At 42.8% G+C, this 144,179-nt stretch overlaps 3 protein-coding genes and 3 pseudogenes across 3 annotated transcripts; 5 read left to right on the forward strand and 1 right to left on the reverse strand.

Annotated features, from left to right (window-relative positions):
• The first annotated feature begins 7,660 nt into the window (after nt 1-7,660).
• Nucleotides 7,661-90,029, forward strand: LOC147436328 (protein PIN-LIKES 7-like). Its single transcript, XM_086489257.1, has 15 exons — nt 7,661-7,951; nt 17,968-18,032; nt 18,139-18,180; nt 67,324-67,392; nt 67,474-67,558; nt 67,637-67,701; nt 67,851-67,900; nt 67,974-68,142; nt 68,270-68,422; nt 68,514-68,759; nt 68,842-68,898; nt 68,977-69,024; nt 89,371-89,427; nt 89,517-89,586; nt 89,714-90,029. The coding sequence occupies exons 1-14, from the start codon at nt 7,669-7,671 to the stop codon at nt 89,583-89,585; spliced, it is 1,458 nt and encodes a 485-aa protein (XP_086345383.1). The 5' UTR covers nt 7,661-7,668; the 3' UTR covers nt 89,586; nt 89,714-90,029.
• Nucleotides 54,911-55,462, forward strand: LOC147436329 (uncharacterized; the record flags this gene model as incomplete). The annotated part of the gene is made up of 1 exon (XM_086488836.1): nt 54,911-55,462. A coding segment is annotated over one exon (552 nt), but the record flags the coding sequence as incomplete, so codon positions are not given.
• Nucleotides 69,031-84,972, reverse strand: LOC147436330 (uncharacterized). The gene has a single exon (XM_086489258.1). The coding sequence runs from the start codon at nt 75,107-75,109 to the stop codon at nt 74,531-74,533; it is 579 nt and encodes a 192-aa protein (XP_086345384.1). The 5' UTR covers nt 75,110-84,972; the 3' UTR covers nt 69,031-74,530.
• Nucleotides 90,030-106,273: 16,244 nt separating the features above from the next.
• On the forward strand, nt 106,274-108,856 carry LOC147436331 (uncharacterized; annotated as a pseudogene).
• Nucleotides 108,857-125,733: 16,877 nt separating this feature from the next.
• On the forward strand, nt 125,734-126,491 carry LOC147436332 (uncharacterized; annotated as a pseudogene).
• A 499-nt stretch (nt 126,492-126,990) lies between these two features.
• On the forward strand, nt 126,991-128,114 carry LOC147436333 (mitochondrial adenine nucleotide transporter ADNT1 pseudogene; annotated as a pseudogene).
• The last annotated feature ends 16,065 nt before the right edge of the window (nt 128,115-144,179 follow it).

The following is a 144,179-nucleotide window of genomic DNA, read 5'->3' on the forward strand; positions in this document are numbered from 1 at the left end:
CATTTGCCATACATATTGGCAATTATAGTCATGAAAATGCAAATTTGGATTATTTTTGCTAAATGCATGCACACTAAGTGTTATGGGCCCTAGTGTTTAGCAAAAGATGATTTGGTGCGGCATGCAAATTTATGAAATTGATAGCTTATGAATATTAGTAAACAACCCCACCATAACTGGTAATCGAGGTTGAGAACCTGATTTAAGCATGAAGGGACTATACTTAGTCGTAACACACTTTGCCTCATGTAAGCAAACTTCAACTAGAGATATAATATTTCTAATTGGATTGCTTGTTGCTAACGTACTCTTGTAGCATATCCTTCAACACAAGATTAACACTTATAAATTGCCTTTCCACCTCTAGATGTACTGACAATACCGAGTTGTGTTTCCCAACCGTTTACAAGCAGTCTCAAAAAATGACTAGTAAACATGGGTCACAATTCCATGCAACATTGTTGACTAATCAACAATGTTATGAATAACCAACTTGTTTAATTGTACAAAGTTTAGTCACTAATCTACCAACATCCAAACCAAGCCATGAGCTCTATTGGTGATTAGTAAACCTACAACTAAGCTCATAGAGATACTGGACCTAAAGCGCAAAAGAAGAATGATCAAAGGAATTAATCTTTGCCGATGAGTTATGTTAGCATATTAATTTCATGAAAAGTGAAAAGAGGTTTACTTTTATACACCTCTTAGTTGTGGAAACTTGTTTAGCATACTCTAGTGAGTTATAAGTGGAGTTTACACATTATGTTAAATATAGTCCAATTATACAGCATGGTTGCAAAGGGATGACAATGTTGAAAATCAAGATGTTATTCTTGTTTCATTGAACCTCCTATTGAACCATGTTTCACGGAAAACTGGATCCATGAAGGATAGCACCGTGGAAAACATTAGCGTTCTTATGAAGATATTATCTCTTTTGTTTTCGAGGAAGAAACGCTTCTCCAAGAGGGGAGTAATGTTAGGCCTAAGGTAGGATTGGGGTGGGCACGGACCAATCTATGCATGCATAGTTCAAGGGGCTCCTAAAAAAGGGACCAAGGGTCTATTTAGGGCAAGGTTGGGTGGAGACGAGCATGCGGTAGTTCCTTTAACCTCATAAGAATGTTTGGATGTCATCAATACAACTCAATTTGGTGGTTGGTTGTGTTGTGAATATGTCCTTGAATTCCATCAAGGACTCGATGAAAACACATAAACATTACAAAGTAGGATTTTGATGTTGGCAAGTTATGTGGGAATCTAAGTGACTAAAATGTATACAGACGCTGAGCTGTGTGAGGTTTTTGGTTTGGCGGCTAGCAACACTACTCTCATTTTATTGAGAATGGATGATTTCCAACTGATGATAGTTGGAGAAAACTGATTATTGTGGTTCTTTGTCATTCTACTAGCTAGTGAAGAGAGGGACATCCCGTTAGAAAATTGTCTTAGCTTCTTACTTCCCCCTCGTAATTGGTCCATAGTAGGATTGTAAGGTCTCTACTTTCAAATTGCACACAAGTTCTATTACGCATTTGTATTTTTTTGAACCATCACTCCTTATTTAAGATATTCGAGTTCAAATTATGAATCGTAGGTTGAGAAAACCTAGAAATTAAAATTTACGCTACAAAATTCTGACATGTTTAGCTATATGAATCACTAACTAACTTATTGTAAGACTTATTTACTGATTGTAGAATTTTCTTTTAGTACTGTAAAGTTAATATAAGACTGTAAAGTTTAATTTAAAAATGTAAAGTAAATTATCATTAAGGAAATAAATAAAATAATTATAAAGACAAAAGAATACACAGGGATGACAAATGAAGGCACATGGACTCACATAAGAGGGGACAAAGTGGAACACACTGTCACATGAAAAAGGAGAGGCTACTCTTGACTAATCTTAATGAGGGGGGGCATGTGTGGCTTTATCTTTTGATGATAATGACAAAGTGGTCAAACTCATGGGTACACAAGGGTACCAAAAACGCGGGTATGATTTTTGGGGGAAAAAAAAGTTGGACGTTTTCTTTTTTGCTATAAATAGAGCATCCATGCTCACACTTTAGACATAGAGATTGCCTCTATAGTGCTCACGAAGTGCTGCCACTTCTTTCTAAGAGAAGGCGTCCACAAACCACTAAGAGAGCAAAAAATCTAGTGGACTAATAAGGTGCGTATTAATTGAGCATTCAATTAGTTTTAAGAAGGATATACTCTAATCTCTCTAATAGATTAGTAAGATTCAATTAGTTATGTGTGTGTGTGCTATCTATAACTCTAATCTCTAATGGAGTAGTAAGATTCATTTAGCTATGTGCGTGTGTGCTATCTCTTACTCTAATCTCTCTAATAGATTAGTAAGATTCAATTAGTTATGTGTGTGTGTGTGTGTGCTATCTATTACTCTAATCTCTAATGGATTAATAAGATTCAATTAGCTATGTGTGTGTGTGTGCTATCTCTTACTCTAATCTCTCTAATAGATTAGTAAGATTCAATTAGCTCTGTGTGTGTGTGCGCTATCTTTTACTCTAATCTTTTAATAGATTAGTAAGATTCAATTAGCTTTAAGAAGGATATGTGTGTGTGTGTGCTATCTTTTACTCTAATCTTTCTAATGGATAGTAAGATTCAATTAACTTTAGAAAATATGTGTGTGTATGTTTTTTCTTACTCTAATCTCTCTAAGTATACCTACTCTCTCTAGTTAGTACATCTTCACTATTAACTTATACATTGTTAATTGAAAGTTAATACATAAGAGAACTCATCATATTCTTATTATACATGATGAAATTCTCATTCACCAATTTTATTGTCAATTAGATTAAGTAGAATTTTGAATAATACTAAAATTCAAGATAGAATCGATAACAAAGGTATGAGCTTGTTTTGCTTGAAAATTTTGTGGAAGGCACGTTGGATAATGTTTAAGTGGCTGTTACCATATGGAAATTGGGAAGCAGGGCATGCGAAAAGCTGTGGAAACTCTGGAAAACGGTGGCAGTATTGAAGATGTAAAGGCGACATGTTTCCCCGATTTCATAAAATTTATTGAATTGTGCAAGGTATTTTCTACATGAGTGTAGAAAAGGAGATTACTTAGAAGTGTCAAGTGTCAGTTATTCTTAATGGTTGTACTGTCACATTGATTTGCAAAAAGACTTGCATGTCTATCTTTCTCCATTTCTCTATGGCACGAGGTGATCATGATGAATCGTGATTTCGATACCTTCTTAGATTGTGACCAGACTTGGTAGGATAGTGCCCCCAGGTGTTTGAAGTATAGAAATGGAAGTTAGAATTAGATTAGAAATGTCATGCATAAAAGTAATGCAGTCCTAAACTTACACTCGTAGTTTACACACTTAAATTTTGATCAATTCCAATTAGCAAATATTTGATGTATAAAAATTAGATGTAGAAAAACAACACTAAGTGTGAATCCGAGTTGACGAGGGTTCAAATTACAGACTCTCTTTGGAAACAAGGAGATTACTAGGGAAATTGACCAATTTAAAGTTCTAAGTGTATAATATAAGTGTAGTACAAAAAAAAATGGGTCCAAAGCGTGCTCGAACCCAAGGCGCTAATGATCATGAAACTGGTACAAGTAACGATGGAATCCCTGCGAAAAATGCTATGTCTCCACCAATCGAACCAATCGGAGCTATGGTACAGGTTAGTATTGCAGTTTCAAGTTATGCATCATTGCATATGCGAGACCATAGGAATATATTATTTACCTTATGAAAAGAAAACACGGACCGAAACCACGGGGCTTAACCCCAAGAAACTCGTCATATGTTTGACAAGTAGGAAAGATTGTCTGGTTAAACTGATTGCTATAGGAAAGAATGTTTGTCCAAAACCTTCGGTATGGTTTCTCTCAAGTATCTCTACTTATTAGCGTTGGTATTATGTGGCAGTTGCCGAGGCGTGAGATGACGCCAAGGATGGCACCGCTGATGCTGTGGTGGGAGTACACCCAGATTAGCCCAGCTGGATACTGCGGTTTTGTTTTGCCGTGGCGTGAGGATGACGCCCAGATTGGCACTTTTGTTGCTGTGACGAGAGTACGTTCAGATTAGCACAACGAATACTTGTCGAGCAGTATGGGACGCTCATGAGGACAAGGGTTTTTATAAATAATGTATATACTGATCGGACATAATAGCGTCAGTAGAGATTCTTGAGTGAACTTAATCCAAAGGTTGTTGGTTTAAAATTGGACGACTTCTTGTTTGACTATTGTTTGTAATACTGTTTGAAGGGCTGTTTTAACGAACCAGTATCATAAATAAAGTAAAAGAACATGTATGTTTAAACAGTGTGGTAGTAATTAGATAACAAAAGAAGGGTGAGTGTGGTGTGGAAAGTGGGAGAATGATATCCCGACGGTATCATTCTATGGACGGGTGGACCCGATGAGTCGGGTAACTTTCCAACGCTAGAATTTTTTTTTAGTCATAAATCTTAAAAGAGACAAACCTTGGCGGTTGTGCTTCTGAAACATGGAGAAAAAAGCGCACAGGTTGGTCACTCTAAGATTTATACTTTTAGGTATAATTGATTATAGATAGTTTTTAGATAGGGTTATGGTGGTCACGCTCCGCCATAGCGAGATAGGACCAATCCTTCACTAACGGTTCATGCCCGTGGCTACGTAGTAGCTAAGGCAATGTCCGTTGGTTTTTCCTTATCAGGATTGGAGATCTATCAAAGGTACTCCGCTCCTCTCGACAAGGGGCAGGGACCTCACAAGGATTTACAAGAAGTGGGTGGTTTAGAAAGATAAACGCCAGTAAAATTGAAAATTGATGGAACTCATAGTACGTCCCATGTATATAAAAAAACCTTTTCTGATGCACTAATGTTGCACAAAATCACACAGATTATTGTTAAAAGCTATTAAAATGTGTATCCAAAGATGCCAGGTTGCTCAAGAAGACATTTCATTTATTATTTTTGGTGATAATAATAGGAATGAGTTGGAAATTATTGCAAAAGTAGCATCCATTAATTACTCATACTTGAAATGGAAGCACATTCTTTTGGGAAATTTTATGGAATTTCTCACCACATTGTGGGACGTAATAATAGCAGAATATATGTTTCATGTTTGCTAGTTAGAAATGAATGGTTCCACAATTATCTTTGTAGATGGCCAATTTGAAGCACATGTTTCACAATTCGTAGAGCCTCACTCACCTACATCACTTAGGGAAATGTGTGAAATAGGAGGAGACAAAAGGCTTCAATGATGTGGGCTAAAATGTAGAGGCCTTCCTCAAACTTTTTATGACTCGATTTTATGCAGACATGCCTCCACCTCACATGCAACAATACATTGATTGACAATTCAAAATCAAGAGTGATACAAGCCCTAGAAAAAAGTCAAAGTCGACAAGTATCTATTAATTGATGAAGGTGCAATAGCATGGTGCTTCTTCAACCGTCTTCTTCAACTGTAACATAACATAATAAGCTTAAGAGACAAGAACCCTAAATGTTGTGAATGACTTAATATTGGCGGTTAACTGTGAACACAAATCATCTAAAAGTATGTGAGAGGAAGGACATGAACTCACTAGCTTTTTGATTTTGCTTTGTATTAAGAGCCACTTAAGCATACTATCATTGAATTTTGACTTTAAGAGATTGTTTCTTTTTTTGAAAGTGATAAGCGTTGGATCTTTTAAAATTTGTCTCATTTAAAGAAAGTTTCCCATAGAATGAATGCGTTTATTTTGTACTGGGGCTACTAAGATCAATCCTGGAAACTTTTAAAAAGGCTAAAATTCCGAATGCGGTGAAAGCATGTTATTGGATGATACAAATATCATTTCAAGGTGGCATATATGCATACACACATATTGATACATGGAATATGCGCACCATGGGTTATCGTGCTCCACCACTAGCATCATTGGAAGTCTAAATGTCCATGAATGTGTCTGTAAGCACCAATGGATGTCTATTTTGAAATGCAGTTTTCTAATCACTTACAATTTTTGCGAGTTTCAATCCAACCTACTTGCACATTCATAGGTCTAGAGGCAATTCATGTGAGTCTTAGGTTTTCAGCTAGTTGCAAACCAATCGAGAACTAACTTGGTTTCCATGAGGAAGACGTGAAATTGATTGTTACGAAGCTCTCCACGGTGAGAGGGTGGATTGAGCAAAAAATCTAAGAAAAAAACTAAGCAAGCGCTAACTTTTTTAGTTTGGAAATGAAAAAGGCTTAGTTGAAATAATTTCATTGGTGGGGAAGGTCTTCACATGAACTTCAACGGTGTGGTATACCATTTGTGCACAATTACACCTAAGTGAAGCCAACCTTCCTAAAACTAAGAGCGCCTTCAATGTACATTTTCAAAAGTTTGCATAATATGATGTGTGAAGGAATTTCCATCCGCCCTTAATAGGAAATCTTTTTTTTCCCCATTTATATAATGCAGTGGTCACATGATGCATTGATATCAGTCACATTGATATCAATCACTTTCCGAAACAAATGTGCCTTGTGCATGGTCAGACGTTACCATTTATTTTGCCTTATATTCACCTATGCAAGGCTTTTTGTAACTATGCCTATTTTGACATAGTTGAATCTAGAAGATCTTATTTGATAATTGGTGCACACACGACCACATCCTAAGTTGTGTGAGAATGCAATATTGAACTTTTTTTTTTTTTTTTTGGTAGGAACTTGAAATATTGAACATTTTTGGCGAGTTTCCTAGTGAACTAAGGACGGATGGATGTCCTTGGAGGACAGAAAAAGCATCCAATAGGAGTTCACCATGCTTGAATGGGAGTCTGGAGCTGCTTCACACTCAATGATCAAGGGCGCACGCTGGCGTAGACATGCCAATCTAGTCACGAATGTGCAGGCGTTTCCAATGGGCAACCTCGCCCCCCTTGCCCAAGGGATGGGAGTCCCCATAAACAATAATTGGGCCAACAGACTCGAACTCACGCCACGTGTGGATGTCTTCTATGGGCTAACCAACCTAGCCAATCACCTTTGTTGTCCAAAAGGTGAAAAATAAACTATATGTCCATTGGCTTGTGAATGCATCTGTGCCCAACTACAAAATGTGCTCACTTGGGACCCAAGAACTTTGACACAAGGGTCTTGCTCTACCCTAACCTGGCTGGGATGACTCACCTTAAGAGTCGGGTTGCCTCCACCTACGAGGGTTGGGTGTGTGTGTTGTAATTTCAAGTTTTACTCTCTCTGAAAAAAATAATAAAAAAAATGTGCTCACTTTTTGAACCCCCATGTAGGGCCCATGTAAAGGATGGGCGACGCCCGATTGTGAAGCCGCCCAAGGGTTGGGTCCAAAATGTTGTCCGCACCCAATGATAGTGAGCACTTGTGAGGGCACGCTTGTCTTCAGTGGCCATGCTGACTTACTACCAAGAGGGCTGCTCGCAGCTCGATGTTCCGACTTGCCCACCCTGCACACAACTTGTGCTGCACTGCTCCAACCAATCAAATGCCACTGCACTTTCCAGCTGCTTCGTCTTCTGCTTGTGTGTGACCGACACACCGGTGACCGGACACTCTAAACGTTGAAAGGATTGAAGCAAGGCCTAAAAGTAGCCACGTCTCTTTGACTTCGGCCGAGAGGTCGTACCAGGCGTTGCATGGCCAGTATATTGATGCCACGTCAGTTGCAGGTTTTGGCAGATCACGCGATGGCTCTGAGGTGGCCGTTTTGGGCGCCACCAAGCATCAATGGCACAAGTGCATGCAGCAGAATTCGAAAGCAGCAGAAGGCTAGCCCTCTCATTTTCAGCTCCCCCTCCTTTCCAGTGCTCTCTCATTGCGTGCCCACTCAACGCCTGTCCACCACCGTCTCGGCCCTGCTCGATCTTCGTGTAGTCAATACTTCTCTGAGTGCCTCCTCTAACTTGATTGCTCTCTGCGGTACGTAAGTTCATAAGAGGGAGGGAGGGAGGGAGTGAGTTCTATTAACGGCCTGTGATGCCCAAGTCTACCTACAGCACTTAACAAGTTAACAGATACGTCTTCTATCACATTCCACTCCGGGTACAGTGCAGTAAGAGGCACTTAAAATAAAAAATATGCCAGTTGTGACATACAGAGTGGAGTGTGACTCCGAGGAGGAGGTTCCTAGCTTGTCGCCACGAGTTCTCTCTGTTGCTCCCAGTATATATGGTTCGTGATGCCTACGCGTGGCTCTTGCCTGATGGTACGCGGCCCTTGCGTGACCATGTTTCATGGCTGATACTTGAAAGGGATAAGTAGCCAATAATCTTCTTTGGGTCCATGCGAGCACCTTCTGTAGGTATAATATGCCCAGGGTAGTGGATTTGTTGCATAAATAATTCACTTTTCTTGTGGCTGATGGTTGAATGTGGCTGGTGCATTTGTCACTCCAAAGGAGTATGAACAATAATCTTTTGTAGTTGTGGAGGCTTAATGTGAACTTAATGGTATCCAATCTTTGTGTCAATGCAACTAAAGCAAGATCTTTAGTCGATTTTAACAGGAAGCCATCGTCTGCCTACTGAAAAGAACAGATTGGAACACACTTTTAGCACTTCAAAACAATTGGGGAGAGAGAGAGAGAGAGAGAGAGAGAGAGAGAGAGGAGTTCCTCTCTTAGAGAGCATTGGTCCCAAAACCTTGGCGTCCCTTTTGGTGTTTCTTTTATATTGCTTCAACGAGGTACAATAGTCAGGGCTTTGCTTCTTGAACATTGGAATGCCAAAAAGACCCCTAGTTCATACTATTTCATATTTAAAGACCCTTGGCCTTGAAAAGCAACCCTGATGAAAAGCTGCACAACCAAAAGCGCTTAATCCAAAAGTTGGCGCCCCACTCGGCCGTAGTTGTTAATGGCCTCACGCCACCAACTTGTGACATATCCCCCTCTTGAAAGAAGAGTAATCGTCCGCGATTGGATGTGTGAAACTCAATCCGATTCTTTGGCGGACACTGCCTTTATGCATACATGCTAATGCCCATCATATACTAGACAACACACTCTCTAGCATGCATTGCACTATACAATTCCACAACCAGATTGCCATCAAGTCATTGCATCCGCATCAGAGCTCTTCTTGATATTTTGGCATAGCAATGTTAGCCACCACACTGTTGTTTAAAGGGGTGTCTCGATGCACTAAGATCACATACCCATGCAATCTCATCCGAATTAAAAATATTGATTCACCATATTCATATGCTTCACAAAATGCTCTATAGATGACAGAGAGTTCACATGTACAAATATCTAACATAAAACATCCAAATTTAACTAAACACTCCCCAAACCAAAGTTTACGTCGTTCAGAGGGTTCCCAAGTATAACTAAGTGCTCCCTAGACGAAGTTAACATTGTTCAGAGGTCATATACAACCAAATGCTAGTCACACTGCAGCCTACGTGGCTCGCTCGAAGGTTTTCAGCTACATTTAAACGCTTTCTAGACTGTAGAATGCGTTGTTTAGCGGACCAAATATAACTAGACGCTCCCCAAACTGCAGTTTGCGTCATCTAGAGGTCTATCCTTGATTGGTGACAAGAAGAGCATCAATGAGTGGTACAACTTTACCTTGTATCTAGTTCGACCTCAATGGCTCTAGCAAACTGATTGTACTCAAAGTCCATCTGCTTGAGGAACTCTGGGTGGATTAAATTCTCGGTGGCTCCCATATCAAAGAAGATAAGGGCTTTGTGGTCACTCGCGAGTATCTTTAGAGTTTATACATTGTTGTTGAGGATTCTGATTGTTTGTTGGTTAATCATCTATAGTAATTTTAATCTTTCTTTTATAAGTTTGTAGCCGACTGTAGCATGGTCCATAGGCTCTTGGATTGTCGAAACTTGCTTGAACAAATAGCGGTCCTATGGCATAGCGCTCACACTGGTCCTCCAACGTTATGAGACACCGGAAGGTAGATATCTAGAAACCTCTGGTTATCGTCTTTCATAGTATCGGGGACAAGCATTTTGAAGTTGCCCCATTCTTCTAGAAGCTGCAATTGTGGGAAGAAATATTCTTGAAAGCGTGTCCCGTCCTTGCAACGTGAGTCTTGGTAGCTCTAAAACTCTTACCACTGCATCACATTGTCTATAAGATAAGGAGCAGCTTGAGAGATGTTTGATTCTTTGGTGTAGTTCCCTAGGCATAAATATTGTCAAATTGCTGCAAGAATTGTAAAGTTTTCTTCCCATCTTTCATTCTCGAAAAGGTGAAAATTTTACTATAGATATGCCATCCTTGAAGTCCTTGGGCTGATGTAGTGCAAGGCTTGGAGGTGGATAATAGGGGTAGGCATACTGGCGTCAACTGTTATACCCAGGTGGGGATGCGGGAGGTGGTGGCAAAGGAGGTTGCACCGGGTAAAAGTTGGATGGTTGCACCATGTTTTTGAAAACTCTCCCAATCGGAATAGAGTGTAGGTTGTCGAGAAGAGGCCTTTGTACTTTTTGGTGCCGGAGGCGGTAACATGTAGTTCAGAAACTGTTGGAAGCTTTGCAGAATCAGGAGGTTCTACTAAGGGTGCTTCGAGAGCATGTCCCTGTCACGTGACACATCCCAACCCTATGTGTCCGTGAACAATCTACACCATAGCAGGGTTCAGTCAGTTCAGTCAAGTCTAGATTAGCAGTGATCTAGCACTTTTGTGAGTCTATTCGTAGACCGTGCATGCCCAGTCACTTAGCATAGATGGATATCCTCTGGCTGCACACAGCATGACCATCGGAATTCTCATCAGAATCCATTAGCATCAGTTAGGGGAATTTTCCAGTGCATTTAGCCTATTTTCCTATTTATTGGGATTTTCACTTATTATTTTTAAGTGACTTTCCAACAAAAGTAGGTAGGGAAATTTTGCTAAGTTAATATATAAGCAAACCCAAGTTAGCACTCCACAGCAGAAGAGGCAGCAGGAGCACCTTGCTCAACAGGCAACTTCTCAGCAAGACAACCCCCGTGACTACTCTGGCGTTTTCTCCACAGAAGACCTAGCGTTTTTGCATCAGATCAACCTTAGCGATTTGTGCACAGCAGATCAGCCCCGGCGTCATCACGACACAGCAGATCAGCCTAGCGTTTTTGCATTTGCAGAACCCCGGCGACAGAAGGACCAATTTCAGTCCCTGGCATTTATGGATTTCAGCAGCAAATTAAGACCGGCATTATTCACCTAAAGTGTAGCAGATTCAGCCCGTAAAGACCATCAGTTTTCAGCCCTAAGAAACCTCATTTTTTAGCCAAGAAAACGCAGCCAAAACAGTCATTTTCAGCCACCGAAACAGTCCCGAAATTCAGCGATTAGAAGATCTCAGATTTCAGCCACCGTCGTCGTCATCGGCATAGACCAAGTTGCATAGTCCATTGCATACGCATTGTACACCTTCGTGCAATCAAAGAATAGACCACTCTCGCCAACGAGAGTGGGGCCTTCGGAGGAGGGTTTTACAACCTCTCGGTGTTGTATCTCTTCTCTCTCCTTCTCTCAGTCTCATTCACTTGCACGCACAATATCCACTCACTTTGTTCGTGACCTCAACACTCTACAAGACGGAAAGCTCTCTCTTTCCCTAAAGAACTAAAAGGAACCTTGAGCAATAAAGATCACTTATCTTGAGAAAATACAACATTCATTCCGCTGCACCTAACATTGGTATCAGAGCTTTGGAAGTGTTCTGCATTACTCAAGGAAAGAACCACAAGAACCACAAGAATTTTTTTTGCTTGTTGCGATCGCACGAACCCAAGTTTACTTGGGCGTGGCGATTCCTAATCGTGTTTTGTTGAAGAGTGACAGGAATCCCAAGAAAGAAGGGCTTGTCTAGCCTCCCCTTGTGTCTCTTTTCACTCATTGAGAGCGAGCCGTGCACTTAGCGACCGGCCAATCGACGTGAGGTGGGAAAAAGCAACCTTGGTGTGAGCGCAAGGCCGCCAAGGGGTGCGCCCGCAGAAAAGGGTAGAACTCGGGTGAAGAGAAGATGCTTCTCCAACGCGGTTTGCAAGCGAAAGAAAACCTCAAGAACCTCAAGAACCCAAGATTCTCACGAATCAAGGACCTCAAGAACCTCAAGACCCTCAAGAACCCAAGTTCCACCCAAGTTCCTCGTGAACTTAAGAACCCAAGACCCCCAAGATCCCACAAGAACCCACGATTGCAGAATGGTCATCACTCGAAGCGGAATGCATGAGAGAGGCGAAGAAGAATTTTTCTCACCGGGAGGTTTTTCCAACCCTTCCCCATCTACGACAAAGATTGCACGAACTCCTATGGAGGAGTTAGACCAAGAAAGAGAAGCAGAAAGAAAAGCCTACGAAGAAGACATTGCAGCCATAGAGCGCCAGTACCAAGAAAGAATGGCAGCCATAGCGCGTGAGAGCGAGCAAGCACGCTTGGAAGCCAAAGCAAGAGAAGCAGAATTTGATCGAGAGAACAATGAAATGCAAGCCAAGTTTGATCGCGAGAACAAAGCAATAAGGCAAGAGATGTTGCGACTCAGGCACAACTGCAACAAGATCGGGAAAAGGAGACTCTCTCAGTCTCTTCTTCTCCCAAGCATGACACACAAGATTTGCATGATTGTGTGAAGCATGATGATGATTTGATTGACAATGACTTGCATGATGATTTGAATGACAAGGATAAGCATGATGATTTGGATGCCAATGATTTGCATAATGATTTGGATGACAATGACCAGCATGATGATTTGCATGATAAAGATGTGATTTCTCACAAGCATTATGATTTGCATGATCAAGATGTGATTTCTCACAAGCATGATGAGTTGCGTAAAGATGATGTGATTGTTCACAGGGATGATGTGTTAGTGGATGCTTTTTCTAGCGAAGCTAACCTCGTTGTAGATTCGATCAATCACCAAGAATCGATCTTGGCTTTCGAGTCGAGGTCCAAAGAACCCCCACAAGACGATTCGATCATTCAAGAAGAAGGGATCTTGGCTCTTGAGCCTTGGTCCAAAGAACCCTCACAGGAAGTATTATGTGTTCGCATGATTGATACGCACGCATTGTTCGAGTGTTTCATTCGTGAAGGTTTCCTGTATTTTAGTCAGCATCGTTATGTGATCCCTTTTACTAGGTATGACATATTGTATGTTGAACACATTTCTCTCATGGGTGAGCACGAATGTATGCGGATTGTGCATGAAAAGCTGAAAAGTTTGTATGTCAGGAAGTCACATTCCATGTCTCTTCCTTGGCATGACAGAGTTTCCGAAAGAGCACATGATAGTATGAGCACCAAGCATGGGCATTTCCATTGTGATTTGCCACGGTTGATTGATTTCGATCAAACAGAAATGATTCGATCGCATTGTTTGCATGTGTTTGATGAATGGGTTGTCACTCCGTCTCTAGGTTCATCGACATTGCATACACAGTCTTTAGAGAAGACAAGATTGTTTTCCTTCACTTTACATGGAATAGGTATGTTCATGGTTTTGTGTTGGAGATTGTTTCAGGAATTTTCAGCCATGGAGATTCTTGACGACGAAAGAAGCAGGACTCTAGACGAAGTTGAAGCAAGAAAGGAGATTCAAAAGATTTTGTCGCTTTCGGCGCGGCCCAAAGAAGCAAGCGTTGCAGACCTTTATGAAGTTCAAGTACCGCTCGACCCACACAGCAGAGTGGCCCGACAAAGAGTCCCTTCCAGGATTCCGGATGCTGTTGGCGATCTCCCTCGACGCCATACAGTTCGGTACCAGTACCTCACTTTGAAAAGGAGGGGATGTCACGTGACACATCCCAACCCTATGTGTCCGTGGACAAGCTACACCACAGCAGGGTTCAGTCAGTTCAGTCAAGTCTAGATTAGCAGTGATCTGGCACTTTTGTGAGTCTATTCGTAGACCGTGCGTGCCCAGTCACTTAGCATAGATGGATATCCTCCGGTTGCACACAGCATGACCATCGGAATTCCCATCAGAATCCATTAGCATCAGTTAGGGGAATTTTCCAGTGCATTTAGCCTATTTTTATTATTTTTTAAGTGACTTTCCAACAAAAGTAGGTAGGGAAATTTTGCTAAGTTAATATATAAGCAAACCCAAGTTAGCACTCCACAGCAGAAGAGGCAGCAGGAGCACCTTGCTCAACAAGCAACTTCTCAGCAAGACCAACCCCCGCGACTACTCTGGCGTTTTCTCCACAGAAGACCTAGTGTTTTTGCATCAGATCAGGCTTGGCGATTTGTGCACAGCAGATCAGCCCCGGCGTCATCACGACACAGCAGATCAGCCTAGCGTTTTTGCATTTGAAGAACCCTGGCGACAGAAGGACCAATTTCAGCCCTTGGCGTTTTTGGATTTCAGCAGCAAATTAAGACCGGCATTATTCACCTAAAGTGTAGCAGATTCAGCCCGTAAAGACCATCAGTTTTCAGCCCTAAGAAACCTCATTTTTCAGCCAAGAAAACGCAGCCAAAACAGTCATTTTCAGCCACCGAAACAGTCCCGAAATTCAGCGATTAGAAGATCTCAGATTTCAGCCATCGTCGTCGTCGTCGTCAACGTCATCGTCACCGTCGTCGTCATCGGCATAGACCAAGTTGCATAGTCCATTGCATACGCATTGTACACCTTTGTGCAATCAAAGAATAGACCACTCTCGCCAACGAGAGTGGGGCCTTCGGAGGAGGGTTTTACAACCTCTCGGTGTCGTATCTCTTCTCTCTCCTTCTCTCAGTCTCATTCACTTGCACGCACAATATCCACTCACTTTGTTCGTGACCACAACACTCTATAAGACGGAAAGCTCTCTCTTTCCCTAAAGAACTAAAAGGAACCTTGAGCAATAAAGATCACTAATCTTGAGAAAATACAACATTCATTCCGCTGCACCTAATAGTCCCGGAGTTTGGCGAGGAGAAACTGTAGGTACTTTGTAGAATCAAGAAGCGCTATCTTGTTCTGTGTGTTCTGGATGGGATAAATGTGCTCTTAGAAGAGCAGACGCTTGAAGCTCTGATACCATTGTAATAGGAAGTCACCACGTGCCAACTGAAAAGAATAGATTGGAACAAACTCTTAGCACCTCAAAACAACTGAACAAAGGAGGAGGAGGAGGAGGAGGAGGAGGAGGAGAAGAAGAAGAAGAGAATTTTAATGTCATAGGAAACCATCCCAAGAGACCTTAAAGATCTATCTGACGAGGAGAGTTGAACTTAAGACCTGTTATTCAAGAGGGAAATGACATAATCAATCTACCACACTTGGGTGATAGAAAGGTTATACCATTTTCCTCTTTTTATTAGCACACACATACACCGGAGAAGAAGAGAATTTTAACGCCGTAGAAAACCATCCTAAGAGACCTTAAAGATCTATCCAATGAGGAGATTTGAATTCAAAACCTGTTATTCAAGAGGGAAATGGCATATCCAATCCACGTTAGAGACATGGACTGGCGGAGTTCCACTCCTAGAGAGCACTAGCCCCAAAACCTTGGTGCCCCTCTCGGTATTTCTTTTATATTGCTTCAAGGAGGTGCAACAGTCGGGGCTCTGGTTTGCTTCTTGAACATTGGAATGCTAGAGAGTACCCCCAGTTCATATTTAAAGGCCCTTGGCCTTGAAAAGAACTCTGATGAAAAGCTGCACATTGAAAAGCTGGCATCCTCTAGGCTGTTTTGCAAATGCACCCTTCTTTTGGTCACTGGCACCCCTTGTATTGGGATGTCATGTCTGGGCAGCTTGAAGGCCATATTCCGGGATGTCCATTCACTTCGTCCCTTGTTGCAGATTGGAAGTCTGTTACCTCGCATATGTCCTGGCATGGTCGCCTTTCCCCTCAAGGTAATTTCCTTTGGTTTGAGAGCTTTCATTGGAGTAAAGGGTGCTCTTTCACCTTGGTTCAACGCTCTCCTCGACAAGCATACTTTCTTTCGCAAAAAGGGGTATGCTAGGTTGATCAAGTGGTGGATGACTTTGGGCCGGTTCTTTCATGTTCTACTCTCGCTCTTCGTTATGAGTTGAAATCCCATTATCGACATTTGTGGCAGCAAATTCATCAATTGCTTGCTGATGTTTCCCCAATGCCTCCATTACCTGCATATTCCTGGCTTTCAGATTGGAATTTTGACCATACTAGTTTGGACTGCATATTTGCTGGGTCAGTTTACGCTTTATTGCAGTCTCAGGAGGTGATCTAGATTTGCTATTCCCGTGCTTTCTTGGTAACTTGGTTGGTTCCCAGATGTTGCTAGAGGTCTCATGTTCAAGAGTAGACGGCAGGAGCAATCTCTATTAAGTGTACCTCGGGTATAGCCATTCAGCATGTCACATCTATGCAGGACCACCCTTGGTCACTTAAGTGTATGAGCAGCTGCTATCAACATGGAGCACCTTTCCCAAATCTCTCTTTCTTTCTGTCTCATTCTTAGATGTCCTTTCTCTTGCTACCTGCGTGATCTCTCTTCTCCATAGGTGCCTTGTTCATGTATATGGCGTTGCAGGTTTTCTAGATTAGAGTCGAGGTGTCCACCGGATTGGGAGCGAGTTCTTGTCTTCATTGCATCATCCGCTGCCTACTTTGATATGGTATTAGAGCCCTAGGTGACACGACCACGTTGCTATGTGGTCTCTATTCAATCATTGATTGAGGATACACCATCTTGTAGTGTCCATGCAGTAGTTGGCCCAACTGTACCACCTAGCCTGGAACAAGTGTCCAGGTCATGGAGGCTAATGACTCAGATGCTCCTACACTGGAAGCCCTTGAGCTTGGTGAACCTCTAAAGGACCATAAAAGAAGAAAGGAATCTCCTCTACATGAGTTCTCCCAGCCCCCAACCTCCTTTGTGTCTACTAACACTCCGATCAAAGCTAAGGAAACCTGTGTGTCTGATGACTTACCCTTCGAAGAGTTTCCCCAAGGCTGGTTACAAGAAACTTACGCCGACCTCAATATTGCTCAAACAAGTGGCTTTCTCTTCACCTCTAGATACATCCTCAACAATACCCTCTCTTGACCTAGTGAAGAAAGTCAACCTGGGCGACTACGACAAGAGGTCTATCCGTCAAGGGCATGTCACATCTATGCTGGAGCACCCTTGTGCACTTGGAAAGCCTTTCCCAAATCTCTTTGGCTTTATCATTCTCAGATGTCCTCTCTCTCTTCCTACCTCAGTGATCTCTCTTCTCTAGATGTGCCTTGTTTATGTATGTGGCATTGTAGGCATTTGTGAGTGTCGAAGGATCCTAGGGCAGTAGGTGTTGATCTATGGGTCGGCCTGATTGATGGCTACAAAAATGCAGATGCCTATCTGGATTTTGATGGGTCTCTGGCCGGCCCTAAAGGCCTGTTAATTAGGCGGGCAAGAGTGCCTATGGCTAGAATTTTAGTGGCTGACCTAGCAACACCAAATCGAAGTATGTGAGACAACAATGCAGCAGCAATAGGGTACTTTATGGTGAGCTAAGGCGTGTGTTGGGCTGCTCCTCACCGACTGCCTGATATGTGTAGCATTTCCTCTTCTCTTCCTTTTGCCTCCCTTGAAATAGCCAACACTGGCTGCAAAATGTTGTATACGCCATTTGTAGAGTCTATGGCTGAGCAATGCCTCCTATACATACCTTTTCTATGGCCTAGAAAGGTGTAGCCCCTAAGTGAAGGGTGTAGCCCTACATGACCATTCAGTTTTGATATACTTTTTTCTAGTTGCATGCCATCTCTACGCTCTATGCGTTGAGTTATGGCCTACTCACTGTTCGTCACCTTCATTGGCAGACTTTCCTCTTCTTGAAGTTTCCCTCCAGTAACATAGAGTAATCCACAAAATGTGTATATGTTCCCTATGTTTGAGTAAAAAGGTCCTGCAACTTGAGCATTTAGGGGTGGACTTGTACTGCTTTACTCTAAATGTGTTATCAGGAGTGGGACATCATATAGTTGAGCAATTGTCCCCATCATGAATGCAGGTTTCATTATATTGATGCAGAAGTGTGGGCATCTTACATCAGAAACTGCACCCGTATTGAGTCAGGTTAGTTAATGTGCTATTCTAACATGAATGTCCTAACATGGGTTACATTGAAGCTTTATTTATCATTTTCACACTTCTGATCTTGGTAAGTTTTTGGGTTGACTAGGTTTCATTCAAGCTGGTGATTCCCTGCTTTTTGATGTCAAAGGTACTCATTTCGTGTTTTTTGTTTGGAACAATGGTTTTACAATCTGTTGAAACCTAATCCCGGAATTCTTTTATGTCTAAATTTGGTTAAATGTGTAGGTTAGAAACATGTTTATAAAATCTGCTAAAACCTCAGCTGGAGTCTTTTATTTCCTTTGTTCTCGGCAACCTTATTTGACAAGATAACTAGGTAGCTCTAAGCTTATCTTGCAAGCCGCTATTTGTTCCCTTGGATGGATGACCTCCTTGATGGACTCTTGGGTGCCCGATATTTATCCAAGATTGATGTTTGGTCCGGATACCATCAGATACAAATACACCCAAAAACCGCGTTTGTACACAGTATGGACATTATCATGTCGTGGTTCTACCTTTTGGATTGAGCAATGCTCCTGCAACATTCCAATAGATGCTATTCCTTTCGGAAAAGTGGGTTCCAGTGTTCCTTGACGACATACTTACTTATCGTCAGACACTCGATGAGCATTTGCAGCACCGTCCCCTCGTCTTATGTATTTTAAGGCCTGAAGTGGTACGAAAAGCAATCGAAGTGCGAAGTTTTTCGCCCGGAGCTGTTGTATCTTGGTCATGTCATCTTAGTAGATGGCATTTGAACTGACCCCAAAAAGGTACGAGTGGTCCTACTCTGGCCTATCTTATGATCCATATGGCAAGTAAAATCTTTTCTAGGTTTCACCCATTTTTCAGGAAGTTCATGAAGGCCTACACTAAGATTGCTGAACCGTTTATGCGCTTGCTAAAGGGCTTCCGATGCAAAAGGCATCGTGTGGACCCATGAGCTCAACCAATGTTTTCAAACATGGAAACGATTCGTTACATTTGCATCAATGTTGCAGATAATGGATCCAAATAATTTCTCTGTGGTCGAAACAGATGGCAGTGACAACGCTATTGATGCTGTTTTCTATCAAGATGGCTGACGAGTAGCATTTGAGAGTGGCAAGCTCACCGACATGCAAATATGGTACTCTAGACAGGTTAAGGAATTATTGGTGGTCATTCATGCTCAAAAAATTTGGTGCCACTATCTTTTTGGTGCTTGCTTTGTAGTTTGGATTGACCACCACTCTTTGAAATATCTCTATGATCACTCTGACCTTCGAGGTCGCAAGGCAAGGTGGGCAAAAATCATGCATGTAGCTGGGCTACAGTGTCACTTGCACGGGAAAGGCAGTTACAGTTGGTCGTGGGTTCACACTGGCTGGACTCGCATAGATAGTGACATGTGACAAGAGTGGTGGTCTAGAGGACACTGTGGCCAGTTCATCCTTGCCACAATTTGGAGATAGGTGCAGCTGGATTGTCAGGGGTATTTGAGTTATCCATTGGCTACCCTTTATGGTTGTACATATGCTCAACTTGCTTTAGTCATTGTATGCTTTTCTAGATGTTCTAAGTCTTGAGTCTAGAGTCGTGTGCTCACTCTAGCACCACACAATTGCACTCTCTGTACACAGTTGGAGCCTCGACACCCCCATTGTACCTGTGAGTGTGGGCTTTGAGCTGAGTGTGCTACCAGTGAGAGTCGAGTCTGTACTGGTTCCATGAGTTAGTCGAGTTCCATTGAGTTTGGAGTTTACTGTTGTGTCTTTGGTTTTGCTTGGTTCATTGCTCTATTGCATTGTGTTTCCATTCTGTTTGAGTGAGGCTTCTTGCACATTGCATTGAGGAGCACCCACACAGTAGAGAGCATGACACTCTTTTCTTGCTACAGGTGCTCTCAGTTTTGGCACTTCCGGTGGGACCTTAATTAAAGTCTCACTCCGATGATTGAACGTGGTTGATGATCTAACTGGTTAGTCTCCTTCCTGGTCTCGTGCACCTTCGCCTTCGTCGAGCTTGGTCTAGCTGGTCTTCGCCCTTCACCTAGCTTGTCGAATTAGTTTGGCCTAGCCCCTCGCCCTGGTCTGGTATGTTAGTCTAACTGGTTTGGGCTAGTACCTCACCCTGGTCTAGTCAGCAAGTCTAACTGGTTGGTCTAGCTCTTGAGTACAGTTGGCATTCGTCTCCCATGTCTCTCCTGGTCTGTTGCTACTGCATGACACATACAAGGTAGTCTAAATATTAACAAATCCCTCTACGGAGCCTCCTACCGTACTACCACAGAAAGCGTCAGCCTTTCTTACCAAGTAGAAGCCCTCAACCCCCACTTCCACTACCCTCTTTTTCCTCTACCTCGACCAGCCCCTCACCACCACCCTTATCACCTCCCCCAATACACTTTTCACCAAGTGTGCTACAACTAGCTTCTGAGCAGCCTACAATGGAGGAGCTGACAAGCATTCTGGCTAAGGTGAACAAAAAGTTTCCCACCTTCAAAGGACTCTCCACAGAGGATGCAGAGGACAATGCTAGAAGGTTTGTATCCCTTTGTAGAGGTCAGGCCTTATCTAGTGCTCTTTCCATCCACCTTGGATGTCTTAGCAGATAAATAGTACAATCAATTTGTTGAGAACCACTTTACAACTTGGGCAACTCTAAGGCAAAAGTTCTCTGAAGCTTTCAGACCAAGTGATTTTCAAGAAAAAGTCTTGCAGGAGTTGGAAAACTTGGTGCTCCAACCCGATGAGACATTTGCAGAACTCATGACAAGAACCACGTCTGTGGTGGCCAACCTTCCCCAACAACTAGGAGAATTCATGGAGAAGTCTTGTAGTTGGTTAGCAGCAGTGTCGAGATCAACTCGTTGACAAAGTGACTGCCTCAATCACTGGGGATCTCAAGGGGGTACTCAGGCCTACAAAATATATTCTCATACAAGAACTTTGCCACAACGTTGCCTGTGCAATACCTCTGCCCTCTTGGTGACATAATATGTAGCGACGAGGAGATACTTGTGATTGCGTGGTCGAGCTGGGGGAGAAATTGAACCAACAAAATATAAACCCCATCATTCAAAGGGCAACCTTGCCATTGAAATTTGTGAAGGATGATTGTACTGCCTACTAGGTTTAGGTGCACAACACTAACAGACATCACAAACGTTCACATGAGAAATTCAATCCCTAAACACATAAGGGCCGCCACAACACACTCTGTAGAACTTTCTGTGCGGTGATGTGACCAAGGTAATAGCCACCAATGTGGCATCCTCTAAAATATGCTTGACTTCATGTGGGGAGATACATCATCTTAGAACACCATTTGGTCAAGATTTATAGAGCTTATCTAGAGTGAATGGTCCAAACTTTAGCAATAGTCTTCTCTTTTGCAAAGGAGATGCATTCTTTGGGTACAATCCAATAGACAACAAATACAACACATCTCCATATCATTCCGCTTTAAAGAGACTGCTTGCTGGGAAGTCATCAGAAATCCCTATAGCTTCTTCACCTATTGATATGTGAGAGAGTGGTCGGCCATGACGTGATGCTTGCCTAGATGAAGGACCACCTCGAAATCAAATGCCTGGAATAGAAGTAGCCACCGCCAAACCAAACTTGCAACTTGTGGCTTATTCAACAAATAACGCAGAGCATGATGATCAGTAATAATGGTAAAGTGGATCCTTAATAAATAGTGTCAGAAGTTTTGCAAGGCCTAACCTTCTCTTACTGTTGTGTTGTAGTTGCGCTCAACTTTAATGAGCAGGCGACTTGCATAGTGAATGGGGCGATCAAGGTTTGAATTCCTTGCTAGGTTGAGTCAGATTAGCATCCATAGTAGTTTGACTAGCATCCATATGCACATGAAAAGTGAGACTAATTTGGTGCAACTAGAATAGGTTCCTTAGTTAGGCGCTTTTTGAGGTAAGCAAAAGGGTGGGCCTCAGCCTTGGACCATTGGAAGGGTATAGCCGCACTAGTTAGGGGGGTTAGGGGTTGGGCAACCGCAGCATATGTTCGAATGAACCTGCAATGATACCCTTTAGGTTGTGTGGCCTACAAATCTATGAACACCTTTGGGGTTGATTGGGGAAGGCAACCACAGAATGGCTACTATCTTATTAGTGTAAAGAGCTAAACCTTTAGCAAGACACCACATGACCCAAAAGCGTACCTTGATTGATGCTCCTCCAAATTCTTGAGTAAGGTGGAACATTGAGCGTCACAGAATGTTGAAAAATCATACATGAAGATGCAAAGATTATCAGTGAATAGGGGTCAAAAGATGAGATAGACTATATGATTGAAAGAACATGAAGTGTTTTTCAGCCCAAAAGACATTTTTGTGTAAATAAAAATACCTCATGGAGCCACAAAAGCAGTTTTGATTGGTGAAGAGGATGAATACCCAATTGATTGTAGCCTCTCAAACCACCCATGAAAGTGTAGAGAATGTGTTCACATCTGCCAACACTTGTTCGATGAAAGGGGTTGGGAAGCCATCTGGAATGTCACCTTATTTAGAGCGCGGTAGTCGACGCAGACACATATTTTATTGGATTGCTTTTTGGGAGCTATGACCATGGGTGACAACCACTTGGAGTGCTCCGCGAGCACGATGATACTTACTTCTTGTATTCTCTCGAGCTCCAGTTTGACAGCTTCTGCATACTTCGGGTTGAGCTTGTACTCTAATTGGCTTAGCCCACTCAACCAAAGGGATGGCGTGGATGCCTAGTTTCGGTGGGGTTTCTTCCAAATCTTTGTAAGACCTGGCAAAAACATCTTTGAAAGAGTGCATAAAAGAAACTACCTGGTCAAGCAGCGCTGGGTGATCCCATAGCCAAGTGGCTAAAAGAATGGGTTGAGGGTTGTCAGGGTCTCTAAGGATGACTTGCTTCACCGGTTGGCTAGTCACATCACCAACCACTGTCACTCCAACTACTATTAGTGTTACTATAGTGGCGCTGGCATTAAAAGATAATCCCTTGGTTTCACAGGGCACAAAGAGGCCGACACCTATAGAGTCTGTACATCTTGTGTCTGCTTCATCTGAGTTTGGGAGACCATTGGTCACCTCGTTCTCCCAGCCACCCTCGTCACATTATGCTTTGTTTTGTCACAAACTGATGACTTGTCAAAGCCCTGATGAAGGAAGCCAACTTGCAGATGTCGGCCGAGGGGCCTAAACCCTAAGAAGAACAAGTAACAGAAGAAGAAGTCCTACCAACTTATGGGGACCCCGTTCGATGGGGCCCCAAGTGACAAAGGAAATAAAGCAAGACACACACACACGCACACAAGAAATTGCGTAGCTGTTGATGACGTGGCAGATTTCCAAAAATTACGATGGTTGATGACATGGCAGGCTGTACAGATTTTCGCGTTTTGCGCTGGCTGATGACGTGACAGGTTGTACGGATTTCCATAAATTACACTGGAAGCTTTTTGGCATTGCTTTTGGGACCAAAAGCTTTTGAGTTTGAAGGCTTTTTACTCTAAACTGCTTTTGAGGCCTAGGGCCTTTAAATATGAGGTTAGGGCTGATTCTGTGGCATGCTTCCTGGAGAAGGTGCAAAGTCTGGAGTACCGGCTTGTACTGTGTTGATGCAATATAAAGAAACACCGAAAGGGGCGCCAAGGTTCCAAGGTTTGGGGCCAATACTCTGTGGGGTGGAATTCCTCTACTCCGTGTCGCGTGTCGTCTCTCTCTTTCAGTGCAATTGTTATTGAAGTGCTAAAAGTCTTTTCAGTCTGTTCTTCTCTATTGGCACATGGTGTCCGTTTTGTGACAGTGGTATCAGAGCATCAGGCGTGTGCTTTTCTGAAAGCATACCGGTCCTACCTGAGAGCAGACAGAGCTATTGGAATTTTACTTGAGGTATCTTCGTGTTAGGTGCAGCGGAATGATTGTTTGCGCTTTGCTCAAGATGAGTGCTCCGAATTGTGCTCAAGGTTCCTTTTAGTTCTTATGGAAGGGAGAGCCTTCCGTTCTTAATGGAAAGTGCTATGCTCACAAACAAAGTGAATGGATACTGTGCGTGGAAGTGTATGAGACTGAGAGATAGAGAGAGAAGAGAGATACGACACCAGAGACGACGTAAAACCCTCCTCCGAAGGCCCCACTCTCGTCGGCGAGAGTGGTCTACTTATTGATTGCACAAAGTGGTACAATGCGGATGCAATGGACTGATGCAACTTGGGACTATGCCGATGACGACGACGGTGATGATGACGACGACTTTAGGGCTGAAATCTGTGAGTTCTATCTGCTGAATTTGGGGACTGGTTCGGTGGCTGAAATGACTGTTTTGGCTGCGTTTTTATGGCTGAAAATGGAGATCTTCTGTAACCAACTAGGGCTGAATCTGCTGCTGTCCAACAGGGCTGAAAAACGCTGACCATCTGATGCGGCAATGGCTGAAAACGAAAAACGCTGATCTGCCTGCTGAGCGTTAGTGAAAACGCTAGGCTGTTCTGGGTCTGCTGCTGGCGATTATGGCTGAAAACGCCAGGGGATCTGGTACTGCTGATGGTATGCAAAAACGCTATGCAATCCGGTGACGATGGCGATGATGCAACTGAAAAATGCTGGGGCTGATGTGTGGCGAGGATGGGGGAACCAAAAACGCCAAGGGTACTGTTGAGAAGGTGCCTGTTGAGCATGTGCTCCTGCTGCCTCTTCTGCCATTGAGTGCTAACTTGGGTTTGCTTATATACAAACTTAGCAAAATTGCCCTACCTACTTTTGTTGGAAAGTCACTTAAAAATAATAAGTGAAAATACAAAAAATAGGGAAAATGGGCTAAATGCACTGGAAAATTTCCTTGACTGAATCTGATGGATTCTGAAGGGAATACTGATGATCATGCTGTGTGCAACCAGAGGATATTAAGTGATTGGGCATGCACGATCTACGAATAGACTCACAAAAGTGCCATATCACTGCTAATCTAAACTTGACTCGATTGGCTGAACCCTGATCGTGCTGTAGCTTGTCCACGGACACATAGGGTTGGGATGTGTCACGTGACACTTCGGCCCCTGACCCCGGACTTATTAGCCACTCCCACCCTTCATCGCCCATCAGGCGTGCTCCCGTCTTCATCGCTTTGTCTTGCAAGGCATAAGCCATAAAGAACCCAAGACTTGGAATTCATGGATTTAGCAGAATGTTTGCAGTTTTTGCTCAACGAACTTCACGACATTGTTTCGCGGCATCCTGAGCAGAATCTTCCTATGCTGCAAAGTTTTTAACAATTTTTGAACTACATGTTACCCCCTCTGATGTCCCAGGTGGTACCTCCTCCGGCATCAGAAAGTACGAGAGCTTCCAACCGGCAACCTTCTCAGCCGTCTGTTCCAATCGGGGGAGTTTTCAAGAATATGGTGCAGCCATTTGACCTGATCCAGTGCAACCGCCTTTGCCACCGCCATTGCCCTCACCTCCACCACCACCACCGCCACTAGGCTACAATGGTTGGAGCCCATATGGATACCCTTATTATCCATACTCGGGATTTCAAAGATGGCGGCACGACAATCAAATTTTTCACTTTTTCTGGGGTGAAAGATCGCAAGAAAGCATTACAGTTCCTACATCAATTTGACAACATCTATGCTTTAGGGAACTATATAGAAGAATCCAAGATTTCTCGAGCAGCAGGATTTCTTAAAGATAATGCTATGCAATGGTGGAGTTCAATCGCGACACAACCGCATGCTCCAAGGACCTGGCAAGCTTTCAAGACAGTTTTTGTACGTAATTACATGACTTCTATGTTTGAAGTCCGGATTTTGGCACAGTGGGGCAACTTGAAAATGCTTGCCACCGAAACCATGGACGAATATAACCAAAGGTTTCTCGACGTGTAACTTCCGGTGTCCTTCTTTAGATCTGTCCCCTTGGAGGCCCAATGCGAGCGATACACCGTTGGACTACCATCACCATTGCAGGAATATTGTCTATCCAAGCAAGTCTCCACCGTGCAAGAACTTATGGACCATGCCGCAATCGGCTACGAACTGATGAAGGGAAAGCTAGAGTTACCATAGAAGAATCTTCGGCCATTAACCACAACTCTCGCCAACAAAGAACAAATTCTCGAGAGTTTCGTTAAAGTCAACCACAAAGGCCTCGTTTGACACTTCAACAACGAGACACCTTACTATAAGAAGGCCGATGTTTTGGATGCTTTCAAACAGGACATAACTAGTTTGGTTGTCCCCAACGCACTGACAGACCTGCGGAGTCGACTCTTGCGTCGACGGTCGACAGAAACCTAGGACCATCTCCAGCCAAAAAAGCTAAACTGGCTATTGGATTAGTACTTGACATCTATGGCATACGCTTGAAAGTACAAATAAATTGTGTCGAGCATATGGCAAAGTCAATGGCTTCAAAGCCCTTATTTTCTTTGACCCCAGAGCTACGGAGAACTTTATCCATCACGAATCCTTAAAGCAGATGCACTTTGATTATGATGCAGAGGGTGGTGAAATTGAAGCTGAGCTAGCCACGGGGCAAACTCAGAAAGTGGTACCGCTCATTGGTGCTCTTCCAATGACTATTCAAGATTATCATGGAAAAGCTGATTTCTACATCATGAAGTTGGGCAATTGTGACGTTCTATAAGGCATGCCTTGGCATGGCAAGAATGATGCGACTCTCCAGGTTCGGAATTGAACCATCATCGTGATGCAGAAGGGCAAGCCAATCGTCCTCAAAGTTCGATTGTCCGAAAAAAACCCTGAATGAACTCTCTAGTTGTTTTACAGTTAGATACTTTTGAACTTTGTTTGAGAAAGTATTGTTTGAATCTTTGTTTGAAATGGATGGTATATGTTTTGAACCTATCTTGGTGCCGATTTGAATGTTTGACTCTGGTTTTAATACTGGTTTCAATGATTGGTGATTTTACTCCCGGGTGGAGGGTGAGAAATGATGTTTGAGAATGCTTGTTCATACTCATGGCCCGGCCCTTGTGGTTATTTACGGGGAAAGTATTAAGAAGTCTGAGTAGTGGTTACTCTCAGCACCTCCAAACAACGCAGGCTGCGGTCTGGGGGCGTTTGGTTGTAAAAGGCCTCTATATCTCATGGTCCGAACCTGTTTAGGTTACTTGCGAGAGGAGTGATAAGGGAGTCGTTGAACAGCTCATGGCCCGGACCTGGATGGTTATTTGCGGGGGGAGTGTTCATCAGCGGCTTTATGTTTCTATGTCTTGTAACATGCATATGTGAGCATTTGTGCTGCATTGTGATGTGCCAACCACTGAATATTCCTAATTGGATGAGATTGCTTGGGTATGTAATTTTAGTGCATCAAGACACCCGTGGAAGATCTGTACGGTCTGGGTGTGATGGCTAATTTTACTACGCCGGAATATCAAGAGTTCTGATATGGACGAAAGGAGAAGTTAACTCCTTGTTCAAAAGAGCCGAAAGGAGAAGCTAACTCCTCAACAAAAAGAGCAAACCGATCATCCCTCAGAATGACCCTCGAAAATTTTTGATCTAACTTGAGTTGATTTGCAGATATGCTGTAATCGCGGACGATTACTCTCTTTCAAGAAGGGGAGATGCCACAAACTGATGACGTGTCAAAGCCCCGATGAAGGGAGCCAACTTGTAGATGTTGGTTGAGGGGCCTAAACCCTAAGAAGAACAAGTAACAGAAGAAGAAGTCCTACCAACTTATGGGGACCCCGTCCGATGGGGCCCCAAGTGACATAAAGGAATTAAAGCAGGACACACACACACACACACACACACACAAGAATTGCGTAGCTGCTGATGATGTGGCATGTTTTAGAAAATTACGCTTGCTGATGGCGTGGCAGGTTGTACCGGTTTCCGCGTTTTTCACTGGTTGATGACGTGGTAGGCTGTACGGATTTTCGTAAATTACGTTGATAGCTTTTTGGCTTTTCTTTTGGGACCAGAAGCTTTTGAGTTTGAAGGCTTTTTACTGTAAACTGCTTTTGGGGCCCATGGCCTAGGGCCTTTAAATATGAGGTTAGGGCTCAATTCTCTGGCATGCTTCCTGGAGAAGGCGCAGAGTCTGGAGTACCGGTTTGTACTGTGTTGATGCAATATAAAGGAATACCGAAAGGGGCGCCAAGGTTCTAAGGTTTGGGGCCAATACTCTCTGGGGTGGAATTCTGCCACTCCGTGGCGCGTGTCGTCTCACTCTTTCAGTTCAGTTGTTATTGAAGTGCTAATAGTCTGTTCAGTCTGTTCTTCTCTATTGGCACGTGGTGCCCGTTTTGTGACAATTTTATGGTGGTTTTCCAGGCTATCTGCCATCCGTTACACCTACTCCTCACACTCCTCCACCTGCTGCTCCTCATGGGGCCACTATGCCATATCCGATGTACCATCATCCAGGATATGGCGAGTACTCTCTACAATACCCATGGCCATTGTGCCATATATGATGTACCCTCATCGAGGATATGGCTAGTATCCTCCACCATTCCATGGCTTTCATCCCCCTACTTGCTATTCTATCCTCCCGACCATCGTTAGAACACCAATAGATAGCAGCCTCTTAGCTTCTTCACCCTCTCCAGTGTACATACCCACAATTGTGATGGAAATGGCCTATGAACATTGAGAATAGCAGAATTAAGAGAAATATAGTGAGCATTTTTATGAGACTACTTTGAGAACATCGAGGGTGTCACATGACACATCCAACCCTATGTGTCCGTGGACAAGCTACAGCATGATCAGGGTTCAATTCAGATAGTCTAGTCAGTCTAGATTTAGAAGTAATCTGGCACTTTTGTGAGTGTGTTCGCAGACCGTGCATGTCCAGACACTTAGTGTAGATGCATATCCTCTGGTTGCACACAGCATGATCATAAGCATTCCCATCAGAATCCATTAGAATCCTTTAGGGAAATTTTCCAGTGCATTTAGCCTATTTTCCATATTTTTGACATTTTTCACTTATTATTTTTAAGTGACTTTTGTTGGAAAGTAGGTAGGGCAAATTGAGTAAGTTTGTATACAAGCAAACCTAGACTACCACTATTTGGCACCAGGAGCGCCAACGCTCAACAGGCAACTTCTCAACAAGAATCCCCTTGGTGGCGTTTTTCTCCTCCAAGCAAGAACCTCAGTCCCTAGCGTTTTTCATCATAGATTGCATCGCCAGGACAACCTCAGCCCTAGCGTTTTCATCAAGGCATCATCGCCATACCACCTCAGCCTCTAGCGTTTTCCAAGACCCCTAAGTCGCCCCCATTTGCATGGCGTTTTCAGCAGATAAAGCACCAACAGATTTCAGCCTTAGACCACCTAAAGACCAGCAGATTTCAGCCCGCAAGGACTTGCCCCCATCAGCGTTTTTGGTTCCAGACATTTTCAGCCATTAGCTTTTTTGGGTCAGCAGCAGTTTTGCATCAGATTTCAGCTAGTAGCGTTTTTGGATAGCAGTACAAGAACATCAGATTTCAACCCTTAGATCGGTCTTGCCATCCCCATCGTCGTCATCGATCTAGCCTAGACTTGCATCGGTCACATGCATCCACTTTGTACCAGTTTGTGCAATCAATCGTAGACCACTCTCGCCAATGAGAGTGGGGCCTTCGGAGGAGGGTTTTACAACGTCTCTGGTGTCGTATTCGTTTCTCTATCTCTCTCTCAGTCTCATACACTTGCACACACAGTGTCCATTCACTTTGTTCTTGATCATTGCACTCTCTGATTAAGGACGGAGGGCTCTCCCTTCCATAAGAACAAAAAGGAACCTTGAGCACACTACGGAGCACTTATCTTGAGCAAAGTTCAAACATTCATTTTGCTGCACCTAACATTGGTATTAGAGCTTTGGTAGTGTTGTGTATCACTCAAAGAAAGAAACACAAGATTTTTTTTTTGCTTGTTGCGGTTGTACGAACCCAGGTTCACTTGGGTGTGTCAATTCCTAATCGTGTTTTTGAAGAGTGTCAAGAATCCCAAGAAAGAAGGGCTTGTCCAACCTCCCCTTTGCCTCTTTTCACTCATTGAGAGCGGACCGTGCACTTAGCGGCTGGCCAATCGACGTGAGGTGGGAAAAGCAACCTTGGTGTGAGTGCAAGGCCGCCAAGGGGCGTGCCCGCGGAAAAGAGCAGAACTCGGGTGAAGAGAAGATCCTTCTCTAACATAGATTGCAAGCGAAAGAAGAACCTCAAGAACCTGAAGACCCGCAAGAACCCAAGTTCCTCGTGGACTTAAGAAGCCAAGACCACAAGAACCCACAAGAACCCACGAGTTCAGAATGGTCATCACTCGAAGCGGAATGGATACTTCGCTTGGAGATGATGAGCATGAGAGAGGTGAAGAAGAATTTTCCCCACCAAGAGGTTTTTTCGACCCTCCCCCTTCCCCATCTACGTCAAGGATTGCACTAACTCCTATGGAGGCTTTGGACCAAATGTTTATGGAAAGGAGGTTAGAACGCGAAGCAAGAAGAGCAGAAATGGAGTGCGAACACCAAGGAAGAAGGGCAGCCATAGCGCGTGAGAGCGAGCAAGCACGCTTGGAAGCCAAAGAAAGACAAGCCGAATTTGATCGCGAAAAGAAAGCAAGAAAGGCAATGAACGACCGACACATGGAAGAGATGTTGCGACTTTTTTCTCAAGTGCAGACGCACTTTGCACAGAATCAGGAGAAGGAGACTCTCTCAGTCTCTTCTTGTCCAAAGCAAGACACACATGATTTGCATGATGATAAGCATGATGATTAGCATGATCAAGATGTGATTTCTCACAAGTATGATGATTTGCATGAAGATGATGTGATTGTTCACAAGGATGATGTGTTAGTTGATACTTCCTCCAGTGAAGCTAATCTCATTGCAGATTCGATCAATCACGAAGAACCGATCTTGGCTCTCGAGCCTAGGTCTAAAGAACCCTCATAGGAAGTATTATGTGTTCGCATGATTAGTCAGCACGCATTGATCGAGTGTTTCATTGGTGATTGTTTCCTGTATTTTAGTCAGCGTCTTTATGTGATCCCTTTTCCTAGGCATGACATATTGTACGTTGAACACGTTTTACTCATGAATGAGCACGAATTTATGCGGATTATTCATGAAAAGCTGAAAAGTATGCATTCAAGGAAGTCACATTCCATGTCTCTTCCTTAGCACGACACAATTGTAGAAAGAGCACATGAAAGTATGAGCACCAAGCATGGGCATTTCCATTGTGTTTTGCCACAGTTGATTGATTTAGATCAGCACGACAAGATTCGATCTCATTGTTTGCGTGTGTGTAGTGAACGGGTTAGCACTCGGTCTCTTTGTTCATCTACATTGCATGCACAGTCTTTGAGGACGACATGATTTTTTCCACTTACTTTCCATGGAATAGGTATGTTCATGTTTTTGTGTTGGAAATGGTTTCCGGAATTTTCATCCATGGAGATTCTTGAAGAAGAAAGAAGCATGACTCTCGACGAAGTTGAAGCATCGAAGGAGCCACAATAAACTTTGTCTCGCTTTCGGCCCGGCCCAAAGAAGCAAGCGTTGCAGACCTTTATGAAGTTCAAGTACCGCACGACCCACACATAAGAGTGGGCCGGCGAAGAGTCCCTTCCAGAATTCTGGATGCTATTGGCGATCTCCCTCGATGCCATATAGTTCGGTACCAGTACCTCACTTTGAAAAGGAGGGGATGTCACGTGACACATCCAACCCTATGTGTCCGTGGACAAGCTACAACATGATCACGGTTCAGTTCAGTCAGTCCAGTTAGTCTAGATTTAGAAGTGATCTGGCACTTTTGTGAGTCTGTTCGCAGACTGGCATGTCCAGACTCTTAGTGTAGATGCATATCCTCTGGTTGCACACAGCATGATCATAAGCATTCCCATCAGAATCCTTCAGGGGAATTTTCTAGTGCATTTAGCCTATTTTCCCTATTTTTGATATTTTTCACTTATTATTTTTAAGTGACTTTTGTTGGAAAGTAGATAGGGAAAATTGAGTAAGTTTGTATATAAGCAAACCTAGACTAGCACTATTTGGCAGAAGAGGCAGCAGGAGCACCATCGCTCAACAGACAACTTCTCAACAAGAACCCCCTTGGTGGCGTTTTTCTCCTCCGAGCAAGAACCTCAGTCCCTAGCGTTTTTCATCATAGATTACATCGCCAGGACAACCTCAGCCCTAGCGTTTTCATCAAGGCATCATCGCCATACCACCTCAGCCTCTGGTGTTTTCCAAGACCCCCAAGTCGCCCCCATTTGCATGGCGTTTTTAACAGATAAAGCACCAACAGATTTCAGCCTTCGACCACCTAAAGACCAGCAAATTTCAGCCCGCAAGGACCAGCCCTCATCAGCGTTTTTGGTTCTAGACATTTTCAGCCATTAGCGTTTTTGGGACAGCAGTAGTTTTGCATCAGATTTCAGCCAATAGCGTTTTTGGACAGCAGTACAAGAACAACAGATTTCAGCCCTTAGATAGGTCTCGCCATCCCCGTCGTCGTCATCGATCTAGCCTAGACTTGCTTCGGTCACATGCATCCACTTTGTACCAGTTTGTGCAATCAATCGTAGACCACTCTCGCCAACGAGAGTGGGGCCTTCGAAGGAGGGTTTTACAACGTCTCTGGTGTCGTATTCTCTTCTCTATCTATCTCTCAGTTTCATACACTTGAACGCACAATGTCCATTCACTTTGTTCGTGATCATTGCACTCTCTTTAAGGACGGAAGGCTCTCCCTGCCATAAGAACAAAAAGGAACCTTGAGCACACTACGGAGCACTCATCTTGAGCAAAGTTCAAACATTCTTTCCGCTGCACCTTACAGAGGGTGAATCTAATTAGCGGTAGCAACATAACTATTATACTTAATTAACTTGGCATGAACAATACTTTTGCTAGAGAGAGAATAAGAGAACATGAGAACAGTTTTGGACCGGATTTACTTGGAGCGGGTCCCCCCTCCAATAGGCTTTTGTATTATAGATTCTCCCATAAAGAGAGACTTGGTACAATACAATCTTTGTGTTCCTTGTGACCTAGGTGATGTAATGAAGATGGAAAGCTTCATGCACACGAGCATAATATAAACTTGGTAAAAACATTAACCATCCCCAGCTTCAGTCCCAAGGCCTCAAACATCTTCGAAGGTGGAGAGCTAGCGGGGAATGAGGGTAGGGAAGAGGAAGAAGAAGTAACATATGAGAAAGAGATAGTTCCTCACTTATTATTACTCTTCTTGCATAGCATAGCATAATAGCATAATAATGATGATGAAGAAGATGGAAAGCTTAAGCATTGAAGCATGGCTCTTGGTTGGATTTGCATTTTATAGCGAAGAGTGTTGCTGTAGGATCTTAACTTCTCAACAAGTTTGAAGAAGGAGATGGAGCTCTTGCACTTTGCACTTCACACATTGAGAGTGTGTGTGTGTGTGGGAGAGTATACCTTGCAAGCAAGCCCCTAGCTTCCTTGGTCGATTCCTCATTGTAGCTCAAGCTTCAAATTGATTTGACCCGTAGAAGCTTAGCCAATGACATGCAGAGTGCATATCAAACAACCATGCTAGCCTTAGGGCAAGTGTCCCCCTTTCTCCTTTGAGAGAGAGGACTTTATAAATGCATAAAAAATTAATTTAATTACCTAAATTATCATTGGACCCCTTGAGAGGCCAACCAATAGGCTTTAGGCACGCCATGAGGGCAACATGGAGAGGAACTTGACATGTGTCCTTGTTGCTTCTATAGACTAGGCTTGCCTTGTGTGAGGGGGCGTGTATGCTCTCTCATGCACCTACAATGAGGGCTCGCCCCCCATGAGTAGGGATGTTGGTTGACTTTGGGAACACCTTAAGCCCCTCAAGCACCTTAGTCATGGAGTACCTTAGGCACCTTAGTCATAAAGCACTGGGTTCCCACCTCAGGCACAACCCTAGCTTGCCTAAGATCTAAGGACTTCTATACTAACCATTGGAGGTCTTTAATGAAGCTAACCCTAAGGTCTTTCAAGCTCCATTAGCTAGCATTGCTCTTTGACAAACCATCTCTTATTTGGACCCTTTTAACTTTGGTCCCGTGTTAAGAGAGATCCGTAAGCACATGTCTATACTCTAACCCTTGTTACCGTTTATTCTCCCACATTAAATGATTAGTTTAACATGAGAAAATCATTTGGGTTGGTTAGATATTAGATTTTATGACGTTACCTCTCTCTTGAAATCATAGTCGTCCTCGACTATGAGGTAGAAGAGATAAAGCCTTAGTCATTAGTCGATGTTTCCTAGTAGGTAGAGGATCCCTTTTTACCCTACGACATCATTCCAAGATGGATGATTAATCCATTTGGGGCTTGGGAGACTTTGCTGCCGCAAGCATGTCTGCTCTTTAGTCCATATCATAGTTCCAAAGTAGAGTGACAGTTTCTACTTAGTGTTTGAGAGACATCGTCAACACAAACATGATTCTAAGCATGCATACTTCTTAAATTTGTGCACAAGAAAAAGAGAATTGGTCCTTTAAGACAAAAACATTGATCAATTAAAAGAAACATGTACATTTGCTTACTCTAATGTAGCATTGTAAGCATTGACAAGGTTCATACTATCCTTAAGCTGCATTCCTTGCATCCATCTAGCATCTTCAAAAGGATAATTTTTGAACTTAATAAGATACCGTCGGATAATCTTACCATGTGGTAGTACCTTGTCTTCATGCCGAAGGATAGCTTCGGATTGTAGCACCTCTTCTTGGTCTTCAATTTCTAGGGGGTCTTCAATAATTAGTTCGCTTGGTGGCGCTCCTTTCTAGAGCTTAAGTAGGCTCACATGAAAAGCATTGTGTATGAGCCAATGGTTTGGCAACTTGAGTTGATAAGCCATGTCATTGATTGGCTTCAAGATTTGAAAAGGACCATAGTATCTTTTTGCTAGTTTAGCATAAAAATTTTGATGGCCTCTAGGATTTTTGCCCGTTGTTTGCCTTAATCGAGCCTTGGGAAACTTGAGTAAGATCCAATCATTTTCTTTGAAAGTTAAGGCCCTTTTGTGCTTATCAACAACAGTCTTTTGCCTTTGTTGAGAGATGGATATAGCCTGCTTAATCTTTTGGAAAGATTCTTGTAGGTCACGGCTATACTCATTAGCAGCGAAGATCTTCCCATGTACTTTAAGTAGCAAGGGACTTTTAGGTCTTCCCTCTATGATCTCAAAAGGTGCTTTTCCCGTTGTAGTATTATAGCAGGGCTACATTGTGTCCCCTGGCACAAGACAAGCAATAAGTTGGAGTTGGGCTAGAGTTCACACTGGACGGACTCTCGCCTGGGCAGTGACACGTGGCAAGTGATACAGATGGTGGTCCAGTGGACATCGTGGCTAGTATCGAGTCCCGAGTCTAGAGTTCTGCATGCACTGGCACTCTCCCTGCACATGGGAGCCCTGACACCCCCATTGTACCTTGAGTCCTGAGCTTGGAGCTGTGTGCTGTCAGCAAGAGTTGCATGGTTCTTTGAGCTTGTCGAGTTCCTTTGTGTTGAGTCTGCAGTTGTGTTTTGAGTCGTATCATGTCTTGAGTCATATTCCACACCTGTGTTTGAGTCATGTTCCTGTGTGATGTTTCTTCTGTTGGAGTGAGGTTTCATGCATACTACACTGAGGAGCACCCACTCTAGAGAGCACGACCTTTTCCTCGCTACAGGTGCTCTCATTTTTGGCACGCCCGGTGGGACCTCAATTGAAATCTCACTCCGTGTAGAGAGCAGAGTCAAGTCGAGGAGCTGCTGGGTTTCAGCTCTCTACCTATCTTGCTCTATGGGGTTCGACTGGGTCGGCTTAGTCCTAGTTCTAGACTTGCTGGTCTAGTCTCTCTGGTCCAGGTCCACCCAAGTGGTCCAGTCACTCGCCTTGGTCTAGTCTCTCTCGTCTAGGACCCGCCAAGTGGTTCGATCTCTCTTTCCCCTTCGTGGGTAGTGGCGATTGGACCAGTTTTCAGCAAGTTAAAGGTCTTTGTGCCCAGAGCTTGGGTGGGCTTTTGGTTACTGCATGATACATACAAGGCAGTCAAAAGAGAGACAAAGCCCACTATTAAGTCCTCTGAAGTATTACCACAGGAAGCGTCAACCCTTCGTGCCAAATAGAAGTCCACCAGCCCCATTACCCCTACCTTCCCTTGCAGCTACCTCCATTCCCCCAACCAGTTCTACACCTCCCTAGTCACCTCCATCAATAAACTTCTCATCCCCTGTGTTACAACAAGCTCCAGTGCAAGCTCCTGCACAGACAGCCATGGAGGAGCTCACAAGCGTTCTAGCAAGCTTTTACCTTTCGACAAATGGTGCACTGTGTGACATAACGAAACACATCCGCATTTTTGGCAAATAAAAGAATCTTTCTATTTTTTCCAAAGTGGTGTTCATTCTCTTGTGCCCACCCGTGAGAGAGTGATGAGTATCGTGCAATATGGCTGTCCTGAGAGAGGGCAACACACATAGACGGTGACAGAAATACAACAAATATTCACGAATGAGATAGTTGCTAGGCCCTTGGGAAGCAAGAGCGTGGAACCATTGCTTACCAAACTCGGAATCTGCATACTGGTCTTCATGCTGTTGAAAGACACACCCTAAAGAGAAACTGTGGATCTTGACTCAAGAGCAAGGATGTGTTCTTTACGACTTAACGCATCTGCAACAGGGTTAGCTTTAGCAGACACATACTCAATCAAACCTTGTAATTGCTCAAAAAATTGTGACCACCGTGCTTAGCGATCACTCCAATGTGCACTAGGCATAGACTGGAGCCACTTGAGGGCTTGGTGATCTGTGCGAACTGTGAACTCTCTACCATACAAGAAATGCTTCCGATGCTTGAGAGTGTGAATGATAGACATAATTTCTTTGTCATAAATTGAATAGTTCTTTTCTACACTATTTAACTTCCGACCAAGGAATGCAACTGGACGGCCATGCTGCTGAAGCACAGCGCCTATGGCGACACTGCTCGCATCCATCCATACCTCAAAGGGGTCATCCCAAGAGGCAAGGATGAGACGCGACGCTTTTGTCACCGCAACCGAGTTGCGAAAGCCTCAATGGCTGCTTCGGGCAAACCAACACGCTGTCGGTGAATCTTTACCCCTTTCAAAACATATGTCATGGGTACAACAATGCGTGCAAAATTCTCTATGTGCGAACTCTATTCTTGACATAAACCAAGAAAAGAACGCACATCATATGCAGTTTTGGGCAAATCCCAATTACGAACCTTTTCTACCTTCGCGGATTCTAGCTTGACGCCTTATGTAGAAATGATATAACCCAGATAAGTAACTGCAGTGAGGGAAAAACTTAGATTTCTTAGCTTCAATGTACAACTGACACTCATCCAAACGGGTTAAAACCCTTTCTACATCCTTTTCATGTTGTTCCCATGATGTAGAAAAAATGAGAATATTATCAAGAAAGATGAACACATACATGTCAACCATATCGCCAAAACGGCCTACCATGAGACGGTTAAATGTACTCACGGTATCTGTAAATCCAAAAGGCGTAACCACATACTCCCATTGCCCTCGCTCTGTGCGAAAAGCGGCCTTGTATATGTCTCCTTTGAATACCCTTACCTGATGGTATCCACTTTTGAGATCAACCTTATTGAAAACCTTTGCCCCATTGAGCCTATTGAGGGTATACTCAATGCGAGGCATCGAAAACTTGTTCTCGACGGTCATCTTGTTCGATGCCCTGCAATCAACACACAAACAAGACGAACCATCCTTCTTGCGGACAAATAAGATGGGAGCAACAAAAGGACTTACACTAGGACGTATTAATCCTCTGGCCACCAACTCCGTGAGTTGTCGCTCTAACTCTTCTTCCCGAGTCTTGTTGAAACGGTATATTGACTGGCTGTGCCCCCTCCGTGAGTTCAATGCGACGGTCCTTCCGCAGCTTGGGAGGGAGATGGGGTGGAAGATCATCCTGCAAAAAGAGGTGCTTATACTTGGTAAACAAAGTTGAATACCTGTGTGAAGCCTTAATGCTCTTGGTGACTGGAGAGGCATAGATGAATGCCGCCTGTGCTCCTCGTCATAATTCATGCTTCGCCTGCATATGAGAAATGAGAGGTAAAGAATGGAGACCCTCCTCATCACGAATGATCATGGGAGAGTCACTTTTGGCATTTAGAGTGAGAGTATTGTCCGCCCAATCAATGAGAGTGTTATGCTCACGAAGCCATCTAATGCCCAAAATCATATCACATCCTGAGAGAGGAGACGCGGCAAATTTTCTACGGAAGGAAGCTTGTTGAACAATGAATAAAGCATGAGGCACTCTTGCGTAATGAGAGAGTCCATACCGGGAGCGAAGCCCGATACCTCGAGAGAAGTTGTTTGGCTAACCTCTAGGCGGGCTCTCTCTACAAGAGAGTTACCAATCACATCATGCATGAATCAAACAATATGACAAAAGACTGACCCTTCACATGACCATAACATTTAAAGAGAGACTCATCAATGTGTGCGTCAGAAACATATGGAGACTCAGATTGGTTTACTAAAGTGCTTGTGGTAGCTGTTGGTGCTTTGGGTTCTTTAGTTGGGGCTGTCTTAGGACAAGCCTTCTTAATATGACCCTTGACGTGACATTGATAACATCGACCTTCCTTAGCATAAATGACTTGTTCTTTTGGCGTTATGTATCCTCCTAAAATTCCTTGTGTGGCTTTTTCATCCAGGGTTAGCTTAGGTTTAGTAGGTGTTTTAGCTTTACCCTTAGATTCATTTTGAGAGTTCTTTTCCGAAGGATTAGAGGAAGATTGGCTAGAAGAGTTACCGTTCTTATCATTCTTACCGTTCTTATTGTTCTGTGGGTTCTGAGGAGTGTGAGAGGTACTTTGAGAAGACTTGTTCTCCTTAGGCTTTCCTTTGTTGTGCTTCATCTCTTGTGCGAGAGCAATGGCTACTGCCTTGTTGAGATCTACGGGGTCTAGGACTTTGACATCGAAGTGATATACTTGTCCAACCCGAAAATAAAAGCCTCTTTGCGCTTCACATCCGATTTGCGTAATTGGGTGCCAAGCTGCAAAACACGGTCAGAAAAGGACATGACTGGGGTACCATTTTGCTTGAGATTGCGCCAATCTTCCTTTAACTGCGCTAGGTACTGAGGTGGTATAAACCGCGCCTTGAGATTGTCTTGGAAGTTGGCCCAATTGAAAGAAAGGGGCACGCCCTCCTCGGCTTCCTCTAGGTGCAGGGCCAACTGTGGCTCTTGCCACGCTTGATACCAATTAATGGCATCACCAGCAAGATACATGGCTGCTGTCAAAACTTTTCTATTTCCTATTTTCGTAGTTGTCGCAAAGTAAGCATTAAATTGATGCAACCGAGAATGAATAACATTAGCATCCATCTTATCGTCATACTTACTGAACGTCAACTTCTCACTGACGGGGTTGTTGGAATCCGCTCCTCGACTTGTGCTATCTAATGAATCGTCCACGTCTTTGAGTGGCTTGGGTTTCGAGGTGAGAACGTGTAGGACCAACTCTTGCGTGCGTTGGCCTCTCTGCGCCTCACGTTCTAATTTCCTAGCTGCTCGCTTTTCTTCGGCTGCGATGCGTAGAGCTTCGCATGCTTTCTCGGCCGCTGAGCGTGCTTGCTCATGCTCACGCTCCAAGGCTGCCTTTATTTCTTCGGTTGCCAAGCGTGCTTGCTCATGCTTACGGTCCAAGGCTGCCTTTATTTCTTCAGTTGCCAAGCATGCTTGCTCATGCTCACGCTCCAAGGCTGCCTTTCTTTCTTCACGGTCGTGATCCAAGGCGGCGCGTTGCCCCTCTTGTTGTAGCATCATGTCTATCATCAACTTGACCAAAGCCTCCATAGGATTTGGTACATACCCCCCTCTTGAAAGAATTGTTATTGTCCTCGATTACGTCTGCAAAAACAGACAGAGGCCATAAATTGTCTTAGTGGACACTGGCTGTTAGTACCGATGCACTAGACATAACACATCTAGCACATGTACCAATCGACAGTCACATCACCGGACATCACAGGACATCACTTGACATCACATACAAATTCATTCCAAATCTCAGACCATGATTAATCGACAACATATTTAGTAATCGCATCTAGATCCAGTCGGGACCTCACAGATGCCCTATTAACTAATTCTTATTGCAATCATGTCTATAGAGATTTATGAGAGCGAAATGCTGCAGTCATTTCGTCTTTCCGTTCCTGCACTCAAACAAGTCAAGTACAAATCAATCAGTATCATTTTCATTTACGGGAATTCTAGTTGATAAAATCATATAGCAGAATACTGTCAGCCCAGCAGTATCCCTAAAACCCAATGGGACATTAGTGACTCTATATCAAAAATCGGGATAATCCGAGGAGCGGAGCAACTCCCCTCTTGTGCAAGCCCGTTGCACTAGATTCACCCATGCTGAAATGGAGGTTCTATCGGAGTAGACTATGCTAAACCGAATGCTTCAAGGTAAAGTTCCAAAATCTGAGGAGTATCTGCTAGGTCCTCCTTCTCCATCACTTCGCATCCAATGTAGGATAGCTCTTGAATTTTACTAAGAACCGCCGCCTAATCACTTTACCTTTAATCTTTCTATCTTTATGTGCCAATATTTGTTCTAGAACGAGTATCTCCTCGCTTTCCTCCACTTTGGGTTGCTCATGTGGCTCCCCATCATCGGGCACATCGCCTTTAAAAGGCTTAAAGAGACTCACATGAAAAGCATTGTGAATCCTCCAAGTATCGGGAGCAGCTTAGTCTAAAGGAGACATCATTTATCTTTTCTTTTATCTAGAAAGGTCCATAGTATCTCATGCTAAGCTTTGAAAAAAGTTGCTCCTTTCCCTTTTTCTTTCTTAGGCGTGCCTTCTCAAAACGTAAGAGCACCCAATTGTCTTCCTTTAATTTCAAATCGCAACGGTGTCGATCTGCTGCCTTCTTGTGTCTTTCTCGAGATTTTGCTAAAGCCTTCCGGACCTTGGCAAAAGCAGTGTCGAAGTCCCTCGTGTACTGGTCGGCTTCAAAAATCTTATCTTTTGTGCTAAGAAAGGGTGGAACCTTCGTAGCACCCTCAATAATCTCAAATGGCGCCTTCCCCGTCAAAGAGTGGATCGTGTTATTGTAGGTAAATTCCACCAAGTTCAATTTTTTTTCCCATTGAGTCTTCTGATCAGAAATGTAAGACTTCAATAAATCCAGTACGATTGAATTTGCAATCTCAGATTGCCCATCTGTCTGCGGGTGGAAAGATGACGAGAACTGCAATCGTGTACCAATGTTCTCCCAAATAGCCTTCCAAAACAAACTCATGAATCGGGGATCTCTGTCAGAGACTATTGTCTCAGGCATGCCATGTAATCTGAAAATCTGTGAAATGGACAGTCTCGCTAAATGATCCGGCTTGACTGTTTTCTTCTCTGGAACGAAGTGAGCTTGCTTGCTAAATGTGTCGATGACAGTCCAAATGCCATCATGTCCACTCTGAGTCTTCAAGAGATAAAAAATGAAATCCATAGCAATACTTTCCCAGGGGCGAGTGGGAATGGGTAAAGGCTGTAACAATCCCTATGCTTTATGATTGTCAAACTTGACCTTTTGGCATACCAAGCAACTGCGTCCACGTCCTTGAGTCTCGACCAAAAAAAGTAATGCTCCACACCTTTCAAGGTGGTGTCAATGCCGCGGTGACCCGTAAAAGGTGGACAATGGCATTCAGTTAGAACTTTTTTCCTCACTGGCTGTGTAACACACAACATCGTTTGCTTCATTAAGTAGTCATCCCGTATGGAATGTCCCCCTACTACTTCCCCATTCTGTATTCGAGTGAATACATCAGAAAAATCTAGATCTGTGTTGTACTGATCGACCATGTCCCCGAAGCTTCTATGGTGAATCACGGAAATAGCCAAGACTAATGGCTTCCGGGACAAAGCATCTGCCACCAAGTTCTTCTCTCCGTGTACATGGACAATCTGGAAGTGTGTAACAGACTTGGACACTCCAGGTCGAGAATCTACCATGACACCACAAATAAACACTTTAAAACAGTTCACAGTTCACAATTGATTCAACACTGGCCCGGCGGAGTTCCGTGCCTAGAGATATTGGCCCCAAAAATTGGCGCCCCTTTCGGTATTTCTTTTTGTATTAATCTACAACTCAAAGTACAAGCGAGTCTTTGGACTCACTCTCAGACTCTGCGTCCAGTTGGTCTGAGAAGTGAGAGCCCAGAGACTCTTAAATAAGTTTACAAGGGATGCCAAAAGCAGAGCCCCAAAAGCTGTCCATAAAAAGCTTCCAGTTAAAAGCAAAATAGGTTTCTCTCTCTCAAGCCATAGCTTGGCAAAAAATAAAGCAAGCCTTTAAAAATAAAAGCCCTCTCTCCTCTTGCGTAGAGTCTAGCCTTTCAAAAATAAAAGCCCTCTCTCATCTTGTGTAGAGTCCAGCCTTTACGTAAAAGCCTTACGTAGAAGAAAGAGCTGGCCCATAAATCTGCCCGCTGCTTTTGCGTAGGCTTTTCCGTATACTCAGCCACGTCATCAAATTCAGCGCCGTACAGGCCATTTCCCTTCAGCAGCTACATCGTGGAATGCGGGGGTTCCTGCACCTGCAAAACAGGGTGTGTGTGTGTGTGTACACTGGGCAGCCATGTCACATTCATGCACCTGCAAAACAGGGGGTGTGTGTGTACACTGGGCAGCCACGTCACCAGTTTGTGACATACCTCCCTCTTGAAAGCATTGTAATTGCCCTCGATTACCCTTGCAAAACAGACAGAAGCCATAAACTGTCTTAGCAGACATTGACTGTTAGTATCGACGCACTAGAAACACACATCTAGCACATGTACCAATCGACAATCACATCACACGACATCATAGGACATCACATGACAAATCATATTCAACATTCCTTCGGATCTCAGCCCATGATTTATTGGCAATACAATTATCAATCGCATCTAGATCCACTCCGGACCTCATAGATGCCCGATTGACTAATCCCTATTGCAACCATGTCTATCGAGATCATTCAGACCAAAATGCTGTAGTCATTTCGTCTATCAGTTCCTACAGTTAAACAAGTCAAGAACAAATCAGTTTCATATAATCCGGAATTCGATTTCATAAAGTCATACAATAGAATACTGTCAGCTCTCAGTATCCCTGAAGCTCAAAGAGACATCAGCGACTCTAGTTTTCAAAAATCAAGGCATCTGTTGACAAAGGAGCGGAGTAACTCCCCTCTTGTGCAAACCCACTGCACCAGATCTCCGGCCAAGCTGAATTCGGGGTTCCATTTGGAGTAGACTATGCTAAACCAATAGCTTCAAAGTAAAGTTTCACAATCTGAGGAGTATCTGCTAGGTCCTCCTCCTCCATCCACTTCGCATCTAATGCAAGATAGTTCTTGAATTTAACCGAGAATCGCCTTCTCACTTTACCCTTATTCTTTGTGTCCTTATGTGCCAATATCTGTTCAGGAACAAGGATCTCCTCGTTTTCTTCCACTTCGGGTTGCTCATCAGGCTCCCCGTCTTCAGGCACATCATCTTTAAAAGGTTTCAAGCGACACATGAAATGCATTGTGAATCCTCCAAGTGTCAGGCAGTTTCAGTCGGAAGGAGACATCATTGATCTTTCTGGAGAACTGGAAAGGTCCATAGTACCGCATGCTAAGCTTTGGAAAAAGCCTCTCCTTTCCCTTTTTCTTTCTTAGGAGTGCCTTCTCAAAACGTAAGAGCACCCAATCATCCTCCTTCAATTTCAAATCGCGATGATGGCGATCCGCTGCCTTTTTTAGTCTATCCCGAGATTTCTGCAAATCCTCGTGGACCTTGGCAAAAGCCATGTCTAAGTCGCGCGTGTACTCATTAGCTTCAAAAATCTTATCTTTTGTGCTTAGGAAGGGTGGAACCTTCGCAGCACCTTCAATAATCTCAAATGGCGCCTTCCCTGTCGAAGAGTGTATTGTGTTGTTGTAGGCAAATTCCACCAAAGGTAGATACTTTTCCCATTGAGTCTTCTGATTTGAGATATAAGACTTCTATAAATCTAAAACCACTGAATTGGCAATCTCAGATTGCCCGTCAGTCTACGGGTGGAAAGATGATGAGAACTGCAACCGCGTGCCAATGTTCTCCCAAATTGCCTTCCAAAACAAACTTGTAAATCTGGGTCCCTGTCGGAGACAATCGTCTCGGGCATGCCATGAAATCTGAAAATCTGGGCCACAAACAGTCTCACTAAATGATCTGGCTTGAATGTTTTCTTCACTGGAATGAAATGAGCTTGCTTGCTAAACCTGTCAATAACAGTCCAGATACCATCGTGACCCCTCTGTGGTCTCGGGAGATCAAAAATGAAATCCATTGCAATACTTTCCCTGGGGCGGGTGGGTATGGGTAAAGGTTGTAACAATCCCTGTGCCTTACGCCTGTCAAACTTGACCTTCTGGCATACCAAGCGATTGCGCACAAACTCGTCCACATCCTTCTTGAGTCTCGGCCAAAAGAAGTATCTCTCTACCCCTTTCAAGGTGGTAGCAATTTCGCGGTGACCCGTAAAAGGCGGACAGCGGCATTCAGTCATAACCTTTTCCCTCCCGGCTGTGTAGCGCAAAACATGGTCTTCTTCATCAAGTAGCCATCCTGAATGGAATATCCTGCTACTGTCTCCCCATCCCGGATCCGTGTAAAGATATCTGCAAAATCTGTATCTGTGGCATACTGATTGACCATATCCTCGAAGCTCCTATGATGTATCGTGGAAATAGCCTGAACCAACGGCTTCCGAGACAAAGCATATGCCACCACATTCTTCTGTCCCTGCACATGGACAATCTGGAAGTGAAACTGTGACAAGATGTTTGCCCACCGCATCTGTTTTTCCGATAGTTGCTTTTGTGACAAGAAGTAGCGTAAACTTTGATGGTTTGTAAAGACAGTAAAATCCGCTCCGAGTAGATAATGCTGCCATTGAGTAAGAGCATGGATAACCGCCAAAAGCTCTTTCTCATAAATCTGCGCTCTCATCTCCGGCCTTGAGAACAATCGGCTCTCGTAAGCAAAGACACGGCCTTCTTGCATTAAGCTCGCACCTAGACTACGACCACAAGCATCACAATATACTTCAAAAGACTTCTGCAAGTCCGGCAAAGTCAAAACTGGTCCTGTAGTCAATTCTCTTTCAAAGTTTGAAAGACAGTCACCTTTGTGGGTCACCACAAGTGTCAAGATATGCAAAGGGGAAGCAACCTCTGCAAACTTTCTAATGAACCGCCTGTAGTACGAACACAATCCCAAAAAGATTCTAACTTCATGGACGTTCTTCAAATCGGGCCAATCACGGATAGTCGCTATCTTGGCCGGATCCATTTGCACTCCTGCTGCTGACACAATGTGTCCCAAAAAGTGTATCTCTGGGAGGAAAAATTCACTTTTCTTTGCATTAATCACCAACTTGTGATCTCGTAATGCCTGAAAAACTTGAAGCAGATGTTCTCTATGTTCTGCCTTATCCTTGGAGAAAACAATGATGCCGTCAAAGAAAGTGCCAACAAATAGTCTGTACTCTCGAAAAATCCTGTCCATCATCCGGTTAAATGTCGTAGGAGCATTGGTTAGGCCAAACGACATCACAAAAAACTCAAATAACCCAAAAGTCGTTCGAAAGGCTGTCTTGTAGACATCTCCCGGCGCGATTCGATCTGATTATAACCACTTTTCAAGTCGATCCTGCTAAAGCATGAGGATCCCTGAAGTCGGTCAAGTATATCATCAATTCTAGGAATCAGAAATCTGTTCTTGATGGTGATTTTGTTGAGAGCTCTATAATCGGTGCACATTCTCCAAGATCCGTCTTTCTTCAAAACTAACAACACTGGAGAGCAGTACAGTGAAGTGCTAGGCTGGACAAGACCCTTTTCCAGGAGGTCTTTCACTTGGTTCATAATCTCTTCGTTCTAGGCTCGGCTCACACGATAAGGTGGCCGGTTCGGTGGTGTGCTTCCAGGTATTAGATCAATGGTATGATCTTCAGGACGAGTGGGTGGTAACTCGCCTGGCATGCCCTGTGAGAAGCAATTGGCATGAAACTGGAGAAAATCTTGGCGTTCTTTATCAAGTTCAGACATATTTGTCCTATCCTCATCACTCAACTCTTTCAAAAAGATCGAGTAAACAAAAAGACTGGGTTTCAATAATTTGGAAATGGCCGAAGCTGATACAATAGGGACAGGCTCGCCCTTAAGTTTTACATCGAGTACAACGGTTCTGCTTTTCTCTGTGGTCAATGTCGCTTTCCTCGCCCGATAGTCGACCACGGCGTTGTTCTTGTGGTACCAGGGAATTCCCAAGAGGACATCACAACCTTCCAAAGGCATTATGTAAAAGTCCTCATGCCCAAAATACCCCTGACAATGCAACCGAAGTTTGCCAATGACAGGTGTAATGGCTACGTCCCTACTGGGTGCCGCTAGAACTACCTCTGTAAGTGGTCCCATCCGATCGGGAGTGATCGCGAGTCGCGCCGCCAATTCTGGTAAAATGAAGTTGGCCTTGACTCCTCCGTCAAAGAAGATCAAGGCTTCTTGGTCTTTCACTTTGCCCCAAGCTCGGCAAAGTTCTGTACTCTTGTCCATCGTGCTGGGATCAGTACCCACGCAATCTGGAACCAGCCCTGTTTTCATCTTGCCTTTTTCTTCCAAGATCCTCATCTGCTTTCGAACTCTCAGGCCTCTCGTCGTCCTTGTCATTCCGCTCTTTCGGTTTTTAGGGTACTTCGTGCAGGTATGCCCAGTTTCCCCACATCCAAAGCACTTCCCCTCCTTTATGTAGCGAGCCCTCTCTTGAGCAGTAAGTTTGGGTCGTGCATCTTTTTCTTTCTGTTCTGGGTTTCTCTTTTTCTTTTTACTTTCATTTTTCGAAGTTTGTTCGGCTCTTTGCATCATGATCTCATTTGTGGGGTAGGTCAGATTGCCAGAGTGAATGGAAAAACCCCGTTTTGCATGACTCATCAACTCTTGAACGGAAGCTGACGTTTGTTCTAAGCAGTGATCTCGCATCTCTGTAGGAAGACCCAAGGGAAACTGCTCAATCTGTTCCTTGAACGAGATCTTCTTAAATGAAGAGGCAGGTAGAAACGAGCTCCAGAATCTCTCGCAATAAGCGTCCAGTGTATCCGTCTTGGTCATCCGAAGATGGTTCCAAGCAGTTCGTATATCGCGTTCATACTCTCGAGTCAGCCAAGAAGAATTAAAAAGCCTTTTGAATTTCAGCCATTGAATTAGCGCTGTCTTGTTTAATAGAAGTGTGGACCACCAAGTTCAAGCTTTCCCCTTAAAGTAAGAGGAAGCTCTCCGAATCTTAGAGTGCTCTGAGTAACATTCTCCTGAGAAAGCTATGTCAAACTGCTGTATAAAAGACAAAGCCTTCGAAGCATCTCTATAACCGGAAAACGTGTCAAATTTAATTGACTGTCCACCTTCCTTAAACTCTCGAACTTTCTTGCTTTTGTCTTCCAGAGAGTCATATTGGTTGGCTTTATAAAAACTCTTCTTCTTTGTGTAAAAGATGCTGTCATCAAAGTTCGAACTATCGGAAGACGATCAACCACGGGGCGAGATTTAGGCTTCTTTGCCTTTTTCTTGCCCTTTCCAAAGCGTTGCTTTTTGCTTCACTTTTTGCCTTTTCTGTCTTCCTTGCTCGAGTCAGAGGAGCAAGAAGAACTCTCAGAAGAAGAAGAAGAAGAAGAACTGGGTACTCCTTCAAATTGAACACGCTTCTTCTGCTTTCTTGCCTTATCAAATGTAGACTGACGACCCAAATAACCCGGGAAGTGAGCGCCTTTCTTCTGCTTTTTGTCGTGCTTTTTAGCTTTGTTCTGTGTGTTAAAAAGCTGAGCAATTTGTGCATCAACCTTCTCTTCTAATTCTTGCTTTGTGTACATCCTCGGGGTAGGAGGTTCCTTCAAGGCCGATTTGAGGGGTGGCTCTGTGGTCTGCCGCCACTGTGTGTGCACCTCATCAAAAGAAGTATCACTCATATATTTTGCAAATTTTGGGTTCTTCGCAAAATTGAGCATCATCTTTGCCGATCAATCTTTGACGCTCCATCTCTTTGAGCTCCACCTGAGTAGGGCGAGGTGGGCCATACTCCTCGCGTGAATCTTCGTTGTGATCTCTTCCCGCATCGCCGGATGCAGAGGAAGTCGACTGATCTTTTTCTGAAACCATAGGTGCCGCTAAAAAGGGATCGGATTTCCCATAGAAGAGAAATCGGTCGTGCTCTGATACCACTGTAACAGACTTGGACACTCCAAGTCGAGAATCTACTGCGACACCACAAATGAACACTTAAAAACAGTTCACAGTTCACAATTGATTCGACACTGGCCCGGCGGAGTTCCGTGCCTAGAGATATTGGCCCCAAAGACTAGCGCCCCTTTCGGTATTTCTTTTTGTAGTAACTTGCAAAACATGGTTTGTGTGTGTACACTGGGCAGCCACGTCATATTACTAAACCTGCAAAAAATGGTAATGACGGCAATGACGGCAGGGAGCGGACCCTTCGGGCAAGGGGTATTTGCTTTGGTAATGATCATATTCCCTGCATGTGTAGCACAACATGGGTCGATTCAATGGGCTCCTGGTGCATGGAGTTGGAGGTGGATGCATAGAAGCTCTGAGGTGATGAGGGAGCATGGGTATGATAAAAGCTTTGAGAGGGAAAAGTGCTCTGCATACCTTGCATAGGAGGGGCTATCAGCAAAGGTGGCATGTGATTTGGATGGCCATAGGGGAAACCATGTTGGATGCAGGTGGTGGCCTTTGTTGAAGAGTAGGACCGAGACTTTGTTGTATCTGTCGTAATCCCTTGATATAGTAGCAATCCTTGTCTTCATGCGCACACTTTTTGCAGAAGTGACAATAAGCACGAAGGGGACAGTCTTGTGGAGGGTGTCTTGGAGAGCGGCATGAGCTGCACCATACCATAGCCTTAGTCTCGTGCTAAGACCTAAGCTGTTCTAGCTCCCTCTTGATTTGATCCAAAGCCTTGTGATGTGGGAGCTTCTCCTGTCTAAGAAATTGGTTTCTCCTCTAGAAGAGCGCGTTGTAGTTTTAGGGCTTCAAGTTCCCTACGTAAAGAAGTCAGTCGCCAGAACTCTTTGTTTTGTCGGTCGCTCTGTTCTTGTATTGCTTTTCTTTCTGCTTTGTTTTCTGTGTGTCTGCATTTCATTTCTGCCATTCTTTCTGCAGCTCTTGCTGCGCGTTCTAAATTCTGTTTCAGAAACAATTGCTCCAAAGCCTCCATAGGAGTTAGTGCAATCCTTGACGTAGACGGGGAAGGGTCAGAAAAACCTCCTGGTGGGGAAAATTCTTCTTCGTCTCTCTCATGCTCATCACCTTCAAGCAAAGTATCCATCCCACTTCGAGTGATGACCATTCTGAAGTCGTGGGTTCTTGTGGGTTCTTCGGTTCTTGGGTTCTTGAGGGTCTTGAGGTTTTCTTTCGCTTGCAAACCGTGTTCGAGAAGGATCTTCTCTTCACCCGAGTTCTGCTCTTTTCCGCGGGCGCACCCCTTGGCGGCCTTGCGCTCACACCAAGGTTGCTTTTTCCCACCTCACGTCGATTGGCCGGCCGCTAAGTGCACGGTTTGCTCTCAATGAGTGAAAAGAGACACAAGGGGAGGTTGGACAAGCCCTTCTTTCCTGGGATTCCTGTCACTCTTCAAAAACACGATTAGGAATCGACACGCGCAAGCGAACTTGGGTTCGTGCGACCTCAACAAGAAAAAAATAATAATTCTTGTGATTCTTGTGGTTCTTTCCTTGAGTGATACAGAACATTGCCAAAGCTCTGATACCAATGTTAGGTGCAACGGAATGATTGTTTGCGCTTTGCTCAAGATGACTGTTTTGGCTGCATTTTCGAGGGTTGAAAATGGGGGTCTTCTGCAATGCTTCTAGGGCTGAATCTGCTACTGTGTCTAATGCTGAAAACGCTGCTGTTCTGATGCTGATTGGCTGAAAATACAAAACGCTGGGCTGCCTCTGCTGCGGATTGGCTGAAAACCAAAAACGCTACCTGGCTTTTCTAGCGTTAGTGAAATCTGCTGGCTATCTGGGGAAGCTGGCGATCATGGCTGAAAACGCCAGGGTGCTGAAGTTGTTGGTGATGACTGCAAGGGAAAACGCCAAGAAATTGTGGGGTCTTGATGGTGATGGGAACTGGAAACGCTAGGCTTGGGGAGGGAGGTCGCCAAGGCCTTGCGGGTGCTGAGGGTACTGCGGGTTCTGCTGAGAAGTTACCTGTTGAGCGGGAAGTTCCTGCTGCCTCTTCTGTCAAATAGTGCTAGCTCTAGTTTGCTTATATACAAACTTAGCAAAATTGCCCTACCTACTTTTGTTGGAAAGTCACTTAAAAATAATAAGTGAAAATACAAAAAATTAGGGAAAATAGGCTAAATGCAGATGGACTCTCCAAAAGTACAGAGGCAGTCTCTACCTTAGAAGAGTCGGTAAACAGCTTCCTTGCTCCCTCTATCCTAGTAGCAGCCACGATAAACTCCTCTAGAGTGGCGTCAGGTCGAAGACTCTCTTAGAGTTTTTGCTGGGAAGTTTTGGGAAGAGCCTTCTCCACCCACTTCTTAACCATAAATTTACCCGGTTGTTGAGGAAGTGTGGCCACCAGAGACTTTGTTTTGGTCATGAGCTTTGCAAAAGTCTGATTTGGCTGGAGCATCAGGTTTGCCAACTCATCCAAGAGCTTCTCCTGAAAGTCCCTTGGTCTGAAAGCTTCACAGAACTGTTGTCGTAAAGTGGCCCAAGTCACAAAGTGGTTCTCTGCAAACTGCTAGTACCACTTGTCTGCTAAGCCATCCAAGGTAGATGGGAAGAGTACTAAGTAGGCATCTTCTCGGTTGAGGCCACGACCTCTGCAGAGAGAAACAAACCTCACGGCATGGTCATCAGCATCCTCTGTGGAGAGACCCTTGAAAGTCGAAAACTTAATATTCACCTTAGCGAAAACGCTTGTGAGCTCCTCCATGGCTGTCTGTGCAAGAGCTTGCTGTAACATAGGGGATGAGAAGTTTATGGATGGGGGTGACTAGGGAGGTGTAGAAGTGGTTGAGGGACTGGATGTAGTTGCAGGGGAAGATCAGGAAGGTAGGGGTAATGGGGCTGGTGGACTTCTACTTGGCACGAAGGGTTGATGCTTCCTGTGGTAATACTTCAGAGGACTTAATAGTGGGCTTTGTCGCTCTTTTGACTGCCTTGTATTTGTCATGCAGTAACCAAAAGCCCACCCAAGCTTTGGGCACGAAGACCTTTAACTTGCTGAAAACTGGTCCAATCGCCACTAGACCAAGGCCAGAGAGAGACTATACCACTTGGCTGGACCTGGACAAGAGAGACTAGACCAAGGCGAGTCATTGGACCACTTGGGTGTACCTGGACCAGAGAGACTAGACCCGGACTAGATCCGGACGAGAGAGGACTAGACCCAGCTGCTAGACCAAGACGAGAGACTAGATAAGCACGTTGAAAACTAAGCAGGTTGAGGGAAAACCAGACGGGACCAAGCTCAGACCTGTGCGAACAAACTGAGTGATATAGACAATTGAAACCAGGTAGCTCCTCGACTCGACTTTTGGAGTGAGACTTCTGCTAAGGTCCCATCGGGCGTGCCAAAAATGAGAGCACCTGTAGCGGAGATAATGTGTCGTTCCCTCTATAGTGGGTGCTCCTCAGTGCAATGTGCGTGACATCTCACTCCACAGAATGAAAACACAGAAGACAAAGAACAACTGAGCAACAACAGTACGACTCAGTAGAGGAACAACACGAACATCGACAGACTTTGGCATGGCAGCACACTCAGCTCCAGCCCAGATCTCATAGGTACAGTGGGGGTGTCGAGGCTCAATTGTGTAGGGATGGTGCAGACGTGCTGTGTACAACTCTGATAAGAGACTCGATGACTGACCACACAAAAGTAGATGATGCGTCCCGACAATTGGAACCAACCACTCATATGTATCTCCTAAGTGTCACCAACAGTTGGCAGATATCCCAATCCAGCTAAGCCTATCTCCTAACTGAGGTAGTGGTGATATGGCCACGGTGTCCACTAGACCACCATCGTAACAGTTGCCACGTGTCACTGCCCAGGCGAGAGTCCGCTCAGTGTGAACTCAAGCCCAACTACAACTATTGAACTAACTGTTTGTCCTGCACCCATGACACTGTAGCCCTGCTATAAAGAGAGTTGTGGAGGATATGTGTGGTTCCTATCTTCATGGGAGGGAGTCTGATCCTCACCACGTAAAATACCAAGCTCCTCCTAACCTCTAAAATATAAGTCCAAAGCTCTAGAAAAAGAATTTGTAATATGACAATCACAGTGCGACCCTTGCCTAGGCTAGACCTGCCGATGCCCTGTCTCTATCTATAGAAGTAGCAGAAGGCTTTACTCCAATCCAAAGTGCTGTATACGAGAACTTCATTTGCTTGGTCTGGTGTCAAGTCAATCTCTGAAGCAACCTCTCCCCCATCTTTATCCACAATCCTAATGTGGGCCTAGAGATAGTCTCTAAGCTCTAAGTTGGAGAGCCAAAACCAAAGAGGTTGCATGTGGGCAACCATGTATTCAAATAAAACCATGTGTTCAAACAAAACCATGTCCAAAAGGTGAGATCCATATAATCAAGTGTGGAGTGACCATAAGCAGTACAAACTCTTGTGAGCTCACACATTGTAGTCCGTGATCATCGTCATGTCGAAATTAGGCAACAAAGAGGCCTTTCGCAAGCTTGTGACAATGAATACCAAGAATATAAATACCTCCATGCATTTGTGGTGAATACACTTAAGTTCTCCTTAGCATATGCCAACCCTTGCAATTAGATTTGGTTTGCCACAAACATTCTATGGCTTTGGACGTAAAGTGGTCAATGCGCTTTGCAGTCCAACCCAATGATGGCAGATGAAACTATATGTAAGCCATGATGAGAAACGACATTCAAGGCAAATACAAGCATAATGAGAAAATACAAGCATAATGAGAAATGACAAAATTGATATATAAACAAAGGAGCAAGACTGTATAGTGACAATGATTGTTTATAGATCGTGGATCAAAGTTTGTTGGAAAAGAACGAATCATTAGCATAAGCCACAACCACAAAATATGAGCCAATATACATGGAAAGGTTTCGTGAGTTTTTCCAGATATAACAACATAGGATGTGTTGAAGTGGCACAACTAATGCATTACGTGAACAATCTTGACGCACTAAGCATCCCAACTCCAAGACTTTGAAAGCTCTGATGTGCTATCCCACTTTCATAAATCCAATAGGTAACATAAAGGTTGAAAGACAAGCCTTGTCATTAGCCGCAATAAATTCCCAATGGATCGTATCAATGGCCTTAACAACCTCAAGTTGCACGATCGAAACATCTTCCTTGGTGGATTTTGCATATTCAATCCTCATATTTGTAGAGGTCTCCAATCACTCAACACCACAAAGAATTGTTTCTTATGTAGCAATTTCAACAAACCATGTCAACCATGATCAATGATGTGAAGAAAAGGAACTTTAAGATCATCCAAGAATACATGAAACTTCATAGTGAGACCATCCCAACATAGTGATCTTCATTTACCCAAAGTATGAAGTGTTGCGTTCAATTTTGTTATAGTAAATGAATTTTCTAAAGCTTGAGCTTCAGTTGGGGAAATGATAGGGCGGATTTCCATAAGGGATACATCACATACATGTGGACATATGAGGTAGGCGGTGAAGGAGTAGCACATGAATCTTGATAATAAGAGATTTAGCATCCATAAAGTTTCATATTCTTCTGTGTCAATGATCTAAGATGATTAAGTTTAGTATGGGCTTGCAGCAAATGTTTCGTAGCCGCCACAATTTTTCTAAGATGCCCTAAATACCCTATACCATACTCACACATGATCACATGAACGAAAAAGGAGCACCTGGCAAAATCAAATACCTCATATATTAGTAAGAGCAAGGGGTGCATAACCAAACGAATTTTTGCTACAAAAGAATGATGGTGCAAATAACTATTGTTTAGAAGTAGCTATCACTTATGGGGCAATGGCAAATACTAGTGGTTATGCCAAAATGTAACAAGAGCCATAGAGAAGTGTGATCCAAGAAATATAATGAATGGTCAATCTATACCGGACAAGACTAAGCATCATATTGGTGTGCATTTAGAAAATACCATGGATCTAAGCAAGCAAACTTCAAAGTAATCATGTTGTGCATTGCGACGAAAGAAAAAACTAGGAAGACTAGGCAGAAATGTCTTGCATGCAAAACCAAAAGCAAACAATTCCAATTTATGCGTTCCTATGCAAGCATGTCTGAGCAATGCGAACAATTGAACTTGATGATGCGAAGACTGAGAAGCGTACATACTGGCAAATGTGTTAATCTCTCCCTCAATAAGACTGGACTACCTTTTATACCACTAAGGATCATTATAAGAAACACATGGCTGCAATCCACAGCGTATCATGAAAAAAGACATAGAAAAGGCTCCTCGTTTAGCATAATAAATCTGATACCTTGCAAATTAGCCAGTTTGAATAGCAAACCATTTTCATACCGAATGAAGCTAGATAGTCTTTTGCATATCATGGTTGCAATTCCCTACACATATAGCTCCACACTTAGTAGAGTTAGAGAACCATTAAACAACATTCCTCATTTTATTGTCAAATCCCAAGTGGGCCATAGTCATAGCAGTGAAATCCCAATGTATTGTACAAATGATTTCTAAATATACACGCGCAGTGAAATCCAAATGTATTGTACAAATGATTTTTAAATATACACGCGCAATGTAAGACGCTTTGTAGATGATCTTTTTGTTCCTGACGTTCCTTCTTTTCAAGGGTTTATGTACTTCAATTCGAGTTCTGTAGGTGGAGGAATTTATTTCAAGGAGTTTTGTGAACTTAATTGTACCACAAATAGTGATTGTTGTGCCTTTTTAGACCTTAAGATTTTTCAGACTCCCTTAGGATTAGAAGTAGATATCTATGATAAGCGCTTTGAACCAGAATATGCCAATCTAAAAATCATCCGTATGCCTCACATTTCTTCGAACATTTCTCTTTTAGCTAAGTACGGTGTCATTTGCTCTCAACTATTTAGATTTTCTCGTCTTTGTTCTAGTAAATCTACTTTTGTTGTTCAATCTTGCCATCTTATTTCTTTACTAGTTGAAAAAGGATATTCATTCAAAAGAATCATGAAAAATGTTTGTTCATTTTTGCATCGTAGTAAGTTTATTTTTAATGTTTCTTCCTTTGGAATGTTCAAGATAATCAGTAGTAAATTCAATAGAAGTGGGGAGCTAAAAAGCCCACTTATTGTTTGACTTAATAACACCTTATGTTGTTGTTTTGATCTTTAGCGCTTCTAGTATTTTTACTATAGCTTGATAAATGCTAGCCTTTATCATGGTTGAGTATGCTCATCACCTCCGGAGGGTGATAGAAACTCAGCTCGTTGGTTTTGTAGAGTACGTTCAAAGCATGAATGACCTCTATATAAACCTGCACCTACTCTTGGGCACTGGCGACGTGAGTAGGGATGTCATAGCTGTTGTCCAAATTATGCATGATAAAGGTGATAATCTTATTCTTCCTGTTTGGACCAGCAGCGAAGTTGAGATCACATATTGTCAAGTTTGGTTCTTTGCTCTTCGTAGGTTTGTCGTAGTATTCATTTTTCGATTTCGTATTTAGCTTACCTGAGGACTCAAGAATGTGTTCCGTTAGAAGTTGTTGTGTGAAGTTTGATTTCTAGGATTAAGTTTTTAAGATGTCTTATCCTTTTTTTGCTTAAAGTTGAGTACTTGTTTTAAGCCAAGTAAGTTGCGTCACCTTATTTTACACATGCCTTTTCTAAAAACATTCTTTAAGTTAATAATGTTTTGTTTTATCTAGTTTTGTTTCGTAGCAAACAAAGTGATTTAGTTTGTTTGTGTGTTTGTTTTTGTTTTTCTTTTCTTTTCTTGTGTCCCTTGCTTTTATAGTTTTATGAGTGCTTTATTCCCTCTTATAATTTGTGAGTTTAGACTACTCTGAACTTATGAAGGTATATATATAAGACATCTTGCTTTTTGAATTTTGCATATTCAATACTCAGATATGCATTAACAACATTATTTGTCCTTTGGGTACAAAAACATATTATGCGATTTGCAAGCTAGAATATAGACTTATCTTCAAGCAATTGATTAACATTTTTGCCATCAATTTATAGATGACTAGAAAATAAGCTATGCCTCTATTGACCAAAAGATTCACGTAAAGATTGTTTTGGTAAGAGTTTGACTAATCCTTCCTACCATGATGTAGGCATACATTGAGTTTGCATACATGGTTCATCGTGATAAGCAATGAATCTCTTAACAAGTCCCAAAATTGTACAAAAAAGTCCAGTGTTAAACCATTCTATCTAGGAGATTTCCAACGGCCCCCCAAATCTTTAAGACTTTGATCGTATCCTTCTAATGAAAAGGGAATAGGTTGAACATGAGCCATCAACATTTACCTTGCATGTAAGACATCTTGGTTTGGGATTGAAGGAGCCTTGAATAAAGCTCTCTTGTGGGCTAAGAATGCTTCTGAAAGCTAACTCTTATTACACGTCACTCTCGAGATTCTAGCTTGGCTCGCTTAATTGATTGATTTTGTTTGGAATGACATAATTTTTTTTGGAGGAACATCCTTTATCCATGAACGCAACTTGTCTTGCTCGAATCTGCCATTTCCTTAGCTTGTGATGATCATTAATCATAAATAGGATTTTGCATGACACAAGGGTTGTAATTCTCCCTCAGTGAGTGGCGTTAAATTTGCTACATGAATGCTTTGCTGCTATAAGTTGCCCTTGTTGCTTGTGCATGAACCACTTTCCAAAATCTTCAATAACAGATTGCATCCACATTACAAAGCGAAACAAGGCAGTATTTGCCTCAAGACTTATTTGATTTACTAAAGGAGGTTGTTTGAAAGCTTCATGTGATAAATAAGCTTGATTTACATGTAATAGCCTTTTCCTTTGGAGAGGTGAATTATGCACGGGCATACCAAAATAGAGACCCAGTCATAGAGATATGATATGATAACTACAATGAGTCACCCGCCCACGTCTTGCAACATAATTATCATATTGGGATGCATTTAACATATACCAACAATTTAATCTTGCTCTGTAAGAAGTAATTCCCGTATGCAAAGACGTGAATCCTGAGACGTGGCTTTGTATTCATCCATAAATGAAAGATGGTATCACAGATGTGAAATTGTTCGATGCTACTCTTTTCTTCTAGCAAGCATATGCGAGTGTTATCATCAGGTAATGGAGCATTAATAAAATCTTTTATGAAAAGAGCATTGTACGACCAAGGGTAGTGCATAAGATCTTTCCAAAGCTGAGCTCTTTGCATATAAGCTATATAAGCATAAATCCCAGCAAATTTGTAGACTTCGCCTTGAATGAGACATGGTATTATCATTCATCGATTCGTTGGTTTCGTTGAAAGCGATGATGGAATTTAAATCCTGTCTCACTAATATTGCAACTCTGGAGTACCTTGAACAACCGCAGACATAATTTTAACCGCAAAGTGAGAAGATTTGCTAGAAAATTCCTGTTGGTTATGCTTTTGTAAGATAACTATGTCTGCTTTGTGTGTGTGTGCGTAATACTATGTGCGCTTCCATTTATCGTGGTTGCATAATCTCGCACATTGTATGTCATGCACTCTAGGAGATGATGCAAATGGATATAAACATAGACAGGGCAATAAGAAGAATCCAATTTTCCAGCTGTGCCCATGGGCACATCACCATCAGCTACAACGTTTCGAGAAGAAAAGGGTTCCATACAAACATCTACATCAAATTGTGCAAAAGCATCATATCCTTCTATGAGTTTGCAATCACTTATGTACAACTGCATTTGAGATTGCTGTTGACTTTCCTTCAGAAGCAAGTGGTAGGAAGTTTCTGAAATTGTAGGTCCTTGAATTTTAAAGGGCTATTTGGGCTGTTTCCATGTTTGAAAGACTCAATTTGTAATCATTTACCTTTAGAATGGAAGTTGGAGTGAGGATCTTGGGATTGCTTGCTTCTACCTTTGTCAACCAGTGGCTTAGATTTGATGGAAGATCCTTGCTTTATCTGAGGCTAATCCATCAGTGGGAACACAAGAAGCACCATTATTTGTCATAACACCAGATCAAGTTTTGAACACATAGATTGCATATGTCCAAATTTTCCACATCTGAAACATGATTCTACAAAATTTCTTCAGTTGAGCTTGAATCGTCTTTTACCAATAATAGGATCACCTGAGTTCAACATTATGCCTTCAAGAGTGGATTTATCAGTATCCCACAATATACATACTCTGTTGGTGTTTGCATCCAATTTGGGAGGACATATAACCTTTCCCGATGTTGCAACAATAACAAGCAATAAGTCCAAGTTCTAGCAAAGTCTTGAATTCCTACAGACATAGGGAATTGGTGCCTTATCAAACTCTTATAATCTTTTGTTAGTGACCAAGGCAAGACATGAACCATTTGCGTGCTATAGAAACAGGCAACATTTCTAGAAAGGAGGATCTCATAGTATCCTCTGGCACCAAAGAAAACATCTTGCATTGTTTGTCGTTTAAGATGATAATTGATCCAATGTGTGAAAGGCATTTTTTCAAGGAAGAATAAAATTAAGCGCGTTGAGCATATTGACCGAAGGGATCCATGAGATCTTTCGCAGGAATCAAGATTTTAGTGGAAGGAAAAGGACCTTCCCAAGATTCATGGCATGTGTGAAATACTCTATCAAAGCATTGATGCAGAACATGAGATTCTTTAGGACGCTTGACAGCCATGTTTGTCCTGCGTTTATAGACCTTGTCAAAATTTAAAAGTGAAAAGTCTCAATTCTATGCTGACTTTAAAGCTCCGTATAACGGAATTGCAATGAAAGCACTGTAAAACTGTGCACTTGCTCACGTGCACACACCTACACTAGTTCTTGCCTGTACAACTATTACTCATGCGACACACTTTTTTTTTTGTAAATCAATTTGATTTAACTAGTTGTGGGAAACCTCATAGAGAGGAAAACCCACCAAAAATATGTACAAGGAAAGGAACACAACAGGGTTCAGCTTTATAAAATATCTAAAAGCATTCATAAGAAAGCTGATGTATCTCCGCCGTGATATCACCAACTTCCAAGGCAAACCGCAGAGACTGCTGAAGGGAAATCCTGAAGAAAGGTAGAGGATCCGCATGAATGCTATGGAACATATAGCCATTACGCTGTCGCCACAGGCCCAAAATGCCCAAAACCTGACCCACATGAAGAAGACTGCAAAGCACTGCAACGCCGGCGAGAAGATACCAAAAACCCAAAACCGCTTATGGAAGACCGTCGAGGGAAAACGTAGCCGCATACACGCAGATACCTGACGAAGGAAATCTCGAGTGACACAGCAATCCCACAAGAGGTGACAAACATCCTCCTCGGCAGATAAGCAACGGACACATGATGAGGGGCGGACACGGCGCTTCCGAAGAAAGGTACCCACTGGGAGCACACCAAGTAAACACCGCCAAAGAAACAACCGCTCTTTCAACGGCAAACGGCTTTCCCATATTGCAGATATATCTTGCGCCACCAAATGTCTAATTTATGCATGTGCCAAATAGCGTTGCAATGATCAGCAATCCATGGACGAGGCAGAAGAAGAGCATATGCCCGGCCAACAGAAATATCTTGAAATGGCATTTCCCCAAGCTTCCAGTCAGACATTCGATCACCATCAGCCATAGGTGAAACGGGCAAAAAACCTTTCAACATTTGTTGTAATTCTCTCCAAACTGGCGATAATGCATGCCCAATCCAATGCGGCGAGCGGAAAATGGAAACTCGAAAGTAAAACCAGCTGCATCCACTACATCCTCAACCACTCGAATGCCACAGCAAGAGATAAAATACGCCTGGCGAGGCGAGCGGTCGACCAAAGTAAGAGAAAAAACCCGACTCCAATGAAGGCTCTCCGCACGAAGTGAGTTTCCTTCCCTCCGAGCATTCCATGAGAGATGAGTCGTAACGTGTTTCCATGCAGAAAGCATGGTGGAAGAAAGCGGGCATCCAGGAATATGACCATCCATCTTACCAAATACTGCCTCCTTCATGGATGATTGCCAGTGACCAAATGAGGATGTAACCACATGCTGACTCAAGTGTGCAAACATAAGAGTCCAAGGCTGAGATTGATGCACAAGTGTAGGCAAAAGCATAGCCTTCCTAGCAATGACATGCCTACGCAGGTCCAAAATATTCAAACCACCAAAGCACTTTGGTGTACAAAGTTTTGCCATCGATATCAAGCGCAAACCTTTCTTGTCAGCACGCGCTTGCCAGAAATGAGACAAAATGGCTTACATGAGAGAGTCAAGACAATGCCGGGGCTAATGCAACAATGGCAAAAAGAACTGAACATATGCCATGAGGATACTCTGAACAATTCGTAGGTGAACATGTAGCGGCCAGGTAGAAAGCTTCTTGTAATGCAATTTAACATTCAAGCGATTCATAACCCAATCCACTTTCTGCATGTGAGTAACATTCCATCCAATTGGATAACCCAAATGCCTAGTGATTACAGTTGGAAGAACAATCTCTCCTGGCCACAACAGAGCATGCCAATCACAAGAACGAAGCGGCAGAAGCTTTGATTTACGGAAATTGACTTTACCAGCTGCAAGCGCAAACAATTCCAAAGCGTTCATAATCTCTTGAACATCCTTTTGCTGATTGCGGGGCATAAATAGGGAGTCATCTGCATAAGCGTGCCCAATAAAAGTATGACCCCGAAGGTAGCTGCAAACCATGAAGACGCTGCGCAGAGGTCAAGTGATCAAGATACATCAACAAAGGATGAGAAGCAATTGCATATAGCAAAGCACTAATAGGGCAACCTTGCCGAACCGAACAACCAAGCGGCCACGATTCTATCACTTCCCCTTCCAGAATTCCCGAAGACGTACTACAATCATCCAAGAAATAAACCACATTGGCCAACCTAGGACCAAACCCGAGACTTCTCATTGTGGCAGCAATGAAGTCCCAATGCATAGTGTCAAAGGTCTTTTCAATATCAACTTGCATGACCAGCACATCTTGTTGCGTTTACTTAGCATATTCCATGCCTATCATAAGATTGGCCAAATTATCCACGATTTGACGCCGAGGAATGAAACCATACTGAGCCTGATGAAGTCCTGTCAACAAATAGTCCTTGATGTGATGGACCAACATTTTAGCCAAAATCTTGTACATCACCGGCATCAGAGTTATGGGCCGCCAATGAGAAAACTGCTCGCAAAGCGCTTGCTTGGGCAACAACTTAAGTAAGCCCTCTTTCCATGAAATTGGTAGATCCTGTTTTTCCCATGCCACATTTATCATGAAGATCAGGGGTTGCTTAAGAGCATCCCAAAATGAGAGGAAAAATTCCACAGTAAGTCCGTCCCATAGGAGATCTCCACCGACCCAATGCAAGCAAGGCAACATGTAATTTGGCGACAGAGAAAGGATCCTCAAGGCAGTGTGCCTCCTGCAAAGATAGGATCGGACGAACATAAGAAAGCAACAATTCACGCGCTCGACAAGCTGCCGAAGACGGTTGAGATGGAGCAACAAACACCTTACAGTAATGTGAAACCATAACCTCAGCAAGTTCCCTCTTCGAAGAAGTCCAAGCACCCGAGGGAAGCATAACCCGTTTAATCGACTGTGAGACTCTTGAATGATGCAAATGCTTAAAAAATTTCTTCGAAGCACAACCTTTATCCATAAAGGCGTGTTGATGTGCACGCGTCTGCCACTTAGCAAGCTTTCGCTTATCATTTTGCTGAATACACACTTTAGCTTCACATAACTCTGTCATTTCAGAGTCAGACAATGGGCGGAAATCAGCCAATTGTTGTAATCGTTGACTAACCTATTTCGCATCACCGACATTCTCCCGAATGCGTTGCATATGCTGCCTACCATAGTCAGAAATCACACTTTGTACTCTCATGACAAAACGATACCAAGCAGCATCCAAATCAATATGCATTTTAGCTAACAGCGGAGGAATAATATCGGCAACCATGTGACGAAAAGCTTCATGAGTAAGATAGGCATTATTAACATGCAACAAACGTTTCCTGTGAAGAGGCCGATCACAAATAGATTGTCCAAAATACAACGACAGCAAAAGAGGATAATGATCCGATAGCTGCAGAGCATAATCTATCCTCATGTCACATACAAATTCTTCATACTGTTGCCCATTAAGCAAATACCAACGATCCAATCGTGCTCTATAAGAGGAGTGAGCAGCATGTTGAAAGGTGAAACCGGAGGCATCAGGATGCAAAGAACGCCATATATCAATCATTTGAGCAGAGGCAACAAAATGATCCCAGCTGTGTTTCTCCGCAAGCAGCATATGCGAAGTTCCTATGGTACTGTCAAGCAAACCAGGAGTATTATTGAAATCTCCACACAGAAAGGCATTCGATGTCCATGGGCGAGAGGAGATTTCCCGCCACAAAGCAGCTCTTTGCCCAGAGGCGGTAAATGCATATGTACCTCCAAATTCATGAACTCGACCATTCAACAAACACTCTACAACCATTCACTGACCATGCGGATCATTGTATAACAAAATAGGCTGAAGCTCATGTTGAATCAACATCAATACATCAGAGAAATCTTGCGAGCAAGCATACGCAATCCTATATCCGGCAAAATAGGAGCATTGACCAGCAAACTCGTGCTGATTATGCTCTTGCAATACAACTATGTCTGCCCTACATGTATGTACATAGTGCCAGGTCAGCCACCATTTGTCAAGGTTGCATAACCCACACATTGTATGAGATGCATTTAATATGACTTTGCATTGAAAACATATGTACAAAAGCAACGAGTATCAAAATCAAGTGGAGGTGCCCATAGACACGTCTCCATCCACTGCATCCGTACGAGGACCCATCCTCTGAGTCAGGGCTGGAAACGTGTCCACAGTGTGCACATGCGAATGGAAGCCTCACTAAGGAGTACATCTTTGTAAGAGTGCATCGCTTTGTCCCATGCATCAATTAGCGTGCGATTGTCATTACATGGAAGTTGCTTAAACGATGCATTCTTGTTAGCATTAACCGAAGGAACGTAATTATGAGAAGAAAGTGGCGTGCGAATCTTCAGTACTTTTTTCGGCACCACCCATGTGTTGACATCAGCAGGTCCAACATTTTTGCCTTTAGCAGCAGTCCCAGTCCCAAGATAAGTAACTTGCTGTACCTTGCCTTTCCCTGTGTCCACATTCGAAGTCACTTTAGCAGTAGAAACTCCACTTTTCTTAGCTTCACTTGTGGGTTTTCCAGTAGGGATAGAGGTGGACAAAGGAACAGCAGATGGAGGGGGTTGCAAGACTGGCTCTGGACATTCGGATTGCATATGACCAAACTTGCCGCATCGAAAACATGAATTCGCAAATTTTTCCCATTTAAGTTTAAAGGGGCGCTTGCCTACCCATGGATCACCTGAGTCAACCATAATATCATCAGGGGTAATCTTGTCCGTGTCCCATAGAATACAAAACCTGTTGGTATTCGCATCCAATTTTGGAGGGTAGATAACCTTTCCAAGCTACGCAGCCAACAATGGCAGGAAATGTCTCCACGTGCGGGGGAAATCAACAATTTCCACCCACACCGGGCATTTGTGACGAATAAGACTCTGGTAGTCTTTAGTGAGCGCCCATGGGAGAACATGTGTCATCTGCGTATTAAAAAAGAGAGGGGACATCTCAAGCAAAAGATTTCGAGCTTCCATATCTGCGAGCTAAACTTCATAAAAGCCACGCGCCCTGAAGTAGACACCACGGACAGCTTGTCGCATAAGGAGAAAATCGACCCATTGGCCGACATCTTGCGCAGTAGGCATTTTCCCCGGGAAAAACAGAATAACTGCGTTCATAGCGTACTGTGCAACTGGGTCCATGAGGTCCTATACGGAATGCGCACCTCAAGAGCAAGCGCCTGACCATTCCATGCCTGTCGAGCCTCCTCAAAGTCCTCATACAAGCATGCCTTGATCTCAGAAGCTGCCTCCAACGTTGGTTCCATCACTTTCCGACGCTTAAAGACGCACAGTGAGTCAAACATAATTTAAAAGAAACCCCTACTTCAAACAAAATTGATTGGCGAGACAATTCCACAATCTACTGTGAAGAAAACCTTTGCAAATAACTGACTAACCACAGCTCTGTACATACTTCACATAAGGCAACAACCAAAACCCACAGGAATATACATCTGTTGAATTCTGCCCAAAGAATTGGAGCTTGATTGAGACTCTTAACCTGTATACAAACTGTCCTGCTAGTCCTGCACAGCTAGTCCCAACAGAACAGCACCGGCCACTAGTAGGCGTGCAAAACCCGCGGCACTGTCACTGATAAACTGGCTGGGCAATACTGCACTTTGCAGCAGCGACGAGTAAGAGGGCACGATAGGTAAAGGACGTGCAGGAGCACTCACGTAGGCAATAATCACGGGCTGCTGCTGCGTGCAGCTTGCAGGAAATTCCACGACAGGGGCAGATTCGCGTGCAGAGGAGCTGTCCCACACACACTCACACACACCCAGAGGTGCTGGCACAGCACGCTGTGGCAGCGCGCAGGAGAAAACTGCGACAGAACAGCAGTAGGGTTCGCGCGCGCGCAGGCTCCCAGAGCTCCCGTCCGTCACACAGTTACACACTCTCTCTCTCTCTCTCTCTCTCACACACACACACACACACACTCATGCGACACACACACACACACACACACACACACACACACACCCCTGTACCTGGTCATGTGCACACACTTGGCTCACGCGCTCACACAATTTTTTTTTAAACCTTTTTTGATTAATTTACAAATGGGAAACCTCAAAGTGAAGAAAACCCATCAAAAAGATCAGATACAACAAAGGGAAAGAACACGGAAGTGTTCCTACTTCCGTAAAGTGAAGGCTCTAAAAGAAAACATATGAGAGCTGTAGGATATCGAGGGTCCCCAACATCAAGGGCAAAATGTAAGGATCGCCTAAGTGAAGTCTTGAACAAAGGAAAGAGATCCACATGATACCACATCATGCTGATGGAACATGTGAAAATTGAGTTGGCGCTTCAAACACCATAGAGACCAGAATCTGACCCATGTGAAGAAGAACGGCAGTTATCGGCAAATGGTTTTGGGTTTTTGGCTTTCTCCCAACTTCCCTTCAACAATTTGGGAGGGAAATCAGTCAAGAAAGGCCTTGGTGAAACAACAATCCCAAAGTAGGTGTCTGACAGTCTCATCCCAAGCTGAACATCTGACACAACGAGAAGAGCTGATGTGACGCACACTAAGGAGAGCTCCAACAAGAGAACTCCCAGCAAGCAACACCATAGAAACAGACGTTTCTTTAGAACTGATGTGATGCGCACTAAGGAGAGTTCCAACTCAACTGAGAGAACTCTCAGCAAGCAACATCATAGAAACAGATGTTTCTTCAGAGGCAAATGGCTCTTCCAAATTGCAGTAAAAGCCTTTCTCCACTATTGATCAGATTTAAGCAAAGACCATAGCGCATTACAATGGTCAGCCAGCCAAGACTCATGCACGAGAGAAGCATAAATGTTGCGGGCAGAAATGGAAGCAAAAGTGTTTCCTAGAAAGTCCAATCTGACGTACGACATTCATTGGCCAGTGGCGGAATGGCCAGGAAAACAGTCAGCATGTGCTCAAGCGCTCCAAATCTGACGATAATGCATGCCTAAACCAAACTGTGCAGCTGCTTGAGAAAACTGAAGCATATTCCCAAAGGTGACAACCACATCATCCACCGTGCGTATGCCTCAACAAGAAAGGAAGTATGCCTGGCTTGGCGACTGTTCAACAAGAGTAAGAGAGAATGCCCTACTCTAGTGAATGCTTTCCACGTGTTGCTCACACACACAAGCACATACATGCGCTGTCGCGTGCACGCGCACGCACACTGTCCTGGGCTTCCAACATATTATACATGACCGTGTGAGAATTCTGATCCTAAGATAAAAAATGTATGACCCTCTCTTGGATACTGGTGGCAATTGTCAATCTTGCTTTACACCATTCAGGTGGTTCTTGGTTCTTGGCTCTTGGCCCTTGGCCCCTGCGACTTGATGTCAGCAAAACATTCCTAGGCTGCATTTGCATGCAGGTCAGATTGGGAAGCATTCCTGTTCACCAAAAGTTTTCGAAATCTTTGAAAAGAGACTTAGGCTGGGTTAAGCCAGACAGGCACATTTTTGCTCCCTGGACAGTGGTTCACACACACTGTTTTCTTTCTGCAATTTTGGCATGCGTGGTGTGCTGACTCGTGGAACACTTGCAAGAAAAGCATTCATGCAGGCCACAGGGAGGAGATCTGACATGCTACAAGTGAGAAAGGAGAGTGTGTCTGCAAGTGTAGGTTTCTGTGGATTGAATCTCTACCCAAGCTTCTCTTCCACAGAGCTTTGGGTGGAAAAAGGTAGCATTTCCTTCAAGGAGATGTGTCCCTTAATGGTCAATACATTTTCACATTTAATTGCCAATTAAACAAGAAAAACCATGATCTTGGGGTTTGCAAGGATATTGGCAGCGTCCTGTGTGATATATCGATATGCTTCTTTAACTCCCATTTGTTTCAGTATAGTGCAATGTGCTGAATCAATAGATTATGTTTTCTAACCAAAGGCATGTTCAAAATTTTTTCAATTGACTTTTGTGGTTATGAATCTTATTGGAATGAACAAGTTTCACTCCAATGAAATTGTGGCAACTCCCTTCCTGTTTGACTTCCCACAAATATCACACACCATCGCTGATAGTGGTTATGGATCAAGTCTTTAAAAGATGATGGGACTCCCATCGTACAAAAGAGGATTGAACCTCCATTTTACCTTTTTTCATTATGGTTTAAGCTAATTCAAAGCATCTTGAAGGTGAAGGTTTAAGGAGCCCGGGGTGTCAGTTTGATTTTTTATTCGTTACTCTCTGCTTTTTGAGCTGTTTTCATCTTAAGTATGTAGCTTACTCATGTAGAGTGTGCTAAATAACAAAAGAAGCCTTTCAGATTTTGAAGCTTTGTGTCAGGTGTCTAGTACTGTTTCAACACATCAAGACTGGAGATTTTTAGCCTTTCCACTTATGGCTTTGATTCAGGTAACCCTTTAGGTTAATTTGGCAGCATGACAAGCCTGCTGCTTCAACAACATAACTTTTTCAATTATGTAAAGTCTCCAGATAACCCTTGGAAGCATTTTAGGGAAATTGGCAGGCTTTTTGTTGTATCAAAATTCAACCTTGAATACTGAAGTAAAAAATGATGGTATTTTCAGAACTATACTTCCCCCAGACACCTCTGATCTCTGATTGAAGCACTTATTAGAAAATTTGTGATCAGCAGATTTAACCAAAAAGGCACTGCTTACAGCGGCATCTGCATTTGGAAATACAATTACATTGCCTCTGGTAATTTTACCATCTGCATAGACTTCAAGTTCCTATCTTGCTATTTGGAGAAGAGGCCATCTCTGTTTCTGTGCAATGTTCAAATCTGAGCAGTTTTAAGGCACTGTTAAGAGGCTAATTTCAGTATTTATTGGTTGATCGTTTGCTAGGTGTTTCTAAGTGGCATGTTGTCACAAAGTGACTACAGCACAGCAGCAGGGTAATATTATGCTATTTTCAATTCTGATAAAAAAGTGTCACTTTGGAGAAATCAATTAATTCTTATTTGGCAGGTATCTTGCTCTCTACACGGTGGGCTGGTCTCCTTGCTTGTGGACCTTGGGATATCTAATTTTAAGCTCAACATCTGGGCCCTCTGAACCTGTTGGAAGTGATCAATGCCTCTCTTTGCATAATCTCATTGTTTGGGGCAAACGCTTTATGAATCCCCCCTTGTATGGAGTGAGTTCTAATTAAAGTTTTGTGTTTTTTGCCGATTGATTTAGAGCACAGTCTACTTTTTCTCTGATGAGTTTCTTGCTTGAGACAATACCATCATTTCTCAGTGAAAAAAATTATCTGATGACAGGTTCTTATAGGGCTGTTAATTGGTGCAACTCCTTTATCTTACCTTTGTATCCCCGCAAAGCATAAATTGCTGTTGTTGAATGCCAGTCAGTCCAGCAACCCTCTCGTTTCATTCTACAGCATGATTGCAACCATCTTACAGCCCATTTTAGAGGTCAGTTGGTAGCAGGATTTGGCATCTAGGCATCATTTCTTGTATTTTTTGTCATTTAAGAAGTGGTTCAACATGTCTGCTTTTGTACCAGGGGGCAAGACTGCTGGGATCAGCTACAGTCCCACTACAAACAATTGTTTTAGCTTCCACTTTGGCATCTACAATTGGCAGTGATCACGATAGAACAGAGCGACTTGTCCCAACAGAGAGTGAAACAACAGCAGCCATGCTCGAAAGATCTACAACGAAAAGGACAATGCTGGATGAAAAGGCTTTCTGGGCCTTATCTATTATAAGGCTTTTGATTATGCCTTGTATTAGCCTCACTCTTCTGAAAGTAAACTTTTGCCAAGAAACCTATTGAATTCTTTTGTTGAATTCACTTTATCAAGAAAACAAGATGTTTTGTATGTGTACAGGCTATTCAGCACCACAGATGGCTTCCTACTGATGCTTTGAGCAGTCTTGTTCTCTTGGTATGTTGACATGGTCATGCAACTGGATGTTACTACTTTGAAGAGAACATACTGCGACAAATTACTTCTTACATGTAGGTTTTGTCTGCAATGCCAACAGCTCAGAACCTTGTTGTCATGGCACAGGTAAGGGTTATCAAAATCTTTTCTGTTTCGATAGTGCATGTGCAGCATGCAATCACTTGAACATTTATGCTCATTGTTTGTGTATGACAATATGCATACTTATACGTTTTGCTTTTCTTGTGTCAATGCACATGCTGGAGAGGACCAAAGATGTTAAAAGCTCCTCCACTGTACTCCCCCCCTTCTCTTTCCTCCATTCTTTCATCTCCGTTGCGAATACAGAGCGGCGTTTGTTGCCACAAATGTGGTCGCTTTGCTTGCCATGGGGGAAGCCACTTTGCTCGTCAAGGAGGCCATGGGAGGAGAGGAAGACTTTCAAAACAACCCGAGAGCCACAAAGAGCCTCAATGAGACTCAGAGGAGGGAGCCTCCGTGGTGGCTATGTGTGAGCAATGTGTGTGTGTGGGGGTGTGTATGTGTATGTGAGTGTGTGCATGTGTTTGGAGAGGGGGGTGGAATTGCAAGCTTGGATAGATCTTATTGCATGTATACAGATGTTGGATTTGTGGAGCCTTTTGCATCCGAATGTTTCTGGATACACTCCTTGTATTGTGCACGATCAGATCGGTGGTATATCCTCTATGATGAGTTTGTATGCGAGATGAGCATAGACCGCACCTTGTTGTTGTATGATCATGCCCTTGCATTGCAATAATGCTTATTTTTTGCATGAGGCGTTTCGTGAGATTATTCATGATGCTATTCCCCCACTGGTTGCTCAAATGCATCTTGATATTGATATTGCTTGGTATCGTTTCATCATGCACACGCAATGTGTGATTCAAGATTATGGAAAACACTTCTTGATTCAGTAAGGAGGGGATGTTGAGGATGCCAAGCATGTTTAGCAAGAGCTCCAACTTTTGGCTGAGACAGACTTATTATCTGAATGTGAATCGACAACGCTTTGTGAGGCTTGAGTGTGTCTACAACATAATGATAAATGCAAACTAGATAAATGGAAAACCCATGCTCGACATCGAGTGTTTGTGGATAAAGGAAGTTCCTCGAAATAGTTTTTTAAGCACCTACACCATTCAAGGGGCTCTCAAACCATCAAGAGGGTTTTGCTTCAATCAGACTATTGGACAGCCTCAAAACGTGAGCTTGTTGATGCCTTGGCTTCACACTTTGAGAATGTTTTTGCTACTCCTCTTCCAACTTCTGCTGAAAGTCAACATGCATGCCAACTTTTGTTATCTACGGTGCATCCAATCCTCTCGCCTCAAGATTCACAAGCAATGGAGGTGGATTTTACTGAGAATGAATTGCACTCAGCGTTACTTGCTCTCAGCCAATGGCGTTCCCCTGGTTGGGATGGGCTCAATGTGTAATTGTGATTTCCTCTTGGGAGCCCTTAAAAGAGCCTTTACTACACATGATGAATGTTGCATGGACTAAGGAGAATTTGGTATTATCTTGGCAAGAGGCGTGCTGAAATTATTAACCAAACAAGCGCTTTGTGAGTAGTTTTCTCATTGGTGGCCTATCACTCTTCTGCTGGTCATATACAAAATATTGGCTAAGATGATTGTACATTGCATCAAGAAGCCTCTTCTTGTGGATATTCATCCGGCTCAATATGGATTTATCCCTCATTGTCAAAACGATGGATAATTTGGCTAATGATTTAATTGGAATGGATTATGCCAAGTATACCCAACAATATGTATCCGTGATGCAGGTAGACATTGAGAAAGCCTTTGATATGGTACATTGAGATTTCATTGCTAACACAATGCGGGCCCTTGGATTCGGGCCTAAATTAGTCAATGTTGTGTATTTCGTGTATGCCCAAAGTACCTCTTTCGGCTTTCTTGAAGGTGAGTTGACCGACCCTTTGGCCACTTGGGTGCTCTGTCAGGCTAGTTTGCCCCCTCAACGCATTATCGTATGCCATTTCCACTCACCCCTTGTTGTATTTGGATCACTTGACTTCGCTTGGTCGTCTACATGGGCTGTAATTATCCTCTTGAAATGACTGTATTGAGCAGGCTTATACCGATGACTCATTGTTTATGCCTCACATTAACTAGGATGACATGCAAGAGATTATCTAGGCATTGGATACATTTGAGCGTGCGGCCGACCTTAATGCCACTTCTATCTCTTAATGCATGTGACAGGCATCATCTTTTGTGGCCCGGAGATATTTTTGATCCGCATGTGATTTTGGGATACTTGGGCTATCCTATTGGTTGAAAGGTAACCAATTCTTAGTAAGTGGATTGGGTTATGCAATGCTTGAATGTCAAATTGCAATGCTTGAAATTGTCTACATAGCCATTACATGTCGGCTCTATAATTGTCCAGAGCATCGTGATGGCATATGTTCAATTCTACTTGCCAATGTTGCATTGGCCTCGTTCTTGCCTCACATTTCTTATGTCTTATATATTATCTCGCTTGTGGCGCACTAATTCTCGAAAGAAAGGGCTCCGTTTGTTAATTGATAGAGAAGCTTTGCACTCCGAAGCGCTTTGGGTGGCTGAATATTTTGGACCTTCGCCGCCACGCTCTTGTGAGGAAGGCCATGTTATCACCTACCCCTGCACAACAATCTCCGTCATAAACAGTCATGATTACCTCATTATGTCAGTAGTCACTGACAAACCTTCCTCTGGGAGATTGTGTTGGGCAAGATGGTTGGTCACATTCTAGGTTGCTTGATTGTCTCTAGTTTACTCATTGCGTCAAAATATTCCTTTTCGCCGGAATATTAAGTGACCAGGAAACGGCCGATCAGTGATCGATTGGCCAGTAGCCGGAAGTCTATGGCCGGTGGTTGTAAGAGCCCCGTTCAAGTAAGAGTGCTTATTTGTGATTCAATACTTCAAGAACTTGACAAAATATTAATCACATGGTTGATGATGGACAACCCCCCTCCGAAGGAAATATATTTTTGCTCAATCCAGTACTTGAGGATTGGGCTCAATTACAATCAACCCGAGAGTGAGTTTAAGTAGATTCACACTCGTAGATCATGCAAGATATCATGTGCACGTGCATAAAAGCAAACTTGAACATAAGTAAACTTCTCAAACATATGTACAAAGAGAAAATTAAGCTGCTTCTTGGGGTAGAACAGTAGTCCATCTTCTTGGTTGCATTCATGGTAAGAGAAAGAGGTGGAACATTCAAGATTATAAATGAATTTTTTGATTTACAGGTTTGTTGCCCTGAAAATCAGCAAGCTAGCAAGAGAGAGAGAGAGAGAGAGAGAGAGAGAGAGAGAGAGAGAGAGAGAGAGAGAGAGAGAGGAGTGAAATGAAATGAAATGAAATGTTATATTAACGTCTTCAAAAGGCCAAAGTGACCTATGAGACCAGAAAGTTACAATGCGGTGTATCTGATACAAAGTCAGATTAACAAAATAAATTAAAGTAGGATAACAAAATATAAATACTGCGGGATCCTAAACTAAGCAGGACAATGTGAAGACAATATTGGAGGGGAGCAGAGATCCATCTTCATCTGCACTCTGGACGATGAAAGAGTATGGCTTGAATCCTTTGCTGTAGCCTCCTTCGAAACTGTGTAGCTCCTCCTCTCCATCGGGGTCGTCTAGATCTCCCTAGCTCCAATGCTCGGTCTATGAGAATGCCAGTAGTGCGGGTAGACCTCTCCACCGTTGGATGCTCCTCTGTCTGTTCTTCTGGGTGTACAATATATAGTGTAAAGAAATCTGTGATCTGTCTCTGGGGATGTCTCTCTTCAGCTCTGCTCAATAAAGTTTCTCTATGCTTGTGTAACTCAAGTAGATAAAGCCCAAGATATCTTTGATCCTCATAACTCATGACCCTAGATAGAGGCCCAAAACCTTCTCTGAATAGACAATGAAAACGGCCTCATATCTCATAGTAGACTGTGCAATGACATATGTAATGTACTTCTGTCTCTGGCTCTAGATGGCATAAGCGGCATATCCTGCTATCTGCTGGTGTCCCTCTGAATCTGCTAGTCTCAATCTCGAGCTGATGTGAGGACGTGCGTATCTAGCCAATGGCACAACGCAAACCATGCGAAAGATGCGTGTTTATATAGCTGGGTCGAATCACAAACCCATCCCCCGTGAGGTGGAGAAGATGCTCTCTATAGAAAGCCATCTTCATGCCCAACTCCTGTAACAGCTCTATCCATGTCCTCCTCGTGTCCAACTGAATCAGATCCTGACGAATTAGTCTATTAATCTCTACCCCTGTCAGAGACCTCAAGGGTGCCTGTAGAGAGTATTGAAAAGGAGGCAACCTGTCCATGGTGAAACCATGTGTCTGAAACCATGATGCCATCTGTGCATACCAGCATGATGTATCCCCATTAAGAGCTAATTGTCTGGAGGACTCTAGAGCCACCCTGGCATATCTGTCTCTGGTAGTATCCCACAGACTGTGTACAAAGGAGACTGATCTGGTAAGCGCCTCAATCTCCATAGGAGGAGCAGCTAATTCCGCTCGAATAATATCATGCGGTACGGAAACCTTGGCTCTAATCAGCCGAGAGATCATAGATACCAGGGGCTTCTCCATACGCCTCCAACCATCTTGGCCTATAGAAGGTCCCCAAACCTGCACCCCATTGCGAGAACCTCCATTAGCATATCCCTTGCATGAATAAAGTGCTCCGCTACTAGACCGTCGTGATCATATGCCTTCCCGGTCCTCATCCTGCCGATGGCCCTTTGTACCATCTCAGGTGTAAAGAAAGTGCTCGTAGCTGGGCAAGGCTTGGTAGGGTCTGGAAGGGGTTCCTGTCCAGGAACGGTATATAATGATGTCGCATATTGGCCCCACACATTAGGTGAAGTAATCACTGGGGGAGGGGAGTGCTCATGGAAGAGCCGCCATGTCTCTCCTGAACCCTACTCAAGAACATCTGATATAAGTCTTGCTCCATCTCAGCCACGTAAGCTCGCTTCTTCCGTCGCACAAGGCGTCGGAAAGCAATCCGAGACTGTCTGTAAGTGATGACTCCTAAAAGAAGATCCCTCTGAAGCTGGGCTCTCATCTCTCTGTACTCCTCATCATACCAACTATTCTGGGGCATGCTCCCAGAATGTCGTCTCTTACCCGGCTGAGTGTGTGGGTATGCCACTGATGCAACCCCATGCAGTGTCTCAGTCAGTAGAGTGGTGCACTCCTGCACTGAGAGGCTTGTACCATTTGTGCCAGTTGTACCTTCCAATAGACGGTCCCAGATCTCCTCCGTATAAACGAAATCAGTCTATGGTGTAAATTTATAGCGGGTGTGACTTGCCCCCTGGTGTCTGGGTTGTACTATACTGAAATTTAACGCACAGTGTCAAGAGAGCATGATCTACTGCTATGCCCACTGGCCTGGCTCCCACTGTGAAATCCTGAATGCAGGGGACAAAGCTCGGTTGTGTCATAACATAATCCACTGTACTGGCCCCATGTCTGTGTGGAAAGCATGTAAAACCGGCTGCTTCGGGAAATCGCTGTAAGCCATTAAGTATGGCTAATCCATGTGTAGTCGTCATTGCCATGAGTTATCTCCCATACTCCGTCTGCTCTATGTCATCTGAGCATCTGTCAAGTCCCAACTCACCCACATCTAGCTCTCTAAGCATCTCATTTGAAGTGTCGTAGAAGACTGTCTGCGAGTTGCCCGTTCGGGCATTGAAGTCCCCCAGGAGAATGATATCACCATCCCTAGTAAACTCCCATATGTCATCATCTAGAATAGAGAAAGGCGACTGTCCTCTGGATGCAGCATACACGGATGTACTGGGAGGAAAGTAACATATGGCAATATATAGAAATTGACCTGTGTCAGCTCTCCGTCTCACCCACATATATCTAACATGATCATCTCTTCTTACAATATGCAGTAATGGTTGTAGTTCCTCTCTGAATAGCACTGCTACTCCTCCTGAACCTCTACTCCCATGCTCAGATCTCGCATTTGTCCTGTGAGCTGTCTCCCATCTGTATCCCATCACATGTGGCATTACCTGTCCAGGGGCTTGACGAGTCTCTAAGAAGAATACAATATCCTTGTCTTTGAAACTGTCCTCAAATGCACCCACGTCCAACCTCATAGACCCATTACAATTCCAGGTAGCCATCTTCAGTGTGGTCCCATAGGTCTCTCACCGTCATGCAGTGCGCCGCTCTAAAATCACCACCCGTCCATCTCTGTAAAAGGCTATCTTTCCCTTCTCCCTTGCCACTGTAATCTCTGGCATTACCTCTCTCATATGTGCGAGCTATGAGAGAGTCAGGTCATCCTCGAGGAAAATACCTGTCTTTTTGAGAGTAGGCCTCTTCCTCAAGAATTCCTTCTCTTCCAACGAGGGGAAGCGTAGTATGAGGGCTCTCCCCTTTGAAGACTCTCCCGTGCGTCACTTTTCTTACCTACCCTCCATGCCTTTGTGTGCAAAGGCTTCTCCATCCCCATCATGGAGGTAAGGCTTGTGACCTCTTTCTCCACATTGTTTATGTCCTTGAGACCGGTCACTCTCACATGTAGTGCTCGCATCTGCCTCCTATGTGCCTCTACGAGGGTCATGTTGATAAGCATCGGTGTACAAGGGGTTTCTTGACCTTTCCCTTTCTTGGTGACCTCAATCCATTTTTCAGCCTCGTCCGCCTTTTTCTGTGTCCTTGTTATCCTCTCCGCCCATGAAGATGTCTTTGCCACACTTAGTTTCTATTCCTCTGTGATCATCCTAACCTGTTCCTTGATTTCCTTGATTTCATCTATTACCGAGGGCTGAAATTCGCCTTCCTCTAGCCCACTGCTTACTCTATCCGCAAGCTCCTGTTTAAGGGCAGAGACTTCTTTTTTGAGTGTTCGTATCTTGGCGTTTGGGTTCTCCTGTTTGAGGGCTGAGACTTCTTCTTTGAGTGTCTGTATTTCAGATTTCTGCGTTAAGGCTCTCTTTCTCCTTCTTCCATTGTGCACCTTCATTGAAGACTGTATGAAGGAGGTTGGCCTTCTCCTTCCACCATCCTTCCATCTTTGTTTTCCACTCCTTCATTTCCCTCTCCATCTACGCCATCCGCTTATTTGTGTGTGTGTGTGTGAGAGAGAGAGAGAGAGAGAGAGAGAGAGAGAGAGAGAGAGAGAGAGAGAGAGAGAATTGTCTAGAATTGTCTACTTAGAGAGAATTTGAGGATAGATATGGAGGGAGATGATGGTTGTAGCGTAGAGGCTTCTTGGGCTAATGATAGAGTGAAAATTTAGCAAGTAGATGATCCTCACATGAGGGTGGAAGAGGCTGAATTTATAGGTGGAGTTGCTGTATGTACAAAAAGGATAAGCTAGGTAGCATGGGGACAAGTGTCCAGCTACATGTCAAAAAGGTTGATGCATGTGTGACAAGTGTCCCAGCTATCGAAAAGCTTTACAACAAGTGTCCTTTCAACGGTCAAAAAGAGTGGACAAGTGCCCGAACTTTTGGAAGCTTTGCAATGAAGGTCCTTCTACTTGTCCTTCTAAAATCCTCCTCCTAGAATCTTCTATTTTCTTTGGAAAACTGATAACAAAAAGAAATATCAATATGGGTATTAAATGAAAGCTCTTTTCGTGTAGATCGTGATTCTAGCTTTAAAACATAAATTCAAGATGCTTGTGAAAACGTAGAAGCATTCAAAACATTCAACCCACATATACACAATGAGCAATCTTTCATGATCATGCAATCTTATTGATTGTGACTGTCTTTTCTGGCGGATCTAGCCCACACTCCAAAACATTAATGCTTTCTATGTGCAAGTATGACCTTGATATGCAAGAGTTACAAGTCACAGGCGCCCCATTTCGGCTAGCTAGGTGGGAGTGTACATTATCTATGCTCTAATCCACTGCGTGGCTCCACCATAACCTGTGCCCACCCACTCATCAATGGCCTACTCAAATGCACTATTCAAAAAGCATTCAAAAGATTCAATCCACATATGCACAATGAGCAATCTTTCATGATCGTGCAATTTTATTGATTGTAATTGTCTTTTTTGGCGGATCTAGCCCACACTCCCAAGACATTAATGCTTTCTGTGTGCAAGTACGACTCTGATATGCAAGAGTTACAAGTCACAAGCGCCCCATTTCGGCCAACTAGGTGAGAGTGTGCATTATCTATGCTCTAACCCACTGCGTGGGTCCACCATAACGTGTCCACTCGTCATTGGCCTACTCAAATGCACCATGCAGCTATCTTTCAAAGAGGAAAACAATTTGCAAATGAAAAATTAAGTATTATCACAAGAAGGAAACAAGATCTTTGTGTATTGAGTTGTGACAATGTCCAATTTCAATGGCCGGTGACCGATTATTAGGTGGACTTGTCTACCCCAGGGCGGCTACACATGGGTGCATAGGGGAGTTCTACTTGAACTTGTCTACACAAGGGCGGCTACACACGGCCGACTTTTATGAGAGAGGACAACCCATTTTGGCCTATGAAAAGAGACCTCTTTTATACACAAAAGAGTTGAATGGCAGATAGTGTGTAAGGTGGTGTAAGAGAGTATCCCTTTGTAACTTTTTTTTTTCCCGGGAAAAAGATCCTTTATTAGTTACTGAAACTGCCTATGGGGCTACAATCACCTCGTCTAGAGAGGGCTACAACAAACATACGGAGGAGACTCTCCCAATGAAAAACAACATATGTACAAAGAGGCTGAATCAAGAGATGGGAGGAGGGAAAAGCCACACAGGTGGGCGGTAGTGCCATCTTAGCACACCCTGGACCATGGTGAAGAAAGGCCCTGGGCGCCAGAGTCGAAGGAAAGCCTCTCTACGCTCTCGCATGCGGTCGGAGCTTCCTTGGAGTCTCTCAAACTGTTCTCTGAGAGTGTGGATCAGCTCTAGCCAAAGATCTTGAACAGTCTCTGCTGGTGGTACAGGGTGAGCCTCAAAGATGCGGAAGCAGTGGGCCCACCAGATGAACTAGAGTGTCATGCCGTAGATGAGCTCCCAACACTCTTTTCTCTCACTGCACCACTCCTGTGGAGTAAGCTCTGTAGCAGGCTGGAGTGTAGGTCGACCCCCCTGCATCACTATCATCCTGCTGGTTGAGGATAGTTCAAATTGAAGTGCCGGGCCCGTGAGAGTGGACCAAGCAGCTGCCCCCCAAGTGTATTGCCGTGCCGTGGAAAGAGTTGGCATCAGCCGAAGGGCACGAAGCCAAACCTGCTGTGCCAAAGGACAGTCCCAAAGACAATGGCGCTGACTCTCCTCAGAATGGTCACAAGTTGCGCATGCTGTCGAGAGACGACTACGTACTAGCTAGCTCCCAACTGCTGTAGCTCGATGTGCAACCAGCCACTGGAACAAAGTGACTCGCCGCGGCTGTCTGGAGTCCCACAACCTCTCTCAAAAAGCTGACAAGAACTCAGCTGTGAAACCCTCCTCCTGCCAATGAGGTGCTGCAACAGGATGAGACTCTCTTCGCGCTGCCAGTATGTGACGTCCCAGTCGAACAATGTACTGAAAGAAAGGGACACCTAGATGGTCGACTGAGGAGAAAGGGTCCCTCCAAAACCACTCTCCGGGATCCTACTGAAAGAAAGGGACACCTAGATGGTCGACTGAGGAGAAAGGGTCCCTCCAAAACCACTCTCCAGGATCCCACTGCACTCATGCCAATGGGAAGCACTCCCAAGCCCACAGCCTGCAGTGGCTAGTCTCAAGAGCTGCAGGGTTAGGATCTATGGCACAAGTTCTCCCACAGATGCTACAACTTGGATCCTCTGAAAACAACACTCTGCCAATTGTGGGGCCTCTACTGAAACTCGGTGTAAGCGACCCTTACCCTATAGCTCGAAAAACAGGTAGGGTACAGTCTCTGAGCAAGCCGAAACTGCGATGAGAACCTTCGGTCGCGTGAAGGTCCCCATCCATCTGGGTGCTGCTGACTCGAGAGGTGTGAGCCACTCAGCAGGTACTGCCTCTGTGATGTCCTGACACATGCTCTGCACCCCTCTCATGCCCTGTAGCTGGATGCTTTGAAGCTCCTCTGACAAACCTGAAAACTGTAACCAATCACCTAAAGTGCATGCTGGACCCTCTGCCATGGGACCCCAAGAAACATGAGGCCTACTACCAACTAAGTGGCCTCTCTGATGCTAACTATGGGGTTCCAAACCAGGGGCTGTCTCAGGCGCTCCTCCGTGCAAGTAGGCTGATGCTGCTCCAGGCCTCTCCGTAGCTCCTCCCAGGAACAGAGAAGACTCACAGCGAAACGGTCTTCCAGTCTCCTGCTCAGGCCAACTCTGCGCATCTTTGTGAAAATTCATTTGGTCGAAGGTCGCAAGGGGCCTCCAGCCTAAGGTACTGTAGCACTAAGCCGCTGCAGCAAAAACTCCTCCTAGGGCTCCTCCCTTGGAAGTAATCCTTTGACAACAAACTTCCGAAGAAGGGCTCTACTCTGTTGTGCTGGGTCTATGATCCCCAACCCTCCCTGAGAACAAGGTAGAGTGATGACCTGCCAGGCCACTTTGGCTCGGGCTATCTGACTGTCACTTTGGCCCGGGCTATCTGATCAGTCTCTCTACCTGGCTGATGCAGAAACTCGAAAAGATCCAACAAGAATTGATGTTCCACATAGTAGCCAACAACACCTGGTTGGCCACTACAACTCTGTCTGCTAGAGAAAGATGTGCGGAACTCCAATGTAACAACTTCCTCTTGATGGATAGGAGGAGGGGAGCAATCTGCTGCGCAGGAGACAAGTCCAAGCCAACCTGACAGCCCAAGTATTGAACTGCAATCCCTAGGGGAATCCATCTGAAGCCCTCACCTGGTAGCTAATCAGGCGTAGGAGCACTACCAACCGAGAAAACCACAGTCTTTCTCCACTTGATCCGTGCATGTGATGCACAACAAAAGGTCTCAAGAGCCTGCTCACACCTGTGAAGGCTGGCCTCCTGGCTCTCCAAGTACAACGCTGAGTCGTCTGCAAACTCAGCATCCAGTAGCTTGTCTCCCCTAATAGGGAGCGCTAAGCCACGAAGATCAACCTGCTGTGAAGCCAAAAACCTGCTCATTGCCTCAACATAGAACAGAAAGAGGAGGGGGCAAGAGGGCAGCCCTGTCTGACTGAACGTATGAGCATGAAACAATCTCCTCTACCACCTGCCAAAAGTACCTGATTGTGTGCCCGTTTGTAAAGAGCTGACACACCTCTGATCCATGCATCTGAGAAGCGCATCCTGCGTAAAGTGCCCTCCAAAAAGTCCCAGTCAACTCTATCGTAGGCCTTCTCAAAATCAAGAAGAAGTATCACCAGATCCTCACCACGGAGGCGCGCGAGGGCAAAAGCCTCCCAGAAAGTGAAGATGTTGTCAAGGATACTAAGCTCCTTGACAAAACCTGTCTGTGTCCCATGTATGATGCTCTCTAGAAGTGGTCGAATCCTCAAACTCAAAGCCTTGGCGAGAATTTTCTAGGCTGAGTTGAGGATGGTGATGGACCGCCACTGTCAAATCTCATCCAAGGAGCCACCCTCCTTGGGAATGCGGTAAATCAGGCCCTCACTCAAGCTGTCAGGCATCTCTCCTGTGTGTAGAATGTACTGAAAAGCGCTGCAAAGATCTGAGCCAAGCAAGTCCGAGTACTCTAAGAAGAAGCTGGGAGTCAAACCATCCTCACCTGGACAGCTACCACGGGGAAGTGCTTTGAGGGCCGCGTGGAGCTCCTCTGACCGAAGAGGCAACTCAAGCCTCTGGCGCATCTCCTCTGTCACAAGACAAGGCATCTGCGCCCACACCTGCACTCTACATGCATCCTGACGCTCTGACTGAGGCTCTACTGAGGCCCTTCTGCCAGCAGGTCACAGTAAAAGTCGGTGGCAACTGCATGCATGTCCTCTTGCTCTGAAGCCACTGACCAGTCAGGCCTCCTCAACTGGGTGACCCTGGCATGCGCATGTCGGGGCCCCACTGTTTCAAAGAAAGCCCCTGTCACTCTGTCACCCACCTGGGTCCACTGAGATGCCCGTCGATGAAAAGCAAACTCCTGGCGCCTCTCCTCTATGCTGGCAAGCTCCTAGCAAGCCTGCTGCAACTGCTCCTCCAACCAAGGACTGTATAGATGCTGCTCCTACATGCTTTGCAAGGAAGCAATGCCCCATCGGAGACACTTCTCCTCCTCTCTCGTTGCAGCCAGGCGGGCCGTAGATTCCTAGACAAATAGCCGACTAAGCTGAGCAAGCCCAGAGGCCACTCTGGTAGCAGTAGCGTCCTGTAAGTCTAAGCCCTCTGTCCAAAGAGCCACCACTCGCTCTATGAGCGCAGAGTCCAGCAAGACCCTCTCAGGAATGCGAAGCATCTTGCTCCCCCTCCTCTGTCTATCAGTCATTGTGAGGATCACTGGTGCATGGTCCAAAAAGGAGGTCCCAGCCAGAATGCAAAGTGACCCACCCAAGTCATAGAAAAGGTCACTAGTGTAGAAGCGATCTCTCCGAGATAGATTCACTCCTCCCACTCTGCGGTCCTAACGAGAAATGGCCAAGCTGTCTGGAGTCCTCACAAAGCTAGAGTGCCGCCACACATCAGAAACCCGCAGAGTCATACATAACCTCTCCCAACCTGCCAACTCAACTCCATGCACAATAGTATGGCTACCTCCAATTCTGTTAGAGGGGTCCTCCAACATGTTGAAGTCACCCCCAATGCACCATTGCTTTTCTTGCGGCAGAGACTCTACAATATGGGACCAAAACTCTGCACGTGCACTCACCACATTATGCGCATAGATGTTCAGGAAGCCCATGAGGCAACCCTGAACCTGCATAGTAATCCACTGAGCCCTGCTTGGCACAATAATCCCTCTGTCGACATGGCCTGCTGCAAAGAATCCGCAATAGTCATACATATCCCACCCTGGATGCCTCCAGGTCCAAATGCAGCGGACCAAAACGTCTCATAGCGACCACACAAAATCTGACCACACCGTCTAATGCGACTCTCACAAAGATGATGCTCCTGTAGCATTAGAATGTCAATCTCACCACCCACAAGGCATCTCTGAAGCTCCTGACACATTCAACCCCGCTGACACTGAAACTCGGGCCCTCCTAATCCCTGCACATTCCATGAGATGATCTTCATGGAGTCGGTGGGAGAAAACAGTTGCTGCCACATCATCTAACCTCGCTATCTTTGAGGCCAGTTTGGATGAGGAGTAATCCGCATCCGAACGACCTCTAGACAAGCGCGAAAGAAGTGATTTGTCCCGCCCAGGCCCAAGCCGAGCGTACAGCCTGGAGGGCTACATCCCCTGCCTAAGAATCCTTATATACAAATACATAACAAGGAGGGCTTTGAGTGTTAGCAAACAAGTGCACCACAATGTGCCTGCAACCCACTGCATCCGGAGACGTCACGCTGAACTTGGCCTGAGGCCAAAGTGTCTGCACTAAATTTGTCACCCCTAAGTCCCCTATGTGGTGTGAGAACTCAGTAGGGTGAGTCTGGAGCTAGTCAAGAACTGTGTGCTGGGTCCACTCTGTGTGATCCCTACCGCACAACGGGAAGGAGAAACCCACTGTTGTGTCCAAAGCCTCACTGCCTCTAGCTGTAAGAAAGAGGACATGGACTCGAAAGCAAGCCTCCTCCAGGTCAGTCACCCAAAAACCGAGAAACTCTAGTCGAAAAAGTCCCAGCGTCTGCGAATGTCAAAGCTAGTCAAACCTCTAGGGACTGCTGTAAAAGGAGAAGTCTGCACCAAAAAAGGCGGCCTCAGGTGGGACTGTCCCTTTCGAGCCACACGGCTCGTAGCGAAAGTACTACCAAGAGATTGCCTCGCGGCAGACGCGTGTCCAGTCCCCTGCGTCTGAGGAGTGGTGGAGGGGTTGGGAGATGAGGGTGAGGGCCCCACCGAGGAGAAAGGGGGGACGTGAGGCGGGGGTGGAGGTGGAGGTGGGGGAGGAGGAGTGGTAGCGTCTGAGGGAGGAGGAGGTGGAGGTGGAGGAACTGAAGTGGACGGGGCCTCCTCAGGCGGGTCCTGTTGAAGGGGGTCAAAACGGTTCCCTGTCTGAACCTCGTGCTGCTGAGCTGTAGAAGGTCGACCATCAGGGGGAGTAGTGGGGCGAGCCCCTCCCCTGTTGTTGGCGGCGGCTAGGAACCTGCTGCCAACCGTCAGCTGTCTCATCGCTGGTCTTAGTCGAGGTACCAGCCTGTGCGTCCTATGTGCCTAGCTGCTGGGCATGCTCAGCCTTGGTAGGCTGCACCTACGCTGTAGGTCAAGGTCTCCCGCGAGGACAGGCCTTAGCCAAATGGCTCATCTGTGTGCAAATGAAACACTGATTCGGGAGGCCGGAATACTCAACGCTCTGACAGAACCAAGCCCCACTTACCCTAGGGAGTAGGATGACCTTCGGGAGAGAGTGGGTGTTTCGAACGAGAATACATATGGTGGGGATGCCGGCCGCCTTGGCAGCTACAGAGGCTGCCGTGCGAGGTGTCTCCAGGACAATCCCAATCTCTGAGCCTATCTTGGACAAAAGTGACAAGTACTCCCTCCTCAAACCAGGAAAGCAGACGGAGATGGGTAGGTCTGCCTCCTCTACCAGAACATCTTTAGCTGGATCGAAACCATGCCTCCACTGTCGAAAGTGGGCTCGAACTGCTCTGATGGCCAAGGGACTCATCGCGATGACCTTGGACGCCATCTCGGAGGTCTCGAACTCTATTTGATAGTAGCCGCGTCCGAGGAACTGAACATCCAAGATCTTGCCTACCTCTGCGAGGAGGTAGGCCTGGAGAAGATCGAGCACCTCTCCTCTGCTGGGTCTGGTGCCGAGAATCTTGCAAATGACGGAAGTCGCCTGCAGGCGTTCCACCTCTGCTGCTATGCTCACTTGCTCTGTCGGCGAGAGAGCAAGTCGGATGGTGGGCTCTGCGGGGTCGGGCAAGGGGGCTTCTTGAGAGTCCCTTTAAGGTGGAGCATGATCCTCCATCTGTGTCTGCTGCTGTGATGGAATGGGATCGAGTGAAGACCACCCTCTCAGAAGCTACAACGGTAATGGCACCGAAACGTTACTGCCGTTTGCAAAACACCTAATTGACTTCAATTGAACATAAGTCAGCTTCGATCGGTGAAGGTCAACTTCGATGATGAAGTGCGAGCTCTCCTATTACTATTGTCTTTGTCGGATAGTAAGAGCCTTGTGATGATTGTAAGTAATTCAATTTTTGTTTCAAACACTCTCGAGTTCGATGATGTTATGGGTGTTCTCTTAAGCGAGGAAATGCGAAGGAGAAGCACAAGTAAATCATCAAGTGCTACATTGTCAGTGGAAACGAGAGAGAGACCGAAGCAGAGGTTCAAGAACCAAAGAAGTCGTGATTGCTCAAGGCGGAGCAAGTCACATACAAAGTCAGTTCTTGAGTATTGGAACTGCGAGAAGAAGGGCCATGTCAAGAAGCATTGCTAGTTCAAGGAGGAGTCGGAGTCTAAAGACAACAAGCCAACATCGAAGGCCAATGTGGTAGGTAAAGTGGAGCAAGACGCTCTGATTCTTTCATTAGACAATGTGTCCAATTCTTGGATAGTAGATTCCCGAGCTTCATTCCATGAGACACCCCTCAAGATGTATTTTCGGAGATTACACGAAAGGTAATTTTAGGTAGCTATACTTTGGGAGATGATGAAGTTTGTGAAATTGTTGGCAAAGGCAGAGTTTCTGTCAAAACTGCAAAAGGAAATGAATGGAAGTTAAAAATTTTAGGTATGTTCCCTCTCTTTGCAGAAACCTAATTTCTACAAGTCAATTGGATGATGAAGGTCACAATGCTGCATTTGGAAACAAACGTTGGATGTCTTAAAAGGATCTTTGGTGGTTGCAAAAAGAGGAAACTTCGGTACACTCTACTTGTGTACGGTGAGGGTGCAATCTTCAATTTGTGCAACATTTACGAAAGTTGATGGTGCGCTGGTGTGGCATTATCATCTTGGACTTATGAGTGTCAAAAGAATGCAGACGAGGGAGAGAGAAGGGGGGGGGCGAGGGGTAAGTAGGGGGACAAGAAATAGAGAGGGGGCGAGGGGTGGGTAGGGAAGGGTGAGGGAGAGAGAGGGGGGTGAGGGGTGGGTAGGGAAGGGTGAGGGAGAGAGAGGGGGCGAGGGGTGGGTAGGGGGGGTGAGGGAGAGAGGAGGGGACGAGGGGTAGGTAGGGGGCGAGGGTGAGTGGGCAGGGGGTAGTGAGGGGAGATGGCACTCCAGCAAATACATATCATGATCAGGGACATCATCAAGCTTGGAATCAATATTGTTTTTGTTGTATCCCGTCTTGAGGAAGCTTTGTGAAGGGAGTTCACTAGACACAGAGGAGAGCTTTGTTCTGGTCGGAGAAGCAGACACCGATGTGGTTGATGTTGATGGGGTTGATGGGGTTGATGTTGAAGGTTGGTGAACTCCTGTAGAGGGGATTTCTTTCCGCTGCTATGATTCTTCATAGGCTCATCAAATCCAAAGGCTACCACCAAGGGCGCACGGGGAGTAGCTTCTGTGACCTTCAACCTTTGTGCTGGCTCAGGTGGGGGTGTACCTCGAGGCAAAGAGTGAATAGAGACTCCATAACAAGGCATAGGTTTGGTAGCGTCCAACCACTCCAACAGATCTTCGTCTGACCTTTCAGGTGTAGTAGGTTGTTCTTGTTCAGGGTTGGTTTCCATTGACAAAGAAACTTGCTGCACAACGGGATCCATGCCTCCTTCTAAGCGAATGGGTTACATCTGGGAGCCAGGAGTATGTATCCACATGGCTGTCGCAGCCATGGTCTACCAATGAGCAAGGAAAATTCGCCCTCAACTTGGGCAAGACGAACCACAACAAAAGCCAAGTTAAAAGTAAAGTCTTGTACGTGCAGAGGCACATTGTCCACTACGCCCACTGGGTAGACTGTCTGCTGGTCGGCCAATGTAACTGTGAAGGGAGCAGGGCGAGTAGGCTGTAGACCTAGAGCTAACATAGTGAACTCGGGCATCAGGTTGATGCCAGACCACCATCCAGTATCACTCCTCCTGAGAATTGCCGACCCAAGACAGACACTGCCAGGCGAGGGCTTCTATAATCAGTGATGGCAGCAGCGGGATTGGATATCATATAGGACTCTAATGGTGGCACTGGGAGGTGCCCACCACTAGGACTTGCTCCCGGGTAAAGGGATTGAATAGCTGCAAGGGTGTCACTTCTGAAACTCGCATCTAGCCGCAACATGTCATAGGAGGAACACTTGTTGGAAAGTGTTCTTCAAGACTGTCTTTGCTGTAAGCTTTTCTTGTTCTACCAATGGTTTCTCTGGTACCTTGATCTTCTGTAGATCGGAAGCTGCTTCCAAGAAAGCTTCATCAATATCGGAGAGCAAAGATTTGGATTCTTTCTTGGCACTGGGGATGGCTTGTCAACAACTGAAGGCATGGTATCCACTGTCGTGAGAATGTGTGGGGAAGTTGAACTTGCTGGAATGCTAAGACCGAGAGCAGCTTTCTGGGCCTGAGTGACGACACCCGATGGCTCTTCTACCAACTGCAACTTATTTTGAGTGGTAACCACGTGGGTAGAAGGGGGCGGTTGAGGAACGATGCTAACTGCTATGAGATTGAGCTTGGGAAAGGTAAACTCATTCTGGCCTTGACTTGGGTTTGAAGCCGTGGATGCACGTAGTTTAGGGAAATCCTTATTGTAGTGATCCTTTGTTTTAGGGCAATGACGGCAGCGAGGGTACGAAACTCCCTTGTAATAACAACACTTCCTTGGTTGAGGCTTGGGATAAGGTTATTTGTTTCTACAAGGAATTAGTTACAGGGGAACCCTCTGCATTGCAAGGTGCCCGTGTCTTGAGTACTCCTAGTCAAGGTTGTGCTACGTCTCCTCATGTGCCCACTGTAGATGAGGATGTGCAAATGGGCACTAGAGCTTGAGTCTCTTTTTCTTGTTTCCTCGCCACTATATATAGTGTACAGGATGCATAGTTCTTTAAATTACATCTCATATAATGTGCGTGGGTTATAGAATCACGACAAGTGGTGGCTCACTTGGCACTATGTACATACATGTAATGCGGACACAGTTGTTCTTTAAGAGCATAACCAACATCATTTTGCGGGACAAATTTCTTATTTAGCGGGTTATTGGATAGCTTATGCAAGATCAGCTGGCTTTTCTAGAGTGCTTATGCTTGTTCGGCATGAGCTCTTCCCGAATTTGGTCTTCAATGACCCGAGGAGATGGATGTCTATCCAATGTATTGTTAATGGGGAAGTATTTGAATTTGGTGATTATATGCATACACTGTAGGGCACGATTGTGGAGTGTTGTTTCCTTGTATCCTTGGCGATCCAATGCATTTCTCTGTGGGAATTTTAATAATGCTCCAAATCTCGCAGACAATACTATTGGGCAGTCTCACATGTTTCTTGTGGAACGCCAATCATGGGACCATTTTATGCTGACTTGTCATGGTTTGGATTTATGCCCCTTCTGAGTCCGGATGATCCAGGATTCACCTTCCAACATAATGCTCAATCTATGTATCGCACTTGACTAGATCGTTGATATCTTTTCAATATGCAGCAGTATAATGACTTTGTATGTGATATGAGGATTGATTATACCTTGTGCCTCTTGGATCATGCTTCCATTTGCTTGAAACTGCACTTTGGCTCCTTTTCAGCTGATGACTCCCTTCCTAGGAAGCCTCTTTTGCATGTCAATACTGCTCATCTTAAGCGTGACCTTTTTCACTCTATGATTGGGGATATTATCCCGCCTTTGGCTTCTCAAATGCATCTTGATATGGATACAGCTTGTTTCACTTTGTTATGCTTGTTCAATCTATTGTCCAAGGTTACGGAAGGTTTTATTTTGTCACAATTGCGAGACTAGGTTAAGCAGGCAAAAGATACTTGCCAAAGGTTGATGCACTTGGCCAACACTTCCTCTCTTACTGAGACTTAGTTCATTGAGTTACTATCTGCTCGCATTATGTTGCAACAGAATGATGAGAGAAAATTGGCCAAATGGCACACTCGTGCTCGCCAACAGGTTTTTACAAATAAAGGTTAGGCTTTGAAGCAATTCTTCCAGCACTTGCCTCATTCTCGGCAAGATTAAGCTATCAAGAGAACTAAACTGCCATCCGGGGAGTGGACCTCTTTATTAGAGTTGGCACAAGCTCTGCATTCTCATTATGGCAAGATCTTCGAACCTCTACCTCCCACATAAGAAGCTCAACAAGCGCGTCAATTGTTTCTATCGCATGTTACTCCCATTCTCTCACTGTAGCAGGCTGAAGACTTGGAAGCTGTTTGCATTGAGTCAGAATTGTATGCCAGCTTGCTTGACTTGGTTCGTTGGAAAGCTCCTAGTTGGGATGGGCTTACTGTCGAATTCTTTCTGTCATTTTGGGATGATCTAAAGGTGCCCTTGTTGATAATGATGAATATGGCATGGGAGTAGCATGCACTGTCCTCCTCTTGGAAAGAACGCTTTCTCAAGTTGATACGTAAGAATGTGCTGTGTGAAGAGTTCTCTCATTGGAGGCCAATTACGCTCATGCCTGTGGTCTATAAATTGATGGCTAAAATGCTTGTTAATCGACTCAAGGGCTTTCTGTATGATGGCTTGCATCAATCTCAATATGGCTTCATTCCTCGTCGTCAAATTACTGATAACCTGGCGAACGTCATCAGTGGCATGGAATATGCAAAATACACTCGGTAGGATGTATTGTTCATGCAAGTTGACATTGAAAAGGCCTTTGATATTGTTCTTTGGGATTACATTTCAGACACCATGCGCAAGTTGGGATTTCGGCCTAAGCGTTCCCGTGTAGTGTTTTTCTTAAATGCACAAAGTACTTCGGGAGGTTTGTTGGATGGATTTCTCGCAAACTCTTGGCCTCTGGGGCGGTCTGTTAGGCAAGGATGTCCTCTTAGTGCTTTGCTTTATGCAATGGTCACTCACCCCTTGCTTATGTATTTGGATTTTCTAACTTCCACTGGTAGACTACATGGCCTGGCATTACCATCCAGGCAACACTTTGTTGGTCAGGCTTATGCGGATGACTCTTTATTCTGGCACTTTTCACAGACGGTTTTGGCTTTTTGGGATGCTTCAATCGCCGCAGTCTTAGTTTGCAGTCTTTCTTGCTTGGGTCAGATTTTGGGTTTTGTAAACCATCTGGCGCCATCGCAACTTCTTGATGTTTCAAGGCACTGAGGTTGACCTGTTTCCCTACTTTAAACTGTTGCTTGGCCAAGCGGATGTTGGGGACATTGCTCTTGATGCATATAGGATTTACTTTGACTGTCTGTGTGTGTGTGTGTGTGTGTGAGAGAGAGAGAGAGAGAGAGAGAGAGAGAGACTCTGTTCCAGTTAAGGTCCACCACAAGGCCATTTGCTGGAGTTCTGGCAAACATTCTTGCGAGGCAGGTAAGACAATTAGAGTCTGTTTTGCAGGCATTTTATTGTTTTAAAGTGGCTACTCTTTAAATGGTTTGTTGTTGGAATTTGTGCTGCAGTACCTACTCGCAGTAGTATCATTGACAATCTGGATACCAGTATTTTTTGCATTTATGGGAATGCACTGAGGTAAAGCTCTCTCTCTCTCTCTTGGGATTGTTTCTTGGACATTAAAAAATTTTCTTCTTCTTCTTCTTCTCTCTCTCTCTCTCTCTCTCTCTCTCTCTCTCTCTCTCAATGATGGCATTGGGTGCAGGCACCACTTGAGGCAATACCTCAAACTACTTTGGTAGTGCCCATTTTATGATTTTATTCCCCTTCCAAAGCTTTCTCACAGAGCTTACGCATGGTTACAAATTCTTTTGGAAAGGACTTTGTTCAACAACAGTTGAACTCCCCTGTCATGTAATTGAACGGCAGAAATGGGGTGATCTGGGATTGTGTAATTGGCAACCTGCAGCGGCATATTGATGTATAATTTGGGAAATTTTGCATTTGTAGTCAGGTTTAGGATCATAACTCTTCACACTCTATCATACTCAGTCAGCTAACGCTCTTTGTCTTGAAGCTTATTTGCACCTCTATTGTTGTGAAGATGGTCTTTTAGAGTTATACTATTCACCCCCTTTTTTTGTTTGGGGGGGGGGGGGGGGTTTGCTGCCTTTTCTTTTCAATATCACATTTGTGTGTGTTCTCCATGTTGGGTGTGTGAATTGGTGAGTGCATGTGTTGCGGGGGTTCGGTGAACGCTGCTTACAAGCATTTTTGTTTTGTGGATGTTTCTTCTGTTTGTCTCTGTTGCCCCTCGTTGTAGAAGCAAACCATGCACTTAGATGCCTCTGCATAAAGTGGTTGTAAGTAGCAATGGAGTGAAACTCAACACACTTTTTTTAAGTAAATCTGTTTTGATTAATTTACCTATGGGAAACCTCAAAGCGAGGAAAACCCACCAAAAAGATCGGATACAAAGGGAAGAACACAGAAGCGTTCTGTGATGCGAAAGCGCTAAAAGCAAACATAGAAGAGTTGCAAGATTTCTAGGGATATGTCTCCAATGTCAAAGGCGAAATGTAACGATTGCCTCAACGAAATCTTGAACGATTGAAAAGGATCTGCATCATGCTGGTGAAACATGCGGAGATTGCGATAGTGCCACAAAGACCATAGCGTATAAATCTGACCCTTGCGAAGAAGATGGCAAATCGTTGGAGGGAAGTCGGAAAAATGCCAAAAAGTTAGAATCATTTGTGGAAAACTGGCGAGGGAAATTGAAGGCGCATACAAGCAGAAACGCGGTTGAAGGAAAACCCTAGTGCAGCGACACTCCCAAAGCAGATGTTTGACAGTCTCATCATTAGCGGAGCAACTGACGCAACGAGAGGAGCTAATGTGACGCGCTGCAAGGAGAGTTCCAACTGGAAAAACTCCCAGCAAACAACACCAAAGAAGCAGATGCTCCTTAAGAGCCTGTCTCCACCATTGATCAGATTTGTGTAAATCCCAGAGAGCATTGCAATGATCAGCTAGCCAAGAGTCGTGCATGAAAGAAGCTTACATATGGCAGGCAGAAACCGCATCCAAAGGAGTGTCCCATAAATTCCAATCCTGCATTCGACATCCACTGGCCATCGGTGGAATGGGGAGGAAAACATCCAGCATATGCTGAAGCAGACTTCAAATCTGATGATAATGCAGGCCCAACCCAAAGCGTGCTGCCACTTGAGAAAAGGTAAGTAGATTTCCATATGAATCTACCACATCATCCATCATGTGTATGCCATGACTAGAGAGCAAGTAGGCTTGATGAGGGGACCGATCAACCAGGGTAAAAGATAACACCGTGCTCTAGTGAATGCTTTCCAAACGCAAGGAATTCCCATCTAGTTGTTGCCTGCCATGCCAAGAGAGATGATGTGTAACAACTTTCGAAGCGGAGAGCAAGCCAGAGGTGATCAAGCAACTAGGAATATTACCGACCATCTTGCCAAACACAAAGGGAAGTCTGCCAATGATCGAAAGTAGGAGTAGTAGCATGCCGACATAGATCAGCAACCATAATTGTCCATGACTGAGGTTGCAGTGCAAGAGTAGGCAATAACATAGCCTTCATTGCCACTGCATGGCGAAAAAGATCCAAAATATTCAGTCCCCCCAAGACGCTTTGGAGTGCAAAGTTTCTCCATTGCTAACAAACGGAGGCCTTTCTTTTTTTTTTCCAAGAAAAAGATCCTTCTATTAGTTAATGAAACTGCCCAGAGGGTTACAACCACCTCTTCAAGAGAGGGCTACAACAACCATGATGGGAAGACTCTCCCAATGAAAAAACAGCATATGTACAATGGGGCTAAACCAAGAAATGGGAGGAGGGAAAAGCCACACAGGTGGACGGTAGTGCCATATGAGTACACCCTAGACCATGGTGAAAAAAGGCCGAGACGCCCGAGTTGAAGGAAGGCCTCTGAGCGCTCCCGCATGGGGTCGGAGCTGCCCTGGAGTCTCTCGAGCTGTCCTCTAAGAGTGTGGATCAGCTCTAGCCAAAGATCGCGAACAGTCTTTGCTGGTGGTACAGGGCGAGCCTCAAAGATGCGGAAGTAGCGGGCCCGCCAAATGGACCAGAGTGTCGGGCCAGTGATGAGCTCCCATCACTCCTCTCTCTCACTGCACCACTCCTGTAAAGTAAGCTCTGTGTGGCAGGCTGGAGTGTAGGTTGCCTCCCCTTCATCACTATCATCCTGTTGGTGGAAGATAGTGCAAACTAAAGTGCCGGGCCCATGAGAGTGGACCAAGCAGCTGCCCTCCAAGTGTAAAGCCGAGCCATGGAAAGAGCAGGCATCAGTCGAAGAACACGAAGCCACACCTGCTGTGCCAAAGGACAGTCCCAAAGACAGTGACATTGACTCTCCACAAGATGGTCACAAGCTGCACATGCGGCCGAGAGACCACTATGTACAAGCTAGCTCCCAACTGCTGTAGCTCTGTGTGCGACCAGCCATTGGAACAAAGTGACTCGCCTTGGCTGTCTGGAGTCCCACAACCTCTCCCAAAAAGCTGCCAAGAACTCAGATGTGAGACCCTCCTGCCAATGAGGTGCTGTCGTACGGCGAGCCTCTCTCTGTGCTGCCAATATGTGACGTCCCAGTCGAACAGTGTACTGAAAGAAAGGGACACCCGGGTGGTCTGCAGAGGAGAAAGGATCTCCAAAGCCACTCTCCAGGATCCCACTGTACTTGTGCCAGTGGACACCTCTCCCAAGTCCATAGTCTCCAGTGTCCAGTCTCAAGACCTGCTGGATCAGGATCGATGACACAAGTCCTCCCACAGACGCCCACCACTCGGATCCTTTGGAAAAAGCACTCTGCCACCTGCGGGGCCTCTACTGCAACCCGGTGTAAGCGTTCCTCACCTTGTATCTTGAAAAACAGGGAGGGTACAGTCTTTGAGCAAGCCCGAACTAAGATGAGAACCTCCAGTCGCGTGAAGGCTCCCATCCATCTGGGCGCTGCTATCTCGAGAGGCATGAGCCACTCAGCTGGTACTGCTCCAGGCCTTGCCGCAGATACTCCCAAGATCGGAGCAAACTCACAACGAAGCGGTCCTCCAGTCTCTTGCTCAAGCCAACTCTGCGCATATCTGTGAAAATCCATCTGGTCGAAGGTCGCCAGGGGCCTCCAGCCTGAGGCATCCTAGCACGAAGCCGCTGTAGCAAGAACTCCTGCCTGTGGCACCCTAGCACGAAGCCACTATAGCAAGAACTCCTTCCAGGGCTCCTCACCTGGAAGAAGTCCTCTGACGATGAACTTCCCAAGAAGGGCTCTGTTGTGCTGTGCTGTGTGAAGGAGTACGAGCGGAAGTGGGACGCGAGAGAGTGCGAGAAGAAGAGCATGACGATATGGTGAACTCGCTCTACTGTAATGTGTAGAGCATAGTGAGTTCTTATTAGGTTTTTACAAAAGAATATGTGTACATACCTGGCGGCCCGCCCACTTACCTGGGCGACCACATTGGGCTTTATACCCCAACAACCTCCCACTTAAAGTCCAATGTGGTACTTTAAGTGTGAGAGAAGCTACTATACAAGCTAATATACAAGAGATGTAGAGAAGTGATGTACTACCCTACACCTAACTGCTTGCGAAAATGCGCAAAGCTCTGTGAGGGAAGTCCTTTTGTAAGTAGATCAGCAGGATTTTCTGTGGTGTGAACTTTGACAAGCTGAAGTTGCTTATCCTCGAGCATTTCCTTGATGAAATGATACTTCACATCCACATGCTTTGTCTTTGAGTGATAAATTGGATTGCGAGCCAATTGTATAGCACTTTGACTATCACAATATAACACAGGCATCTCTTCTTTGATTCCCAAATCTGTTACTAGTCGATTAAGCCAAATTGATTCTTTGCATGCCTCTGATGCTGCAACATATTCAGCCTCTGTAGTAGACTGAGTAACACAATCTTGTAATCTAGAACGCCATGATACTGCTCCACCAGCCAATGTAAAGACATACCCTGAGGTAGACCTTCGGTTGTCTAAGTCACCTGCATAATCTGAGTATGTAAAACCCTTTACACTTAGCTCCCGACTCCCATAGCATATACGCATACTCTTTGTAGCTTTCAGGTATCTCAATATTCCTTTCACTGCCTCCCAATGTTTCTTGCCTGGGTTTGACATGTATCGACTTACTACTCCCACTGCAAATGCAATGTCTAGGCGAGTAGCAATCATTGCATACATCAAACTACCCACTGCAGACGCATATGGAATCTTATCCATTTCAGCCTGTTCTTCCTCAGACACAGGACAATCTTGTTTGCTAAGTTTCACATATGGTGGCAATGGAACACTCAGTGCCTTTCCCTTCTCCATATTGAAACGTTGCAAAACCTTGTCAATATACTCTGTTTGAGATAACCAAATCAACTTCTTTGATCTGTCTCTCTCAATGAGCATACCAAGTATATGACTTGCCTCACCCATGTCTTTCATGTCAAACGATTTTGCCATCTTTGACTTCAAAGCTGAAATTTCTTCCAAGTGCTTGCCAACAATCAACATGTCATCCACATACAAAATAAGGATCAGCCAACTAACATCCTTAGCCTTCTTTGTATATAGACAGTGATCGAACTCACTACATTTGTAGCCTTGAGAAAGCATAAACTTGTGGAATTTATGGTACCATGCCCTCGGTGATTGTTTTAATTCATAAAGACTCTTTAACAACTGGCATACCCAATCTTCCTTGCCTTTCTCAACAAACCCTTCTGGTTGTTGCATGTAAATTTCCACATCTAAATCACCATGCAAGAACGCTGTCTTGACATCCATTTGGTGCAACACCAAATCTAATATGGCAACCAATGCAAGAAAGCATCTCAATGTAGTCATCTTGACCACCGGAGAGAAGACTTCATCAAAGTCAATGCCTTGTTCTTGCTTAAAGCCCTTGGCAACAAGCCTTGCTTTCTACTTTGGCTGACTATCATGAGCGGTGATCTTATACCTGTAAACCCATTTACAAGGTAGAGCCTTTTTGCCCCGTGGTAATTTAACTAGCTTCCATGTCTGGTTTTTATGCAGAGCTGTCATCTCTGACTGTATGGCCAATTGCCAATTCCCGGAGTCCTTCATTTGCACGGCTTCCTTGTAACATGAAGGCTCATTGCAATCAGTCAACATGACATAGTTCATAGATGGAACAAACCTATCAGGAGGTCGCGTGACACGTCAAGATCTACGCACAATAGGTGGCTCAGGCTCAGCCACAACCTGTGGTTCCACTCTATCCTGTCCTTGCTCCTCTTGAGCCCTGACATTTTGTCTTGCACGTGCAGGTCCATCTTCTTGGAAGACAACTCTTCTAATCTCATCAACCCTCTCTGGTTTAGAATGATATTTGGATTCATTAAAGTGAACATCATTGCTGCGGACAACCTTTCTGGATTCGGGATCCCAAAGTCTGTACCCCATCTCACCAGAATTACCATAGCCTAGAAAGATGCACTTTCTACTCTTTGGCTCAAGTTTGTTCCTTAATTCCTTTGGAACGTGAGTATATGCCTCACAGCCAAAGACTCTGAGATGCTTGTATGAGGGCATTTTGCCTGACCATACCATCTCTGCACTGAATCCTTCTGCAAAACCTTGCTAGGAGATCTATTTACAAGATGAACAGCTGTTGATACAGCTTCAGCCCAAAACCCATTTGGCAGCTGTGCATTAGACAACATACTTCTGACCTTCTCTTGTATGGTCCTATTCATCCTCTCAGCAACACCATTTTGAGGAGGATTGTAAGGAGCAGTAAGTTCACGTTTTATACCTTTTGACTCACAAAAGTCCTGAAAGGCCTTTGAAACATACTCTCCACCATTGTCAGTGCGTAAGCATTTAAGCTTCTTGCCACTCTAATTCTCCACAAGTGTCACAAACGTTTTGAAAACACTAAACGCTTCATCCTTGTGCTTGAGAAAGTAAACCCATACTTTCCTCGAGTAATCATCTATAAATGTCATAAAGTAAGAAGCACCCCCTAGAGATAGGTTAGGCATAGGTCCACACAAATCACTATGAACAAGTGCCAACTGTGTATCTTCTCTACTTCTTCTATGCTTATGTGGCTGCTGTGTTTGCTTACCATACAGACAATGTTCACAGAATTCAAAATCATTAAATGAAAAGCCATGCAAATAACCAGAACGAGACAAGATTTCCATTCCCTTCTTGGACATATGTCCTAACCGGCTATGCCACAAAGAAACGTTCGGCTGCTCGGTTACATTGATTACATTTTTAGAGACATTTGATACATAAATCATGTAAAGTCCTCCAGACTTTACTCCATGTGCTACTGTCATAGAACCCTTGGATATCTTCCACATGTTCTGTCCAAAAGTGGTGACGTAGCCAACATCATCAAGTAAACCTCTGCTGATCAAGCTCTTTGTAATTGCGGGAACATGTCTCACATTCTTCAGTGTGAAAGAAGAGCCATTCTGAAACTTCAATTGAACATCTCCAACACCTAAGATCTCACATGTCTGCCCATTGCCTAGCCGAACATGATCTTTAGTGGTCACATAAGAAGTAAACCACTCCTTGTTTGGAGACACATGAAGTGATGCCCCTGAGTCTATAATCCAGTCACTCAGTGCATTTCCATCAGATGCTGTAAGAAGAGCTGAGTCCATTGTATTCTTCAAGAAGTAGAAGTCTCCTGACACTAGACAGTCATCCTTTGCAACAGTGTTTGTCACATTTATTTCTTGAATCTTCACTGAGGACTTGTTCTTCTCACCATGGTCTTCAGCTTTCTCTTTGCCTTTTTCTGCTTTCCATTCTCTGCAGTCTCTTTTCATGTGACCCTTCTTGCCACAATGGTAGCATTCTATGTCACTCTTGCCTTTAGCACTGCGAGACTTGCTACGAAATTGATTCCTCTTTCCACCTTTGTACTTTTCTTTGGTCCTTCCCCTGACAACTAACGCTGTTCCTTTGCCTTTGTCCATTGTCTTTCTATTGGTTTCTTCAGTAAGCAGACTTCCTTCTACACCTGCTATGCTCAAACCATCTGGAGGTGCAGAATTACTCAAAGCTGTGCGAAAAGTGTCCCAACTTTCCGGCAATGTGATCAACAGGAACATAGCTCTAACAGGTTCATCAAACTTGACACCTTGAGCTGACAACTGACTGTAGATTGTGTTGAATTCATTCAGATGATTGGACATAGTTGTCCCTTCTTTCATCTTCAAGTCAACAAGCTTCTTAAGCCAGTATACCTGTGAAGCTGCACTCTGCTTCTCATAAAGATCACTCAGCTTTAACCATGCTTGATAAGCCGACATCTCGTCTGCTACATTGAAGTAAACGCTTTCTGCCAAAGTTAGCATAATGGTAGAAAGTGCCAATTCATCCATTTCGCTCCATTCATCTTCGTCCATATCTTCTGGTTTTATCCCCTTGAGCTTTATAGGTTTTATCTGCTTCTTTTGTACCAACACGTGCCAAATCTGCTTCTTCCACAATGGGAAATTGGTTCCATCCAGCTTCTTGATATTGTAAAGAGCAGTGTCCTGTGATCAAGCCATAGCTATGCTTCACAGTAGTTTACTTTCGTTGGAAAAATTCGGCAGAGTTTCCCCTGTAAACTGACCTCTGAACCAATATCAACGTGTCAAATGAACCAAGAAAGCTTCAGATTCTGCTGAAATTTTGGCAGAGTCTCCTTTGTAAAATGGCTCTGGTGTACTAAAAACAAACCAAAAAACAGTTCAAAAAACCACTGTCTCTCTGACACTGTAAGCTGTGGGTAAACCTGTCCTGCACATGTACTGTCTGTGACTGTCCTGTCACTGTCCTGTAAGCATAGACTGCGACAATGCCTCAATGGCAGTAAAGCAAAGATGCAATCCAAACTGTCTAACTCACAATCAATACATCCTAGCTGCCTATCTAAGGGTGCTCGAGGGATCGCTCCAAGACTTGTATCAGCGAAAGGATCTCAACATTCGAGAATCCCCCAGCTCAATAAAACCTCACTCGATCCTCAACAAAGGCTGCAGTAAATCTGACAGTACATAGACTTCCCACAAAGTCATACATCCACAAATTTCCCACTATATGTTGTAACCGCTGCGGCGGTTGTTTGCTGCGTGACTCACAGCCAGCAAACCCTCAACAAACATACATCATCTCTGACAATACATCCCATGTGGAAGTACCTGCAATGTCAGGATGAAATCTGGAATATCAAGCAGCAAACACAAGCTACGTGATGAACTAGTGGATGTCGCCTACAGCCTATGTGTAGATGCATCCGTGTCGTATGTGACACGCCTCCAAGAACTGTGAGCCATCCTTCGATGTGTAGACAGCCACAAATCAACACTCTGGGAGTGTCGATATCCTCAGCACCTGCAGTCGTAGGCCGAAAAACCCCAAATTTGCAGAGTCGGATCTGCACCTGTCGAGACCACGTAGTCGAAAATAGCCTGCGCAGACCTTTGTCGAAGCCGAACGGTGGCCGAGTCGAAAATGGCCTGCACAGACCTTTGTCTTCGCCTGTCGAATTTCACTCCAATCTGAGTTGGTGACTCTAGCCTCCTGCAGTGCTGCCCCGAGCCTCGATCTGAGCTCTGATACGAGTTGAAGGAGTACGAGCGAAAGTGCGACGCGAGAGAGAGTGCGAGAAGAAGAGCACGACAATATGGTGAACTCGCTCTACTGTAATGTGTAGAGCATAGTGAGTTCTTATTAGGTTTTTACAAAAGAATATGTGTACATACCTGGCGGCCCGCCCACTTACCTGGGCGACCACATTGGGCTTTATACCCCAACACTGTGCTGGGTCTACGATCCCAAGCCCTCCCTGACAACAAGGAAGAGTGATGACCTGCCAAACCACTTTGGCCCGGGCTATCTGAGTGTCCCGCCCTAACCAAAGGGAAGTTCCTGATCAGCCTCTCTATCTGGCTGATACAAGAACTCGAGAAGATCCAGCAAGAAGTGATGTACCACATAGTAGCCAACAACACCTGGTTGGCCACTACAACTGTGCCTGCCAGAGAAAGTCGTGCGGAGATCCAATGTAATAACTTCCTCCTGATAGACAGGAGGAGGGGAGAAAGCTGTTGCTCGGGAGACAAGTCCAAACCAACCGAAGCCCAAGTACCAAACTGTAGTCCCTGGGGGAATCCACCTGAAACCCTCACCTGGCATCCAATCGGGCATAGGAGCACTACCAATCGAGAAAGCCACTGTCTTTCTCCAGTTGATCAGTGCACCAGATGCACAACAAAAGGTCTCTAGAACCTGCTCACACTTGTGAAGGTTGGCCTCCTGGCCCTCCATATACAACTCTGAGTCGTCTGTAAACTCAATGTCCAACAACTCATCTCTCCGAATAGGAAGTGCTAAGCCCCATAAACCAACCTGCTGTGACACCAAAAACCTGCTCATCGCCTCAACATAGAACAGAAAGAGGAAGGCGGCAAGAGGGCAGCCTTGTCTGACCGAATGTGTGAGCATGAAACGATCACCTCTATCTCCTGACAAAAGCACCTGAGTGTGTGCCCGTCTGTACAAAGCTGACACCCCTCTGATCCAAGCATCTGAGAAACCCATCTTTCGTAGAGTGCCCTCTAGAAAGTCCCAGTCAACTCTGTAGTAGGCCTTCTCAAAATCGAGAAGAAGAATCACTTGATCCTCACCATGGAGTCGCGCTAGATCAGAAGCCTCCCAAAAAGTAAAGATGTTGTCAAGGATACTACGCTCCTTGACAAAACCTGTTTGAGTTCCATGTATAAGGCTCTCTAGAAGTGGCCGAATCCTCAAACTCAGAACCTTGGCAAGAATTTTGTAGGCTAAGTTGAGGATGGTGATGGGGCGCCACTGTCGAATCTCATCCAAGGAGCCACCCTCCTTGGGAATGAGGTAGATCATGCCCTCACTCATGCTGTAAGGCAACTCTCCTGTGTGCAAGATGTACTGAAAATCACTATAGAGATTTACGCCAAGCAAGTCCCAGTACTCCAAGTAAAAACTGGGAGTCGAGCCATCCTCACCTGGACAACTACCACGGGGGAGTGCACTAAGAGCCGTGTGCAACTCCTCAAGCTAAAGTGGCAGCTCAAGCCTCTGACGCATTTCCTCAGTCACAAGACAAGGCATCTGTGCCCACATCTGCTCTCTGCATGCATCCTGATGCTCTGACTAAGGCTCTGCAAACAGTAACTCCTGGTAAAAGTCAGTAGCAAGTGCACGCATCTCTTCCGGCTCAAACGCAACTGACCCACTTCCGGCAGGTGTAGCGGGTAGGGGTAACGGAAGGGCAGTGAGTGGAGTGGCGGGCTAGTGGGGCAGCGAGGGAGCTGCAGGTAGCTACAGCACGCAAGGGCGGGCTGAGGGCTGCCCGCAGGAGGAGGAGGGGATGAAGCTACGTGAGGGCGGGGGCAGCGATGGCGAGAGCAGGGGGGCAGCAGTGAGCCAATTTGTATCCAAGATCGCGCTTTTTCAAACGGAGTCCTTTCTTAGGAGAACTAGTGCGCCACAAGTGAGATACAATACTAGACATAAGCAATGAGAGGCGGAAGCGAGGCTAGTGTAACAACGGCAAGTAAAACTGAACATATGTCATCATGATACTTTGCACAATACGAAATCAAACGTGTAGCGGCCATGTAGATAGTTTTCAATAATGCAATTTGACATTCAATTGTATTAGATTATCCAAAATTTGGTGATGAGGAATGAAGCCATACTGCGCGGAATGGATACCAACCATAAGAGTTTCCTTGACAATGATTTTAGCCAAGATTTAATATATAACCGACATAAAAGAAATCTGCCGCCAATGCGAGAATTGCTCACAAAGCGCTTGTTTAGCCAGCAACTTCAACAAACCCTCTTTTCAGGACATTGGCAAATCTTGTTTCACCCACGCAGTGTTCATCATATAAAGTAAAGGTTCTTTTAGAGAAAGAGAGAAAAAAATCCACAATGAGCCCGTCCCAACCAGGAGAACGCCATCTTCCCAGAGCAAGTAATGCTGAGTGCAATTCATTTTCTGTAAAATTGGCCTCCATGGTCAAAGCATCCTGAGGGAGGACAATTCGATGCACTGTAGATAACAAATGGTGGCTTGCATGAATAACTTCAGCAGATGCCGCAGGGGGGAGAGGCAGAAACAGTCCTAAAATGGGACACTATGGAATCTGCAAGCTCACGCTGTGAGGCTGTCTAGGCTCCCGGTCGGAACATAACCCGCTTAATAGTTTGAGAAGCCCTTGAATGATGCAAGTGCTTTAAAAATTGTTTTGAGGCACATCCCTTGTCCACAAACGCTCAATGTCGAGCACGAGTTTGCCATTTATCCAATTTTCGTTTATCATTATGCTACAAACACACCCGGGCCCGACAAAGGGTTGTGGATTCACTTTTCGACAAGCAACGTGTGTCAACTAAGGGTTGGAGATGTTGATACACATGCTTGGCATCCTCAACATCACCACGTAATTGAAATATGTAATATTTGCCATAGTCTTGAATTACACTCTGCACACGCACAACAAAGCAAACCCAGGCAACACCATGATCAAGATACATTCGGGCAACCAAAGGGGGAATAATATCATAGATCATCTCAAGGAATGCTTTGTGCGAAAGATATGCATTGTTGATGTGCAACAGACGTTTCTTAGAAAGAGTCTGATCATAAGGCAGTTGCCCAAAGCGCAACAACATCACAACGGGAGCATTATCAAATAAAAGCAAAGAATGGTCTATGCTCATTTCGCATACAAACTCATCAAATTGTTGCATGTCGAGGACATACCACTGATCTAATCTTGCACGATATGTAGAAAAAGCATTATGTTGAAATGTATACCCCAAAATATCAGGATGCAAGAGGGTCCAAAAGTCCAATATCTGTGTACATGCATTGAGATCTTTCCAGGCCTGCAATTCTATGCTTAATATGTGTGAATGTCCTGTGGTGTTATCAAATAAAGCCGGTGCATTGTTAAAAACACCACAAGGCAGCGCATTGGAAAGTCATGGATAAGAAGATATCTCATGCCACAAAACAGCTCGCTGTCTTGAGGTCGTATGCGCATAAACACCACCAAATTCATAAATATGGTCATTGATCGTGCATTGGACCTCGACCTGCTGGATCATTATACGCAAGAACTAGTTGTAACTCATGCCTAACCATAATCAGAACACTCGAAAAGCCCAACAATCCAGCATATGTTATCCAATATCCCGCGAAATACGGCATTGCCCAGCATATTCATGCTGATTATGCTCTTGCAAAACCACAATGTTTGCTTTTCATGTATATACATAATGCCAGGTTAATCTCCACTTATCAGAGTTACATAACCCACACACATTATATGAAATGCATTTAACACAACTATGCATTCAAGAGATATGTACAGAGGAAAAGTAAGGAAGGGACTAAGTTTACGTGCCCATAAGCACATCAACATCAGTAGCTCGGGACTTAGCCACAATATTCTGCATGCCTGTCTCAGAGGCAACAGAGCTTGCAGAGTGCTTGAGAAGCCCCATGAACCACTGCATCATTCTAAGAGTGCACCACCTTTTTCCTTGCATCCGCAAGAGTGCGATTATTTTACAAGGAAGAGGTTTTTACCTCGCAGATTTTACTTCATGAGGTACATAATTACGAGAAGAAAGCTGTGAACGCATCCTAACAGTCTTCTTGGGGATTAGATAAAAAGCTTTTATATCTATAATGAATTAGATAAACAATTAATTTGGTGCTTTAAAGAATATTTTGATAAAGCTCTGAGTCTTGAATAATTTTATTATACAATATTTATAATGTATTTAATTACACCTTCAAAAATAAATTAGTTTTGTTGCTTATTTTTAGCTATTGTGTCAAAATTATATAAAACATAGGATTTGGTAAGCTCTCCAATCATCTGCTTGCAAGTGGATGATCAAGAGAGCTCAAACACCCACTACATATTAAGTACTTATAGGAAATTGTGCCTTAAAAAAGTGATTTGAAGTGTATTGTTCTTTTGAAAACGAGATTAGTTTTGGTGGCTATTTTAAACTATTGAACTAAATTTACAAAAAACATAGGAGTTCTTGAGCTCTCTGATCATTCGCTTACAAGCGGATGATTAGAGAGCTCAAACACCTAATATACACTAAGAATTTATGAAAAATGGTGCCTTGATATAGTGATTAGAGAGATCGACCACCTACTACACACTAAGTTTTGAAATTTATGTTTCCACTTGAAAAGTTTTGGATGTCCTTAATTCTAGTGGAGACCTTCATAATGAAGGTGGAGAGATTTTTTTTGAAATTTTATGCAAAAACAAAAGAGACTATTTTTTTATTTTTTTTGGTTAATCTTTAAATCTCGAATATTTTAGGGAAAATTACCAAAATACCCATCTAATTTCTGGAAATTCCCAATACACCTCTCAAATTTCCAAAATATCCTTGTATCTATTTTCGTTTGATCTACAAGATTTTCTAATCTTTATTCTTGTTTGACAATTGAGATCAGTTTTGAGTGCTTAACATGTAATTTTTTGCAAATTACCTCCCAAAAAAAGGCAATTGTGTCTAAAAATAATGAAGGAATTCATCTCCAAAGCCTACATAACCAACTCAAATTTTAGTTTTAGCATCCTGTATGGTAGACAATCACTCTTCTTATGAAAAGCTACAAACTTTTTTGTTTTTGGAGAAATTTACTCTCACAACTAGGGGTATTTTGGGAATTTTAGAATATTTGAAGGGCATTTTGGGAATTTATGGCAAATTATGGGGGTACTTTGGGAATTTTTGAAATTTGAGGGGTATTTTGGGAATTTCCACAAATTAGAGGGGTGTTTTGGTAATTTTTTCATATTTTCGTTATACAATTTTTATAGTGTATTTAATTTGACGTTGAAAAATAGATTAATTTTGTTGTCAATTTTTAACTATTGTATCAGAATTATATAAAACATAGGACTTGTAAAGCTCTCTATACTACATATTAAGTACTTATGGGAAATTGTGCATTGAAATTGTGATTTGAAGTGTACTGTTATCTTGAGAAAGAGGTTAGTTATGGTGGCTATTTTAAACTACTTTATGAAAATTACATGAAACATAGGAGTTATTGAGCTCTCTGATCATCCGCTTGTAAGCGGATGATTAGAGAGCTTAAACACCTACTATACACTAAGTACTTATGGAAAATGGTGCTTTAAAATAGTGATTTCAAGAGTACTATTATCTTGAAAAGAGACTACTTTGGCTATTGTATTAAAATAGATAAAACATAAGAGTTTTTGAGCTCTTTGATCATCCGCTTGCAAGCGGATGATTAGAGAGCTCAAACACGTACTACAAACTAAGTTTTGAATTTTATCGTTGCCTTAAAAAATAAATTTGTTTTGTTGCCTTAATTTCTTGTGGAGGTCTTCATAATGAAGATGGAGATGCTTGTTTTGAAATTTTGTGCAGAAACAAAATTGACTCTATTCAAATTTTTTAGTTTTTTATACTTCGAATATTTTTTTGGTTTCGATAAACCTCTAGCTTTTAAATATTTTTATTGTATGATTTTCATAGTGTATTTAATGGCACCCAAGAGGAAGAATACACAAAGAAAGCTCCATGTTTGTTTTCATTGATGATGAAGCCGAAGTAGATGATGATTCTAATCATATAGAAGATGAAGGTATGTATAACCCATTGCCATGGTTCATAGCATTGACTACTTTTACTTTCATTATTTTTACGACTTTGGTTTTTCGTTTTGTAGAGGTTAATTTGGATGAATAAGGTCTTGATAAAAATGAAGAGGTGAGGAATGACAATGATCAAGGGAGAGAGGATGATGGTAAGGAGAAGAAACATTCAAGACCATTGGGGAAAAAAAGTTTCTCTTGGCTTGATGAATGTTGTGATGAGCTAGTTTTATGTGAAAAAAAAGACTATGCCTTCTCCCATTCCATTATGTAGATTGGTGGCTCATGAAGCAAGTAGATTTCTCATCAATGATGCACAATGGCTCACAACTTCTTTTGACTCGTCTTCTTATCTTGAAACTATGGGTCATTTTCTTGTTTCCATGGAGGGTGTTAGACGAGAGATAATGCCAGTGACAATAGGCAACTTTGAAGAGTGTGGGGAACCTATATGGTGTCAAAAGAATGATGAATTTGAGAGAGATCTTGGAAAAGAGTGGCATGACCTAAGGGGTAATTTTTTTTTGGTTTGGGATGGTAACCACAGGTTGAAGACATGGTGGAGATGCATCAAAGAAAGTATGTCATGATTTTATATTTTCTCATTTCCATGTTGTAAATGGTGCTTCTATATGATTCTTATAGTTGTTGTATTAATATGCAGAGTACTTTGATAATAATAAATATCATGTGAGTGTGAGGTGTCAATTTATACAAGTACCAAAGGCAAAGAAGGCAGAGCTCCTACTTGCACTAGACACAACTAATGCGTAAGTCACTTAACATCAGCTTTAGTCCATGATGATGTATGTTGTGCTTAACTATTACTTCACATAATTTATTGTTGTAAATAGGATTTCTAGAGCTCATGTGACTCCAAACATTGCTCATGAGGTGTACATGTTTCAAAAGTTTGGTGTTGCCAACAAAGAATCTATTCTAGATAGATTGACACCATAAATGAGAAAGTAGGTAGAAGTTGAGATGAGTGTAGAGGCCCGATATTAGCATGGTGTCCCTCCATGGTATAACTCTCCTTGTGGATTGATTTCACAGCTTGTTTGAAAGGTGGCCACCCTTCTTTTTCTTGATGGTTACATAATTAATTTATGATGTAAGGATGAATTTCAAGCATTTCTCTCTAAAAAAAATGCAAAGATTAAATCATTTGGTTTAGATGAGGTCTAGAGGAAGAAACACTTAGATAAAGCTACAAGAGCGGAGAAGGAGTGGCTCAAAGAGAGAGGCTACAATATGCATTGCAAATCCCCATAATGGAGAGGATTTCTTCAAAGTGCTGATTGGAATAAAGTGGGAGGATACAAGCATGTGTAAAATTACAAGAGACAAGTTGTACTAAGTTCTAAAATCTCTCTTGAGAAGTATATTGGATGTATTTATTTGCCTATATTTGGTCTTGCTCAATGCTTTCTTTAAATTTAAGTTCATATGCAGTGTAGGAAGAAAATATTGCTCCAACTCATGAGCCTGACAAGTCCAACGACCTCATATGTCCTCAACTTCAAAATTATAAGGCATTTCAGACTTACATGAAGAAAGAGACATATTGGGCTCATATGTAGTTTGAGGCCTCTCTTTTAATCCAAAAGATACAAGTTGAAGGGCCATAATTACTGGATTCATTTGATGAATTCTTCAAGATAAGCTTGAAGAATCATGTTGTGCACACATACATAAAATGAACTATAAGTTAGAATTTATGAATATGTTTACATTTAGAGTAATTGTGAGGTAATTGTATGCAGGCTTTTGTGTATCTTATGGATGGGGTGAAGTCTTCGGATGTTGCAGAGAAGATGTCTGAGCTTGTGTTTTCAACGAAGCGGCTAGTGTATAGGTTTGACTCTAAGACTACTTCTCTATTGATGGTGATTATTGTATTGTTATGTGCATTCATGAGAAGTAATTCATTCATTATTAATGTTTCAATATTCTATATCAAAAAAAAATTAGAGTCTTGATTTTCTTCATCATTGCTTTGCCTTAAATTCCACGCGGAATCCCAGGATATGGTGGCTTTAATGGTTATTTTTTGAAAAAAGGTCTTTAAAACAAAGGAGAGTCTGTTGAAAAATTTGTGGCTCTTTGTTGCTTTTCTTCTCTCAATACTTCTAGTTTCCTTTGTTCTTTGATAATTGTTATAGGTGGATTTTGCAATGTGTTGAAGAGGGAAGCTTAGGTGAGATTTCAGAATTGACAAGAGAGTGGATTGATGTCCAAGATGAGAGTACTATGTATTCTCCCTCGCTGCTTGAGAAAAAATTGACACCATGGGAAGCAAGATTATGTCCTTGGTGGCTCGATTATCCGATTGGTGTAATTCTAAAGCAAGAGAAGGATCTTCATGAGAGTTAGTTCTTAAAACCACGTGAAAAATTAATTCATGAATGTATAAAAGGATTTTGAAGCCATGTATATGATGATAGAAACAATGATGCTTGTAGGATTCAAGCAAGAGACCCATAGTAGTAAAGAATTGGACACACTTACTAAACCCTCTTCTATGGAGCATCAAGCAAGCGAAGAAAATGCGGACATTGAAGGTAGTAAAGATGCCACAAAAGTTGTCCAAGGTACACAGTCCAATGTGGGGACTACTCAAACAACCACTGGAGCTACTTCTTCCCCTTTTGTTGACAGTCGGACAAGAAAGGTAAAGGCCTTATGGAACCTCCTAGCACCTCAAGTGATCCAAAGCGGATGAATGTGGTTGAGGTCTCTTTAGCACCTACTACCTCCTTTGTTGAAGAGTCATATCTAGGTCGAGAGAGTTGGGAGAGACAACCTATGACTCATTCTATTGGTAAGTTATCTCAAATCACTTTGAATTTAAAGTTTCTAGCATGTAGATATTGTTAGAAAGTTACCACTATAAATAATGGTTGTAGGATTTCAGTACCAGACTTTCGTTCATGCTCTACTTGTTGATGTGACCCAAATTGATAGATTTGCTCTAATTAGGTAAATGCAACTTCCATGAAACATTAAATTTAGTATGTTTTCTTAAATTTGAATATGGAATGTTTTTTAAATAACATCAACAAGTTTTTGCCACTCAAAAGACGCATCTTTATAGCAAATATGGAGTGCCATGTCGAGAGGTAGCTCGATTGATATTTGCAGATTTTCCTACAGGCTTACTGGTGGACACCCTTGATCCTATCCATTGGGGTAAGTAAAATTTTGTTATTTTACAGAGTAACAAGAAATTAACTTGTCCTATTGACATTTTAATTTTTTAGAGGGTATGACTATTCCCAATTGGAATACATTCTCGTCAGGTTTGGTAAGTGGTTGGATGGATCTTGCTTGTGAGTATTTGGCCGACGAGGGCTTCTTGGTCACCATGTGCTTAGCTGAGCACATAGGGGAGTTCCTTGTAGATGCATCGAGAGTGGGGCTTGTGCTTCATCCTACTTGGACAGTTATGTGTGAATCCAAGGCATATCGACATCCTGTCACTAGAGAGGCGGTAAGGTCACTGATGTTTTAGTGAATCTTGTTTTCATTCTTCTTAATCTCATAATATCATATTTATAATTTGTGCATTCAATAGGTGCTTGATCTTAAAATGTGTCTTTGGCATTGTGTCGATCAAGCTATATCGCGCTACGACTTAGCATACCGTAGCTATGTATTAGATGATTGTGTTTCCCCCGCAGAAGTTGATGGTTAAATTGTTAGAGGTGGTGCAGAGAGAAGTGTGTTTTTTTTGGTAAGTCACTTATCTTGTATGATGTTGATTTGACTGGTCCTTGTATTAATTAATTTTGACACGTTGTTTCCACTTGCAAGAGTAATGGTGTTTATTTCTATGTTGGTGACATGGTCAAGTGGTTGCTGACAACATTCACAGAGCGTTGCGACTATGTCTTGGATGTGTTTGCAGGGTGTGGTGGTTTGGAAAAGACGAGCGCAGAAGACCTAAGACATTGCATGTGTTTAAAGTTAGACAATGTACTCTATGAGAGGTGTCTTTCTCCCATAGTATGTGGATCCATGCCAAGTTAAGAGGGAGGAGTTTTTTGTGAGAGGATCCATACATTTGACTTTGTTACTACTATGATCTACGGATTATGTACTTCTTTGTCACAATTTTTGGGGTGGTAACAATGTGTGACGACATGATTGATGTCACTATGTTTGGCATGTCTCTATGTTGGTTTGAGAAGGATTTAAGACCACCTTGTGAGACTACTTTCCATATTTTCAATTCCTTTTTAAACAGCGTACTTTTCCTCTAGGTGGTAGCCAACAAAGGTTTTATTTGAAGGGTTTTTTGTTAGTCCTTTTTTTTAACGTCCTTAATCTTTTATAGCAGCATTTGTGATAAAGGTGGAGAGGTACTTTTTGGAAATTTTTAGCTAAAATGAAGGAAACTTTAACAATTTTTTTTTGTTTATTTGTACTTGGAAATTTAGTTTTGGATTCATATTGTTTACTTTTGACCTATAGTTTGTGCACAGTTTTTGTCTTCAACAAGCTCATTTAGGCCATGTTGTATTGCAAAGGAACAAAAAAATAGTACTAACTTATTTGAAGGGTTTTTTGTTAGTCTTTTCAGTTTTTTCAACGTCCTTAATCTCTTGCAGAGGCCTTTGTGATAAAGGTGGAGAGGTACTTTTTGAAAATTTTAAGCTAAAATGAAGTAAACTGTGGCAAATTATTTTTTATTTGTACTGAAATTTAGTTTTAAATTCATATTTGTTTACTTTAAGCCTATAGCTACGCACAAGTTTTGTCTTGGAAAAGCTCATTTAAGCCATGTTGCATTGCAAAAGAATGAAAAAAAAGTACTAATTGCAAAAGCACGAAACAAGAAGCTCGTAAAACATAAATCAAATAAGAGTTTTTCAAGAGCAATCTAGACTTCTACATTGAGTCTATTTGGAATGTTTTTCAACCATACTTAAAATGTGCCTACAAGTTTCTGGACCCAAAAGCCTCGTGTGATTCCTTATGTGGTTCGATCATGCTTTTTGGTTCATTCTCAATCACTTAAAACAAATCTTCCCACAGAAACTTGTGGACTTTTATTTATCCCTTATTTGCTCGTGGTTGGACAGACAAGCCAAACTACTGGTTATTGCTCACATTTCTTTTAACACCTTTCACGGACTGATGCTTGATATTCTTAAGGAAACCAAATTAGAAGAACCAGGTACTTATCTCACCACCTATGCCAACCACAAGGGAGTCAAAATTATTATTGGATTACTCAAGCCTTGCATTGAAGATGATGGCTCGTCCTCACTTAAAAGACCTAACTATTTAACCACCCCCAATAGCTCTTTTACATCTTTTCTAACACTTGGCCCTTGTTCTAGCTTCAATAGGGGAAAATCTCATAGCTTTACTAGAGGGAGAGGAAGAAACACACCCATCCAACACCTACTTGACATATAACCTTTTAACCATGCAAGTAATATTTGGTTGTTGTGGAAGGAAGCGTCTCTCAAAAAAGACTTTTATGACAAAGCTTATCTATATACACTATTTGTTATAGAATGAACTCTTCGATTGGTTTTCACCCAAGTCTTATCTTTTGTGGGTTTTTTGTATACTTTTTAGTAACCATAAGATGTTAGGTAAGGTCTTAATTGGCTGGACATATCATCAAGATATTAAAAGTTTAGTCTACAACAATGACTTTTTAACGCCACAATACTGCCCCTGATTGTTCTTGTGAAAAGTTTGATACTTTTTGTAAAGACTTTGGTGATTTAGGCAGACATGTCTGCACTTGTGATCTTAAGGTGATTAATGATCTTATAGTCCAAAAAATCATTGCTAAAGGGCTACATCACATTCCAACTTTTCCAAAATACCCATACCTTGCTCTCTGGCTAGTTGATTAAGCTAGTCCATACTCTCCGACTGGAGAAGACAATCCTACTGGACTTAAACCAAATTGGTTCAATTTGTTTTTTCTTCAAAAGGTGACTCTTTTTCCAAATAAATGGTTATTTACTAATATCACTTGGATCACATCTGACCTCAGCTTAAAATTTAAAAAACTCGCACAAAATTGGTTTATCGTTGGTCTTGATAAAGGTGTCAATTGCACTACTCTTATTTGCAAAAACCTTACACGGAAAGCTGCTCACTTACAACTATCTAGGGGTGAATTTACTTTACTTAACTTATCTCCTATTGAAGTTACCAATATTATTGCAAAACACTGTACTGATCTTGGATATTCTATAGAGATAGTCAAATTACCTGTATTATTTCTTACCTATAAACATCACAAACACAAGTTTTGGCGGATATCTGATGCCTCAAATGGGATCTTTATTACTAAAGACATTACTTTATGCCTTGACCTTATATTAACCAAGTTTGAATCAATCTGCGCGTCGAAACAAAAGATATGTTTATATATTATCCAAACCCATTACAATCCTTTTGGATTTTTAAAAACTTTACACATGTCACTCTCAACCTCCCTTGTCAGATCTTTCATTTTTTTTGCTGACATTATTCAATGTTACAAAAACATTCCCCTTAATGGGGATGCAGGACTGTAAAATGTTTTGAAAAAAATGACTAAGATTGCATCTAGACATGCTCGGCTAAGAGGACTTTCCCACATTTCTCTCGTCAATGAACCTAGATGGATCAAAAAATCCAACTCATCACATACTTTCCACTTTAATGAGAATAAGCTTAATGACATCATTTCATGGCTTCTTGACAATTGTTTAGTACACTTTGGTAGCCATTGTTATAACCAAAGCCTTGGTATTCCAATGGGCTTTTCCTGCTCACCCCTTATGTGCGCAACTTATACCTATCCTGTTTTTAGCATACATGGTTTCTTGAGACCATGAAGAATAAAAATACCAATCATAAACTTTCTTTGTTTAATCTGTCAAAAGGATGATTAATGGACCACATAAGGCAACACTAAACACATGTATTAGTCTACTTTACATGATCTTATATTCTTCTTCTAATTGCTTCTTGGCATGGGAAGACATCAATCATTTCATTCACAAATTTTGTCTCAATGGCTTCAAGAGAAATGACTTAATTAACGCTATCAGTGAGGTTATTTTGCTGAATAATTGGCCTAGCTTGAGGATTAATTGTACTAACCTCATTTCTTTAATTGGATAGTAGGCCCATACACAATGGGCCTACTGTCCACCCATTGTGGGATAGGGTGGGTACACACACACACACACACACACACACACACACACACACACACACACAGGTATTGCTATTTGCTATAATCGATTAAACCCATGCCGTCACACTCTCTTCCTCAAAAACACTATTTCTGACAGCTTAGGGTTTCCCTTTACCGAGTTCATGTTATAGCTACTAGTATGAACACACTTACACTCACAAGAGCTTTGATTTGAATCATACTTTTATACACATCTATGAATTTAATAGTGGGTACCTTGAACCTTGTGCAAATTTTTTAGTCCAAAATAAGTCCTAATTTCTAAACCCTCCCAAACGCTTCAAAAAAGGAATATTTCAACGGGATTTACCTCACTCCCCCCCGCCCCCCCCCCCCGCCCCCCCCCCCCCCCCCCCCCCCCCCCCCCCCCCCCCCCCACACACACACACACACACACACACACACATGGTGGCTAGTTTATTTCTCTCTAGCATGGGACTCCACATCTGGTTGCTTCTCATATACTGCGTATCTCATATGGCCTACCCCCCTTAAGGTTTTGAGAAAACATTATCTTGCTAGGATTCACCATATGGCTACGAGAACCCCTTGCGGGATGGTGCCCTTCATAGGGTGTCTGTTTAATAATCCACTTATTGAGCCCCTCGTGGGACTATGCCCTTCAGGGCGCCTGGCTAATTATTCACTCCTCGATTTTTGTAAGTTGCATTTAAGAGCCTTATGACTCCTTGGCTATACGTGCTCATATTGTATCCCGTCACGCCCCTTCTGCTTCCCTCTCTTCCCCACTATTGCATAACACCGTGTGTCCCGCTTGTGGTGCCCTGCTATATTATTATCTGCCTCTCTCTCCTACCTTAGCTTCTACAGTATTAACCGCGGCTACTTGTGGCAATCATGTGCCTTGAGAATATGACTTGCTACGTATCCAGATTGTGGGGGGTGATTCTCCATGCCAGGCCATATAGGATTCCTCCACCTACTGTGTCTTTGGTCCCTCACTTAGCCTTGATTTCGTAAAGTGTGTGTATGTCAAAGTGAGGAGTGAGGGATTTATAGAGTTAATTGAGCATGAAAGCGCTTCTCAGGTTCGTGCCTTGCCTGACTAGCTCTGTTTTCAAACTTACACTACTACATGGTTTTGTTCTTCTTAAATAAAAGAGGGGGTTGGGGGTGGCACCTCGTTCACTTGTTTGATCTTAATGTTTTTTGAGACTTATTGAGCAAAATATTGGCTCCGTATCTGGGCTGGGGTTTTTCTGTTACGGTTGTGTCTAGATAATAACATAATTTAATATGGTAATAGCATGGTTGGTCTTGAGGTTGAGACATTGAATTTGTGGGCATAAAAATTACAGAGCTTGCATTGGTTTCTATAAAAAATAAATGTATAGAGTATCTCTCTACTCTGGCTATCTGGGAACAACTATACTAAGCCATGTTTTTTTCAATTACTTGGACAAGTTTGATTTTAGTAGCCTGTGTGGCATAAATAGTGCTTTCTCTAAGTAGACCACACGGATGGAATGTACAAAAACATTATGAGTTCATGGCACCATTAAATTCCTTCAAAAATCAAGACATTCAAAAGTGCAAGATACCTAGTGGAAGGATTGGTATATTTAAACAAAGATACAAAATGATTAGGGACATAGTTGGGTGTAAAACACTTGGATCATAAGGGGTAGTGGCCTTATGATCATAAATTTCTGTCAGAAAAAAGATATCTAAAGTCTTAGAAAATTGGGGTATATAATAATCATATTTATAACCAACCTTTAAAAACCCACTTGTATCTTAAAGGAGTGATGACCATTTTTATTACAAATTAGGAAGGAACCTAAAAAAGAACAAAAAACACACCTTATACTTGAAAATAAGAAAAAAAAAATTCAAGATTACTTTGGATAGATGGGCATGGATAACAACTGGAAAAGTCCATTGACACGTGTAAAACGTATTCAAGGCTAACATATATGTTGTCTTGTTTGCATGGATGCAGGTGAGGACTCTATCCTTTCTTGGATTTTTTTTGGCTTAGCTGATGTCTGTCATTAATACCTGACTCTTGTCACATTATAAAACAGTCCGTATTAGAGATTACCCCATGTATAAAAATAGTAGAGTGAGATCTCATTCTTATAACTATGCACAAAAATTATTCAAAGAGTGAGTTTTTTTTGCGCTACCCCTTGTCACTTGTCTAAATCCAATTGTCTTTTGAAGTATTATGTTCTTTTATGTATGTGTATTAATTTAAAATAGAAACACACACACACACACACACACACATACTTGTTCAAAAGTGTTGCTTAAAAAAAAGAGAGATTCTATCATAGATAAGAGCAGATAAAACCGCCTAGGTTCCTCTTACATCACGGTTAAGCCATCCATTACTATGCTAAGGAAATGGGTAACACTTTCCCCCATTGTACATACACCAGCTTTCAACAAGTCAATAAAGAGCTCTATTTTCGTGTACATGATTTTTGTTAAAGATTCTAAAAATGAACCTAATGCTTTAGCAAAAGAAAATAAAAGCAACCAAAAGGAATTAGAGTTATTCAATTTTCTCAAGGGGTTTCAAGATGTCTTTATTGACGACATCTCTTGTGAGCTACCTCTTAAACGAGGTAATGATGACCATGCAATTGAACTTCTTCCAGGAAGTTCACCGCCTAACAAACCTCCTTATAGAGTTTCTCAAGCTCAACAAGAGGAGATTATGTAGAAAAAGCATGAGTTAGTTGAGAAGGGCATGGTTAGGCCTAGCTCTGATCACACAAACAACTATCGCAATAGAAACATATGGGTGGTCGTTCAGTATGGGGCAGGATACGATTAGCTAATACCATGCTTAAACCTCTGGTTTGGGGAGAATAATCAAAGTATCTTCGTAAGTAAGGGCCAAAATGAGGATATAGGAAGAGCTTGTGATGAGGAATAAATTGTGCCAGTAGGAATAATCGCTCTGAGAACCCGCGCTTCATAGACTGCTCAACGTAATAGTACTTCGGACCTAAACCCATGGCCTCTTTTACCATTGCCAGACTAATGTTCTTCTTGAAATGCTCTCGGCCCCATAATGTTACTCTGGTGAGTTTATCTTGATATGTCCACCACTGTGTTTGGGCTACAGATGTTCCCTAGTTTGGAAAGAGAAGGCTGGCATATTTTTTGACAAATGATCTACGGGTTAACTCATTAGTCTGCTCTGCAGGTGTTGGACTGCAAAAGCTAATATCATATCAGTGTTTGTTTCCATGAGGGATAAGTGTAAAAAAGCTTACTAACTTCTTGTGCTAGTGTCTGATGCCACTCTAATGGCTTCCTTTCTCTTATACTAAATAGGGTATAACTCTGCTTTGTCCTTACTCAGGTTAAAACACAAAACAATAGGTATATGGAATATATGACCTATCCTTGATAGGTATAGGGAATATTGTTTAAAGATCTTCTGAATACCTTGCATGGTGTTGCTTATGAAGTGATATAACCTAGTGTTAAAAACCCTTCATCTGGTAAATATGTGTTGATGCCACTCCAGGCTGGGCTTTTTCTTAAAAACACCTAACTTGGGTGTAGGGAATTTTTTTTATAAAAGGACTTGGAAAAATATGCATTACCCCTTGAAATACTAATAGGCAGGGACTAATTAGTTCGTAGTACCTAAAAACATCATCGGGTATGGGGCCTTTAGCCTACCAAAGCTGTAGATATTTGGTAGATATGACTTAGCCTTGATAGATATATAGAATAATGTTTGTTTTTTCCTCTGAAAACCGAGCATATTGTTGCTTATGTTTTTTTTGCATATAATCTATTATCAAAAGAACCCTTCATCTAGTATGTATGTACTAATGCTACTCCAAGCCTACTCTATACAGTACAAAAAAATACTATAAACTTTTTTGGCCTAGTCCCCTTTAAAAAAAAGAAGAGAAGCACACCTAACTTGTATTGTATAGATGTTGTGGTCTTTATATAAGGAGAATTTTGTAAAATATGGAGTACCCTTTGAATTGCTAACTGGTTGTCTACAGTAGGATTGGAATAACTGTTTCGTAATACCATCTTCAAAATTGGGCTGCAGCCTACCAGGGTATATTACCTCTTGTCTACGCTCAGAGCTTCTATGGTGCATGGGAATGCTAGCTTAAAACATGGTATTTCCTTCTTAAGAAGAATTGGTAACTATTACCTCTCATAAAAGTTTAAAATGGACTAAGGGGGGTCATTATCTTCTGCCTTTGAGTTACTTAGTACTAACCCACACCCTGCACGGATGTTCGCTTTACACGCCATGCCTCGGCGCCGATTGTGCTCGTTCATCTGCTTCTGCTTGGCTTTGTGCACCTGTGTCATCCTCTCGTAGCAGTATGACAGTATGCAGATCTTTTGGGATTACGGGCTGTCGAATCTGATCTTGTACAGTACACTCTGTATTGACACCATGGCTATATAAACTTGTGAGTTTTTATACTCACTTGGCATTTGTTTACTGTTTATGGTAAGGGAATTTGTAAATGTTTTTACATTGAGGGGTGAGAACTGTTCTGCACTAGGATGAAAAGTGGGAAGGAAATCATCGTGGGGGCTGGACTGCCTACTACTCCGAGTTCACAGGTCAAATAGCATGTAGCTTTGTCTGCATGGAGAATATTGTGTATTTGTTTTGGTATTATGTTTTGAGTCTGATGTGGAGATAATCTTTCCATACATGTTGTTGGTTTCTAACGTACAAAACTTAATGAAGCTTACATACTAAAGATGACACCCTATGGGACATAGGGTTGCTGTGGGTGTTTCTCCTTGCTCATGATTGGTTCGTAACTATAGACAACTGTAAAATGATGCTTTGTTTCTATGATTAGGGGAATCTTTGTGTTACATACCGGAGGGTTGTGGATTTGAGAACTGACTATATTGTACTATGTCAGAGATCTGCTGAAAAAAATCTGGGTTTAAGAGGACTATCTCTACCACTGTTGAATTTTGTCTGGTTTGTTGATTGGCTTCTAGAAAACTTCAATAAATATCTTAATGCAGGGCGAAGCCTGTTTTGTTGACTGTGTGTTGTACAGGACATAAAGAAAAAAAAGTGACACCTTTATGAGATTTTTTAGGGTTAAAGAATCAGGACTTGCACCGTTTATAATCTAATATTTGAATAGGTAGGAGGCCTATCTTGACTTCTAAAAATAGATATTAATGACATGTCTCTATAACATAAAAGGCCGATAATTGGGGCACTCATGGATAGTGTACGATATGAGATCTCTTAAAAATTTCTGCTCTAAACCGAGATAGAGCTATTTTTCGGTTCTGGGCATCATAGAAAACCTAAGTACGGCCATATTCAATGACCCTGATGTAAAGGTCCAGCCCGTAATCATATTTGCCCCAGCTATGTGGTATACTAACAGGTAGTATGGCATCTCTACTGAGGAATTTTATTCAAGGATAGCTCTATTCTATGATAAAAACCAGTATTCTAAACGGTTCTCTAAAAAATGGGGTAGTGGCCTTAACTAGCTGCTGTTTAGTTCAGTAATAAATTACAAAATTTGGTTCAAAAATATGGTGAGCTACTAAATCCTAGGTGACTAACATGGTGCACTAGCAGGTGATTGGCAAGTATTCATTTCGAAACATATATACTGAATTTTACTTTGCTCTCTAGTAAGAAGAAATGTAATATTCTAATGAAATTTTTTTCGATGATCTGGTTGTGTTTGGAAGACTTGATCTTGGTTTCACATCTTGGTGTAAAAGTACTATAGCCTGTTGGGGATGACGTCTATCTTGTGTCGGTATTGTGTGCTGAATACTATAGGCTCTTTTTACTCTTGAAAATGATTGGTTAAATACTTTAATCTCAATGCTTTATGGCAAGGAAGTGTGCTGAGTATTCCTAAGCAAGAAATAAGCAATATTGTGCATATTACAAACATGGCTGACCTTGATTCTGGGAATTGGCTTCCATATGCTGTGATACCTAGGTCTCTACTTATGGTATCTAAAACCTTAACGGCATGTATTAGGTTTTAAATTGAACAAAGGCCTTAAGAAATTATGATAAAATTTAAAAAAAACCCGCCAAACGTATGTATGTAAAAGAACCCTTCCTCTATCACTTCTAGAGGAAAAAATACCGAGTATTTTACTACATAAAATCTGTATGAGATACTTTTTGTATATATATGGTGCTGTGAGGAATAAAAAGAAGAAGTATAGTATCATGACACATTATTTTCAAAGAATTATATGGAAGCACATAAAATGATTTGTTTTATCATTGTGACATGGATAACAAATGGGATGCCCATGCATCACCTGTATAACGATAAACAAGTGCTAACTGAGCGTTTTCTTGTTTATTATGGGTGCAAGTGAGGGCTACCTTCTTTGATTAAAACAGGGTATTCTTTATGTCTTGAATTTGATGCTCGTTCGAATGGGGAGCGGCTCTACTACCATTCTTTGGGATTGTATTTTCCTATGATGTATTCTCGGTTACTGATACCATGTACAAAATTTATTTTCAAACATGCAAATAAATTTTTTGTGCATAACCCTTATACTTGTCTAGGATCTGGCTGTCCGTGAACACTTGTGTTCGTTTGCGTATATATGTATTTAAAACAGCAACACACACACACAATAAGCGCAAAAGAGGGAAGGACTTGTCCTTTCATCTCAGACTCTGGTTCTAGCACTTAGTGCCTGTTACTATATTTTAGGATATTGTAAAAGGCAGGGGCATTAGTGCACAGTCGCAGTGGTCCTTTGACCGGACTGTTTTAAAGTTGCTAATGTTACCAATCTATATGACCCTTGTTTAGCACTTACATACACAAGAAAAACTATTGTACCTTGTTAGTTCACCTTTAAAAAAGTATTACTGTCCTCCAGGGATTTTTGAAACTTACTGCTAGAATGAAGGTCTGTTCTGATCCTGTGAAGGGAGCGCTGATCACGGAGAAAATGCTCCTAGCCAGAGAAATAGAACTTTATTCTCCCTATACTCTGAATAGGACTCGGCCTTATTTTCATAGAAATGTAAAACTCAAAAAAGGAATGTAGTATCCATAAGATCTATGATGACTTTGGGTATAAGTTTTTGGATGGTGTACCTAATCTTTGTAATCATTGCAGATTATCTCTCTTTCCCAGGATGGAAGTATCTACCGTCTATTAAAAACCTTGTCTACTCAAAAGACTTCCTCCTTAATGATATCCCTACTTGCGTCTGTCATCAATACCCTATGTTTTGAAAATCATTTGCTAACCTAGGCTTACATGTGTGTACATCGAACTTAGAGATCATATCTGATATAACTATCAGAGGCCTCATAAATAATGGTGTGAATCACATTCCACCTTTTCCCCTTAATCCCAACCTTGCCTTACTGGCGGTTCTTGAATGCCTGGCCGACTTGGCCTTAAAACTCCAACTGGAGTCAACAGATCACATTATACTGACACATACACTGAAAGAAATCTTCTGGAACAAAATTAGTCTTTTACCACAAGGATGGTTGAGCACTGAGACTACTTGGCTTACCCCCCAGGCGAGAGCATCCTTCTCGAACATTAAAACATGCTGGTTTATTGTCGGTCTTGATAAAGCGCCAAATACGGCTTGTATCATATGTCGAAGGCTTGCCTTTGAATCAGCCCATGATAGGCTTAAGGGGAATGAGTTCTTTGAACTTAGTGTCTCCCCTACTGATGCTTCTATAAAACTTAAAAAAGAGCTATCTGTACTTGGATATCTTCCCAGATCAATTAAAATACCTGTCCTATTTCCTTTGTATAAAAAACATAAGCATAAATTCAGATGGATTCTGATGCTGTTAATAGTCTATTCACTGATATCACAGATAACATCACTATTTGCCTTAAATATAATCTATTAGAAATAGAAGCCATTTGTCCTGTCAAAAGAGATATTATGAAACGATTTAATAACCTTGATTGTTGTCCCTTTTGGCTGATAAAAAATACTGCGGAGGTATATATTAACTTACCAGAAAACATTTACGCTATCTTTACTGCTGACATAAACACAATGCTATGAAAATATTCCGCTTACCGGAGATGACGGTCTTCTCAGTATTTTAACTAAACTAATTCTAATCTCTTTCACACACAGAGCAAAGCTTGGATACTCCTGTATTTCTACAAAAAAGAACTCCATATGGGTTAAAATATCCAAATTGTCTGCTCCCTGCATCTTTCGGCATAATGATCTTTGCGAATATATCAATTGGGTGCTAGAAAATAGTTATCTCCAACTTGGGGGTAGTTGCTACAAACAAGTCCAGGGGAGTCCTATGGGTTTTTCATGCTCTCCGGTTATGTGTAATCTTTACCTCTGCTACTTCGAGTATATATGGGTTTCTAAATAGATGAGCAACCCTAGTGATGCTCTAATACTCCCGCAATTTTTGCATACCTTCAGATTTATGGATGACTTATGTAGTCTTAATAATCCTAGGTTTGAAAATACATTGATAAATATTTACCCTTCCTGTCTTAGTATAGAATCAATCTATGCTGAAAAATCTGAGAAACTCGAGAGTTTGGTCATCTCTAAAACTCATTTTTTAAACATCGAAATTAGCTTAACATCACCATTTTTGGGTAACTTCTATACACGTTTCTTCTAGAAGAGAGATAATCTAAAGTTGGCTTCCACGGAATTTACAAAAAGAAAAAGCAACAAACCATGTAAAAACTCCCTACACACTTGTTTAGGGCTGTTATTTCTTATTATGTATGCCTCTATGGATTGCTTCTTAGCTTATGAAGATATCATAACTCTGATCTCCAAATTCATCACTAATGGGCTCTCCAAAAAAGACCTTACTGCATGTATTTGCAATTCCCTTAGGAAAAATAGTTGGGCCGGGCTCAAGTTTGACACACACACACATACAAATACTTTAAAAATTTCTAGCTTTGAGTGGTTTGGAAGTTTGGCCTCCCATTTTGGACCAATGGGAAACCTTTGTCTTGAATGCACACCCTCTACCGCCAAGAGTGCCTTCATAGGTGCAATCACATCAAACTTGAATGAAGTAAAAAAGACCAAGGAGATCCCAAAAATATCTTTCTCTAGAAATAGAGTATTTTTAAAAAAAAGAGCTATGTCTTAAGTTTCTATTTTGGCTTATTAAAAGTATTTTCTCTTTGATCAATCTCATTCACAAAGGAAACATTGAAGATTATTTTTTGTTATTTGTTATTTGTGTTCATGTATCAAAGAGCCTTTTGTTGCTCTTGTGTGAGGGGATATTGAGTGAGAGAGAGAGAGAGAGAGAGAGACAGAGAGAGAGAGAGAGAGAGAGAGAGAGAGAGATTCTTTTATGGGGAAAATGTAACCTATGGCACAAACAACTAAGTGAATGAATGGGGCGAGTAAATTAACCATTGTGAACATTTTACAAATGATATAATTGGCTATAACAAAATTAAACAAGTAGCACATGTACACAATGATACATCCAAAGACATGTTGGTAGTACATGGGATGAATTATTTTAAATGCATATTGTTCATACAATCAGTATATGTGGGAAGTGTTTGTAAGATTGTTGCACTTGATGTTTATTGTATGTTACAAACTTTGACTCTCGAGTTTATGTGTACTTATTGCAAGTTAATGGATATGTAATTATGCATATGCAATCAATTTGTATTCTTTTTGTCTTGCCATACGAAGGCCTATGAATTTTTTCTCAAAGGTAGTTCAATTCTATCTTTTCCTTTCTTTTCCCTAAAAGTTCTCTCTTTCTTCCTCCTTTTCCCTAAAAGTTCTCTGATGTTGTGTGCTCTCTCGTATCCCATCTTTTATCTCTCGACTCTTTCTTACTCATATTTATCTCTCTTTATCTTCTCTCAATATCTCACCATCTCTCTTGCCTATTCTCTCTCTCTCTCTCTCTCTCTCTCTCTCTCTCTCTCTCTCTCTCTCTCTCTCTCTCTCTCTCTCTCTCTCTCTCTCTCTCTCTCTCTCTCTCGGCTTCTACATTGGTAGACCCATGTGAGATTCTCATAAGTTCTTGAGCTTGTTATGATTTGCAGGGTTCAATTACGCGCGCGTGTGTGTGTGTGTGTGTGTGTGTGTGTGTGTGTGTGTGTGTGTGTGTGTGTGTGTGTGTGTGTGTGTGTGTGTGTGTGTGTGTGTGTGTGTGTGTGTGAATCTTGTCGATACCGACTTGGAATGCACTTCAGTCGACAATATTTATGCCCTCCTGCAATTTGATGCGTGGATTTTGCATCATTTTAATCAGTTGGTCTCTCTCCAAGTCATCCTTATGGTGGAAATGAACATAGTCTAGCATTTGGTAGAGTCATGTCCCTCTGAAGGAATGCATTTTCTTGTGGTGTTGCTTGGTGGGAGCTCTACCTGTTCGCAGCCTATTGCATGCACTACATAGTGCGCTTTGTTTGGTGGTAGCTCTACCTATTGGTAGCCTATTAGGTAGAGCTTCTTGGTTCAACTAATGAAACCCTTTGCCATGCATATCATAGCATAGCATACATGTGGCTATTCAATGTTCTTTTTTCCATTGGTTCCTACAGAAGGTTTTGGTGAACGATTCCTCGCAGGATCCTCTCACCGTCTCTCTTTTTTAGTCAAGAGGATAGAGGATCCTTGGAGCACCATTACTTTTTAAGTCATACCAAAACTCCTATTAACAGTTTTAGTATTCAAACCTCCACTCACATTTTTAATTGGTCTGGATCTTCCAATCATTCAAATTGTCTTCCTAGAAAGTGGATATTTACAACATGACTCCATCAATGTTGATCATCACTAGCCTGTCGTACGGATATGGCACATAGAAAAGAAGCTAAACTATAAACTATCAGATAATGGCTCGACCTAAAACACCAGCCAACACGCAGCATGGACATGTTTTTTCCCCAACGCAGCAGTTTAAGTCTCCTGGCAAAAAATGGCTTAGACAAAGCAGACAGCCCCCACAATTGCATTGGAATGATCAACAAAATTTTGGAGGCACATTTTCTTCATAGAGCCAGGTACTCAATGATAGTGAGTTTGCCCTACTGCATAACATCTTTCACAATCCATTCCAAGGCATCAGATGAGATAGCATAGAGAGAAAAGGAGAAAGTGGACACCCTTGTCTTATGGATTTATGCAATGGAATAACATATGTAAGAGTACCATTAACTAAAAATCTAGCTGATGCATTCCCAAAAAGAATGTGAAAAAGAATCTGTCGAAACCCATATCATACAGACTTTGAAGTATGAACTCCCTTTCAATTCTATCATAGGCCTTATCATACGCTCTGTGGCTGATTGTTTGTGAGGAGATCTTTTAGAAGAGAGTTTTTGCAATTTGCAATGAAATGTTCAGCATCATATCTAATAAGCAATGAATTATTATGCTCTTTGAATGATGTACGCTGGTGCTAGTACTACTACTTGTAGTCAACTGAAATATTGGCGGCTGTAGAAGTCATATCATAGTAGTGCAAGCTCAAGTTCATGCCTCGTGCTTCTTCCCAATATTGGAGGGCCAATTAGCTCTCGCTTCCTAGTCGCACTTGCATGATTTACTACTTGACTTCCGTTGCAATGTTGCTGCATCGCCTTGGAGCTACTTCACATTAACCAACTCTTGCAAACACCATATTCTGCGTTGAATCGATCATGAGAGATGTTTCTACTTGTCTGCAGATGTCTGTAGATCATTCGAAATGCTTGCCTCATCAAATTTTCAAATAGGTTATCAACAGAGATGGACGAGGAGTGTGACTAAAGCCAAACGCTCATCAAACCATGACTTGCACTAGTGGAAATATTCCCCAATGCCTTTCCCTCGACATTGATTTGTCTGCCACTAATCCCCTCACACACTCTGCTAAAAGCACAAGCAACTAGCTGCATTGAAGCCACTGGCTTAATTATTTGAGGATTATAACCATCACAAGCTTTTCTACCCTCATGTCCACTTTGATGTTTACTCGTTCTATTTCTTTGCCCTCGACCGTCTGCATGGCCAACAGCCTGATAGCATCAACAGAAAATGTGCTGACAAGTGGGGACTCAAATAATTGAACACTTCCGACACCTTAACATAGTCTCGTCCAAATTCCTTCTTAAGGGGAGGATCACATAAGATCTGCAATTTCTCAGTACTACTATGGAGCTTGTGAGCCTTGATGTAGTCCCATAATCTCTTGAGGGCATCAAGCCTCGTGGTCTCCAAGGTTTGCAAGATGGGAGCCAGGCTGGAGGAGACCCTAAAGAGGATCTGAGCACCACCTCTAGTCTCGGGCTCGGGAGCATTTTGAGTTCGGCCTTGGGCAATTTTTTGCTCATCTATTCATCAAATCATGCAAAAAGCAGAGCAGTCACACACAAGACCAAGGGCAAGATCCCGGTCGATGGCAAGACGAAGGATCGTGATCGATGGCAAGAAGACGGATTGGATTGAATGATTGAACCTGGCACTTGCATGTGCAATACCCCATATTGTAGCAACAAGGTTGCATGATACAGTCGAGCATTGGACGGCTTATACCGAAAAGCACCTGCATGGACCATAAGAGAGAGGTAGAGGTGATAGCAAGGCAACTTTACACAGCTTGCTAATTAGAGAGGAAATGCTGATCTCGGTTGGCTCCAACAGCACACACGGAAACCCTCACTTCTCCTCTCTCTCTCTCTCTCTCTCTCTCTCTCTCTCTCTCTCTCTCTCTCTCTCTCTCTCTCTCTCTCTCTCTCTCTCTCTCTCTCTCTCTCTCTCTCTCTCTCTCTCTCTCTCTCTCTCTCTCTCTCTCTCTCTCTCTTTCTCTCTTTTTGAAAAATAAAGCACAAAATTTCTCCTCTTTAAGTATCATTCTCCTCACATACCATTCAGAAAACTACTAGATCAAGTACTAAAACAAGTCTCACAAAAAGACCAACTAAAACTGCTCAAAATGAGCGGACTTCACAAAAAAGTGACCCTCTTAACCAGATCCACTTCTCCAAAGTCGCTATATTGAAGCTCTATTAGCTCACAAGAGGTTCATTCAAAGATAAGCTTGACAAGTCGATTGCATTACTTGGCCTAGTACCAGCTTGGGCCATTTGTAATACCTCCATCGCCTCTGCCACTTTGGCATTTAGTGCCTTAGGAGATTCAATTAAATGTAAAACTTCTGGCTGATCCATCTCCAGTAACATGCCGGTAACTTTTCCTGCGTGATCATGTTCCAATTGATCTACAAGTGGATACAACTGCTCGCCCAACATCAATCTCTGTTGTTCAGGAGGAAAAGCGATGCTAAGGCTGATGTTAAAGCAGTAATCTCTCTCTCTCTCTCTCTCTCTCTCTCTCTCTCTCTCTCTCTCTCTCTCTCTCTCTCTCTCTCTCTCTCTCTCTCTCTCTCTCTCTCTCTCTCTCTCTCTCTCTCTCTCTCTCTCTCTCTCTCTCTCTCTCTTATATTTAAAAAGAAACTCTCTGAAAGAGCGTGCACCGACGCGCGCTCGGTGCACGCTCTTTCAGAGAGTTTCTTTTTAAATATAAGAGAGAGAGAGAGAGAGAGAGAGAGAGAGAGAGAGAGAGAGAGAGAGAGAGAGAGAGAGAGAGAGAGAGAGAGAGAGAGAGAGAGAGAGAGAGAGAGAGAGAGAGAGAGAGCTATTGCATGTTAGAACCCAGCATGGAGGACGTCCTGCAAGAAGTATCCAAGAGCGCGCGTCGGTGCACGCTCTTTCAGAGAGTTTCTTTTTAAATATAAGAGAGAGAGAGAGAGAGAGAGAGAGAGAGAGAGAGAGAGAGAGAGAGAGAGAGAGAGAGAGAGAGAGAGAGAGAGAGAGAGCTATTGCATGTTAGAACCCAGCATGGAGGACGTCCTACAAGAAGTATCCATCAGCTTCATGCAAGCAAGTTCCATCAGCATTGCCGCAGGAAATGGAGCTCTGATCTCTCTCTCCACGCCCAGCACACCCTTGTAGGGTTTTCCGGCTTTCTTGTCAGTGGCCCATTTCTGCATGCTTCGGGGCTTCCCGTGGAGCTTTCTTCTTGAGAAGAGCAACCAAAGATGGCAATGAAAGCACCGGATCCCTCACCGTCCTCCCATCTGGCGAGTGGCCTGAGAACGTTTCCATTGTTACTTTTGAAGATCTATCTAAGCACTATGAGTCTATTCTTTTCAAAGAAGAGGCATAGCCATCGACATTTCTTGCAAATGTTATGTCAACCACTATTTACACAGTGCAACCAAGTCAACGCCTACCACTATTTACACAGCAAGACCAAGTCAACGCTTGGAGGAGATTGATCACCATTTTATTCATATCTCAGGATTGTCGGTGATAAATGAGAATATGGAGTGTATTGAAGTCTTATCTAATTAGAAAGACAAATCCAAGCGACCAATGGGTTGAATTCAAAAGTCCAAGAGGTCACGAGTAGCTCTCCCATAACCTTACCTGTAGACAAGATGGTGTCAAATGCTGCAATCTTGATGTTGAAGCACAAGATACATCGAATTCCTATATTTGTCAATCATTCAAGACAAGTTGTTGGTATTGTCACCAGGATGGACATATTTAGCGCATTGGAGGGGAAATCATCTTCATGAGTGATGGGTGATTAAGCTAGGCTAAAGCAAGCAACACAAACTGTGTAGTGTGATGGGATACATACTTTAGTCTTAGCTCACATGCAAAGTCAGTTAGTTTACTAGAATAAATTTGATGCAGTCTTGTGAGTGGAAGTGTGGCTTTTACTATTTTCAAATTTTGTAAGATCCATGTGTCATGTAAACACTTATGATTGTACTTGTATTGTGTCGACTTGTATTGAGAGAAACTCATTAATGAGAAGCTTATTTTAAGGGTAATAGAGAGAGAGAGAGAGAGAGCTTTGTTGTGCCCTAAATCACCAAAAACCACCATCCATCTTGCTGCCTACATGCCGCTCATTGCAGCAGCAGGTGTGGCAACGGCTTCCAGCTGAAGGCGCCTTTGTCCTTTTTCTCAGCTCGCTCACCCCACCCAAGTGGCTCTTCCTCTCCTTCTCTTTTGTGACTCAACTTGCCTCCATCAGCTTCCTAAACTGTTGCTTTGCCCTAGTTCTCCATGGTTTCTCAGACAGAGGCCACAACTTCAGGATACATAAGGAGCATGCACGGTGTCATAGCAGCGCAAAAGAGGAGATTGCCTCTCATGGGAACGTTGCCTTTTGCCAGAGATATCCTCTTTATGCTTTTGAAGAAGAATCGGCTGCCTCCACACTTGCAAATCTTGCTGAAGAAGAAAAACTTGCAACTGTTGAAGTCAAGGCTCTAGGAGATAAAGCACTGGCCGTTTGCAAGCCTCTCATTGCTGGAGGTGTGGCTAGTGGAGTTTCACGTAGTGTTGTAGCTCCACTTGAACGTTTAAAGATTCTTCTTCAAGTTCAAAATCCATTGAAGCCTAAATATAACGGCATGGTGCAAGGCTTGAAGTATATTTGGTCAATGAAGGCTTAGTTGGATTTTTCAAAGGGAATGGAACAAACTGTGCTTGAATCATTCCTAACTGTGCTATGAAGTTTTACAGTTATGAACAACCTTCAAGTGAAATTTTGTGGTTGTACAGGAGGGATACTGGGTGAGAGGATGCTGAGATTACACCATTACTAAGACTTGGAGCTGGTGCATGTACTAGAATTATTGTAATATCTGCCACGTATCCTATGGACATGGTTCAGGGTAGGCTTACAGTGCAGACAAAGGTTTCACCAATGCGCTATCGAGGAATGTTCCATGCAGCGTCAATGATAATGAAAGAGGAAGGACCATTAGCGGTCTACAAAGGCTGGTTGCCATCTGTTATTGGTGTGATCCCTTATGTGGGTTTGCATTTTGCGGTATATGAATCACTCAAAGACTGGCTGGTGAAGAGGAACATAGCAAGCAAGCCAGAAGAGAATGCTGATTTGAGCATCTTACAAAACTTGGATGTGGAGCAACAGCAAGTACAAAGGGCCAGAGCGTAGCATATCCACTGATGTGGTACAGAGGAGGATGCAGATGCACCCAATTCAATACACTGGGATGATTGATGCCTTTTTGAAGACTATTTGAAATGAAGACTTTGGAGCCTTGTACAAAGGCCTGATTCCCAATTCTACCAAGGTTTTTCCTTCTATTGCTTTGGCGTTTGTGACATACGAGGTGATGAAGGATCTTCTTGGAGTTAAATTTCAAATATCACATTAAGTGAATCTGCAAATAGCAATAAGGTAGAAGAGATTGTAAATGGACAAACGATTTGAAAGCACATCGACCGTAGTACTGATTTGTAAGAGTCTCTAATTTTTTAAAGAAGGGAAATTTAAATGATAAATCCGGGTGAGCGCTCTCCCTCCCCTGCCTTGCTTAGTCCAACAACCAACACGATTCTTCACACTGGATACTTAATTGGGTTGAGAAAAATCTACTCAAGCCGCAACACCAAAAATGATGGTGTGCAAGGAGATTAGGTCGGGCTGCATTAACATGCAGAAGCTCTCCTTGTGACAGAGTACAAGGTCGCGTGATGCACATCAGTATAAATATGTTGATCCTATAGCATGCACCATCTTCGCCTCCTCAGACGCTTCCCTTCCAGCCTTCCCTCACCCATATACGATCCCCTCCTCCTCCTTTGTCTCTCTCCTCCATCTCTCTCAATCTCTCTGAAAAAAAGTCCACATCGGCGCGGGCTCTTAATTTTAGAGACTTTTTTTAAAAAGAGATTGAGAGAGAGCAAGGAGAGAGAAAGAGAGGGGCAAGGGTTGAAAAAAAACCTAGGTTTGGTTTAATCACACCTGCAAATTTTGAGATTTACCTCTTAATTTTAAATTTGAAAGTGAGAAAACCTACAAAATTTAGAGAAATTTAGCGTCATTTGGTGTAAAAACCTTCAAATTTAGTCAATGTACCACTAAAATTCTCATAGATAGGTTTGTCAAGTTCTTAGAACAAAGTCTTTTTCAAGCACTGGTTCCTACCCGTACGTGAAAGAGTCCGCGTCTCTTTCAAAGAGATTTTTTGAAGGGTTTTGTTTATACTATATAATTGTTGAAGACGACCGTTGAACTTGAGGACCTTCTTGCCTCATCTATTGTGAGTTTCCTTGCTCAACTCCTTCAAAACCACATCTGTCAATGATTAGGGACCTTGAGATTTACCTTTCCTAGCCAACACAGTTGTCTAAACGTAGCACAATGTTGTTTATTTCCTTGCCTTACTCTTTTAGTGTAAGTCTCATGGTCCTACATGTAGGGAGGTAGGAATAGGAGATTTATATCCATTGGAATCATGGTGCCACTATTCCCAACAAGGATCAATGGTGGTAGAAATGAGCTTCCAATATGTGAGGGAAACTAGTTGCAAGAAGAGGAATATCAACATGCCATTGTACGGGTTCCAATTGTTCTAGCCCATCAAAGGAAACATTCTACCAAACCCTTGTTCAAGGCAATTTTTCTGTCAAAAATATGTGATCATTTTACCATTAAAACTAGGTGTAATCTCGTTTTAGTTTTTTCTTTTTTGTGCTTGAAGTTACCTAAAAAATCCTGTTTGGTTTTTGTTTTGTATAGTGCGCCATGGCCAGTCTTGCTCGGTTTAGGGATTTCTCGGAAAATCTCGCTCGAGATTTGAGATTCCTCAGAACATAAGACAAGCATTAAAGTCCATGAGAATCTTTGAGAAAATGGCAGGTAGTCAAGGAAGTTTTAATAGTCATCTTGTTTTCAATTCTGTGGAGAAATGGGTATAAGATTTAAAGTGTTGTGTAAATGAACCTTGCAAAGCTAACCCTTATAGTTCAAAAGCTTAATGTGCATATCGTATCTTTATCAACACTAAGGATTACCCTAGAATGATGTTAGTTTTTTTTGGAGTGTGAAAATTTCCAAAATCAGCTCTATATGTCTTAGATCATTCAAGCACTGGACGAATCATCTCTAAGAAAGATCAATCAATGAAGTACCTACAACAAGCCAAGATTTTCAAAGGACCTAAAGGCACCCAACATAATTGTCAACTTAAATCCAAATACACTCTAAGGGGATCAAAAGTTACAAACTTTGATTTGATGAATCAAATTGGTCCATCGGTCCCCAAAGCTACTATAGTCTAAATTTGAGGCCAAAAAGTGCTCCAAAATATCACCAAGGAATTCAGGGGCGAGGTTTGCTAAATCAAGGCAAAGAGAAAATAGAGAAATTGTATTTGAGTGTAATCAACACATTTCAACCTTTAGGGTCACTAATGCTACTTTGAGTTGGCTCTTAACCTTCTAGAGACTATCCTTTTGGGTGTTTCCAAATTGATGAATATAGATGATGTGCATGAAATGATCATAAGTCACAAAAAAGATGATCTTAGGTCATTTTGCACTCCAACCCCTATGTATTATGTACATTTTCATGTGGATACATGTACATTCTCATGTGATTCTTGTACAGAGTTAGAGTAGGGTGAAAGCAGCAATAGGGTATTGCTGGTGTACAAAGCTTGGTTTACTAGAGTAGTCAGAGTGGGATTGGAGAGAATTGTAAAGGCGCAGTGCTAGTTGGTGTATGTACACCCCTATGTGGATACATGTACATTTTCATGTGGTTCCTATATAGAGATAGAGGTCAATTTAAAAAAACTCCTTTGGTGTGCACATTTCTCTAGGCATGTGCTCTTTGGTTGGGCTTTGTTACTATTTGTCCAAATCTCAATGTGTCAGTAGGCATTGGAAAGTCATGGGGAATTCTTTGACAGCCACTTCTTAGATCAAAACCTGTTTATATGAGGATTTTGAGAAGGCTTGGAAAGCTTGGAATGTCCTGGCACTTGTTCTCGAGGGGCATATTCCAGTGCAAGACCTCATGGACCCAGTTGCACAATGTGCTATGAATGCAATTATCTTGTTTTTCTCAAGGAAACGCCTACTGTGCAAGATGTTGGGCAATGGGTCAATTTTCTTCTTGAACATCAAGTTGTCCATGGTGTTTACTTTTGTACTCGTGGATTTTATGAGACCTGCTGGCGGATACCAAATCCAAAAATCTATTGTTGGAGATGTCTCCACTCTTTTTTTAAAAGCAAATGACCCATGTTTTGTCATGGGCACTGACAAAGGATTATCAAAGTCGTATTTGTCATAAATGCCCGATGTAGGTAGAAATTGTTGATTTTCCTCGCACATGGAGGCATTTTCTACCACTGTTGCCTGCACAGCTTCTTGGGAAGGTGGTTTGCCCTCTAAAATTGGATGTGAACACCAATAGATTCTACATTCTTTCGGATACTGATAAATCAACCCCAAAAGGAATTATGGTTGATTTGAGGGACTTATGAGTGGGCAAGCGTCCATTCAAACTTAAATGGGGCAAATTTGCAAATTCATGATTTTGATGTTGTAAATTTAGACACATTCAATCAGAATGCCCCAAACCAGTGTTGCACCTCCCTCCTTCAAGAGTTCCATCGTCTGCTTCTATATCTATGGGTAAATCTATCAATGAGGCTAAGCAAAATGGAGTCTCCATTGCTAACGTGGCTCCCAATGTGGATAAAGGAAAACCCAAATCTCCATAGTCTACTATTCCTAGTAATGGAAATGCTATAAAGGGTAAAAATGTTGGGTCCAGTGATATTGATGCTCTCAAAATTATGTTCCACTTGTCAATGTTAATAAGAATGCATCCTTCAAGAAACTTCCATGTAATAATAATCGTACATTGATTGACGCATGGGAAAAATAAATGCACTCTTACAAAGATGTATTGATTGGTGAGGCCTCACCTTGCATGAAAATTTTGTGGAAATGTTTTTTGCATTGAATGAGCGGATTGGTCCTAGCATGGATAGAGTAGAGGAGGATGTGCCCATGGGCACATCTATTTAATTTTCTATGTTATTTGGCCACATGTACATATGATTCCTCATGCATGATCGCATTAGATGCATCTCGTATAATGTGTGTAGGTTATGCAACCTTGATCATTGGCGGCTAACCTTGCACTATGTAAATATAGGTAGGGCAAATATAGTTGCTTCACAAGAACACAATCAACATGAATTTGTTGGTCAATGTTCTTACTTTGTGGGTTATTGGATTGTGTATGCTAGATTGCATGGTTACTAAGACTATTGATTATGGTTTGTCATGAGCTTTAGCCAGTTCTTTTGTGTAACAACCCATGCGATCTTGAATGATTGTGTAATTCTTGTTGAATGGTTAGATTTATGGTGTTGGAGGCATATATGCATCTATAGTCCTTGGGCAAAGGGCCACCTTATGGCAAGAGATCTCTTCTTATCCATGGATCTACAATGCATTCCTTTGTGGTGATTTTAACAATACAGTACTTCAAAAATGCATGATAGCACCACAAGGAATTCACAAATATTGCATGTGGAGAGGCAAGCATGGCACCATCTTCTTGCTTTTGCACAAATGCTTGATTTATGGTGTTATTTGCATCCTAAAGTCTTGAGATTTACTTTTCAACATGCTGCTCATTATTCATATCATGCACGTCTGGATCAATGGTATATACTCAATTTATAGTATTATGAAAATTTTGTATGTGACATGAGACCGGATTACACCTTGCAGCTATCATCAATTTGTAATTTGGGCAATCTATTTGTGATCAACCCCTTTCTTGAAAACGCATGCTGCCAACAATGCTTATCTTATTCATGAGGCCTTTGAGAGACAATTTATGATCTTGTTCCCCCCTCACTTTTTCACATGCATATTGATCTTGATGTTGCTTGGTTTATTTTTTTATGAGGGTGCAGTGAGCTTCTCAAGAATATGGTATGCAATATATGCATTGGATTCAGGGGAATGTTGATGCTGCCAAACACATTTGTCACCAACTGCAAGTTTTGGCTACCTCATAACCTTTGTTTGAATCTGAAATGTCGAAGTTGTGTGAAGCTCGTGTATGTATCCAGCATAATGACATGAAAACTTGATAAATGGAAAATACGTGCTTGTCAAGGGGATTTTATGGATAAAGGTTGTGCTTTAAAACAATTTTTTAAGCATCACTTAAGAGTCTCTCAGGACATTAAGCGTGTGATGCTTCTTTCATGTGTTTGGACATCATCTAAACGCATACTTGTTGATGCCATGGTTGCTCATTATAAGCAGGTGTTTGTTGCTCCTCCTCAAGCTTCCACGACATTTTGTCAAGTGTGACAAGTATTGCTCTATGTGCATCCAATCCTTTCTTTGCACGAGGCCCAATGTCTTGAGGAACCTTTTCACTGATCTGGAACTGCATTGTGCATTGCTTGCAATGGGCCATTGGCAATCCGTTGGTTGGGATGAACTTATTGCGGAATTATTCCTTTCCTTTGGGAGACTCTTAAAGAGACTTTTCTTTTTATGTTGAATGTAACATGGGAGAAACAAGATCTGCCAGCATCCCAAAAAGAGAAATTACTTAAATTATTGTTGAAGCAAGCACTATGTGATCAATTTTCTTATTGGCAGTCAATTACTTTGATGCATGTTGTTTACAAGATATTGGCTGAGATGTTGGTGAATTGGATTACAGATCACCTTCTCACAGGACTTCATCGAACTCTGTATGGTTCATTCCTCATTGCCAAATCACTGACAACTTGGCTAATATTCTGGTTGGCATGGAATATACAAAATACACATAGCATGATGTACTTGCTATGCAAGTTGATATCGAGAAGGCTTTTACACTGTGCAATGGAACTACACTGCTACTACAATGCTATAATGTACTTGTTATGCAAGTTGATATCAAGAAGGCTTTCAACATTGTGCAATGGGACCACATTGCTACTATGATGCAGTGTCTTGGTTCCGGTCCTAAGTTAGCCAATATCGTTTATTTCTTGTATGCTCACAATATGTCTTTGGGGATTCTTCAAGGTGAACTCATAGAACCTTGGCCTCTTGGTTGTTTAGTTAGGCAGGGTTGTATGCCCTTTTACTTCTAGTTTGATTTCTTCTTGGAAAGATGTTACAATTCATTTATCCTGGCATGGTTAACACCAGTGTGAAGGGAATTAACTTTGGCAAGAGAGTCTTCAATGAAGTTAGGTATTTCCTCTTACTTTGACTGATCATTCGCCTTGCAAGGCATATTTTACCTCTTGTCGTGGCCTTCGAGTAGTTGGTGTTAGAGTTGATGAGGCAAGCTACACATTTTAGTTTTGTGTGGTTGCTTGCTGTTTTGGAATGGCTATGAATTATCTAAAGTTTTCGAGAGAGCTCCAGTGCATGTTGGCTGACTTTCTACCCATTTTGCATTTGGCTAATGGTACTCGCATGTCTGATTGGACTTTTTTGCGATACGCCTTTTGAGACTATGGTCGATGCAAGTCTGACACCTGTTGGAGGAAGTCGCTCTCTGCCATCTAGAAGAACCGCTTGCCTTTGAAGGAGCGATTTTTTCTTTGGTGATGCTTGCTTTGAGTTCTCTCGATGGGCAATTTTCTTGGTACATGTCATATATAATGCTCTTCTCGATGTGTTCGTTGTTCGACTACAGAAGAAACAATTAGTCACCTTCTTTGGGATTGCTCCATTGCTAGGGTTTTTCTTTGTCACCTATTAGATTGTATGTGACTCCATTTCCCCTTCATGGTCTCCCACAAGCGGTTTTTGGCTTTTGGCATTCTCTCATCTTTTGTACAACAATTTGGGGTCTTCTTTATGTGGGTTAGTTTTGAGCTTATTGGACCTTGTTGTGTCAATACAATGGTTATATGTTCCATAGTTCTAACACGGGTCCTTTTTGGTTTTTCAAGCTTTCTCTTAGGAAATCTTTATGCTTTGCCTTTCATGTTGGTGATATCCCTCCCGACATGCTTCAATTTTCCTGTGAATGCTTTTAGCCATCTTTCACAACCAAATACAATTGTGTTCTTCCCTTTGTATATGATCCTTTTCATGGGTTTTCCTCATCATGAGGTTTTCCATCTATAAATTACTCACCCAGATCTACATTACAAACACAAAAGAATAATTTTGTATGTTCAAACGGCACGTGACTCTCAACCTCAACACAATGAGCACAAAATTTCAAAATTTTGTACTTCAAAGTAAGACAAGTGCATTCTAGTTTTCCTATATATATCAAGAAATTACAAAAGCACAAAAATTTTGTACTTCGAAGTAAGAATGACAAGTGCGTTCTAGTTTCCCTATAAATGAAGAAATTCAAAAAGTAGATATCATTTGTTTTCATATTCGACGTGGAACAATTACCCTAAGTGCAATTAAAAAAGATAGGACTCTCACTTATTTACAATAAGCCGTCAAGAGGCAGTGACTTCCTCCTGAATCATGTTGAAGTTCTAGCATTTTTAAAATATTTTTTGCATTTCATATTTTTTGGTCGTATAGAGCCACAAAAATGTATTTCCACAGTATGAATGCTAGACATATCCACCTCTCAATACCCACAACACTCATATTTTTTCCAACGAAAAACATAATTTTATTGTTCAAAACGTTTGAGTTTAAAATGATTCAAGTCAAATGATACACATATATGCATAACTTTATGTTAGTGTGTGTTTTGGTGTGTGCATTCCATTACTTCATGGGTGTTAGACAAATGTTATATGTATGACAATGTGTGTGTGTGTGTGTGTGTGTGTGTGTGTTTTTTCCAATAACAATAGAACATATACACCAAAGAATCCTTTCAAATTACAAAAGACACTAGAAACTATGTCAATGAAAAGGTGGTATAATTTCCATTCATAGTACAGAACAACCTTTATACAAAAGTGCTGAAATCAAGGGCCATAAGATATAATAGTTCGTCATCTTCAAGCCAAGGAACTTTGAAAACCATAGTTGAGAAGGTAACCCTCACCGGCACCCATGGTAACAAGGCAACTTTCAATTAGCATTGGCAACGTACGTGATGCATGGGTATCCCACATGTTATAGATGTCACCCAACTAAATTGTTTTCAAAGATAAATAATAAGACATTAGGAAAAATATGGACTCTCCATGGGCCTTGTAAGAATCCCTAATCTTAAGGAAGTATGTTGTGATTAAGGGAGACAAAGGAAATGATGGGGGCTATTTTGGTAGGTCATTTTCTAGCCTTCAAGCCTAGAAAAGGTGGGGTGAGTATCCTAGGCTACCTTCTCTCTCTAGCTTTTCAACATCTCCTAGAGAAAAGGGAGTGTCATAAAGAGGGAGAGGGACCCTTGTACAAAAAGAGAATCCCACCTTTCATTTTTTTCTAAAAACTCGGCCAAAAATAAACCCTAAAAATTTGAAATTTATTGAAATTTTCAAAAGTAGTCATTTCCCCCCAAAAAGTGACCCGAAACCTATTCTAATATCAAACAATCATTTTTTGCCTCCAAAATCTCTTTCTCTCTCTCCATGTCTCCTCTTTGTCTCTCTCACTCCCCTTCCTCAAAGTAGCCATGCCCACCATAGCCAGGACCTGCTGCATCTCCCTCTTCATCTAAATGCTAAATCCTCCTTCTCACTCTTACAGAATTTTGCATCTCCCTCTCCATCTACCTGCTAAACCCTCCCTCTCATTCTCACACACTCCTGGATCTGCCTCTTCATCTACCTGCTAAACACTTCCTCTCACTGTCACATTCCTCTCTCCTCTCTTCTTTCTATCCTTGTACCCTCTTCCATTGTTCACTGTCCTCCCTCAAAAATACCAAGTCTACCGTAAGCCAAGATCTACAGCAACTACCTCTTCATCTACCTCCTCAATCTTCCATTTCAATGTCAATATCCCCTCCCCTGAACCTAACCCTTCCCTCCCACTCAACTTCCCCTATCAACCAAGCCCACCCTGATTACAAGCTAATGTAGTTGTCTTCACATCCACCTTTGCCTCTATTGCATCCCACAACACTAATACCCAACTTCTACAAGTTATGGAAAAGACTCTAGCATACCCAACTTCTTGCGAGCTATGGAATAGAATATTTATTTTTCATGTAAGGTGGAGTCACATCACAAACTTTCTAGTTGGAAGGACACAGAAGGGTGCCCATGGACCACAGGTGGAAACTCCATAGCCATGAGACAGAGATGGATCCCAAGCATAGGAAGGTCAAGTATGTCAAGCAATGGCGATGTTACTTTACACAAGGGCACCGGTTTCAAACCTAAGTGTATTTGAGGCAACATTTGAAGAATTTAGATCTGTACTCTATACATGCCGATCATGTATCCATAATGCCCAAAGCTATCGACATAGCTTTTACTTTGTAATCTCATAAAATCATGTTTGAGGTGGTCTGCAATGGACATGGTTTTGTAACAACAAGCACTATGGATTTAATATATGAAATCTTTGATCTTGCAAATTAGTTTCCATGTAGCAATTTCTTTGAAGATTTGATTCTTACTGAGGGGTTTGATGCTTATACAAGTGTGTCACATGAATACGGTAAATTATTGGTGAATACTAGGGGTTCATAACTAATATAGAAAGTGTTGAACCAATGTTGAGAATTATGCTAGTGGGGAGGATTACCCATCACTCATAAGCCTGCATCAAGATGGGCCATGTAATTGCATCATGGTAGCATTTCTGAGGCTGCAAAACTATATCAACCAATGCTTCAAAGGTAGGGGCTAGTTGGTTAGTTTAGGAGAGGAGGCACGGGTGCCTATTCATGCATTGGATGGAAAAGAGGCATGGGATGGGTTTAGAAAACCTTTATTATCTCTCTCTCTCTCTCTCTCTCTCTCTCTCTCTCTCTCTCTCTCTCTCTCTCTCTCTCCCATATCTCTTTGCTTTCAGCTAGCTAGCCATGTATGATCAATTATTTTTTGCATAAACTTATAGAGTAGTGTTTTGTATTAATAGAATATTGGCTCCTTTATGGGTAGCTTTTTTAAGAATCAATTATCTCTCTCTGTATCTCTCCTTTTTGTGCATGTTATGGCCATTTGATTCAGCTCTCTTTTGCTAGTAGGCCTTTGTGAGACTAAAAAGTGTCTTGTACAACCAAGAAAAGCACTCCCTTTTTCTTTAGAGACCAGAACTAGAGCATACACACTATGGGGCACTATCCTGAAAATCAAAGGGGGGCTTGCAACGCGCCATGGTATGAGATAGCTATTATTGCATGGTTGAGTGAAGTTTGAACATCCTGTAGGACCATGTCAACCATGCCAAAGCAAGCTGGCACAGATAGAAGGCAAGGCAAGGGATGCATAGGCCTTGGGAGGCCCTTCCATAGGTCTATGGAAGGCCCAAATGCGCTCCCTTGTGTGGCAGGCTTTTTTTGGGCCTCCCAAGGCCTATGCACCCCCTGCCTTGCCTCCTACTCTTTGTGCTTGCTTAGTTTTGGGCATGGTGGCCTTGGGCCTACAGGATAACCATGAACATCCATCCAAAGAATCATTTTACAAAACTATAGCTCATATGATATATCTAGAAAAAGAAAACTCATCCTCTACTACAAATGGATATAGATGGCTCACCATGTGCATGATGCATTCTCTACTCATTCTCTGCTATACAGATGGCTCAAAGTATACATGATGCATACTCAATTAGCAAGCAATCCAAGGAGTAACTTGTCTTGGGTTTGATCCATGTATCATGTCATTTATCCATCATAAGAGTGTATCCTCAATAAAGGGGCAATGCCCTTGAGTTCCAAAAGGGTCTCTCTCTCTCTCTCTCTGTCATAATAATCAATATCTAATTCTCCTAAATGATTTTCTCATATTGAACTGATCATTTAATGTGGGGAAGTGCCAAGGGAGAAAAAGCTAGAATATTGGTTAAGTTAGCAGACCGGCCACAGTAGGGATCCAAAGGAGGGAAAATAGGGATCCAAAGGGGGGGCCATCTGCAAAAGAGCTATGTGAAACAATGGGCCAAAAAGACCCTAAGGTTCAGCCCATTAAGACTTCCAAAATGCTAAGGTTCCAAAATTCAAAGGTTGTGTCCAAAGGTCAACCCTAGGGAAAATTGGATGCTTAGTGTGTGCCCTAAAAGTCTTTGCATATCCCTACATGGGAGGGGGCGAGCCCCAAAGCTAGGGGATGAGAGAGAAAGCCACACACACACACACACAGGCTCCCTTTACACAAAGGGAATGAGGGACACATGTCAGCTCCCTAGGCCAGATGCCCACAAGGTGTGCCCAATTCCTATTGGAAGACCCTTGAAGTGGACCAATGAGAATTAAGCTAGAGTAAATCTAGTTTAATTAATTTAAAAACATTTAATAAAAGAAACCAATAAGAATTAAGTGTCCTAGAAGACTATTGGGCAGTCTCCCAAGGGGTCCAATGAGCATTCAGGAGCCCCATGGCTTGCCTGATTCCTATTGGCCAGGAGGCAAAGGGGTCCAATGAGAGTTTAGTTTAATTATTTAATTACCTAAAGCTCTCACCAAAAGGGGAAAGGGGGACACATGTCAGAAGGCTATCACTTATGCTGCTTAATCCCTATTGGCTTGACCTGGGGAGGTCCAATGAGGCAAAAGCCAGACTTATTTAGCAGCTAGGGCTCGCCCAAGAGAGGGGGGGGGCTGATTTTTGCTTGGCATTGACACACACACTCTCACACTTGACCATGTGTGAAGGGAAAATACTCTATCTCCTCCCAAGCTTTAATGGAGAGCTCATCACCTACTCCAAGCTTGTGAGATAGAAGCCTACATCAACACTCTCTTGGCATGTGGATGCAAATCCAACCAAGAGCCAAGCTTCAATGCATGCTCATCTTCTCTACCAAGCTAATTACTAAGCTAAGCTATGCTAATATGAGTGATTATGTGAGGAGATGTACTTCTTTCTCGTAAGATACTTCTTTTTCCTCTCAATCTACTCTCATACCCTGCTAGCTCTCACCATCTTTGAAGGTGTGTGAGGTCTTGGGTCTGAGAACGGGGATAATTCAAGTTGTGTTGATTAAGTGTTTTGCTTGGTGTATGAAGCTTCCATCTTCATTGCACTAGCTAGTCTTGAAGGAACACAAAGAATTGTATTGTACAATGTCTCTCTTGATGGGAGAAACCATAATACAAAGCCTTTTGGAGGGGGGACCGGCTCCATGCAAATCCGGTCCTCAACTGTTGTCAATAGCTTAATTGCTCTCTCTTTTGAAAGTATTGTCGATGCTATCTAACTAGGTGTTATGCTTTTTGTTGCTCTCTCCACCCAAGCACTCTTGTAAATCTCATTAGGAATCAACTCTAATGAAATGCCCACTATGTTCATGCTAAATTCCGCTACACAAAAGATTTTAGGCCATTAAATGTTACACTCTCTCTCTCTCTCTCTCTATATATATATATATATATATATATATATATATATATATCCCTAGTTATCTATCTATTTATCTATCTTTGTGTTTTTTATCTACATGTGTATCTATCTATCAAATTATCTATCCATCTATCTATCTATTAATGCATTTATCTATATCTATTTGTTTGTTTATCCTCCATCTATCTATGTACAATATATATATATATGTATATCCCCTATCTCTATTTTGTTTGTTCGCTCTCTTTTCTTTATTTTGATTTCATAGTCTGTGTTCCTTGGGGATTTCAAAGAACACAAGCGTATGGTTGAACTTACACAAATTCATATCAAATACAACATAATAGCATGCCATTGCATTATTTATGGCAAAGGTAGAACGAAGTTTTTGCACAATGCCAAGAGGGGATTCATGTGTGTGCTTGCAAACATGAGGGAATATGATTGCTGTATCTTTCTTGGATTAGGTTTCAGTGTGTTCTTTCAAAAATTTGAAGCCTGCCAAATATATTGAGATAAACTCTAAGTGATCATGAACTAAATGTTTGTTCAATGCCAAAGTAGGTTCATGTCTATGCCTGCAACACAAGGAAATATGATTGCTCTATCTTGCTTAGATTAGTCTTGAGTATGGGATTCTTCTAAGAATTTAAAGCTTGCCACCATTTTGAGATAAACTTTAAGTGCTCATACAACATAAAATGAATCAAACCTGACCTTTGAGATTAGATGGATTACTAGATCTACATGGAGGCACATTGAAAAGGTGTACTTGCTACCAAAAAATCAATTTACTTGATCAATTCACTTATGAGCACCAAAAATTTGGCAGGAAGCACAATACCCATACAAGATTAGATGAAACAAAAATTGATCACAAGCACAACATCATATAGTTGAAGATTAACTAGAGTGGACAAAAATGTAATAAAACAAGAGTGCTTTCTATTCAAGTAGTTTCATTACAAAGTTTGTAGCTTGGCTACAATAATAGCTTGGGATGTTATGTACTGGATCAAATACATTGAATGGAATATAGGCTGAGGAAATTGCTATGCTCTTAGCAAGGCTTGTCTCATCATTGATAACTCCATGGACCTCCATATCCACAAGTATACACACCAAACAAAGATTGTTTAGAATGATCTTTTGATTGGAGAAGTCGCACTTTCCACTTGACACCAAACCAAGTTGAGCCCAAGCATCCACTGCAGTAACATCGTGTAATACAACAAATATGGTGTTAGCTACTATAGTTTAAATTAATATACATTGTTGAGTTATATAGATTAGTTCTTATCTATAGCATGCACAACCATAAAGGTACCCGAGAGGCATTCAAGCGGTTGCTTTGCAAGTAAGCTGGATAAAAAAATACGTTCACAAATACCATCGTCAAAAAATATGAACACATGCAAATTAAAGAGGACATACCCATAAGATGACTTAGCACTAGACTTACAATGAGGTGAAAATTGGTTTGAAGCTCTCTGCAAGTGGATCTCAGCTACACTATACACATGTTGAGTGATGGCCACCATTCCAGGTTTTGTTTTGAAAGCCATTAGTCTTCACTTCCAATGGGGTTCCAGTATGCCTCGACATTGTACTCCATGAGGACCAACACTGAACGGTTGCATGTAGACCCATGAGCCTTGCTAAATACCCGTGGGATCCATTCACCTTCTAGCTCTTGTGTTGTGCAGTATGACCTTTTGTATCTCCAACTTGGGTTTTCTATGTGTGGTATGGGTGGACATTCTTGGGAAGAGGTCGGGTGGCCACACAGTAGAGAGAGATTGGGAAGGGGGAGGGGGGTGAGGGTTGGAGAGAAGGATAGTGAGGTCTACACAGTACAGAGAGAATGAAGGGGAGAAAGGGAGAGATAGAGAGGATGGAGAGTGAGCTTTTGGCTATGGTGGGATAGTTATGAGCTTTGGGCTATGGTGGGCTGCATTGTGGAGAATGGAGGGGTGAGGGGAGGGAGAGCTAGAGAGGATGGAGAGTGAGCATTTGGCTATGGTGGGGTTGACTGTAGAGAGAGTGAGGAGAGGGAGGGGGGACAGTTGAAGAGGAGGATAGTGATGAGCTTTGGGCTATGGTGGAGTGCACAACACAGAGAGAATGGAGGGGGGAGGGGAGGGAGAGCTAGAGAAGATGGAGAGTGAGCTTTTGGCTATGGTGGGGTTGACTGCAGAGAGAGAGTGAGGGGAGGGGAGGGGGTAGGGGAGAGAAGATTGTGGGAGAGATAGAGAGAGGGAATTTGAAGCGAAAAAGTGACTTTTTGATGTTTGGTTATGTTTTGGGCAATTTTGGAGGGGAAATTGTCATTTTTGAGACTTTTCAAAAATTTCAAATTTTTAGGGTTTTTTGACTTGCGCGATTTTTCTTTTGGGGTCCCTTTTTGTCAAGGGTCCCTCTCTAGGCTTTATGACACCTCTTCCCCCCCCCCAGTCCACCTCCCCTTTCTCTCTAGGAATCAAGCATTGAAGAGGGGGACAAATAGGTTGCCCCCCTATCTCTCCTTAGGCTATAGGTGATATCCCAAGAGCCCTTTCATTGGTCCTCCACTAACCCTTCCCTAATCAAAAGGGCCCTAGGAGAGTCCATATTTTTCCTAATGAAATGTGAAGCTACACCATTTGGAGCCCCTTTTGCTTTGCAAGTTCTCATGAGATAAGGCCAGACCATACAAGCCGCTGTTTTACGCCCCACAAGAGTGTCAACCCCACTATATAGGGTCATACACCAGATATTTAGGCAAAACCTCTATCAATACACCCCTTCTTGTTTTTCAAGAACCACCTTTCAAGGTCACATTTAAGAAGATACAACCTATCAATGCTTCTTTACATGCTTATACCAAACCGTAGAAATGCATTAACAAATATCCCTAAACTCAAGAGTGAAATTTAAACCAACGTTATAGACACCAAAAGGGTGTTCATATACATGCATATGGTAGGAAAAAGCAATTCCTAACTCACAAGGTGAGTAAAAAACCAATGTTGTAAATACAAAAACATCTAAGTAGAAGTTGTCATTAAAGTACCTCTACCGTCATATGCATGAGAGTTTTCCCATACCAACACGTGAATCACAACCCATCAATTTGTTCGAACAACAGTCCATTTCAATGCCAAAACGTCAGCTCCACAATAGCTTGCTTATCCTTGCCCTTTGCCATAGATCCATCACTTAACATTACCTCTTGTAGTTAAAACTTTCACAGTTCTAATGTACAGACAACAACTCCCAAGAACACACACCACCAATGCTAAGTGAGCATGTAAATCTGACCTTTTTATAGAGTTTGGAGGAGATAGCCACCGTCCTTCATAGCCATATGGCGGGCCCGGTTTCAAGAGGGGATGGTGCAGCAGCGCCGCCTTGTACAGAGAGAGAGGGAGAAAGGAGAGAGAGAGAGAGAGAGAGAGAGAGAGAGAGAGAGAGAGAGAGAGAGAGAGAGAGAGAGAGAGTTAAGGGCGTAGTATTGCAGACCTGTCAGGAGGGAGCCACCTTGCTATTAAGCAAAAGACGACATCATTTGCAGATCCGGGTAGCCTGCCCATAAACCCTTTGATAACTAAGGGTTAGGTACCATTAAGGTACCACCTAAAAAAACATTTTCTACTAAATTTAAGCCAATTATTCACCAAAGGTACCTCAGGCCAACAATTCCAGAGAATTATACCAGGAAAATGGCAGCATGTAAAACCAGCCATATGAGTGTGTGTGTGTGTGTGTGTGTGTGTGTGTGTGTGTGTGTGTGTGTGTGTGTGTGTGTGTGTGTGTGTGTGTGTGTGTGTGTGTGTGTGTGTGTGTGTGTGTGTGTACCAGTACCAGTACCATCCAGTAGTAGCAATAAGTATCACTACCAGTACTACCAGTACAAGTATAGCAGTATTAGTATCAGTAGTGTATAATACCATTACTAGTACTAGTATAGTCCAGTTGTACCAGTTAGTACCAAAGGTACCCCAAGCCAACAGTTCTAGCGAATTATACCAG

This window comes from Adiantum capillus-veneris, chromosome 18, assembly GCF_014529385.1.
Source record: "Adiantum capillus-veneris isolate H3 chromosome 18, ASM1452938v2, whole genome shotgun sequence".
NCBI lineage: Eukaryota > Viridiplantae > Streptophyta > Polypodiopsida > Polypodiales > Pteridaceae > Adiantum > Adiantum capillus-veneris.

Excerpts from the sequence above, each read along its gene's own strand:
- LOC147436330 (XM_086489258.1), bottom strand. The coding sequence starts at position 75,109 with ATGGCTACCTGGAATTGTAATGGGTCTATGAGGTTGGACGTGGGTGCA.
- LOC147436328 (XM_086489257.1), top strand. The coding sequence starts at position 7,669 with ATGGCCAGTATATTGATGCCACGTCAGTTGCAGGTTTTGGCAGATCAC. Across the intron at positions 18,181-67,323 it reads CCTGCTTTTTGATGTCAAAG|GTGTCTAGTACTGTTTCAAC; the intron begins GTACTCATTTCG and ends GCTTTGTGTCAG. Across the intron at positions 89,428-89,516 it reads CAAACATTCTTGCGAGGCAG|TACCTACTCGCAGTAGTATC; the intron begins GTAAGACAATTA and ends TTTGTGCTGCAG.